The sequence below is a fragment of the Chiroxiphia lanceolata genome, chromosome 5 (genome assembly GCF_009829145.1).
Source record: "Chiroxiphia lanceolata isolate bChiLan1 chromosome 5, bChiLan1.pri, whole genome shotgun sequence".
In the NCBI taxonomy this organism is placed as follows: domain Eukaryota; kingdom Metazoa; phylum Chordata; class Aves; order Passeriformes; family Pipridae; genus Chiroxiphia; species Chiroxiphia lanceolata.
The window spans coordinates 200,169-301,881 of NC_045641.1; the positions used below are offsets into that span (position 1 = coordinate 200,169).

At 63.2% G+C, this 101,713-nt stretch overlaps 5 protein-coding genes and 1 long non-coding RNA gene across 7 annotated transcripts in view; 4 read left to right on the forward strand and 2 right to left on the reverse strand.

Annotated features, from left to right (window-relative positions):
• LRRC4 (leucine rich repeat containing 4) overlaps positions 1–1,852 on the forward strand; it is a 2,530-nt gene extending 678 nt beyond the window's left edge. Inside the window, exon 1 of the mRNA XM_032688093.1 lies at positions 1–1,852. This exon is cut by the window's left edge and continues 678 nt beyond it. Within this exon, the coding sequence (XP_032543984.1) occupies positions 1–1,469 (1,469 nt within the window). The 3' untranslated portion in view covers positions 1,470–1,852.
• Positions 1,853–7,935: 6,083 nt separating this feature from the next.
• Positions 7,936–71,659, reverse strand: SND1 (staphylococcal nuclease and tudor domain containing 1). Its single transcript, XM_032687718.1, is given in 18 exon segments — positions 7,936–8,050; positions 9,178–9,310; positions 14,158–14,199; positions 14,202–14,298; positions 15,013–15,085; positions 16,657–16,767; positions 21,671–21,771; positions 29,326–29,415; positions 52,233–52,346; positions 59,599–59,689; positions 59,907–60,013; positions 60,376–60,534; positions 61,799–61,890; positions 62,041–62,201; positions 63,327–63,405; positions 65,985–66,105; positions 67,525–67,674; positions 71,515–71,659. Coding segments are annotated over 18 exon segments (1,911 nt in total). The 5' UTR covers positions 71,590–71,659.
• A 12,202-nt stretch (positions 71,660–83,861) lies between these two features.
• LOC116786937 (acrosin-like) lies at positions 83,862–87,054 on the reverse strand. The gene is made up of 5 exons (XM_032688105.1): positions 86,897–87,054; positions 86,479–86,718; positions 86,026–86,291; positions 85,412–85,557; positions 83,862–84,784 (listed from the first exon to the last, which is right to left on the reverse strand). The coding sequence occupies exons 1-5, from the start codon at positions 86,965–86,967 to the stop codon at positions 84,047–84,049; spliced, it is 1,461 nt and encodes a 486-aa protein (XP_032543996.1). The 5' UTR covers positions 86,968–87,054; the 3' UTR covers positions 83,862–84,046.
• Positions 87,055–89,348: 2,294 nt separating this feature from the next.
• Positions 89,349–93,717, forward strand: GCC1 (GRIP and coiled-coil domain containing 1). 2 transcript variants are annotated; one of them, XM_032688090.1, is made up of 3 exons: positions 89,349–89,854; positions 89,906–90,621; positions 91,235–93,717. In XM_032688090.1, exons 1-3 carry the CDS (start codon positions 89,500–89,502, stop codon positions 92,513–92,515), a joined length of 2,352 nt encoding a protein of 783 aa, XP_032543981.1. In that variant the 5' UTR covers positions 89,349–89,499; the 3' UTR covers positions 92,516–93,717. The 2 variants fall into 2 exon arrangements, with proteins under 2 accessions (XP_032543981.1, XP_032543980.1); XM_032688089.1 differs by having other exon boundaries at positions 89,349–90,621.
• Positions 93,718–93,733: 16 nt separating this feature from the next.
• LOC116786957 lies at positions 93,734–95,169 on the forward strand. Its single transcript, XR_004357120.1, has 2 exons — positions 93,734–94,536; positions 94,710–95,169. It is a non-coding gene; the product is annotated as an uncharacterized LOC116786957 (long non-coding RNA).
• Positions 95,170–97,039: 1,870 nt separating this feature from the next.
• Positions 97,040–100,429, forward strand: LOC116786764. Its single transcript, XM_032687720.1, has 9 exons — positions 97,040–97,372; positions 97,683–97,781; positions 98,183–98,238; positions 98,317–98,442; positions 98,727–98,769; positions 99,380–99,460; positions 99,532–99,688; positions 99,789–99,859; positions 100,241–100,429. Exons 1-9 carry the CDS (start codon positions 97,040–97,042, stop codon positions 100,427–100,429), a joined length of 1,155 nt encoding a protein of 384 aa, XP_032543611.1.
• The last annotated feature ends 1,284 nt before the right edge of the window (positions 100,430–101,713 follow it).

Below are 101,713 nucleotides of genomic sequence, written 5' to 3' on the forward strand. Positions count from 1 at the left end.
ACCGCGTGCCCTCCCTCATGCGCCTCGACCTGGGCGAGCTCAAGAAGCTGGAGTACATCTCCGAGGGGGCTTTCGAGGGCCTGTACAACCTCAAGTACCTCAACCTGGGGATGTGCAACATTAAGGACATGCCCAACCTGACGCCCTTGGTGGGCCTGGAGGAGCTGGAGATGTCGGGCAACAACTTCCCCGAGATCAAACCGGGCTCCTTCCACGGGCTCAAATCCCTCAAAAAGCTCTGGATTATGAACTCGCAGATCAACCTGATCGAGCGCAACGCCTTCGACGACCTGACGGCGCTGGTGGAGCTCAACCTGGCCCACAACAACCTGTCCTCCCTGCCCCACGACCTCTTCGCCCCGCTGCGGTACCTGGTGGAGCTCCACCTGCACCACAACCCCTGGGACTGCGACTGCGACATCCTCTGGCTGTCGTGGTGGCTGCGGGAGTACATCCCCACCAACTCCACCTGCTGCGGGCGCTGCCATGCCCCGCTGCACATGCGGGGCCGGTTCCTGGTGGAGGTGGACCAGACCTCCTTCCAGTGCTCGGCGCCCTTCATCATGGACGCCCCCACGGACCTCAACATCTCGGAGGGGCGCGTGGCCGAGCTCAAGTGCCGCACGCCCTCCATGTCGTCGGTGCGGTGGCTGCTGCCCAACGGGACGGTGCTGAGCCACGCGTCCAGCCACCCGCGCATCTCCGTGCTCAACGACGGCACCCTCAACTTCTCCCACGTCCTGCTGACGGACACCGGGGTCTACACCTGCATGGTGACCAACGTGGCGGGCAACTCCAACGCCTCGGCGTACCTCAACGTGAGCACGGCCGAGCTCAACACCTCCAACTACAGCTTCTTCACCACCGTCACGGTGGAGACCACCGAGATCTCCCCGGAGGACATCTCCCCCAAGTTCACCAAGCCCGTGCCCACCACCTCGACGGGCTACCAGCCGGCCTACACCACCACCACCACCGTCCTGGTGCAGACCACGCGGACGCCCAAGCAGGTGGCCGTGCCCACCGCCGACACCGGCGACAAGCTGCAGACCAGCCTGGACGAGGTGATGAAGACCACCAAGATCATCATCGGCTGCTTCGTGGCGGTGACGCTCCTGGCCGCGGCCATGCTCATCGTCTTCTACAAGCTCCGCAAGCGGCACCAGCAGCGCAGCACCGTGACGGCCGCGCGCACCGTGGAGATCATCCAGGTGGACGAGGACATCGCGCCCGCCGCCGCCGCCGCCGCGCCCGCCGCCGCCGCGCCCGCCGGCGTGGCCGGGGAGGGGGCCGTGGTGCTGCCCAACATCCACGACCACATCAACTACAACACCTACAAGGCGGGACACGGGGCCCACTGGACAGAGAACGCGCTGGGCAACTCGCTGCACCCCCCGGGGACCACCCTGGCCGACCCCTATTTAATCCAGACCCACACCAAGGAGAAAGTTCAGGAAACCCAGATATGACTCTTTTTTTGGGGCTTTTTCCTTCTTTTTTCTTTTTTTGGGGGGGTTGTTTCCCCACCACCCCCTCGGAATTATTATAAACGCAATAGATGCACAAAAGCAGAACTCCAAACGTAAGGAAAAGCAGGAAAATTCCTCAATTATAAGGAAAAACAGGAAAATTCCTCAATAACAGACACAACTTTTGTACAGGGGGGGGGAGAGACTCTTTTTCGTGTACATGCTTCTATAGCCGACCTCGGGGCCGAGAAGAGCAGCAGATTATATTAAAATTTAACGAAACCCACCCAAAACTCCTACAAAAAAACCACTATTTTCTAACTCGCAGGTTCTATTTAAACAAAAAAAAAACAAACCAGGAGAAACAGAGGAAAAAAAAAAACCCCACGGATATTAAGAGGAAAAAAATTCCGTGCGAGCGGCAAGCGAGCGGCGGTGCCGTGGCGTGGTGGGACACGGGTGACACCGGAGCGGTGACAGGAGCCTGTCGGGGGGATCTGGGGGGGGTCGGGGGTGTTTTTGGGGGTTATTTTGGGGGGGGGGGGTGTGAGGTTGGCCCCCCCATCCCACGGCGCTGCCCTTGGCCGCGTGCCGGCGTCGCCGGCGTCACCGCGGAGCGGGATGTCGGCACGGCGCCAAAACCTTCTGAATGCAATAAAGGAATGAATTGGGGGGGGGGGGATTTTTTGGGGAGGTGGGGGCGTGGGGGGCGTAGCCTGAGGGCTGGGGATGGACGTCTGCAATGTATTCAAGCAAAAAATTCCTAAAAAACCCAAGGAAAGGGGGCGAACCCCCCGAGTGCCAGGCGGGGGGGTGGGGGTGTTTCGGGGGGGTCGATGGGGGGGGAGAGCAGGTGCCCCCCGGTTTGCTCTGCACCCCCTTTCCTGCCGCACCACGGTTTGAGGGTCCCGGTGTGTGTCACACCCCCCGGGCACCCCCCGGGCACCGGGGACCCCCCGGCCCCCCCCGGGCCCCGGCACAGGGCTACGGCTCCTGGGGGCTGGGGGGGCCCCACGGGAGACCTGACGTATGATTGTAACCACCTTCAGAACACCCAAACGGCATTTCTAGTCCTTCGGGGGGGGAGGTGTTTCCCACCCCCGCCCCCTTTCCCGGGGTGGGGGTGAGAATGGGGACACCCCCCCAAGGGCTGCTCATGGAATGGGGGGGGCCGGGAGAATTAAGGGCTCTGGGGGGGGTGGGGGAGTTGGCGATGGGGGGGCCACCAGCATCTGAGGTGGCCACTGGGGGGGGTCCCGGTGGGGACCCCAAGTGCCTCGTGGGGGTCCTGAGGGCATGGGGGGGTTTGGGGGGGGGGGGTCGGGCATGGGGGGGCCCTCCCCGGTTGCTCGGGCACTGGAACTACTTTAATTTCTGATTTTAGCTTTAAAATCTTATTGGAGGGGTCAAAGCTGAGCTAAAAAATTTTGGGGGGGGGGTCCAGGGGGGGGGCTAAAGGCGGGAAGGAGATGCAGAAGTTCTCTCTCGGTCTATAAACGCCGGAAGGATCCGACTGTACCGCGAATCCAACAAAAAACAAGTGTATTTTTGTATTTTAATAAATATTGTTCAAAATTTGTAACGCCGAGTCCCCGAGGGTTAAAAGGGGGGGGGGGGGCTGGGGGGGTGCGGGTGTCCCCCCCCCCTCCTGCCAGCCTGAAAGGGGTTTTTTGTCCTCTCAGCAGGAAAAAGCTTTGGAAAAATCGCGAGCGGGGAAGGAGATGGAGGGAGGTGATGGAGGAGGGGGCTGGGGGTGAGAGAATCGGGGGGGGGGTGATGTGAGGGCTGAGGAGAACTGGGGGGTGACACGGGGGGGAGGAGAATCGGGGGGAGCGTGAGCCGGTGGGCACTGGGGGGCTGCACCCCCGGCCGGGGACACGGGACCCCCCCACGGCCCAGTGTGGGTGTCACCCGGTGTCACCCACTGCGGGACCCCCTGGCTGGGGCCGGGGGGGTGTGGGGTGTCTCCCCCCGTTTGTGGGGTTCCCGGCTGGAATCTGGATTGGATGGAGGCAGGATGAACTGGGATGGATCAGCCGGCGGGGATGGACAGGGGGGATGGAGGCTGGCACGGGGTGGGGGGTCACTGGGACCCCCCCTGTGAGGGGACACTGGGACCCCCCTGTGAGGGGCACTGGGACTCCCCAGCCTGTGGGGACACTGGGACACCTGGGTGGCACCGTCAGGACATGCGGTGTCCTGGGTGCTGGTGGTGGGGACACGGGGACCCTCAGCTGTGTGGGGTCATGGGGACCCTCAGCTGTGTGGGGACATGGGGACCCTCAGCTGTGTGGGGTCATGGGGACCCTCAGCTGTGTGGGGACATGGGGACCCTCAGCTGTGTGGGGTCATGGGGACCCTCAGCTGGTGGGGTCATGGGGACCCCGGGTGCCAGTGGTGGGTCATAGGGTGCCCCTGTGTCACCAGTGTCTGTCCCCCAAGTGCCACCTCCACCCAGCCCTCACAGCGGTGCTGAGGGGACAGTGCCACCAGCAGCCTGGGGCCACCCTCGTGCCACCACCCTCGTGCCACCACCCTCGTGCCACCACCAGTCCCTCTGTCCTTGGGGCCAGGCCTGGAGCCTCCCCAGGGCCCCCCCGGCCCAGCCGGGGACAGGGAGAGGATGAGCCCCCCCCGCCTCCTCCCCCCAGGTCACTACGGAGCCGTGAGGGTTCAGCGCTGGGATTTGGGGGGTTTTTAAGGAATTTTGCTGTTTTCGGCAAATCTGGGTCAGTTTCTCCCAAAACCACGTTCCTGCTTTTCCCTTTATTCCCGAATTTTCCCACCCATGCCAATCTAGGAATGCAAACACCCCCCTCACCTCCCTCACATGGGCTGTCCCCCCCAGCCCTGGTTTTGCAGGGGACCTTCCTCCTCACCCCCCACACTGCTCCCTGTGCCGGGGCCTGCCAGGAGTGATCCCAAAAATCCCAGGAATGCCGCGGCGGGGCCAGAGGGATTTATCGATTTTATTGGCATTAATTTAACCCCAAATTAGAGCAGCTGAGTCAACTGCCCTCATCCCCATCCTACCCCCATTTTCTTCCTCATCCCCATCCCAACCCTTTCCTCATCTTCATTCCCATCCTCATCCTTATCTTCTTCCCCATCCCATCCCATCCCATCCATCCCATCCCATCCCATCCATCCCATCCCATCCCATCCCATCCCATCCCATTCCATCCCACCTCCATCCTCCTCCTCCCGGGGCCCTGAGGCGGGGCCAGGGGGCACACAGGGGGTGTGGGGTGATGGGGGGGCTGCAGGGAAATGGGGGAGCAGAGAGTTGGGGGGGCTGCCTCTGATGGGGAGGGGGGCTGCAGGGAAGGGGGGACTGCAGTGAGAGGGGGGCTGCAGGGAAGGGGGGGCTGCAGTGAGAGGGGGGCTGCAGTGAAGGGGGGGCTGCAGTGAAGGGGGGCTGCAGCAGGAGGGGGCCGTGGGCAGGGGCACAACGGGGCACTGGCAGGGCTGGGGGGTCCCCCCACCAAACCCCCCCGGTCCTTGGGTACCCCCCCATTCCCGGAATTCCATCCTCTCCAGCTTATTAAGGATAATCCCTATGGCAACCTCTGGCACATGTGCCCAGCGCTGCCCCGGGTGGGCACGGGCTGGGGGCCGTGGAATTGGGGATTTGGCCGGAGCAGGGCGGGAATCAGCCCCTGGGATTGGGGAAAAGGCACATATTGACCAACTACAAATAGCACTGCTATGGAATGTCACGGAAACCCCCTCGGCATCAGGATTTGGGGGGTCTCCTGGTGCCCACCCTGGCACTGGTGGCTCTGGGGAGCAGCGGGATGAGGTGGGATGCTGCAGGATGCTCTGAGCACAGCACTGGGACTGGGATTGGTGTTGGGATCAGGGTTGGGGCTGGCCCTGCAGTTCGAGTTGGGATCAGCGCTGGAATCGGGGCTGGGATTGGCACTGGGACCAACGCTGAGATCAGTGCTGGAATCAGCACTGGGATCAATGCTGGAATCAGCGCTGGGATCGGGGTCGGATCAACCGACTGGGAATTTACAGCCCAAGCACAACAAAAACAACGGAGAAATCCAGGGGGACGTGGCAGATTTCAGGTGTTCCCGGAGGACGAGGCAGCTCCTGCCGGGATCGGTGCAGTGGTCATTGCAAAGGAGCTGGGGGGCACCTCGGGGGGTCCCTGTGGCCCTTTCCCGGGTGATCCACGAGCCCCTGATCCTCCCGGAGCGTCCCAGCGCCCTCCTCCTTCCCAACCCCATCCGGGGCCGGTTCGTCACCGGCGGCTCCGGGCCCGTGAGTCAGCACAGCCGGAGCCGCCGGATAAAATATCCCGCTGGGTGTGGGGGGGGCAGGGATTTGGCTGCCGGCGGGAACACGTTGCGGGGCCACCGTGGGAACCACGGGGACCTGGATGGGACCTGGATGGGACCTGGATGGGACCCGGAGCCCAGCTCGGTGTCGGCACCAGGAATTCACTGAGGGGCAGCGTCCTGCACTCCCGCGGCCTCCCCGCCACCACATTCCCAGGCAGCATCCCACATTCCATGTCACCTCTCTGCCCTGACATTCCCAGGCACCATCCCACATTCCATGTCACCTCTCTGCCCTGACATTCCCAGGCAGCATCCCACATTCCATGTCACCTCCTGCCCTGACATTCCCAGGCACATCCCACATTCCATGTGACCTCTGCCCTGACATTCCCAGGCAGCATCCCACATTCCATGTGACCTCTCTGCCCTGACATTCCCAGGCAGCATCCCATGTTCCACGTGCCCTCCCTGCCAAAACATTCCCACACATCCCAAATTCCACGCGGCCTCCCCACCACAACATTCCTGGGAAGCATCGTGTCCTCCTGCCACAGCATTCCTGGGAAGCATCTCAGGCTCCATGTGGCCTCCCTGCCATGACATTCCAGGCAGGTGCTGTGCGGAGCCTCCGGAATGTGCCGAGGCAGCGGAGCGAAGCCCCTGGGACGCGGGTCAGCAGTTCCTGGCAGCAGGAGATGCTGAGCAGGGAGGGGGAGGACTGCAGTGTCCCTGTGTCCCTGTGTCCTTGTGTCCCTGTGTCCCAGTGTTCCTGCATTCCCATGTCCCAGTGTCCCTGTGTCCCAGTGTCCCTGAATTCCCATGTCCCTGTGTCCCAGTGTTCCTACATTCCCATGTCCCAGTGCCCTTGTGCCCCTGTTCCCAGTGTCCCTGCATTCCTGTGCCCTGTGCCCCAGTGTCCCTGAATTCCCATGTCCCTGTGTCCCTGTGCCCCAGTGTCCCTGCATTCCCGTGTCCCTGTGTCCCTGCATTCCCGTGTCCCTGTGTCCCTGTGTTGTGTCCCTGCATCCCCATGTTGCTGTGTCCCTGTATCTCTATGTCCCTGCATCCCTGTGTCCATTTCCCCATGTTCCCATATCCCTGTTTCCCCATGATGTTCCCATATCCCTGTTTCCCCACGTTCCCATGTCCGTGCATCTCCATGTCCCCACATCCCCGTGTTTCCATAGCCCTGTATTCCTGTGTCCCTGCATTCCCATGTCCCTGTGAGCCCATATCCCTGTGTTCCCATGTTCCCATATCCCTGTGTTCCTATGTTCCCATATCCCTGTGTTCCCATGTTCCCATGTCCCTGTGTTCCCATGTTCCCATATCCCTATCCCTGTGTCCCCGTGTTCCCACGTCCCTGTGTTCCTATGTTCCCATATCCCCGTGTTCCCATGTTCCCATATCCCTGTGTCCCTGCATCCCCATGTCCCTGTGTTCCCATGTTCCCATATCCCTGTGTTCCTATGTTCCCATATCCCTGTGTCCCTGCATTCCCGTGTCCCTGCATTCCCATGTCCCTGTGTTCCCACGTTCCCATATCCCTGTGTCTCCATGTTCCCATATCCCCATGTTCCCACGTTCCCATATCCCTGTGTCCCCATGTTTCCATATCCCCGTGTTCCCATGTTCCCATATCCCTGTGTCCCTGCATTCCCATGCCCCTGTGTTCCCACGTTCCCATGTCCCTGTGTCCCCACACCTGCAGTGCCCCGGGTGGGCTTCACTCCAGACCCCCACAGGCACCACTGGCCTGCAGCTGCTGCCACAGCTGCATCCATGGCCACATCTGGATCTGTGGTAACCCCTGGATCTGTGTCCAGCACATCTGCATCAGTGGCAGTGCCTGCATCCCTGGCAACATCTGGATCTGTGCACCCACCACCACATCTGCATCTGGGGCCACACCTGGATCCGTGTCCACACCTGCATCTGGATCTGCAACCACATCTGCAGCTCTGCTCACATCTGGATCAGTGCCCACAGTCACACCCATGGCCACATCTGGATCCTCACACACAGCTGCATCCCCAGCCACATCTGTGTCCCTGCCCACATCTGCATCCGTGCCCAGGACTGCAGCTGTGGCCACATCTGCAGCAGTGCCACATCTGTGTCTGCAGGCACATCCACATCTGTGTCTGCAGGCACATCCACATCTGTATCACAGGTCACAGCTGGACCCACACCCACATCTGCACCAGTGCCAGCGTCCCTCTGGGCACACCAGTGCCAAGCCTGGGCTCCATGGGGGGCCGTGATGGGCCGGGGGATCCGGGATCCGCCCTGGAATTATGAATCACGGTGTAATTACCCCGAATGGGCCCAGAGCTCCGGAGCTTCAATCAGGGAAATCACAGGAGTTCCAGGGAATTTTAACATCCAGAGACATTAATGAGAACAGACTCAAACAGGGGGATCCATTCTGCACACATCCTGCATCCCCGATGCATCCACCCTGTACACATCCTGCATCCCTCTTGCATCCATCCTGCACACATCCTGCATCCCTCCTGTATCCTGCATCCCCTCTGTACACATCCCTCCTGTATCCATCCTGTACACATCCTGCATCCCTGATGCATCCATCCTGCACACATCTTGCATCCCTCCTGCATCCCCTCTGTACACATCCTGCATCCATCCTGCATCCCTCCTGCATCCACCCTGTACACATCCTGCATCCCTGATGCATCCCTCCTGCATCCCTCCTGCATCCCTCCTTCACACATCCTGCATCCCTCCTGTACACATCCTGCATCCCTGCTGCATCCCTCCTGCATCCATCCTATACACATCTTGCATCCATCCTGCACACATCCTGCATCCCTGCTGCATCCATCCTGTACACATCCTGTACACATCCTGCATCCCTCTGCATCCCCTCTGTACACATCCCTTCTGCATCCCTCCTGCACACATCCTGCATCCCTCCTGCATCGCTCCTTCCCCCACCTTTCATCCATCCTACATCCCTCCTCCATCTGCCCAGGGCATCTGGGATCTCTTGGAATCACCCAGTATCCCTCGGAATCACCTGGGATCTCTCAGTATCACCTGGGACACTCTCAGTATTGCCTGGGATCTCCCAGTGTCCCCTGGGATCGGTTGGTGACACCCAGGATCTCTCAGGATCACCCAGGATCTCCCAGGATCACCCGGGATATCTCAGAATCACCTGGGATCTCTTGGAATCACCCAGGATCTCTCAGAACTACCTGGGATCTCTCAGAATCACCTGGGATCTCTCAGGATCACCCTGGATCTCTCCACATTCCACAGGACACTCTCAGTATTCCCAGGATCTCTCGGTACCTCTGGGACCTCTCAGTGCTGCCCCTGCCCCCGGATGCCCCGATGCCGATGCCCCCAATCCCACCAATCCCACCAATCCACGATCCCACCGATCCCACCGATCCCGTCGGTCCCCCCGTACCTCCCGCTGCAGCACGAGCTCCTTGGTGAACAGCGTGGCCTCCTCGCTGAAGGGCTCCCCCTCCTGTGCCAGCCCCGGCAGGTTCCGGGCACCCCGCGGGCACTCGATGCCTGGGGGAGGAAGAGGAAGGAGGGTGAGGCCGCGGGTCACCCCCCTGCCCCCGCTGGGAACGGCTCCAGGGAAGTGGGCTGGGCAGGAATGGGCATCAGGAGTCAGGGGGGATGTGGGAAGCTCCGGGAGGGTCCAGTGGTGGCACAGCCATGGGAGGGGATGGGATAGCTCAGGATCAGTGGGGGTGGGGATGCGGGGACCAGCAGGGATGGGGATGTGGGGACCAGTAGGGATGGGGATGTGGGGACCAGCAGGGATGGGGATGTGGGGACAGCAGGGATGGGGATGGTGGTGACCAGCAGGGATGGGGATGTGGGGACCAGCAGGGATGGGGATGTGGGGACCAGCAGGGATGGGGATGTGGGGACCAACAGGGACGGGACATGGGGACATATCCAGATCCCCCCATTTCGCAACCTCCTCCCTGAATCAGGTTCCACTGCCCTCAGGATACCTGGGATACCCCCCTGCCCTGGAAAACAGGGAAGTCCTGCATTATTAATTATATTTACATAATTTGCATAATAATGAAGTACTGGGAATTACAGCTCCATGCCGGAGTCGTGATCCTTCGGAAGGCAGTGAAAGGTGTCACCATCCCAGGGCCACAGCAGTGTCACCATCCCCCCAGGAGGCACAAGGACATGGATCTGTTTCCCGGAGCATCCGGGACACCTGGAGCCACGATGTCCCCGTGTCAGGGACCATCCCTTCCTCATCCCTGGCCCTGTTGTATCCCTGACCCCATCCTATCACATCCTCATCCCTGTCCTTTGTATCTCCCCATCTGGTCCCATCCTGTCCCTGTCCCCTCCATCACACCATCCATGTTGTATCTCCATCCTGTCCCATTCCATCCTACTGCAACACATCCTCATCCCTATCTGTTGTATCCCATCCCTGTCCCATTCCCATCCTACTGCACACCCATCCTCATCCTATCCTGTTTATCTCCATCCCTGTCCATTCCCATCCCTACTGCACACCCACCCTCAGCCCTATCCCTGTTGTACACCCATCCTGTCCCCATCCCATCTCCGTCCCCATTCCCAGGCTATGCTGCCTCCAAGGGGAAGCCAAACATTCCAGGAAATCCAGCAGGAGCTTCCCAGGCAGCTTCCAGCCCTGTCCCTGCCCCACTGATCCCAACCCCAGCAACTGATCCCACCCAGCACTGATCCCAACCCAGCACTGATTCCCATCCCAGCACTGATCCCATGTATCTCCGACAAGGAGCATCATGTGGGAATGAGGAGCCGGAGCCGCCCTTCCTCCTTCTCCTCCTCCTCCTTGGAGGGATTGGGAGCTGCTGAGGGTTCATGCACCACACTGAATTTTTTCCCTCAAAATAATAAGGACAGAGCTGAGGAAGCACCGGAATCCTTAAACCACAACGAGCTGAGAGCAGCGTTTTCCAGCGCCAGCTCCTCCATGCTGGGATCCCACTTCGGATCCTCTCCCGGCCCTGGCGCTTCCCAAACCCACCCAAGGAAGATTCTGGAAAAGGCAAAGCTCAAAAGGATGGGCTGAACGTGCTCATCCCCCAGGGAATGCTGTAGGGAGAGGGGAAGGGACGTTTGGCACCCGGAAAAGTTCTCCAGCACTTTAAAATAGCAACTAATCCCGACCCCGCGGCTCCGCTGCTCTTCCCGGGAAGCCGTGACGGATTAATGAGGGATGCGGCTGGAAGTGCTGCAGCCACCGCGCTCCCCTGGGCTTCCCACAGAATTCCAGCACAGTCCTGCCGAGCCGGAGCTGGGGAGATGGAAGGGGCAGCTCTGGGGCTGCTCCGACCCTGGAACCATCCTGGGAGGGATGGAGGGATGGGGGCAGGAATTCACAGCATCCCAGGGCATCCCACAGCATCCCACGGACATTGCAGAGCGACCCTGGGTGTCCCCACAGATCCTGCACGTCCTGGGGTATCCTGTGGCATCCCAGGGCATCCCACAGTATCCCTGGGATATCCTGCAGCATCCCAGGGTATCCCACAGTATCCCTGGGATATCCTGCAGCATCCCAGGGCATCCCACAGTATCCCTGGGATATCCTGCAGCATCCCGCAGCACCCAGGGGCATCCCACAGCATTCCCAGGTATCCCACGACAGCCTGCAGGATCCTGCCCTGGGATGTTGGGAGGGGTTGGGCCTCCCTGGCCAGCAGTGGTGAATACAGAAAATAAATCTCCCTAGGGAAGATCTCCTGGGAGGCAGGAACCTTCCAGCCCAAATTCCTGGGATTTAAACAGCTTCTCCCAGTTTGCTGTGCCTGGAAAAGTGCGGGGATACGGGATGGCTCCAAGCGAGGACTGGCTGTGCTGGGGTGGAATGCCAGGGATCGATCTCCCAGAGGATTTATGGATTTTGGGAGCAATGGGGGTGAAGCAGGAGGGAGGGAACACCCGGGAACTGAGGGAGTGGGGCCGTGGACACAGCACTGGACCAGCCCCATGGAGGGAATGCCCACATGGAAAAACTCTGGATTCCCATCCCCACCTCACAATTCCACAGCTCCAGTGCCTCCTTGGGGAATTTTGGGACACCCTGGAGCCACGTGGCCCCGCACCCCAACATTCCCCCTCATCCCTCGGGAATTCTGCCGCTCCCAGCCCCCGCCCCGGGAAGGCGTCAGGCTCCAGAGTTTTGCCAGGAGAGAGAAATTTGGGATTAAAGCAGCGCCTCTATTTGCACATATTTATAGTGCTCCGACGGATCTATTTTAGCTGGAAAGCCGGGATGAGCTCCCTCGGGAGCATCCCTGGAGTCACATTTTAAGGGACTTGGCTTCTCTTTCTGGTGCTCATTTGCATTTGATATCCATAAAAAAGGCAGGCGTTGATAAAAGGCGGATATTTATCCTATTCCTGGCTTGGCAGAGGAGGGTTTGGGAATGGCAACCGGTGAGAGAACCAATCAAAACCAGGGGAAAACAAAAGCCGAAGGTCCTGCTGGATCCGTGGCCGCTGGATGCTGTCGCTGCCAGTTGGGTTTTATGGATGGAATTATTTGGGGGATTAATCCCCGTGGAACAGAGCAGGGGGAAGCAGGGATCTCCATAGAGCAGGATCATGGAGATCCAAAGAGGAGAACCACAGAACAGGGACCCCTGTGGAGCAGGGAATCTCATGGAATAACGACCCCCCAAGGAGCAGGATCACGGAGCGGGGACTGCAGCACTGGAGAGGTGCCAGGCCCCCATCCATTCCTATGTATCCTGTGGGCACTGGGACTCCAGAGAGGTGGCCAGCCCCCAATCCCATTCCCTATGGATCCTGTGGGCACTGGACACCAGAGAGGTGCCAGCCCCCCATCCCAATCCCTATGGATCCTGTGGGCACCGGGACTCCATAGAGGTTACCACCCCCATCCCAATTCCTATGGAATCCCGTGGGCACCGTGGTGGGCACTGGGATTCCAGAGTGGAGCCAACCTCTTGAATCCAGAAAGATTTCAGCCGATCCCAGTTCCTCCTCCCAAGCACGTGGGAGGTTCATCACTCCTGACAATTCCCATGTCTCCGTGGCCGGGAAGGGGGGAGCTGCGTTTCCCAGCATTTCCCACTGGCTTTGACAATGGATAAAATCAGACTCCAGGATATTTATAGGCAGAGCACACGGAGAAGGGACAGGTTTAGGAACACGCTCCACATGGCAGGAGTCAGCTTGGGATAGGGCTGGGAATGTTCATGCTCCAGCTGGATCCAGGATGGAATTGTCCTCATTGCTCCCAGTGTTTGGGCCCTGGGGGGGAGGTTGGGACTGTGGGTCCCTGGTTGGGCTGGCCACGTCCAGGATCTGCTGACATCCGGAGCACAGGCTGGATGCAACGGAAAGGCTCTGGGATGGTAGGGGCTGGGGGGTGAAGGGGGGGATCCTGTGTGCACCATCCCCGGTCACCCCAAATTACTTTCTGACTGGGAGCATCATTCCTGGTCATCCCAGGTCACTGGTTGGACTGGGGAGCATCCCCGGGAGCAGGCATGGAGCCTCCCCCTTCCCAAACCCCATCCCAGTTATCCGAGGGGAACAGGGACGGACACAGTCCCCAGGTCTGGGGCGAAGGGATGGACAAAGGACTCCCCATTTCCATCCCTGCGGCCCCGGATCAGCATTCCCTCAGTGGGATCACCTGCTCTGCCTCTCCCAGTGTTTGATCCCGGATCCGATCCCTTTAAGCACCGGACTGAATTTTTCATACCGAGTTGTGAACGATCCCTGCTCAGGGTCATCCGGCAAACCCGGTTATTGCCATGGAAACGGGAGCCAGGGATGAGCCGCCCCCCACCCCCCAGCCAGGTGATCTGGAGGATCAAGGAGCTCACACCGGCAACCCCCATCCCGGCCACCCTCCGCCTGCTGAGGAGGCAGCACATGGAAATTGCCTGGGATTTGGGGATGCTTATCCTCATCCCCATTCTCATTCCATCCTCAGTCTCAATCCTCATCCCCATCCTCATCCCTGTTCTCATTCTGATCCTCATCTTCATCCTCATCCTTGTCCTCATCCTCATTCTTATTCCATCTTCATCCCATCCTTGTCCTCATCCCCATCCTTATCCCAATCCCTATCATCATCCTCATCCTCCTCATCATCCTCCTCCTCATGGTCTCATCCGCATCCCCATTCCCACTCCCATCCTGGAGTTTCCCACCTGCTCCCAGATTTGGGGTTTCCCAACTGCTCCCTGGTTTGGGGTTCCCCACCTGCTCCTGAGTTTTTTGGGAGAACATCCTTCCCAACTCCAAGCTCGACTCCCCCTGTCCCAGTGCAGCCCGTGGGCAGCTCCGTTGCTATAACCGGGGGTGTCCTGCGGATCCCGGTGTTCCCGGTGTTCCCGGGGGCCCACCTGCGAGCAGGAATGTGATGAGACAGGTCTCCTTGGGCAGGAGAGCTTCAGGCGGGAGCCGCTGACAACGTATTCCACCACGGCCTCGGAGCGGCCGGCGCGCTGCAGGAACGGCAGGAACTGCTTCGCCTTCTGCGTGTCCTGCGGGGGGGAAAGGGGCTCAGCCTGGGAATGTGGGGACGCCCTCGGAGTGTGGGGACCCTCCGGCATCGCTGCATCCCACAGGGAGGGAAAAGGGGCTCAGCCTGGGAATGTGGGGACTCCTCGGAGCGTGGGGACCCTCCGGCATCGCCGTGTCCTGCAGGGTGGGAGCAGCGGGGGCTCCTCAGCCCCCTGTGCCAGCCGGATGCAGGGTGTGGGCACGGATCCGAGTTTTCCCAGTTTGGGATGAGCTGTGCACCCCAGGACATGCCCCAAAAAATCCCCATGGGAGTGGCTGCCTGGCACGGGCAGGTTGGATCCTGTACCATCCCTAACGGAGCATCCCGGGACTCCCCTTTCCCAGGATCTCCCCACAACATCCCAGCAGCAAATGGTTCCGTATAATTCCTTATTAATATTCATTAAGGAAAACATAATGAGCTCTCAGGGCTGCTGGGGGCTGTCAGGGTCCCCATATCCCCTCAGCAGAGCTGGGGGATCCCTGATCCCCACCAGCACTCCGGTGTTGGCTCCAGTCACCTGGTTCCCAGGCCACGAAGCTCCATGGGGCAACTCCCAGTTTATTATCCAAGGAAGAAAGGGGGAAAAAACCCCAGCAGTTCCCAAAATCAAAGGTTCTGGGTGGGGTTTTCTCCCATTTTATCCCAGCTCCCCTGGCAGAGTGGTGCCAGCAGAATTCCTGCCCCTCCTTACCCCGGAGATGTCGGCCACCCGGTGAATCGGCACCTCCTTCTTGCTGTGCAGCCCCTTCCCGTTCTTGATAGCCCTGGAAAACAGGGAGCACCAGGAGTCAGCACCTGCTGCGGCGGGAAGAGCCGGAGTCATCCCTGTGCCCACCGGGACAGCCCGGACACTGCAGCTGGATAATCCCAGTCACGGGAATAAGGTCTTCCCAGGATAACACAGAGGCAATGAGGAGGCTGAATGAGGGAATACCTGGAGGGCACTGAAGGGATTGGAAAACCCAGTGGGATGGTGGAGCTGGTGCTGGGCCTGGACCTGATGCCAGACCTGGACTTGTTGCCAGTCCTGGATCTGATGCCAGACCTGGATCTCCTGCCACAGGGTTTGGCATGGGAGGCTGGGAAAGGCCGGATTGTGCCGGGAGGCTGGAGGAGCCCACGGCACAGGCACAGGCAGCGCAGTCTGGGATGTGACTCCGGGCTCTGCTGAAGAGCAGGAATGTCGAATGGATCATCCCAACTGCTCCGAGCCCCACTCCACTGGGAGATCTGGGCCTTGCAGATCTCATCCTAAATCTCCCATTCCCTCCATCCCTGGCATCGCCCTGGAGCCGCCGGCTCTTCTGCCCAGTACCAGCATAACCACGGAGTCGGGACGTGTCAGGGATTCCAGCATGGACAAGCCACCTCTGTCACTCACTGGGAGTGAGTGGGAACATCCAGCACCTCCATGGTGGGCACATCCAGGATGTGCCCCCCAGCACCCAGAGTGCTGCTCCAGGCTCCACGTGCCACATCCCAGCCCGGGTATCCCAGTGCCTGACTGGGATCTCGCCCACACCGCAGCGCTCCGAGATGCTGATTTCCTGCCAGGCCTCCCAAAAGGCACATCCCAGGAATGAGCCTCCGAGCAATCTGCCGGCCGCCCACCCCGCGGACACGGAGCCGGGGGAACGGGAGCGGGAGAGCCCGTTTATCCGGATTGATCCGCCCTTTCCCTCAGAAGCGAGAGCCTCGCCCGGGAACGCGCCTCAGCCCCCTCCAAGCTGCTCTTCCCGGCTCTCGGCATCGTGCCGGGATCTGCTGCCAAAGAGGAGCTGAGATCCCACATCCCGCCGGGCTCGGCTGTGCCGGTGCCACCTCCGGAGCCGCCGGATCCAGCCGAGCCGGAGAGGGAAGGGCATCCATTGGCATTCCTGTGTGCCATCCAGGAGGACGGGCTGAGGGACAGGGACACGGGGACACGGGCGGATCTGGGGGGCTCCCAGCACCGGGATCGTCCCTGTGGAGCGGCGAGGGTTGGGAACAGGGATCCCTGCGGAGACGGGGGGGGCACCGGGACACGGGGGGGGCTGAGCAGTGGGATCACTCCACAGGGAGCTGGGAACACCTGGAACACCTGGAACACCTGGGCCAGGAAGGGCTGGGGACAGACAGGACAGGGACATGGCTGGGAGGGGATGGGGGGGCACCGGGACACAGGGGAGGCTGAGCGGTGGGATCACTCCACAGGGAGCTGGGAACACCTGGAACACCTGGAACACCTGGAACACCTGGGCCAGGAAGGGCTGGGGACAGACAGACAGACGGGGACAGGCCGGGAGGGGATGGGGGGACACGCGGGGGGGACAGGGAGCAGCTGTGCCCCACTCACCGCGCCTCGGCCGCCAGCAGCTCGTCGTAGTGGGCCGAGCGCTGGTCGTCGTCCTGCCGGTACCGCAGCACCGTGGCCAGGCCTTTGCTCACCAGTGCCTCGGCGATGTTGCTGTGGGGGCACAGGGTGGGGGTCAGCACCGCTCTGGGGGGCACTGACAACCCCAGACCCCACCCTGCCTCTGGAGACTCCCCCCATCCCATCCCGCCCCATCCCATCCCAACCCATCCCACCTCACCCCATCCCAACCCAAATCATTCCACAGCGCCGCCAAGGGAAGGGGCCTGGAGAGACGTGTCCCAGGAAGGGGCCTGGAGAGACGTGTCCCAGGAACTGGGCCCAACGGGAGGGCCCTGGGGGGTCCCCGACACGGTGGGGGGTCTCCCAGGAGCACCCCAAAACCCTGATGCCACCCCAAACCTGCCCACCCAAAAAACCCGATGCCACCCCAAAACCTTTGCCCTGCTTCAGAACCCTGACACCACCCAAACCCCTCCACCCCAAAGCCTGCACTCCAAAACCCCCCACCCCAAAACCCAGCAGGCTCAGCGTCCCCAGGCCATGGTCCTCCTTGATTCCCTAATCCCATGGTTTTTTTAAGGAAGAGGGGGGTGAGCACCAGCTGGGGGAGGGGGCACCACCATTGCCAACTCCCCCCAACACACCCCAAAACCCCCAAACCCCCCTAAAGCCCCCCCATCACCCCAAACACCGTGGGGTGACACCCCAGGCCATGGGAACTCCTCCTCGATTTCCCAATCCAGCAGTTTTTTTCCAGGAGTGGGGGGGCCACCAGTATGGGGGGCTGAGGGGGGGCCACGTGTGAGGCTGGGGGGGCTCCATCCCACTCCACTGCCTTCAGCAGATCCATAAATCCTCCTTTGCCGGGCGCATCCCTAATTCCCCAATTCCCCGCCCGCTAATTCCCTCCGTATCCCAAAAACCGTGGATATGTTCGTGCACTTCCATTCCCGAACCCCGGGCAGAGGGGGAAGGGCAAATCCATCACCGGGAGCCAAAAATAGGTCTCAGAGCAGGGGGAGGAATCAAAAAATTCGGGATTGGTGAGCCAGGGAACGGCTGCGGCGGGAGCAGCTGCGGCAGCGCCGGGAATGCCGAGCACGGGGAACGGGCACCTCCGGCTGCTCCGGGAATGAGCGGGAGGCTGGGGGGGAAGGGCTGGTGGCCCTGGTGGCCCAGGGGCCCCTGACACTCCCCATTCCAACTGTATCCCACCCCCATTCCAGCTGTATTCCCACTTCCCATTCCAGCTGTATTCTCACTCCCCATTCCAGCTGTATTCCCACTCCCCATTCCAGCTGTATCCCACTCCCCATTCCAGCTGTATTCCCACTCCTCATTCCAGCTATATCCCACCCCCCATTCCAGCTGTATCCCACCCCCATTTCAGCTGTATTCCCACTCCCCATTCCAGCTGTATCCCACCCCCATTCCAGCTGTATCCCACCCCCATTCCAGCTGTATCCCACTCCCCATCCCAACCACATCCCACTCCCTATCCCAGCTGCATCCTGGAAAGGAGACAGGGAAGTGTCCCCCTGTCCCCCTCCCTGGGCCACTGGAGAGCCTGGATGCTCTGGAGATGTCCCAGCATTCCCAGCATTCCAACACACAGAATTCTGCTGCTTCCAAGTACCAAAACACCCTCCCCAAGCTGGAAATCCTGGGAAAACCCTGAATTCTTCCCAGGCTTAGAGCTTTTCAGGCTCAGAATTCCCACAGAGACTTATCCCGGTACCCTGGGAGGTGTTCTGGGAGCACTGGGATGGAACCAGACCCCTTCCCACTGCTGGAAGGAGGGTGAGGAAGAGGGAAACCGGGATAACGGCTTAAAGAAGGAATTCCAGCCTGTGAATTCCATATCCCCCCCCTCCAGCCCTGCTCCCTGCCCCTCATCTGGGCCCAGGGAGTGGGATGCATCCCCCCATTCCCACCTCAAAGCTCTGGAAGCAGAGCCAGAGCCATTGGGCAGAGGGAAGGTGGATCCCCCATCAATCCCAGATCAAAGAACGGGAATATGGTGGGAAAAATCTCCTTAGGCCAAAAGATTCCAATCAAAGCAAAACACGGCAATTTTGAAGCTTCTCCCAGAACTCATTTCCCAGTTTTTCCACCCAAAATCTCACAGGAAGTTTCAGAGGGGTGTTGGAATTCCCACACTGCAGCCTCTGCCAGTGCCCAGCATGGATTGGGATCAGGATCTGCAGTGCCAAACCCACTCCCCTCCCAAAATTCACTGGTTGGGCCAAATCAACCCCAAACTGCAGCATCCGGCCCTGCTACCCCAGGGAAGGAATCTGCCTGATCCTGCCTGGAATTATACCAGGAATTAGAGTGCAGGGCATTCCTGGAATTTGGGGTTCATTATTTTTAGGAGCTTTTTCTTCCAAGGATTTGTGGGATTTGCATCGCAGCAGCTTCAACACAGAGCTGTGGGAAGCTGCAGGATTCTGTGGGATGCTGCAGGATGCTGTGGAATGCTGTGGAATTCTGGGGATGCTGTGGAATGCTGTGGAATTCTGGGGATGCTGTCCCAGCAGCTGCTCCCTCCTGCCCTGGCCCCGTTGGCCGTGGAACCATTTCCCTGTCCCGACATCCCGGCTCTGAGCCCAATCCTGCCCTCACCAGAGCCCCAGGAATGCAGGGCCGGGAGTTTGGGAAGCACTGACCCAGCACAGCGGGATGGGCAGGGATGGGAGAGCCGGAGGGAGCATTCCCAGGACAGGGATCAGGCCGGAAACATCGAGGAGATGGAAAGGAGAAGTGGGATGGAGGGATACAGGGATCCAGCAGGAATACAGTCAGGGATCCAGGCAGGAATATGAGCAGGGATACAGCAGGAATACAGGTAGGGATGCAGGTAGGGATACAGGCAGGGATATGGATAGGGAACTAGGCAGGAACACAGGCAGGGATCCAGACAGGGATCCAGGCAGGGATGAAGGCAGGAATATGGGCAGGGATCCAGGGAAGAATTCAGGCAGGGATCCAGAAGGGATACAGGCAGGGATACAGACAGGGAAATGGGCAGGGATACAGACAGAAATCTGGGCAGGGATCCAGGCAGGGATGCGGGCAGGGATATGGACAAGGATCCAGGCAGGGATATGGACGAGGATCCAGGCAGGGATATGGACGAGGATCCAGGCAGGGATAGGGCAGGAGAAGGCAGGTTTGTGCTCCAGCCCCCCCAGTTCCTGGAGCCTGGAGCTGGAGCGGGGGCTGCAGCTCCTGCCCTGGCTCCCACCCCAGTGCCACTGCCGTGCCCGGAATTCCAAGCAGGCTCAGCCCAGCCCAGATGCCGGGCGGACACTCCAGGCGGACAAGCCAGGCTTTATTCCCTGCTCCATCCCAGCCTGGCACGGGCCTGGGGACACAGACCCCGCTCTGTTCCACCCCCGGCATCCCGGGATGCAGCCCCAGACACCGGGAATGGCACAGGCACTGCCGGGAGCATCCCAGGATGCAGCACCACAGCTGCTGGGAGGGCCAGGGCCGGCTCTCCCAGCCTTTGGATCAGGGGGAGGAAAACACATCTCTCCCAGGTTTTGGGTTAAGGGAAGGGAATTGTAGCTCTCCCAGCCCTTGGACCAAGGAAGGTGCAGCTTTTCCAGGCCCTGGATTAAGGGAAGGGAATTGCAGCTCTCGCAGCCCCTGGAATAAGGAAGGAAAAGGCAGCGCTGCAGCGCTTTGGGCGCTTTCCAAAATAGCTGCTACCGGGAAAAAAAAGCAGGAAAGCAAGCCAAGGGCCTATGACAAATCCTCCCTACGCAGCTCCCGGAGCCGCTGCCAGAGGAGCCACGGCCGCTCCAGAGGGATGGGCTGGAGCCATGGCTGCTCCATAGGGATGGGCTGGAGCTACAGTTGCTCCATAGGGATGGGCTGGAGCTACAGTTGCTCCATAGGGATGGGCTGGAGCCACAGTTGCTCCATAGGGATGGGCTGGAGCTACAGTTGCTCCATAGGGATGGGCTGGAGCCACAGTTGCTCCATAGGGATGGGCTGGAGCCACAGTTGCTCCATAGGGATGGGTTGGAGCCACAGTTGCTCCATAGGGATGGGCTGGAGCTACAGTTGCTCCATAGGGATGGGCTGGAGCCACAGTTGCTCCATAGGGATGGGCTGGAGCCACAGTTGCTCCATAGGGATGTGCTGGAGCAATGGCTGCTCCATAGGGATGGGTTGGAGCCACAGTTGCTCCATAGGGATGTGCCAGAGGCAGCTGGCACCCCATGTCCTGAGGGGGCGAAAACCAAAACTTATGGACAAGGGAGGGCTGCTTCAGAACACCCCACATTCCTGAACACCCCACATTCCTGAACACCCCACAGTCCTGAACACCCCACAGTCCTGAACACCCCACATTCCTGAACACCCCACAGTCCTGAACACCCCACATTCCTGAACACCCCACATTCCTGAACACCCCACAGTCCTGAACACCCCACACTCCTGAACCTTCTCACAGAGGAGGGAAATCAGGGAGGTGATGTCCCTTGGGAAGCCCAGACATCCCAGGATACACAGCAGAGATGGTTCCTCCAAAGCCACCCCTGGAATGGTCCCTCATCCCAGCACCCCCAAAACCGCTGGAGTCAGGGGAGGGCAGGTCTGGGGGGTGCCAGGCAGCAGCATCCCACCGTATCCCACAGAATCCTGATGCTGGGATGCAGGCGGGGGGTGCTTGTCCCCAGCCAGGTGGGGAGCAGGGCAGGGACGAGTCACCCTCCATCCCCACGGGCACCTCTGACCCCACTGTCCAAGGAGTGCCCGGCGGGAATGCGGGGTGGGAATGCAGGGTGGGAATGCGGGGTGGGAATGAGGGGTGGGAATGTGGGGTGGGAATGAGGGGTGGGAATGTGGGGTGGGAATGAGGGGTGGGAATGTGGGGTGGGAATGCGGGGTGGGAATGTAGGGTGGGAATGCGGGGTGGGAATGTAGGGTGGGAATGCGGGGTGGGAATGTAGGGTGGGAATGCCAGGGCTGCACTCACATTCCGCCGATGGACACGGTGGCACAGGTGCGCTCCGAGAAGGCGGGCACGGTCTCGGTGGCACTGCTGGCAGGGCGGATGTAATCCACGGACACGTTCACCTGGAACCAGGGGCACGTCAGGGAGGTTGGATCACCCCTTCCCCCCTCTGCCCAAACCCCCTGGAATCAACGAATCAATCAACCAGCCCCTCATCCTCCCTGTGTTCAAATTCCCTGGAATCAGCCAGCCAGCCCCTCATCCTCCCTGTGCCCAAATTCCCTGGAATCAGCCAGCCAGCCTCTCCACCTCCCTGTGCCCAGGGAATGGAGCTGTTTGCTGGTGGCTGCTGGGACTGATGGAGCTTCCAGGGACATTGAACCTGCAGGGAGGACAAGCACTTCCTGGGATCCTGGCACAGGCACTGGCACTGCCCAGTGTCCCCGGGGAGGGCTCAGGACAAGCGCTGCCATCACTCCAGTGTCCCCAGACAGGGACAGGAGGAACAGCAGGTCCTGGGGACCTCTCTGGGGGGTAGATCCTGCTGAGCTGGGGCTTGGGATGAGCTGGGAGTGCAGGGATCATGGAATGGTTTGAGTGGGAATCATGGAAAGGTAAAGTCCACCCAGTGCCACCCCTGCCATGGGCAGGGACACCTTCCACCAGCCCAGGTTGCTCCAAGCCCCGTCCAACCTGGCCTTGGACAATTCCAGGGATCCAGGGGCAGCCACAGCTTCTCTGGGAAACCTGGGCCAGCCCCTCCCCACCCTCCCACCCAGCAATTCCTTCCCAATATCCCATCTATCCCTGCCATCTGGCAGTGGGAAGCCATTCCCTGTGTCCTGTCCCTCCATCCCTTGTCCAAGTCCCTCTCCAGCTCTCCTGGAGCCCCTTTAGGCACTGGAAGGTGTCCCTAGAACCTTCCCTTGTCCAGGCATCACCTCCAGCACCTCCTGGTCATCACCCCCTCAGCAGCTCCCAGCATCACATCCCACATCCGACGGCACCATTTCCATGCCAATCCCACCCAATCCCACAGCTCTGCCTCCCCAGGGAAGCTCCATCCTCCCTGGTCAGCGGGAGGAGGCTGAGGCTGCCTTGGTCTGGGGACATGAGGTGACACAGGGGTGACACAGGGGTGACCCAGCGATCCCTGGGGACATCCTGGTGCTGCCTCCCGCCGCCCCGGGGCTGGATTTGGGCACTATGGATTTTCTTCCAGGCACGGCACCGTGCCCGTTCCGCACGGCCGGCGCTCGCTCCGGCAGCTTGAGCCAAAGGGAGCCAGACAGGCGAGGCAGGAGCGTCCCTAACCCCCTTCAAAGCCTCGGCTCATCCCGAAAATCACTTATTAAACGAACATAAAGATGCAGAAAAGGTCGGAGCGCTGGCAGGGCGCCGGAGCCGAGGCTTTTCCGCAGCGGAGAGGGGGCTCCGGCAGGAAAGAGCCAATTAAGGGGAGCGGTTAAAGCGATTCCTCGCAGCAAAGCTCGTGTCAGAACCACTGGAGGGGAAAAAGAGACGCCGATTACTCCGAGAGGCAGGTTGGGAATTCAGCCGCTCCGGGGCTCTCGCGGTGTCTGGCTCAGGAGCGGCTGGCATGGGAAACACCTGGCTCGGGAGGGGCAGAGGGATCGGAGAGGGGACGGGGGATCCTATGGCTTGGGGGGGATCCTGGAGTGTCACCGGGAGGGGAGGAGCAAGGAGGGATTGGGATGGGGATGGGGATGGCATGGGATGGCATGGTATGGGGATGGGATGGGATGGGGATGGGGATGGGGATGGGGATGGGGATGGGGATGGGGATGGGGATGGGGATGGCATGGCATGGCATGGATGGGGATGGGATGGGGATGGCTTGGGATGGGGATGGGCTGGGGTCAGCCCTCGGCCCACAGCAGGGATGTGCCGTGTCATGTCTCATGTCCTGTTCATTCCACTGCCGAGGGTCAGTTTGTGCTGGATGTGCCCGGGGGCAGGAAGGCTCCACAGACTTATCTGGACAGGCCGGATCCGTGGGACAAGATCAGTGGGATGAGGTTCAACAAGGCCAAGTGGAGCACTGGGACAGGCGGCCCAGGGAAGCTGTGGCTGCCTCTGGATCCCTGGAAGTGTCCAAGGGCAGGCTGGACGGGGCTTGGAGCAACCTGGGCTGGTGGAAGGTGTCCCTGCCCATGGCAGGGGGTGGGAGTGGACGACCTTGAGGATCCCTTCCCACCCAAACCATTCCATGAGTCCACGAGGTGCCGTGTCCCACCCTTGGGTCACACCAGCCCCATGGAACACTCCAGGCTTGGGGAAGTGGCTGGAAAGCTGCAAAAGGAGCTGGGGGTGCAGAGACAACACCCAGGACCACCCAACCACAGAGCCGGGTCCATCCAACACCAGATGTGCCACTGTCACCGTCACCATCACCGTCACCATCACTGTCACCTTCATTGTCACCGTCACCATCACTGTCACCGTCACCCCACAGTCCCACAGCTCCAGCACGGGGGGACATAAAGCAAAGAATTCCCGGGTGCTGAGGGTGATGTGGCCACGGAGGGGCCGGGAGGGCAGGAGGGGGTGGCCGGGGCCGGGGTGGGTCCCCCATGCACCCCTGGGACCCCCCCGGGCCCCGCTCCCCCAGTGCAGCCGCTGTCGGTGCCGGCCGTGCCTGGGCGGGTTTCCAAGGTCAGCTGCAGTCAGGGTGGATTAAATCACTCCGCCAGCTCCGCTCCCGGGAGCACATCCAGCCCCGGGAGCAGCAGCACGACACGGAGCCCTGGCTTTGTGCAGCCTCCGTGCAGCCACCGCACTCAATGTCACCCGCCCGGCCCCGGCACCCCCGGCCCACACTCGGGATCCTGGAATGCTGGGGCTCCCCGGGACCAGCCAGCCCAGAATCACAGTCCCCGGAATCCTGGGGCTCCCTGGGACCAGCCAGCCCCCACTAGGGTCCCTGGAATCCTGGGGCTCCCCCAGATCCACCAGCCCCTCACTGGGGTCCCTGGAATCACTGGGGCTGCCCCAGATCTGCCAGCCCCTCGCTGGCGTCCCTGGAATCACTGGGGCTGCCCCAGATCCACCAGCCCCTCACTGGGGTCTCTGGGATCCCCAGGATGTGGCCCCCACCAAGGTGTCCCCGGCATCAGATTCCCAAGGAGGTGGTTCCCAGCACGTGGTCCCCACATTGTCCCAGTTGGTCCCAATGAGGTGAGGACACCCCTAGAGCCCCCTGGTGCCCCCCAGCCCGTGGTGTGCTGTCCCAGTTCAGTCCCAGTTTGGGTTGGGGGGACTGAATCCCTGCCCCAGCCTCAGCACCCCACAGCAGAGGTGGATGTGACCCCGTTGGATGGGGGACAGGGGTTGGGGTGCACCCCCCTCCAGGGAAGGACTGGAAGGGGGGGGCTCTTCCCCCCGGGAGAGACCGGCCCGGGGGGCACAGGGGGGGCGACCCCACCTTTGGGTGCCCTGGGCTGGGGCAGGGGGGGCTCTGGGATGTGCCAGTGACATCCCTCGGTATTCCCACCTGTCCAGGGGCTTGGAAGGGCCCATCCCCTCCCGCGGGGACACGGGGGGGCCCGGGGTGGGTACGGGGGGGGCCGGGTGGGCGCAGATGGGGGGTGGGTGGCAGCCCAGACCTGCCGGGCTATAAATACCCGGAACGCCCGCGGATCTCCCGGCCCGGCGCCGTCACCCGCTCCAGGGAGTATTTTTACCTCCCTGGCAGCTCGTGCCGGGTGGCAGGAACGGGGGGGGGTCGGGGGGGTTAGGGGAGGGTGGGTGCCCCATGTCTGCCTCTGAGGCCGGGAAGAGGCTCCCAGAGACCTGTTGGGGGGGGGGCCAATCTGGGAACACGGGTGGGGATCAGGAGTCTGGGGGACACACGATGGGAAAACCTTATTGGGAATGTGACACGAATCCCGGTGGGATGGGAGGATGCAGGAGGCACAGCGGGGGCAGCAGGACCCTCGGGGGGGCAGATACAGAGACACGTTTTCCCTCTGGAGCAGCAGTTTCCCTCTCGAGGCTCATCCCAGGCTCCCCACACATCCTGCTGCAGGGAGGGGGGTTTCCTGGGAATGGCAAGCAGGAGCCGGCCCCACCGAGCTCCCCCCTAACCCCCTGCAGCTCTGCATCCTCCCATCATCCCTCCTGGAAAAGGCCGGGCTGTGGCACGGGGATGCTCCACCACAGCCCCCACGGAGCCCCCCGCGCCTCCAGCATCGCCGGGAGCGGAGCCGGCGCATCCCGGAGCTCCGAACTCCCTCCTGCCTCCGGCTCCAGGAGCAGCCGGAGGGGCCACGGAGCCCCCCGAGCTGAGCCCCGGGGCAGGATCGACCTCGCCGGGGCGGGGTAACCATGGAAGTGCCGGGCTGGGAAGCGTCGGGAGGAGGGAGAGAGGTGCAGGGAGAGGAAACATCCCTGAATTTCGGATCATTACACCGGGAATGATCCCATTTGCCTCTTCCCCCTCCCCTGCTGTCAGGGAGCCAGCCCAGCCCACTGCAGCTCCCCCCTGCTCCGCTGCAGCCGCACGCGCCGCTGATTCCAAGCGCAGCACAGGCGGGAAAACATCTCTCCCAGTTGGGCTCCGAGCAGCCAAATCCTCCCCAGCAGCCAAATCCTCCCCAGTTCCACCCGTGGAAGCAGCGGATGACGCAGCCCGTTCCCGTGACGCTCCAGAGCCGGAGCCCTGCAAAGCCACCCCGGCACCGGCACATTCCAAGGCACAGGATCCCGGATCCCGGCACGGCGCAGCTTCCCCAGGGATGAATCCCCTCTGTCCCCATCCCCGGCCACACCAGAAAGCGGGATCTTCCCAAAAACCCCCCTGGAGCGGCCCTGCCATGCCAGGCTCTCCCAGAGCTCCCAAGCTCCAGGAACACGCAGGAAAAATTGTCCCTCATTCCGAAAATCAGCCAAAGTCTTCCCTGCTCCTCCGGGAATGTTTTCCCTGGTCCAATGCATCCCTTGGTTTTTCCCAGGTCTGAGCTCTCGCAGGGCTGGCACTGAGAGTGCTGCTACTGGTAACCCCAAAAGGAGCATTCCTGGAAGCATCCCAGGAAGCATCCTGGCACCTCGGAGGGGAACAGACACAGGTGGATGCACGGGAAAACTGCCAGGAAACCCCCGGCTGCTGCTTTCCAGGTCTGCCAGAGCTGGGCTCGTGGCACTGCGGATGAGCGGCATTCCCAGTTGGAAACAGCCTTCCCGAGAGGGAAGGGAGAGGGATGGGAAATGGGGATGTGACACAGGGATGGGGATGGGGCATGGGATGGGGCACAGGGGTAAAGACACAGGAATGGGGCACAGGGAGAGGACACAGGGATGGGACACAGGGAGAGGACACAGGGATGGGACACAGGAAGGAGACTCAGGAACAGGACACAAGTAGGAGACACAGGGAGAGGACACAGGGATGGGACACAGGGATGAGACACAGGAACAGGACACAGGGATGGGACACAGGGTTGGGACACAGGAAGGAGACACAGGAACAGGACACAGGGAGGGGATACAGGAAGGAGACACAGGGATGGGACACAGGGATGGGACACACGGAGAGGACACAGGGAGAGGACACAGGGATGGGGCACAGGAATGAGACACAGGGATGGGACACACGGAGAGGACACAGGGAGGGGACACAGGGATGGGGCACAGGGATGGGACACAGGGATGGGGCACAGGGATGGGACACAGGGAGAGGACACAGGGAGAGGACACAGGGAGGGGACACAGGGATGGGACACAGGGATGGGATACAGGGATGGGACACAGGGATGGGACACAGGGAGAGGACACAGGGATGGGACACAGAGCAGCTCACAGGGACAGGGCAGCATCACTTCCATGCACAGGAGCCATTTATCCCGGAGCTCTCCGGTGCCGGCTCCCTCCATGCGAACCATTAATCCCCCAGTTAATTAGGGAAGAGCCCTGATCCATCTCCTGCACCACAGCAATTATCCGGAGCCGCTGCCCGGCGGAGAGCGATCGATGTGGGCAGGATCCGGCCCTTCCCGCCACGCTCCACAGATTTATTCCACAAATCCATAGCAGCCCAATGCCAGTGGTTGCTGCGGGGGGGCCGCGGCCTCCGGTTCATCCTGAGCCACCGGGCAAATTCCAGAGCACTGGGAAGGACGTGGTGGAGCCAGGAGAGGCTCCAGCACGAGAGCCAAAAACCCCAAATCTGCTCTTTGGGCGCCATAAAAATCCCAGCCTGGAAACTTCCCTCTGCTTGGATGAAAGGGCGAGAGGGAAAATGCGTTACACTCCATCTCTTCCCAGGGACAGGGAACACAGAGGTGGTTTCCCACATCCCAGCTCTTCTCCCGACACAAACAGAAGGAGAAGGGGACACTGCAGCCACAACAGGGATATTTCATCCTCATCCTCCCCTTGGTGCTTCCTCCAGAGGGAATTATTTCGGGAAACAACGGCAGGGGATTATTTCTACTGCAGACCCAGGGGAAACCATCGGTTCCCTGGAATGGGGCAGGAACCCAGGGCAGGCAAATCTCCCAGGAATCTCAGGGTTTCCCAGAACAGCCTCAGGGACCCAGGGCAGGCTGGGCTCCCTGGAATCCCAGGACTCCCTGGAATCCCAGAGCTCCCTGGAATCCCAGAGCTCCCCAGAGTTTCAGGGTTCCCCAGGTCACCCTCCAAAGGCCCCAAGTGCTGGAGCTGTGCCACAGGCAGCGCTCCCAGGGATCCCAGGCCCACCCACTGGATCTCCCTGCCAGCAGCCAGTGCTCTGGCATTGGCAGCTCCCTGCCAGGGCAGGATTGGGGTGGGAAAAGCGGGATTTTTCCCCAGGATTAGTGCTGGCAGGGAGCTGAGAGAAGGTGAGGCTGAAGGACCCCTGGGCTCGGTGCTGCTGTTTTGGGGGGTCACTGGCCCCCCAGCAGCCACTTTGGGGACAGGGCCAGTGACAGAGCTGGGGACAGTAAATCCTGTTCCAACACAGCACAGGGACGGTGGACAGAGGAAAACTGGCACCAGTAACGCTGGGGTGGCTCAGACTGGGAGCACATCAACGTGCCAGGACCCTCCAGAACCACCTGAAATTCCATTCCAGACTCCAGTGCTCCCACCACAAATCCCGACAACACCCCCCACCCGCTTTCAACCCCGAGAAGCACCGGATTTCCCACGGAAAAGGTCTCACAAGCTGCTGTTTTCCCCCTCCCGTGTTTTTCCGGAATGCCCAGGCGGGGCTCCGAGCTGGAAAGATGCAATTAGGCACCGAAGGAGCCCTCGCCGAGCAGCAGCGACGGCCTCGCCACGGAGGGAATTGATTTTATTTGACCATTTTATGAGCACTGGAAAATTGCATCCGGAGCGTGCGCTCCGGTAGCTAATCCATTCCTCATTCCCTGAATTGAGCTAAACCAGCCCGGAAAAATATGCCGGGGAAACAAAGGGAGAAGCAACGAGGCATTCCTGGGAAAGGGGGATCACAATCCTTCAAAGGGTGCTCCAGATTTGGGTGCACCCCGGAATTCCCTGTGAAGAGCCTCGGGGTTGTCCGTACAGATTCCCACAAAACCAGCAGCACCAGCACTGGCGGGTCCTGGACCCTCGAGAGGACCCCTGGAGTCACCACTGGCCTCGTCCCCTTTCTTATCCCCTTGTCCCCTCTCTTGTCCCCTCATCCCCTCCCTCATCCCCTCCCTCCGTACCTTCTTCCCGATGAGCTTCTTGCGCAGGAATTCCCGGGCCTCGAACATGTAGGGAATGTCATAGAGGGGCCTCAGCTTCCGGTTCTTGTCCTGCAGGGGGGCAGAGAGGGGGGAGATCAGAGGAGCCCCCCTGAACACCCCTGTGATCAGCATCGCTCCCCCCACCTCTCCCAGAGGTGCCCACCCGCTCCCACACCCGGGTTGGGCTCCCCAAGCTCCCGAGGGGGATCCTGGGATAACCCAAATGTCCCCAGGAGGACGTGCCAGCAGCCTGGAGGTGCCAGGTCGGGCTGCTCCAAGTGGCAGCTCCATAAGGAGAAGGGATGATGGGGAATTCGGGGTGGGGGTGGCCAGGGGGGATAAACCCCCAGCCCCTGCTCAGGGGTGTCTGACGGAGATCAAATCCCTGCAAAGGCTGAGAAAAAAGGGGAGTTTTCCAACAGAAACAGTGGGGATTCAACCCAACGTAGCTCAACGCAACCCCATGTGACCCACAGTGACACAACACGACCCAACGTGACCCAACCCAAACCAATTCAACCCAACCCATCCCAACTCAACCCAACTTAACCCAACACTACACAAGACAACGCAAACCAAGTCAACCCAACTCAATCCAACACAATCCACTCCAACACAAACCAACCCAACCCAACCTGAACCAAGGTGACCCAATTCGATCCAAGGTGACCCAACCCAACCCTGGGAGCTCCCCAGCCCATGCCAGGGAAGGACAGTCCTTGGCACGGCTCCTCTCGCCGGCACAGTGCCCTGGGTATGGCCCCCCACAGATTCCCCCGAGCTGGGGAGGAAAACATGGAAAAGAGGGAGAACAGGCAAAAGCAGCCGGAAACAGAGGAGTGGAGTCTGATGGGAGAGGGAGTGAGTAGATAAAGACGCCGGCACTCGGCTCCTCCCTAATGAATGAGGCTTTGATAGAGTTTATTGTCCTTGACGCCGTTCATTCCCAGGCTGCTCCTTGGAGACGTTCCCTCCTCTGCCCGCATCCCCACGGCCCTGCCAGTGCCAGGGATGGAACGGGATGGATCCCGCCAGGGGATCCCCAGGGACCTACACCCAGAGCCCACCCCATCCCAGAGGAGGCTCCTGCACTGTGCAAGGGTTGAAAACCCTTCACGGGCAGGTCCCAATCCTGGCAGGATGTGGGACCGGCAGAGACGGGATTTCCCCTGGAAGTGGGAGCTTTTACACTCGCCGGGGACCACCCGTGGCACAGAAAAGCCTCCTGGCACCCAACGAGCCGGGCTGGGCAGAGCTGTGGTGGGCAGCCAGGCTGCAGGGCCAGCTGTGCCGGCAGGGACAGAGCTTGTTCCTGGCTCCAAGTCAGATCAAGCCCCGGTTGGGCACAGGAGGATGGCAGGGCTGGTGGGTGGCCAGCAGGAAGCTCTGGCGCGGCTCGGGAAGGCCGGCATTGGCACTGGCACTGGCACTGGCACTGGCACTGGCACTGCTGCTCCCCGGCGAGGCGCTCGGGGATGGAGGCGACTCCGTTACTCAGGCAGTGCCAGCACAATTCCCGGCCCCGTGCCAGGGTTGGAGCCGAGCCACGTGATAAATCCTGCAGTGCCGGGGGGTCCCAGCGGGGCTGCCAGGGGGGCTTCCCGCTCCTCCCGCAGCATCTCCCCCTGGACCAGGGGCATCCCCCCGGGGTGTCCCCCAGGGCTGTGCTGCTGTCACACGGAGCCACCCTGGTTCCAGGGGATACAGATCCAGGGCAGCGGGATGAGTGACTCCTCATTCCACAGCCCAGCGCTGCGCCACGGAACCTGCTGCTGTCATTCCATGGAAAAATCACTGTGCGGAGATGGAGGATTAAGCCAAGGGGATGAGACACGGGATGGGCTCAGCCCTGTCACGTTGGGCACGTAGGTGCTCCCCACTTTGGCACCCCCTGCCCCCCCCCCAGCTCCCAAAGCACATCCCAGGTGCTGCTCCAGCCCCTGGAGCGGTGGAGGTCAGCTGGGCTGGCAGAGATGAGCACAGAGGAGCTGCCCCAGCATCCCTGGCCTCCACCAGCCTCCACTCTGCCCCTTCCCAGGGCAGCACAACACCAGCCCCCTTTCCCAGACTGCCAGCCCCCCTTCCCAGACTGCCAGCCCCTCTTTTCTGACTGCCAGCCCCTCTTTCCTGACTGTCATCCTCCCTTCCCAGACTGCCAGCCCCCCTCCCCAGACTGCCAGTTCCTGCCCTCGGGTTCCCGGAGCATCCCCGGTCCCTGAACTCTCAGGGTGACTCCTGGGCCCTTCCCTCCACTGGCCACGCCGGGATCTGACAGGATCTGGGTGCCGAGACACTCCCACCCTCGCCAAGGTCACGGCAAAGCTCCGCGACACCGAGCGCTGCCCTGAGAGGCAAAGCCCTGTGCAAACACTAATTAATCCTCACTAACGAACTCCAAATTTATGGCTTATTTAAGTGTCTGTCTGGCACAGGCTGTTAAATCCCTAATCCCATCCCGCCAGAGCGTGGGAAGGGGGATGGCAAAGCCCTGGGTGGCCTCGGCACCACCCGGCAGTGCCGGGGGCTCCGGTGCCAGAGGTGAAGTCCTGGAGGAGCCACGGGGGGGGGGGCTGAGCCCTCACCAAAACTGCATTGGAGCATCTCATGGGTCTGCAGCCCAATCCAAAAATGGGACCACCCCAAAATAGGGACCACCAGCACAGGCACCCCAGCACCAGTGCCATTCCCGTGCCACGCCGGGATCCACGGTCCCATCGCGCCAGTCCTGGAAGCGCTGCGGAGGCAGGATGAGTCCTCACCAAAGCTGCCTCGGAGGCTCTTATGGGTCTGCAGCCAGATGGAGCTGCACCAAAAGGAGATCACCCCAAAAACAGGGACCACCGGCCCAGACAACACAACGCCAGCCCCGTGCCGTGCCAGGATCCACGGTCACGCCACGCCAGTCCCGGATGTGCCAGGGTGGCAGCGCTGAACCCTCACACCGTGCTGCTGCTGCTGCTGCTGCTGCAAAATGCCAAGCCTTGGGGAATTCCCAGCACAAGCCTGGGCCGTGCCAGGAGCGGATAATGGGAACGTTTAAGTGCCCGATCCGTCTCTCCCCGCCCCGTCAGCCCCGTTAGATCCCGCTCCGGTGGCCCATAAAACGATATTTCACAGCGCGGGGGGAGCGCTGGCTGATGGCTCTGGGAAGCCGTTCAAGAACTCGGACACACGGTGGAGGTTCTGCAAACAAACGTTGGAAATCAATGGAACAGCAGGATGTTAACGGAATTCCACGACCGGCAAACACCGGCAATTACCGGCACGGAGACAGATTTCACTGGGTTGAAACCATTTTTCAAGGCAAGAGCTCGACTGAAGCAACACCCCTCTGAGCCACCTTGGAAGCTGTGGCTGCCCCAAACCTGGAATATTCAAGGACAGGTTGGACAGGGCTTGGAGTGACCTGGTCTAGTGGGAGGTGCCCCTGTCCATGGCACGGGGTGGCACTGGAGGGTTCTGAAGGTCCCTTCCAAGCCAATCCACCCATTCTGGGACTCCAAGATTCAATGAAATGCCGGTTGTGGCTCTCCCCGGCTCCTGGAGAGAGTCATCAGCCATTCAAAAATTAATTAAAACCAAGGACCTCATTTAATTAAAGGTGTGCAGCGAGGAAGTTGTTCTATTAGTGAGAAACTCAACGCGCGGAGCTTCATCTTCAGAGAGCTGCTGCAGGAGGGGGGAACCCGCTCACCTCCCTCCCCGAGCACGGAGACAGGGATTTCAATCCCAAATGTGATGGGAACGTGTGGTTTTCTCACAGGCTGGGCAGGAAATCAGCTTTTTGGTTAAAATGAAGGCCAGAACATCTCAAAAGGGGGATGGTGAGCGGCGGGTGCTGGCAGCCCCCCCAAATTCCCTCCTGCTGAAACAACCCCCACATGGCTCTGAACACCCGACAGGGCGAGAGAATTCCGGCTCTCCCGTCAAATTAACATCCTTACCCCGGGGGGGGCTCATTAAGGTCTATTTCCAGGGAAGCAGCAGCTCGGATCCGCTGCGCAGGATCCCATGGGGGATGGAACACGCAGTGCTCCATCCGGGGGTCCTGCTCCCATCCCAGCCCCTTCCCGTGGGGTGATGATGGACACAGGCACGTCTGGAGCAGCTGGAAACGCTCTGAGACCGGGGATGGCAAACGAGCTCCACATTCAGGGGCTCCCTGAGCAGCCCCTGAAGGACCCCGGGGGGGGACCTGCCCCAATCAGGGGCTGTTTGGGGATTCAGCAGCTCCTGGGGGACCCCAGGGGGGAAACCTGCCCCAATCAGGGGTTGTTTGGGGATTCAGCAGCCCCTGAGGGACCCCAGGGTGGGGGGACCTGCCCCATTCAGCTCGTGCTGGGGTAGAGCCAGGTGCTGGGGGAAGGATCCCATCTGAAGCAAGAGGGGTTCCCAGGAATCCTCGGGGTGTCAGGCTCCTGCTCCCAGGAGCGTGAAGGCAGAGGAGGGAAGGGGAGACGGGTCATTTGTGGTGCCATCCCACGGTTCATCCTTGGCTGAACTTGCCATGCTTGGATTGCCAGGCAATGTGCCGGCTGGGAAATCCATCCTGGAGATCCATCCCGGAGGCTGGTGAGGCTGTGACAGGGAACAGGCAGCTGGTGGAACATCCCCCCAGTCCTGGAGCACTCGTGGGCTCACAGAGCAGGGGGGGACGGCCTGACTCCCAGGGATGAGCCAGAGCTCCCAGCTCCCCAGGCACAGGATTTTGGGGGTTCTTCCAAGAATCCCAGATGCCAACAGTCATCAGAAGACCCCATAGGAGCCAAGGGGACCCAGAGCCTGGCAGCACCGTGGAATGGCAGGTGGGGAGAGCCCCTCCTCCCTGCCAGCGCAATTAGGGAAGCTCATTATTTGTAAAGCAATTAGCAGAGCTAATCAACTCCCAGTGACACGGCGGAATGAGCAGAGAGGAGAGGGGGAGATGCCAGATGCCACCGCCAGCGCCGGGAGCGGGGCCGGCACCGGGGCCGGGGACACAGCAGCCCCTGAGGGACACCAGGGCGGGGGACCTGCCCCAATCAGGGGCTGTTTGGGGACACAGTAGCCCCCGAGGGACACCAGGGTGGGGGACCTGCCCCAATCAGGGGCTGTTTGGGGACAGAGCAGCCCCCGAGGGACCCCAGGGCAGGGGACCTGCCCCAATCAGAGGCTGCTTCGGGACACAGCACCCCCGAGGGACACCAGAGTGGGGAACCTGCCCCAATCAGAGGCTGTTTGGGGACACAGCAACCCCTGAGGGTCCCGAGGGCGGGGGACCTGCCCCAATCAGGGGCTGCCCAGCTCATGCTGGGCAGAGCCAAGTGCTGGGGGAAGGATCCCATCCGGAGCAAGAGGGGTTCCCAGGAATCCTTGGAGTCTCAGGCTCCTGCTCCCAGGAGCGTGAAGCCGAAGAAGGGAACGTGAGATGGTTCATTGGTGGTGTCACCCCACGGTTCATCCTCGGCTGAACCCGCCACGCTCGGCTCGCCAGGGAACGTGCCGGGTGGGAAACACACCCCGGGGATCCATCCCGGGGGCCGGCGAGGCGGTGACAGGGAACAGGCAGCCGGTGGAACACGCACACCACGAGCAGCAGCAGCAGCAGCGTTCGGGGACCGGCTTTTCCACATCAAAGCCCGCGGAGCGCAGGGGAGCTCAGAGCAGGGGAGCTCAGAGCAGGGGAGCTCAGAGCAGGGGAGCTCAGAGCAGGTCCCGGCACTCGAGTGGGCGGAGATGCTCCAACGGCTCCTTCCCGGGCTCCCGGGAGCCAGCGGAGCTGCTGCAGCACGGGGATGACACCAGGAGCAGCGACAGCTACGGGGAAGTGACAGCCCTGAGACTGAGGGGACGTGCCCCCGGGATGAGGGCGAGGGGCTCCCGGTGACACCCACGGCAGCTCCAGTGGCCCTGAGCAGGGGCTGGTTCTGGAAATGAAGCGTGAAGTGGGCACAAAGCTTCTGCAGCCTCTCCTGCTCTCCAGCCTCTCCTGCTCTCCAGCCTCTCCTGCTCTCCAGCCTCTCCTGCTCCCAATCCCTCCGTGTGATCACAGCTGGCACTCAACACCACATCCCCACATCCCTGAGCCACTCGAGGGACAAGTGCTGGGTGTCCACAGCAGCACTGGAGGGTTTTCAGTGGCACCAAGGGGCAGAGAGCACGGCCAGTGACAATGGTGGAGTGCCAAGGGTTGGATGGGGACCTGAATTATCTTAATTCTGAATTATCTTAATCCCATGTTGGCACAGCCAGTGCCAGGATCGCCTCCTCAATCCCTGGGATGAGCTGGGCTCAGCACCGTCTCTGGGGATACCAGGGATTGGGGGGTTCAGGGAATGAGGTGGCTCTGTGGGAAACCTGGTCTGGTGTCACAGTCATGGAATCATGGAATGAGTTGTGTTGGGCTGGGAGGGACCTCAAAGCCCATCCAGTGCCACCCCTGCCATGGGCAGGGACACCTTCCACCAGCCCAGGTTGCTCCAAGCCCCATCCAACCTGGCCTTGGACACTTCCAGGGATCCAGGGGCAGCCACAGCTTCTCTGGGCTTTCATTATCAAACCAGGCTCTGCCAGAGCCTTTCATTGGAGGTTGCTGATTTTAACACAATTTCCATTGTTTCCAAGCATATGGAATCTCACCCTGGCCCTACACGGCACCAGCACTGCGACCCCTGGGCAGGGGGACCCAGAGGTGCCCCCAGCCCCAGAACCCACTGGCACTGCAGGAATGACACTGTTCCCTCGGGACTGGGGACCGTCCCTGGGGCGCTGACTCCAGACTGACCTTCCTCACTTCTAACCTTCCTCACTTCTGACCTTCCCCCCTTCTGACCTTCCTCCCTTCCAAACACACCCGCCCATAGCAGCTGCTCCGAGTGCTCCCTGCGGCAGCTGATCCGTGTCCTTCCTGCTCTGCCACAGCTCTGCCCCTGCCTTTCCCGCAGCAGCTCCCTGGCAGTGCAGGGGCTCGGCACAGCCAGAGCCAGCTCAGCAAGGTCAGGCACAGACAGAGCCAGCTCGGCAAGGCCGGGCCTGGCTGGGCTTCGGCTCCAACCCAGCCCCAGTGGTCGGCACATGGCAACAAAGGCTCTGCTCCATCACCACCCTCTGCTCCATGACCACCCTCTGCTCCACCACCACCCTCTGCTCCACCACCACCCTCTGCTCCATCACCACTCTCAACGTCCTCGCCGTGGAACCACGTTCTGCACGGAGCGAGCTCTCCTCACCCTGCATCCCCTTCCCCAGAGCAGCCCCGAGAGCAGCCGGCAGGGAAGGCTGTTCCATCCCAGCCGCTGTCTTTTCCTGTCTCATCCCGTGTCCATCCCCCGCCTCCCCCATCGGAGCCGAGGCAGCCCAGCCCCGCTATTGGTGCTGCTGCCGGCGCTGCCGCTCCCGTCTCCTCCCCAGGGCACCGGGAACGGCTCCGGCGCCTCCCGGTGACCATCAATCTCCATCGAGCCCGAAGGCACCGATTAATCACGGAGAGAACAGACCTAATTCAAACCTTCTGCCACGTGCTGCCGGCCCTGCTCCCGCTGCCAGCCCCTTTCCATGGGGGAGAGCGGCAGGACCCGGAGCTGTGAGGATGGGGGACACTCTGCAACAGGGCTCAGGGTGGTCGGGACATTCCCAGCCATGAGGAACAGCAGGAATTGCAGCTGTGAGGATGGGGGACACCCTGCAACAGGCTCAGGGTGTCCGGGATGCTCCATCCCATGACGAATGAGCAGAGGAGTAGCAGCACCCCAAAAGGGGGGGGGGGGCATCCCCCAAAAATGGGGTCCCACCGAGTCATGGGCATCTCCAAAGGATCCTTATCCTGGATTAACAGGATCACAAAGGAGGAAAGGAAAGGTTTTCCTCCTCTCCGGATGCACCAGCAGCTGTAGGAGCTGGGAGCCCCTTGCCTGGAGCAGAAATTGGGTGGATTTCATCCCAAATCCTCACTCCAGGAATCCACCCCTGCCACGGGGGAGACACCAGGGGTCTGGCTCCGGAGCAGTGGGACTCCCAGGGGTACAGGAGCCTCACAGATGCCGGTGGCAGCAGGGGCAGATCCCAGCCCAGCCCCCGTGGCACAGGACAAGGCGGTGCCTGGTACGGTCACCTTGAGGCTCCTCTCGCCTGAGGGAGCAGCAGATGAAGCAGGAGACAGCATTTTCCGCAGGAATTCCAGGGCTGCATTGGCACTTTCCACTCAGCACGTGCTGCAGCGGGCCCCCAGCCCCATCCCTCCAGCTTTGGCACATCCCAGAGGATACAGGCAGGATGTGCCGACGTGGAAGGAGCACATCCCACCAGGAGCTCAGCAGCCAGTGCTGCAGCATCCCAGGGAAAACAGTGTGTGGAACATCAGGTGACTCCCACCTGCAGCAGGAAAGCATCCCTGCTCCCTGTTTGGGATCCAAACCGAGCCAAGACCAAACCCACTGGAACTGTAATTGCAAGGGGAGCACCTGCACCCCTGACCCCGCCATTCCCAGCGCCTCCAGCTCCTCAAAAACGGCTACAAAAGCCCATTTTGGTTGTGGTCCAGGATTCTCGGAAGGCTCCACATGAGGAATTGGCTCCTCACCCCCGAGGACGGGGTTTCACAGAGCGGGAACCCCCCGTGCCCGGGCGGAGGCAGCTCCGTGCCCTCTCCGTCCTCGGCGTGTGGCTGCTCCCGAGCCCATTAGGCAGCTTAAATTAATAAAGTTGTTTGTCTTGTCAGCATGTGCTTCACTCGGAACGAGCATCCTCTGGGGAGCCGCTTCCCGCGGCACAGGATGAGCCAGATCCTGCCTGGGATGGGCCAGATCCTGCCTGGGATGAGCTGGATCCTGCCCGGGATGAACCAGATCCTGCCTGGGATGGGCTGGATCCTGCTCAGGATGGGCCAGATCCTGCCCGGGATGAGCTGGATCCTATCTGGGATGAGCTGAATCCTGCCTGAGATGAGCTGGATCCTGCTCAGGATGAGCCAGATCCTGCTCAGGATGAGCCAGATCCTGCCTGGGATGAGCTGGATCCTGCCTGGGATGGGCTGGATCCTGCCCGGGATGAGCCGGATCCTGCCTGGGATGGGCTGGATCCTGCTCAAGATGGGCCAGATCCTGCCTGGGATGAGCCAGATTCTGTCTGGGATGAGCCAGATCCTGCCTGGGATGAGTTGGATCCTGCCTGGGATGAGCTGAATCCTGCCTGGGATGAACTGGATCCTATCTGGGATGAGCCAGATCCTGCCTGGGATGAGCCAGATCCTGTCTGGGATGAGCCAGATCCTGCCTGGGATGAGCCAGATCCTGCCTGGGATGAGCCAGATCCTGTTTGGGATGAGCCAGATCCTGTCTGGGATGAGCTGGATCCACTGCTGGTGCTGCCCCATCACATATCCTGGTGCTGTAAGTGGCCCCAGACTCCTGTCCCTGCCAACCCCTTTCATCCCCAGGGACGGAGCTCAAAGTCTTCAACATTCCAGCTGGGAGACCCCAAAGTGGGGGCACGAGACCCTGGCGAGGGGACACAAGGGCCCCGTGCCAGCATCTGCACCCCCATCCCCATCCCCATCCCGGACAGGGAGGCAGGAGCAGGGAGCCCTGGGCACAGGAAGCCTCCACTGCTCTGATCCGCCGGGAGATGGGACAGAAACGCCGCAGGACAAATGGAAAGGGCCGGGAACGATGGATGTGACGGCACGGAAATAACGGCGGAGCCGCAGACGCTGCTTCAGCACAAAATATCAGCAGACTATAAATAATAAAGTTATAAATTATAGAATCACGGATCACAGAATTGTTTGGGTGGGAAGAGACCTCAAAGCCCTTCCAGGGAGAGCTGAGAGCCCCTCCCAGGGCATAAAGGGGCTCCAGGAGAGCTGGAGAGGGACTGGGGACAAGGGATGGAGGGATAGGAAAAAAGGGAATGGCTTCCCACTGCCAGAGGGCAGGGATGGATGGGATATTGGGAAGGGATTCCTGTCTGGGAGGGTGGGGAGGCCCTGGCACAGGGTGCCCAGAGAAGCTGTGGCTGCCCCTGGATCCCTGGAAGTGTCCAAGGCCAGGTTGGACGGGGCTTGGAGCAACCTGGGCTGGTGGAAGGTGTCCCTGCCCATGGCAGGGGTGGCACTGGATGGGCTTTGAGGTCCCTCCCAGCCCAACACAACTCATTCCATGATTCCATGACTGTGACACCAGACCAGGTTTCCCACAGAGCCACCTCATTCCCTGAACCCCCCAATCCCTGGTATCCCCGGAGACGGTGCCGAGCCCAGCTCATCCCAGGGATTGAGGAGGCAATCCCGGCACTGGCTGTGCCAACGTGGGATTAAGATAATTCAGAATTAAGGTAATTCAGAGTTAAGATAATTCGGAATTAAGATAATTCAGAGTTAAGATAATTCGGAATTAAGATAATTTGGAATCACGCGCGAGGCTTTCAGACCAACGGCCACTGACATCTTTAGTCCCTTGTTTGATTAAATTAAACACTCGGCTAATCACAGTCATCCCTTGGATATCTCCCCCCCTCTCCTGGTGCCAGCAGACAGAACATTCCTCCCTCCAGTTCCACATGTGGGACCCTCCAGGAGGGATCAGCAACAACAAATCACCTCCTTCACCACAGGATCCCCCTTTCCAAGGAAAAGCTCGACTCAAATCCATCAAGATGTGGCGAAAAGCAATGTGAAAGCCAGTGAAGTTTGTGTTTTGCTGGTGTTAAAGGGGGATATTAGGGAATGCCCAGAGCAGCTGTGGCTGCCCCATCCCTGGAAGTGTCCAAGGGCAGGTTGGACGGGGCTTGGAGCAACCTGGGATAGTGGAAGGTGTCCCTGCCCATGGCATGGGTGGCACTGGATGGGCTTTAAGGTCCCTTCCCACCTGAACCATTCCATGATTCCATCATTCTAATATTCCTGGCTGAGGAAGAATGGGAGAATTCCTTAATTTGGGCTTTGGTGCTGGGGGGAGCGTCCCACGGGTGGTTTAACCCCGCTGGCAGCCCCGTGGCAACCTCAGCCCAGCTCTCAGGAGATCTTTTAGGAGGAAGCAGGGAAGGCAGTGGCCTTTCCCAGGAATTAATCTGGGAACCAGCCGAGCACGGCACTGCCCATCCACGGGGATTCATCATCCGCCGGCTCCTGGCACAGAGCCCCTCACACCCCTCCCCGGGGCCGCTAACGAGGAAACTGAGACGTTCAGAAACATCCTCGAATCTCACACGGCGTTTGTGGTTTTTTCTTCCCTAATTTCACCCCACCACACCGTTGGAATTCTGTGCTAAACGAGCCCGACTCCCCCCAAAGCCCTGGGAGCTCCGGAAAAGCTGCTGGAATGAGTCTCACACCGCTGAGATCCCTGGAAAAGCTGCTCCAGCCCCTCCCGGCTGCACTGCACTGTGCCAGAGCTGCACCAGCAGCACCAGTGACCCCCCGGGAGCTGACAGCCCCAGCATGGCCAGGGGCACCCCTGGAGCATTCCCAGAGCAGCCAAGGTTTTCCCGGGAAGGGATGGATAAATGGGAGACACGGCCTTGCTGTCACAGCATTCCTCCTCCCACCACTGGAATTAGTCCACCCACAGCTCGTGTGTCTCCCTCAGGGATGATTTGTCCAAAAAAATGCAGTAATCATGGAAGCAAGTTGGATTTATGCTGAATATCCATTGGATGCTGGAACACAGATCCCCACTGGTGGGCACCTGGAACTGGGGCACTGCATCCCTGGGCACTCCAGACTGGGAACCCTGTACTGGGACACTTCATTCTGGACACCACAAACTGGGCACCCGGAATTGGAGCACTGCACACTGGACACTCCACACTGGGCACCTGGAATCTGGGCACTGCATCCCAGACATTCCATACTGGACACTCCACACTGGGAATCTGGGCATTGCATCCCAGACATTCCACACTGGACACTCCACACTGGAATCTGGGCACAGCATCCCAGACATTCCATACTGGGCACCTGCAATCTGGGCACTGCATCCCAGAGATTCCACATTGGACACTCCATACTGGGCACCCGGAATCTGGGCACTGCATCCCAGACACTCCACACTGGACACTCCACAGTGGGCACCTGCAATCTGGGCATTGCATCCCAGACATTCCACACTGGGCACTCCACACTGGGGAACTGGAATCTGGGCATTGCATCCCAGACATTCCATACTGGACACTCCACACTGGGAATCTGGGCACTGCATCCCAGACATTCCATACTGGACACTCTACACTGGGCACCTGCAATCTGGGCATTGCATCCCAGACATTCCACACTGGACACTCCACACTGGGGAACTGGAATCTGGGCATTGCATCCCAGACATTCCACACTGGACACTCCACACTGGACACCTGGAATCTGGGCACTGCATCCCGACCCCCCCCTGTTGGTTGGGAGATGGTGGTTTCGGGTGACCCCCGACCCAATCCACGCGGTCCCACGGGACACCCGGGATACCCCGTGCAGCCCCCCTGTCCCGGAGCCCCCAGAGCTCCCAGCCAGAGCCACATCCCCCCGGCCCCGCTGGCCCCACAGCTCCCGAGGCTCTGTACCAGCATTCCATGCCCAGGAGCAGCCGGCCATGCCAGGACAGAGCAGCCGGAGCGGGTGCGGAGGCTCAGCCCGGAATGTGCCTGGACGAGTGCCGGGATGTGGCACCGCGGGCACCGAGCAGGGGCCACGTGGATTTTCGTCTCCAGCAGTGTTTTGGCTGATCCGTTCCTGAGGAGCGTGAAAACGGGGTCACCAATCCCAGAACTGGGATGATCCAGACCCACGGCCTGGCTGCGGGACACTGCGACACCGGAGATGCTCCTGCCTCCCCAAACCGTCACCGAGGGGACGGGGACAGGGACGGGGACGGGGACAAGGGCAGGGGCAGGGGCAGGGACGGGCTGTGCTCACACGGAGCCGGCAGCAGCTGCCAAACTCCCGCCTCGGGCAGCGCAGCCATTCCAGGGCTCCGGGAAGAGCCTCCACACCTCCCCCCTCCCTGTTATCCTGAATTCCAGAGGATAACTGCAAACCCTGAGGGATGTGACTCCGTGGACCTCCCTGCCCTGCTTTTGGGGTCACGCAGGAGGGCTGTCACTGACAGCCCCTTTTGTCCCCGCTCCAAGGGGACTGAATTCCCATGAATCCTCCAGCACGGCCCCGCGGGGCACCGGGACCCTGCACGGGGTCGAGGGGGGAGTTTTGAGTGGCAGAATTTGGGAGCAGCTCAGAGCCCAGCCCGGAGCCACCCGGGGAGCTGGAGCTGCACTGGAGAGCTCCGTGCCCAGCCCGCACGTGACGGAGAAGAACAACAGCCGGAGAAAACTAGGACAGCACGGCCGGGCCGGGAGCGAGGGAGAGAGCTTCTAAGGATGGAGCTGCCGAGGGGCCTGGGAGAGGGAACATCCCAAACTGTCACTGTCACCGTCACCACCACCCCCTGTCCTGCTCACAGGGGGACCCCTCCCAGACACAGGGAAACAGCTTTGTGCCGGCAGGTCCGTGGTACAGTCAGGATGGATCCATCCTGCAGGCAGGACCCATGGCACAGGCAGGGTCCATGTCCCACAGGATCCATGGCACAGGCAGGATCCATGGCACAGGCAGGGTTCATGTCCCACAGGATCCATGGCACAGGCAGGGTTCATGTCCCACAGGATCCATGGCACAGGCAGGACCCACGGCACAGGTAGGGTCTATGTCCCACAGGATCTGGGCACAGGCAGGTCCATGGCACAGGAAGGATCTGAGGTCCAGGCAGGCCCTTGATTCAAGGGGGTCTGTGGCACAGGCAGGGTCACTTCCAGCACACCCACAGGTGACCCGCGGGCCCCTGTGCCAGGAAGGGACCCCTGCCACCAAGCCTGCAGATCCAGGGCAGCTTCTCCATGGAAAGCTGTTTCCAGGGGTCCCCATAGCTTTGCCCCTCACACCTGGAATTCAGGAGGTGCCGAGGCAGAAGCTGCTCATGCGCAGCCCATCCCTGTAACCTGGCCCCCCATCCCTGTAACCTGGTCCCCCAACCACCCCTGTAACCTGGCCCCTGTCCCTGTAAGGTGGCCCCTGTAAGGTGGTACTCCATCCCTGGAAGGTGGTACTCCATCCCTGGAAGGTGGTACTCCACCCCTGGAAGGTGGTACTCCACCCCTGGAAGGTGGTACTCCACCCCTGCCGTGCTGCCTCCAAACGTCTGGCATTTAAATCCCTAAATCCTGCCGGTGCTAATGGCAGCGGGAATATTCATGATTCCCGGCAGCAGCAGCGCTGGCAGAGGTGTAGGGGGGGGAATGTGGGGAGGGGGGGTGGGAAGGGGGGGTACTGGGGGGTGGCTGGGGGGTGGTTGGGGGGGTTGGGGAGTGCTCACACGGCTCAAACACGGAGCTCTGCAGGGGGCTGGGGGAGGCTCCGAGCTCCCTGCTCTGCGGAGAGGGATGGATGCCTTGGGAACACTCCTGGCTGGAGGAGGGAGGAAAGCAGAGCCCTGGCTGTGACCAGCTCTGAGCTGAGGAGGAGGAGAAGGAGGAGGAGGAAGAGAGAGGCAGTGGGGCCAGGACATGAGGAGAATCCTCGTCCTGTCCATGTGGGGATGGAGCTGCTCCTGTTCCTTCACGGCCCCGGGAGCTGGAGGGGGACCCCATCAGCTGGGTGATGCCACCATGTGCCCCTGCCACGTCTCCAGTGTCCCCCCAAACACCCCGGGATGATCTCTTGTCTCTGGGTAGGATCTGGGGCGATGCCAGGCGATGCCCAGTACCCCATCAGCGGGGGGATGCCACTGCCACGCCTCCAGCATCCCTTCAGTCACCCCAAGGCAATCCCACTGGTCACCAGGCAGGGTCTGGGGCGATGCCAAGCGATGCCCAGGCCATGCTGGGCACTGAACTCCACTCCCGAGCAGAGCACTGCGGGCAGGGCTGGCTCTGGCTCCTCTCCCAGATGGAGAAGCCTCAGAGAAAAGCAAATGAAGCCTTTGCAGAGGTTCATTACACCCCTGAAATCAGGGGCTCAGTTCCCTGGGGCACGAGGGAGCCGTGTGAGCTGGGCAGAGTTCACGGCAGAGCTCAGCACCGGGGCAGGATTGAGGCTCCCCTCTAATTTTGTGCAATTTTCCCATCAGCCGAGGATTCGCAGCAGCTCCCGAGGAGATCAGAAGGTCAGAGCTCCATCCTCCCATCAGCGTTTTCACGCTCACCCAGCCGAGCGAGAAACATCCGCGGCAGCCAGAGCCGGGGCCAGGGCTGCCCCTTCCCGCTCCACTGCCTCGGGCTGCAGGCACGGATCAAACCTCTGGAGCGGCTCCCAGAGCACACTGGAGCTCCCTGGTTCCACAGTCGTCCTCTGGAATGCGAGCTGGCAGGTGCCTGGATCTTCCTCCGAGCACCAGTGTCAGAACACCAGGCGCTTTTGCTGGGTCAGAGCAATTACAACACTTAGCTGGAAGTTGTTGGGGAAGCACTTTAGCGCAGCCTGATCTCCGGGGACGGCTCCTTCCACGGCAGAGCCGGCTCTGCGAGGAGCAGATGGGCTGAGCGGGGCTTCCTCGGGGCGACGTGGCCCCGGGGGCCTCGTGACATCCCCATGGCCACGGAGCTGCTGCCTCGTGCAAAAGCTGCTCGGTAATTGCTGGCAAGGTCCTGCCCAGCTCCCCACACCGGCTCCGGGCTGGTCCATCACCAGCCTGGCTTCTGCTCCTCCGCGCTGCCGCGGCTGCTCCACCGCTCCGGGCTGGGCTCTGGCCTTTTTTCGCTGCTGAGCTTCTGCTCTCTGAGCCGTGAGCAATTTCCTGGGATGCCAGCAGCTGTAATCCATACAGGAACCCAACTGTGCCAGCTCACAAATTAATCCAACCCGGATCAGGCCTTGTACCTGGCCCCGACCGATCCCCCGGGAGCCAGGCCCCGGCTGTGCCGCGCGGTTGCACGTTTGCTCGCAGCCGGGGCAGGGACACGCTCCGGAGATAAAGCAGAGCTGTTTTACCAACGGTCTGGATCACCCCAGACCCCCTAAACCCCCCCCCACCCCAGGATTTAACACCCTGCACCGCCGGGAGCTGCACTGCCGCAATCCACGCTCGTGGATTAAACGCCAACCGGCTGCTTTTCCATGGTGGGATGACTCTGGGAGAAGGCAGCGCGGAACGGCAGCCGGAGATGCAAGCGAATCACTTTTCCAGGCGCAGCACATGCTGCCCGGAGGGCAGAATCCAGGCTGCAGGAACATGCTGACTGCACACGTCTCCTCCCTGGCAGCGACTGCAGCCCCTATTAAATATTGAGCCGGGAACTCCGGTGCCCCCGCTCCCGCTCTCCTCGGCTGCCCCTCTGCTCTGCCAATACCTCGGATCCATCAGGGCCGTGCCCGAGCGCTCCGAGTTCCGCGCGCCGGCCACGCCGCAATCAGTTCCGTTACACAATCCATGGATGAGCTGCCATGATCCTTGTAGCTGTAATTTAGCGGAGAGCAGGCACTGATGAGTTCATGGGATTGTTCCTCGTTAATCTTTCATGCTCGCTGAGTGAGGAGCAATTTGTGTAGTACAAACCCTGCTCAACAAACAGGGAGACACGAGCGGCTCCGCGCGGACCCCGCCGGTGATCCGAGCGCTGCATCGCCGGGCACGGCTCATCCCGGCTGCGTGGCCTCGGATTCAACCCTGGCACGGGGATCCCGACCGGCTGGGAACAACCTGCTGCTGCAGCAGGGACTGTCCTCATTGTGCCCATGGGGACTGTGACAGGGTGGAGATCCAGGGGGAGCTGGGCTGAGCTGGGGGATCCCCCGGCTTCTCCAAGGTTCATTTCCTTGGAATGGTTTGGGTGGGGAAGGACCTTAAGGATCATCCAGTTCCACCTGAACAGGGACACCTTCCACTAGCCCAGACTGCTCCAACCTGTCCTTGAACACTTCCAGGGGTGGGGCAGTCACAGCATCTGCACCATAACCCCGGGATTTGTGCCGGTGCCCAAACCACTCCGGGGGGCTTTGCAGAGCAAACCGAGCTCTTCCCTGCCTGGATAACGCTCCTTCTCCCAGCACCCCCCTCTGAATTCCCACCCGCCCCGGGGATGCAGTGCCAGCTCCCCTGGCAGGGGCTGTGGCAGCGCCCGCGCTCCCGAGGTGCCAGAAGAGCCTCTGCAGGGACCGGAGGAGCCGCTCGGCGTTCACAGCTCCCATCCAACTGCTGCCAAGCCGTGCAGCCGCCCTCTTCCCAAAACCCAGCTGGCTGCGGAAAGCTCCCGGCCGACACCTGCAAACCATCTGTCGAGCCTCACACGGCACCCACCGCGCGGGACGAGGCACCCACGGCGCCCCGGGCTCTGCCATCGGCACCCTGGGCTGGCACGGAGAGGGAAGAAGCAGCAGCTCATTTCCAGGGATGAAGTAGCTGGGATTGCTAAAAATGGGTGGGAGGGGATCTTTCCTGACCAGCTCGATTCCCAGTTCTCACACAGGGTTATAAATCCAACTCGAACAGCCTCCAAACCGGCAGCTCGAGGGGCCAGGCTGCCCTTGACCTCGAGGTCATTCCCTGCCCTTCCTGCCGTGCAGCCCTGGCAGCTCCGGCAGTGCCGGATGAGGCTGGCACTGTGCCAGGCAGGTCCTTTGTACCAAGCACTTTCAGTGCCATATAAATATCCCAGCAGTCAGCGAGTGACAGGGAAAGGAGCAGAGAAAGTACCAGTGTTTGATGGGGTCTGGGTAAAATACGGCTCTTCCTGAAATCCCCCGGAGCGCAGCGGGATGAGGAGCCACCGTCCATCCCCTGCTGCCGGAACAGATCGGCTTCCAGATCGGCCACGACATTCCAGGCACACGAAAATCCATTCCAGGCACATGAAAATCCCCGTCAGGGTTTAAACTGCGGCCCCTCGGGGAGCAGTCGCTCACCACGAGAGGAGCACCAGCCCCGGAGCTGCCCCGGCACCGACAGACGGACACGGCCACGGGCATCCTGCCCGGCATCACCCCCTGACACCGAGGGCACGTGGCACCCCCTGTGCCGTGGGACCCGCATTCCAGCCGGGATGCTGGCTCTGGGACACCATCCCTGCCTGACCAATCCCTGGCTGTGAGGGACCCTCGTGCTGCTCCTGCTGTCCGGGGCCTGGAGGATCCCTCACCTGCTCCCAGCCCAGCGCCAGCCAGCAGCTCCCTGCCTTTGGAATCGGATCAGAAAGCTCAGGAACCCGCATGCCAGCTCATATGAGAGCTGGAAAAAAAAAATATCCAAGCCCAAATCCATCTGTTCTCCCTCTTTTGAAGCCATTTCCAGCTTCCCTGTGCCTGCAGCTTTTCCCTGCCCCGTGTGGTGCCAGCTCGTGCCAGCTCTGCCGTGAGCTCCCGCCGTGCCCAACGCGCTCCCGGCCGACACGAGGCTCAGAGCAGGCACAGCCCCGGGGTCCCCCCACCCCATGTCCCACCTGGAGGGGGCCAGAGGCACCCAAAGGTACCCGTGACCCCTCCCCAGTGCCCATCACCAGCTGGTGTGGGGCAGGGGGACAGGAAAGAGCCACCATCCAAGAGAAACAGGGAAAACCAGACGGCCTCAGCTTCGTGTTCTCGGAAAGCACGTCTGGAAGGTGTCCCAGGGCCATTCCCACTATCCTTGAAGAAATCCCACACCGCCAATGCCAACCTTATCTCCACGGTGCAGGCGGGAGCCGGGACCGGTGAGTCCCGGAGCAGCGGCACCACCGGGAAAGGAGCACGGATATCTCCACTCCCAATCCCATTTCCACCTCCTCTCTCCAGCTCCCAGCACTGCCAAGCCCCCTCCCATGTCCCCCAGCAGCCACAGTGTCCCTGCTCCGGCCGGGGGACACTGCCCCACTTCCAGCCTTCAAAAGTGCCACCCACCACCAGCAGGCTGCTTTTTTTCCCTATTTTTTCCCTTTTAATCAGTATCCATGTGTTTGACTCCCCCTCTCCAAGAGAATTACCAATTAAGATATCAATTTAGATAAATTGGGGGATTGGAGCAGATCTGTGCTGCAATTGCATCAATCCAGCAAATATAGCCGGGGCGGCTGCCGGAGCCTGGAATGTGGCTGCCCAGGGAGGGAGCCTGTGACTCAAAAAGGAGGTGGAAATATCCCGAACTCTGGGAAGGGCGGTGACACCGACACCCAGGAAAGCTCCAAGGTGGATCCAACAGGTCAGAGCCCATCGCCTCAGCCCTCCCAGGGGTTGGGCTCTTCCTCCCATCCCACAGCACTGCCAGACACGGCTCAGTTCCACCTTTGGATGGATCCAATGCTGGCAAACTGCTTCAGCGGGACTGGATCCGTTACAGAAACGGACCCCAGATCCCACCATGGGGTTTCAGGGCTGAGCAGTGCATGATGCCCGAGTGATGGGCACCACCCGCAGCCATGGAAGGGCTTCCCTGTGCCTGGAGCTGCCTGGATCATCCCAAAAACTGGAACACCCCATGGTCCCAGCTCCAGATGTGGGTGACAGCCTGGCAAGGGTCCCCAGCCATCCCATCAAGGGGTTCCAGCCATCCCAGCGAAGGGTTCCAACCATCCCATCGAGGGGTTCCAACCATCCAAATGAGGGGTTCCAGCCATCCCCTCAAGGGGTTCCAGGCATTCCAGCGAAGGGTTCCAGCCATCCCATCAAGGGGTTCCAGCCATCCCATCAAGGGGTTCCACCCATCCCAGCGAGGGGTTCCAACTATCCAAATGAGGGGTTCCAGCCATCCCAGTGAGAGGGTTCCAGCCATCCCAGCGAAGGGTTCCAACCATCCCGGCGAGGGGTTCCAGCCATCCCAGCAAGGCACTACAGCCATTCCCACACACCACAGCAGCAGCCCTGCCCCCGGAGCAGCAGGAGATGTGTCTCCACCCCGACCCGTGACGCTCCCCAGCAGAGCCGAGCGCTGGGGACGTTCGCGGTGCCGGTTCCCACTCCCGGGATTCATCTCGCGCCGGGAGATGAAGGTGAGAGATGAAAGGTTGGAGGATTTCACTACACTCAGTTTTCAGTCTGTCACTTCCCATCTCCTCCATCAGGTGCCGTGGGATCAATTATCGCTCGGCAGGTCGGGATGGAGCTGTGATATCCAGGTGCTGCTGCCGGAGACTGTGGGAATGTGACGGCGGCAGAGCGGGGCCCGGCAAGGGGCTGTGGAGCTGCCAGGACACAGGGGTGGGATTGGTGGGTGAAACCTTCCAGAAGAGCCTGGAATCAACCCTAAATGTATACCTTATATGTTGCCTCTTCAGAATTTTATATATTGTCTATTAGGAATTTTATATATAATATATAAACTTTTCAACCACTGATGTGAAAGAGGAGGGGTAAAAGCATCACTAATTGCACTCGGGGTAATTAATAACCACATAAGCAGAGCCAGGGATGAAAATACAAGGGATCTACAGACGGATAAAACCCAGAGGGAAATAAAGAGGGTGTAATGGGGGCACCCCCAGGCCGGGGGGCCCAACTCGCTCCTGCAGCCTTGGGGAGACCAAAGAGGGCAGGAGGGCTGGTACCAGTGCCAGGACACAAAACCCCACCAGTGTGGAGTGCCCAAGGCAGAGGCTGGCACAGACAAGGAGCCAGGAATGGCTCCGGAGCACCGGCTGCTCCAGCTCTGGAGGAAAGGGAAGGAGAGGAGGAAAAGGGAAGCAGCTCTTCCTCCACAGCACCATGGACAGTGAGGACTGGGAATCCCACCCCACTGGGAGTCTGGCAGCAGGACCAGGCACCCACAAACCCTGGGTGCGCCCTAAAGGTACAGATGATTCCAAATGCCAATCCCATTCCATAGGAACAGAGATGGACCTGCACAGACCAGAGACTTGGTTGCAATCCAGCAACATCGAGGTGCTGGGATGTGACATTGGGGTGCTGGGATGTGACATCACGGTGCTGGGACATGACATTCCAGTGCTGGGATGTGACACTGGGGTGCTGGGACATGACATCATGGTGCTGGGATGTGACACTGTGGTGCTGGGATGTGACATCACGGCACTGGGATGTGACATTGGGGTGCTGGGATGTGACACCATGGTGCTGGGATGTGACACTGGGGTGCTGGGATGTGACACCGTGGTGCTGGGATGTGACACTGGGGTGCTGGAATGTGACACCGTGGTGCTGGGGATCCGCAGTGGGGCCCTGGCCTCGGCAGGGCAGATCCCACGGTTGGGGTGCCCCGGTAGTTCCCAGCAGGAGGAGAAGCCCCTTTCCCCGTGCTGGGGCCATGGTGCCGGTGCCACGCTCAGAGGGTTTTTGCTGGGAGGGTTTTTGCTGCGAGGGTTTTTGCTCAGAGGGTTTTTGCTGGGAGGGTTTTTGCCGCGGCTCCAGCGGCAGCGCGGCGGGGGGCAGCTCCTCTCCGCAGTCTCCTTGGAGACCGCGACCGCTCCGCAAAGAGATCCCGCTCCTCCCAGCAGTGCCGGGGGGAGCAGGTCCCCCCCAGGACCCCCCACGCGGCCCCCCCCGTGCCCACGTGCTGCCTGGCTCGTGGCAGCTCCATCCCCACGGTACTGACGCCAGAGGAACGGCGGGAAGAGGCTCATCTGGGAAGTTATCACTGATTCAGCCTGGACGAAGCAAGGTGGCATCCTTGGAGGGAGGAATTTCCAAATCCCTGTTCCCACAGCACGCCGGGGCCACCCCGGGAGCTGCGGCCACGGTGCCATCACCCACCGGCAGGGTCGGGCCAGCCCCAGGCCGGCAGTGCCATCTGGGATGGGAAACAGCCCCAGAAAAGGCGGGTTTGGCACAATCCTGGCACAAGCCCCCTTGTGCATGTGGGCAGGAGCCTCCTCGGCATCTCCAGAGGTGCTGGAGAAGGAGGAGGGTTGTGCCAGGAACAAGGTGGGTGCTCAGATGGGTCCCACAGCCCTGAGTGCATCAACCACTGGGGGGAAGGAATAACAGAGGGAAGGCGGCACCACGGAGAGAAATCCTGCCCTCAGAGAGCCCCCAGATGGACCCAGATCAGCTGTCACCAGGCAGTGCCCAGTTCCTGTGCCCACAGCACTGCCCACACCACTGCCCACAGGTACCGGTGGCTCCAGAAAGGTACACAGGGATCACAGCCACATCCCAGCTCCTGGCACAGCCCCGGAGCTCTGAGCAGGTTCAGGGGACTCAGTGTGTGACACAGGGATCACAGCCACATCCCAGCTCCTGGCACAGCCCCGGAGCTCTGAGTGGGTTCAGGGGACTCAGTGTGTGACACAGGGATCACAGCCACATCCCAGCTCCTGGCACAGCCCCGGAGCTCTGAGCGGGTTCAGGGGACTCAGTGTGTGACACAGGGATCACAGCCACATCCCAGCTCCTGGCACAGCACAGGAGCTCTGAGTGGGTTCAGGGGACTCAGTGTGTGACACAGGGAACAAACCCCCATCCCAGCTCCTGGCACACTCAAGGAGACTCAGCATGTGGCACAGGGATCAGAGCCACATCCCAGCTCCCAGCACAGCACAGGAGCTGTGAAGGGGACTCAGCGTGTGGCACAGGGATCAAACCCTTGTCCCAGCTCCTGGCACAGCACAGCTCTGAGCAGGGTCAAGGGGACTGTACGTGCCCAAGCCGAGCTTATCCCGGCCCTTTCATGTCGCTGCCGAGCGCGTGGCTCTGGATCCAACAGCGCCGGCTTGAGAGAGGCTCAAACCAAGCCCAGCAGAGACCAAACTGTGCAGGAACAATGCAGCCTTTTCCAAACACTTCAGTGCCCACAAAGAATCCATCAGATCCTCACGCTGCAGGTCACTGCCAGTCAGCCCCCTCGAGCCAGAGGACAGATCACGGTCACGGATGTCGGTGATCGCTACGGCACTGGGGGTGGGCACAGCCCTCTCCCCATGGTCCCCTCCCCACAGCCCTCTCCCCACAGCCCCCTCCCCACAGCCCCCTCCCCACAGCCCCTTCCCCACAGCCCCCTCCCCACTCGTGTCACCTGCGCGCTGTCCCCCTCCAGCCGCGGGGGTCTGATGCTGGACAGGTGGATGGTTTTGTGGTCCCCGGAGTTGAGCTTCACCACGATGGCATCAGCGTTCAGCACCTGCATCACCTGGGGATGGAGAGGGGCTGTGGTGAGCGCCAGGACCGCAGCACACCGGGCACATCCAGAGCCAGGCACCGCCCTGGCACCGGCTCTGGCACCTGACCCACCCCGGCTCGACCCCCGGCACAGAGTGAGTGGCTCCAACCCCGTCCTGGGTGGTGGGGGGTCACTGCAGGGAACGTGGCTCACTGGCACTCCCATGGCACTGCTCTCCTGGCCCGGGAGCTCAGCAGTGCCCAGAGCCCTGCCAGGTCCCTGCGTGGTGACACCGTGTCACACCAGCACGGCACCAGCTGTGTGTGTCCCCTGCCAGGACTCGGTCCCCAGGGTTTCATTCCAGAAGCACCATTGGCTCCATACCAGACAATGGACAACACACGCGGAGGAGGGAGGGAGCACAGCCCCTGAGGGGGACTCTGCCACCCATGGCCTGGCTGCCAGGTCCCCAAACAGTCAGGGAGCAAATTCATTATAGTCATAAAACCATGGAATCCTAGAATGGTTTGGGTGGGAAGGAACCTTAAAACCTCACCTAATTCCACCATCTGCCATGGGCAGGAACACCTTCCACTAGCCCAGGTTGCTCCAAGCCCCGGCCAACCTGGCCTTGGACACTCCCAGGGATCCAGGGGCAGCCACAGCTTCTCTGGGCAACCTGGGCCAGGGCCTCCCCACCCTCCCAGCCAGGAATTAGGCACTGGAAGGGGCTCTTAGGTCTCCCTGGAGCCTTCTCTCCAGGCTGGACACTCACAGCCTGGCTCCAGAGCAGAGGAGGCTGAGGCAAGCAGGAGGAAGGCAGTGGGGTTCACTGGGAATATTAAACACTGCTTTAATATTCCCAGTTTCCATTATCCTCTGCTCTCCAGCCTGGCTGAGTGGAGCCAGCACAGCAGGACAAAGCACCCGGATATTCCCACTGGCAGGACACAGTCCTTTCCCCTGCCCAGTCCCAGCACAACCCGACTCCCTCCAGTCACGCCAGGGCAAAAGGCTCCTGCTGTCGCTTATCCACGCAATCCCAGCCCCACACATCCCCCTGGAATGGGGGGAAGCGGAGGGAGGAGGGCACACACTTGCTTCACACGCAGCACTTTTTGCCCCAACGAGCACATCAGCCCCTCCAAACGTGCTTTGCCAGAGGGAAAACAGGACTAAAGGAATTCAGATTCGAGCAGACACTGCGGATCACCAGGGCACAGCAAACCCCCCGGGGACGGCCCTGCCACGGCCTCGGCCTCTCCCGGCACCCAGATCCTTCATTTTTCCTCGGCAGAAGGAGCCCAAAGCCGTTTTCCTGCCAAGTGGAGTAATCAAATCTCATGCTCCAGGGCATCCCCAGCGCTGCCGGCGCGAGGAGGGACCCGGCCTCTCTCCCTTCCCTCACACAAGACTTGGGAAAAGCAAGATGTGCAGCTGAGGCGTCACAGCCGGGGCCGCTGCGGGCCGGGCGCGGGGGCACAGCCCGCGCTCCATTACACAGCCCCCGGCCCCGCTCACAGCCCCTTTGTGCCCTGGCAGGAGGCGGCAGCTCCCAGCACCGCGGTCCCGGCCCGGCCCGGCATCCCTGTGGGAACAGCAGCAGGAACACTGCCTGAGCCCCTCCGGCCCCGGCCCGGCCTGGCATCCGTGAGGGAACAGCAGCGGGAACACTGCCTGAGCCACTCCGGCCCCGGTCCGGCCCGGCATCCCTGCAGGAACAGCAGTGGGAACACTGCCTGAGCCCCTCCGGCCCCCGGCGGTCCCTCCCCGGCAGGATGAACTCACAGGACCCTGCGCAGGGATGACCCGGCTGCAACGGGGCTCTGCAGGACAAGGGTGCAGCAGGACACGGGGTGCAGCAGGACAAAGGGGTGCAGCAGGACAAAGGGGTGCAGCAGGACAAAGGGGTTCAGCAGGACAAGGGATGCAGCAGGAAAGGGATGCAGCAGGACAAGGGATGCAGTAGGATATGGGGTGCAGCAGGACAAGGGGTGCAGCAGGAAAGGGATGCAGCAGGACAAGGGATGCAGCAGGACAAGGGGTGCAGCAGGACAAGGGGTGCAGCAGGACAAGGGATGCAGCAGGACAAGGGATGCAGCAGGACAAGGGATGCAGCAGGACAAGGGGTGCAGCAGGACAAGGGGTGCAGCAGGACAAGGGGTGCAGCAGGAAAGGGATGCAGCAGGACAAGGGGTGCAGCAGGATATGGGGTGCAGCAGGATATGGGGTGCAGCAGGATATGGGGTGCAGCAGGAAAGGGATGCAGCAGGACAAGGGGTGCAGCAGGATATGGGGTGCAGCAGGACAAGGGATGCAGCAGGACAAGGGATGCAGCAGGACAAGGGGTGCAGCAGGACAAGGGGTGCAGCAGGACAAGGGGTGCAGCAGGAAAGGGATGCAGCAGGACAAGGGGTGCAGCAGGACAAGGGGTGCAGCAGGACAAGGGGTGCAGCAGGAAAGGGATGCAGCAGGACAAGGGGTGCAGCAGGAAAGGGATGCAGCAGGACAAGGGGTGCAGCAGGACAAGGGGTGCAGCAGGAAAGGGATGCAGCAGGACAAGGGGTGCAGCAGTAAAGGGATGCAGCAGGACAAGGGGTGCAGCAGGACAAGGGGTGCAGCAGGACAAGGGGTGCAGCAGGACAAGGGGTGCAGCAGGACAAGGGGTGCAGCAGGACACGGGGTGCAGCAGGACACGGAGTGCAGCAGGACACGGGGTGCAGCAGGACAAGGGGTGCAGCAGGACAAGGGGTGCAGCAGGATATGGCAACTGGAGCTGGAGCTCCCAAGGGATGCCAGTCCCAGGCAGGACAGAGTAGGTTGGCAACAGCTAAGAGAGACCCCCAGGTGTCCCCACCCTCCTTGGGCACCTGCTCCCTTCCTCTAGGCAGGCACCACAGGGAGGGCAAGAGGTGCCCTGTCACCTCTCCCTGGTGACACTGCGGGCAGGGGGTGACACAGTGCCAATGGCCACAGAACTGGCAGGACGTGCCCTGTCACCCCTCCCTGGGGACACGGTGGGCAGGGGGTGACACGGTGCCAGCGGCCGCAGAACGGGCAACTCAGCCCCACGCCGGGGGCCATTCGTCTTCCAGCACTTCCCCAGCCCACTGCATCCAGCTTCCTTTATCCAATATTTATTGTGGCTTCACCTGCCTCCGAGAGGCCCTTTGATAAAGGGATTGGAGGGATTATTGTTTTAAACCTCTGCAGCTGTTTCTTGCAGAGCCGGCACGTTCCGGCACTGCTTCCCAACCCCGTGGGACACGGCCCTCACCCACACCAGGAGCAGGGAGGGGAGACCAGGGGATGCTCCTGAGGGCAGGGGGCTCTGGCCCCCACTGCCAAACCCCAGCCAGACTGGACCCCCTCATCCCATCACTGCTCCCCACGGAAAGAATGTCACAGCAGTGCCTTGTCCATTTTTATCATGGAAGACCTTTTTTTCCTTACTGCAAGAGTTGATCCCAACAGTTTCCAATTTTCCACCCCAGGGCTTTGCTCAGCCCCACTACTGAGGAGCACAGAGGGCAGGAGGGCTGATACCAGTGCCAGGACACAAAACCCCACCAGTGTGGAGTGCCCAAGGCAGAGGTTGGCACAGACAAGGAGCCAGGAATGGCTCTGGAGCACCGGCTGATCCAGCTCTGGAGGAAAGGGAAGGAGAGGAGGAAAAGGGAAGCAGCTCTTCCTCCACAGCACCATGGACAGTGAGGACTGGGAATCCCACCCCACCGGGGGTCTGGCAGCAGGACCAGGCACCCACAAACCCTGGGTGTGCCCTAAAGGTGCAGATGATTCCAAATGCCAATCCCATTCCACAGGAACAGAGATGGACAGACAGACACAGACGAGTGACTTGGCTGCGATTCAGCAACATTGGGGTGCTGGGGTGGGACATTGGGGTGCTGGGGTGGGACACTGGGGTGCTGGGGTGGGACACTGGGGTGCTGGGGTGGGACACTGGGGTGCTGGGCATCCACAGTGAGACCCTGGACTCAGTGGAGGCAGAGCCCACATTTAGGGATTCCCTGGAAGTTCTGTGCACAGCTCCCCTGGGAGCTGAGGGGGACAGGGACCCCCGTGCTCATGTCCCAGCTGCCCCCAACTCCCCAGGGCTCCTGCTCCCAGAACAGCACCTCTCTCCTGGGGGAGTACCCTCTCCAGGATGCACAGGGAGCATCCCCAAAGCTGGGGGTAACCTCCCACACCCTGACTGTGGACAACAGGGACAGTGGCACTTTGGGAGCTGGTGCCCAGCTCCAGGAGAGGGGCGAGTGCTGTCCCCCCCCTCCCTGCCTCCTGAGGGGTTTTGGCAGGTCGGGAGCTCAGCTCAGCTCAGGAACAGCCCCCGGGCTCGGCCCTGGCAGATCCCACCGAGCTCCACCATGATTTGGCCACGACCAAGGCTCCAAGCAAAGGGAATCAAAATAAAGCTGAGAGGACACGGGCACAGCTCATCCCGACCCGCCGGAGCCGGCGCGTGGCAGGACGGGATGCAGAGCCCGGATGCGGCCGAGGGGCTGCCCAGGGAGCCCCCCCGGACCCCGAGGGGGCCGATCCTGCCCCGCAGCAGGGAATGGGATGACGCAACCCCCCCGAGCCCCGGCACAAAGCCGTGTTCTAACCAGCCCTGGCAGAGCCTGGCTCTCAGCCTAATGTATTCCACTCTCCGCAGCGCTGTCCCAAATCCCCGCGTGCTCCAAGACAAGCTGACGTAGGGATTTTGGGAGAAAGCCTCCAGCCTCCTCAACATTTTTATGCCTCTGCTTTTCTCCTTGCCACTCACAGGCACCAAATCCACAATCGAGGCCAAGCCTTAATTTCTCCCCGAGCCCACCCCTGCGCTCCCAGCGCCGGCAGCCGACGGCAGCGGGAGCCAAAATTAGCCGGAGCCGATTCGCCGCGGTTGATCAGCGGTGCAAAGACAGGTTGGGATCTTCCTCCTCCTCCTCCTCCTCCTCCCCTCACCAACCCCCTCCAGCAGCTCCTACGTCAGCTCTGCCGCTGCAAACGAGCACCGTCGTGCTCCACGGAGGCGGCTTCGGCACCGGAGTGATTCCTGCCCACCCGCTCCCTGCCCGTCCCCGGGGGCTCAGACCCCTCCACGGGCACGGGGAGGGCAGACGGGAGCTCAGGGAGCCCCTGGGGGAAGCCGGGCACATGCCCGGCTGCGAGTTCAGCTCTGGCCCTCGGAGGCGTGTGGGCATTTGTCCTGATTTTCCCCGTCACTTAAAATTCCGGGGAAGGGAAAAACAAACACCCGACCCAAAACTGACACTGCAAACAGCACGCCCGGGGGGGGGGGGCTGCGGTGCCGGCCCCCGGCCCCCTGATTGGCACAGGCCTGCACAGAGCAGGTTTGAACAGAAAGGCGGAGAAATGCCTTGTCTCCTCCCCGAAAAGCAGGACGCGGTGTTCGCTGTGCCGGGGGGCTCCCACTGCCGAGCCAGGGCAGCCAAACCCCGCTGGAGCAGAACCAGAACAGCTCCAGACCAGGGGCAGCCCGGCAGAGCGAGGGGCTGTGCCCGGAACTGGGGGGGAATCCTGCCTGCTTCGCTCTGGGACCCACAGCGGGGTCCCCCCTGCACGTCGGGGTTCCCTCTGCTCCATGGTACCAGGGTTGGATTCCCACCACTCCCAGGGCAAAGGTCACCCTGTGGATTGATTCCCACCACTCCCAGGGGGAGGGCTGCCCCGGGAGTGGATTCCCACTGCTCCGAGGGGGACGTTCCTCCAAAGGGTTGGACATGCTGCCGAGCTCCAAACCCACCCCAGACACCCCCTTGCCGGGGGTCTCAGGGTGGGACCCTCCCTCCGCAGCCACCCCAGCCCGCAGGAGCCATCCAAGAAAACAACAGGCATCTGGGAAATGCCAGGAGCATCCAGCCGCCCCCTCCACCAGCTGAGCAGAGCGTGACTAACAGCCCCGTGCGGCTCCTGGCGCGGCTCCGGCGGCAGCCGCTGCCAGCGGTGGGATGGCGCTTCTGGCACACGGCCGTCCCCGTGCCCACGGGACACCCACCCGGGCCTCCTCTGGCACCGCCATCGCAGCCCCCTGGGAGGGACCAAGCAGGTCCCTGTCCCTAGGGACGGGCTCCCAGAGACCCTCAGGGGTTGGCATTCCGGCCGTGTCCCTGCGCCCTCGGGCCGGGTGAGCAAACCCTGCCCTGCCTGGGGAAGCTGGTGGGAAGATTTTGGGGAGCTCTGCTCCTGCCCAGCCACATCTGAGCCATCCCAGTTAACACGTGAGCCAGCACCTCCCCAGCCTCATCCCAGGGGACACGAGCCCACAGTGCCACACGGATCAGGATCAGCCTGGTGCTCCACACGGATGAGACCAGAGCAGCTGCAAGAGCTCCTGGGTTTGTCCTGCTCGGCAGCTCCAGAGCTCTGCTGCTGCTGCCCCGTTCAATCTCAGGCACTCAGGAGCCCCCCAGGAGGCAGGATCCCATTCAGGAGCCCCCCAGGAGGCAGGATCCGAACCTGCGCAGGGACAACGCTGACTTTCCAAGAAATGCGGTTGCTGCACATTCCCATGGAAATTCCAGCCGAAGGGAGCCCGCGGCTGCTGCGCTGGGTGATCCGGCAGCACCATCTAGTGGGGCTGTTCCCTGCATCCTGCCCGGGCCCCGCAGCCCCCACAGCCCAGGTGAGACGCTCCTCCATCCCACCTGGGATCACCCCCACGCAGCTTCATCCACCTCCCACATCGGCTGTGCCCTCCCAACCACAACGGGGCAGGAATATCACGGCATCCACGTGCCAGGAACACAGGCAGGGAACACCTCAGCTCCCCACAGACCCCCCCAGCACCACACCAGCAGCCCCCGGGAGTGGGGCTCAGCAGCATCTCCAACCCATGGGACAACAGTCCCCTCAGGAGCAGTGGGAATCCACTCCCAGGGCAACCATCCCCCTGAGAGCAGTGGGAATCAATCCATGGAGCAACCATCCCCTGGGAGTGGGCTGTGCTGTGACACTGTGCAGGGCAAGAGCATCCCTGTGACCCCGAGGGCCAGAGTGAGGTGCCAGGGCACCACCAGCCCATCCCTCTGACCCACAGCCCCTTCCCCCTGCGGCTCCTTCCCTTCTCCTTTCACCTCCTCCCACCCCAGGCCTGCCGGAGATCCCGGTGTGCACCTGGCTGGTCGTGCACCACAAACCCTCTGGGGTTTGTCCAAGCCCATGGAGAGGCCAGATCAGGAGCTGGGCACCCGCCCTCCACCCCCAATCCCGGACTGTCCCTTCCCAGCCCCACCCGCCTCTTCCTGCTGCTCACCTTGGCCACAAACTGCTTGTCCTTCTGATCCAGGTTTGCTGTGGGGGCCACGTAGTCCCTCCAGATCCTCAGTTTGCGCTCTTTGGCGAACCTGCAGGGGAGGGGACAGTGGGACATGGGGGTCCTGCAGGGACAGGGGCTGACATTCCCCAGCAAATCCCAGGCCGGGGCAGCGGAGCTGGAGAGGACTCACAAGGGGAGATCACATCAATCCCACCCTGGGGAGCACCGGGTGACCCCCCCGAGGCTGGGAAGGCCCCCTGGGAGCAGGTGGGAGTTGCCCAGCCCAGCCCCCAGCCCAGCCCCACCTCTCGGCCGCGCGCAGCTTGTCGGCCCCGCGGGTGTACACGGCGATGGACCAGTCCACGCAGCGGGCAAAGCCCTCCTTCAGCAGCAGCTCCGTGATGTTCCCGTTCTGGGGAGGAGGCACAGGGTCAGCACCAGGAATGTGGCGTTAGACACCCACCCCCGTCCCTGCCCCGCTGCGAGGGGGGAGCTCGTGCAGCCTCCTGTGCAGCCCCTTCCACATCACCGGTCCCCAAAGCCCCTGCGAGGTCTGACCACAGCTCCCAGTTGTAGTGGAGAGCACCCCAGTGACACCCACAGGCCTCAGCTCTCCTCAGATGGACCAGAGTCTCCCACATCCACCAGGAAAGAGCCCACGACCCCCAGTTCCCCCACGGGGAGCACCAGAAGCAACCCCCTTTAGCGTCTCCAGCAGCAATGCCTGACAGCTGCCAGGACCCTGCCCCTGCCTGGCCCCCCAGCCCCACTTGCCGGGTGCAGGATGGTGCCCAGGATGTTCTGGTTGTGGCAGCTCTCCAGGACAATCTGCACATCCCTCTGCAGCAGCCGGGACTCCGTGAAGAACTTGGCCTCAGCTGCAAACGGCTCCGGGACCTCAGGAGCGTCGGCCTCGCGCTTGAACGTGGGGCACTGTGGCATAGGGGACAGTCAGGGCATGGGGGGACAGTCAGGGCATGGGGGGGACAGTCAGGGCACGAGGGGGACAGTCAGGGCACGAGGGGGACAGTCAGGGCACGGGGGGGACAGGCAGGGCACGGGGGGGACAGGCAGGGCACGGGGGGGACAGGCAGGGCACGGGGGGGACAGGCAGGGCACGGGGGATAGGCGAGGCACAGGCAGGGCACGGGGGGGACAGGCAGGGTACAGGGGACAGTCAGGGCACAGGGGGACAGTTGGGGCATGGGATGGCCACTAAAACCTCAGGAAGGGGACGGGAAACCTCCCTGGGGAGGGCACTGCACTCTGCCCCGTGCTCAGGGTGTAGTTTGGGGGCTGTGATCAGGGTCTGTGTCCCGATGCTTCGAGCTGTGTTCCACTGACACAGCCCTGCAACTGTCCCAGTAAACACGGCTGGGAGTAAACTGGGATACAGGGACCAGCTCCAGCTCTGGGGTGCCAGGATAAGGACGTGGAGCTGCTGGAGAGAGTCCAGAGGAGGCCACGGGGATGCTCCCAGGGTTGGAGCCCCTCTGCTCTGGAGCCAGGCTGGGAGAGCTGGGGGGGTTCCCCTGGAGAAGAGAAGGCTCCAGGGAGAGCTGAGAGCCCCTGGCAGGACCTAAAGGGGCTCCAGGAGAGCTGGAGAGGGACTGGGGACAAGGAGTGGAGGGACAGGACACAGGGAATGGCTTCCCAGTGCCAGAGGGCAGGGATGGATGGGATATTGGGAAGGAATTGCTGGCTGGGAGGGTGGGGAGGCCCTGGCCCAGGTTTCCCAGAGAAGCTGTGGCTGCCCCTGGATCCCTGGAAGTGTCCAAGGGCAGGCTGGACAAGGCTTGGAGCAGGTCTAGTGGAAGGTGTCCCTGCCCACAGCAGGGGGTGGCACTGGATGGGCTTTAAGGTCTCTTCCCACCCAACCCATTCCGTGATTCCATGAACTCCCAGCATAATCACAACCAGGGTCCCCAACAGCCCAGAGCTCGGGCTCTGCCCAGCCTGGCAGCACAGAGCCAGTCCCCACCCTACCCAAACTGTCCCCACCCCCATGGTGACACCCAGGGCTGCACCCAGCCCGGTACTGCAGGTGACAAGGACGTCCCTCCCTCCATCCCTGCTCCAGCCCCGTGAGCTGGGCAGCCACAGGGACCCGAGCAGCCCCTGCCCTCCTGCCAGGACACGGAACAATTGCAGAGAGAACGTGCTGCAGGGTGGGCAGCAGGGCCCTGCCAGGGCTCACCTTGATGCCCGAGAGCATGACGGTGACCAGGTAGTAGTCTGGCAGCAGCAGGGCCCTCACCACGCTGCCGTCCCGCACGTGCTCGATGATGGCTGCGGGGCAAGGCACGCGTCAGTCCCGCCGTGCCCGGAGCCCGGGGCTGTGGGAACAGCTCCAGGCATGGGCAGCTGGTCCCGACACCACGGGCAGCAGAGGGTGGAGGACACGGTGCCCCCGCGCCCTCCTCTCCGGTGCCACCCTACCATTGACTGGCTTCTGGTGCAGGGAGTCCACGAAGTGCCGGGGGTTCTCGATGGTGTACTTGAGGTCCCGCACGGTGTGGGACCCCGTGCCCTCGCTCCACATCCCCTTCTTGGCGCTCTTGGCCTGCTCCTCCAGCTCTGCCAGCCGGCTCTGCTCGGGGCTGAGGGCACAGGGACACGGAGTGAGGCTCCTACGGGGTCTATCCCGGGAACATCCATCTCCCGGGTGCTTCCATGCCGTGATCGCTCCCAGCCCCACTGCCCAGGTGAGCAGTGACACGTCGGGAATCACGCCGGGAATCACACCGGGAATCACACCGGGATCCTCCGGCACCATCCGTGTGGGAACAGGGACCAGGAGCACCATCTCCCCCACACTGAGGAGACCGAGCCCATGGGAACCTTCCAGAGGCTGCCTTTGAGCGCCACGATGGAAAAGCAGCAGCATTCCCGACCCCCAGCAGGGCAGGGCAGGTTCAGGAGAGGAGGGACGGCACACCCGGGCACGTGCTGTGCCAGCCCACGGACCAGCCCAGTCCTGCACACACAGGTGGCCACTGAAGGGCCACCAAGGGGCCACCAAAGCGGCAACTGTCCCCTCCCAGTGTTGACACCAGCCCTGCCACGTGCTCTCACAACAAATTCAGGGATATTTAACAGGTTGCCCAGAGAAGCTGTGGCTGCCCCTGGATCCCTGGAAGTGTCCAAGGTCAGGCTGGATGGAACTTGGAGCAACCTGGGCTGGTGGAAGGTGTCCCTGCCCATGGCAGGGGTGGCACTGGATGAGCTTTAAGGTCCCTTCAACCCAAACCATCCTGGGGTTCCCTGATCCTACAAACGAGGCTGGCCCTGCCCTGGAACTGACCCACACCTCTGGAATGGGATCCCAGGCGCAGGACAAGGGGCAGGAATGTCACCACCACCTCTGCAGCAGGAATTAAAGCCCCTCAACTCCACACCAGGTGTGACTGTACAGAGACCAAGAGCTCCAGAAGATTCCCTGCTCCGCAGCCCCGGGACACAGCTCTGGCACTTTGGCATCCCAGGAAAGGAGCCAGCCGGGTCCTCCTGCCCAGTCCCTTCACACGCCAACCCCAATGGGACACTGTGACCCTGGGAATGCCCGTGGAACCCGGGCACCACAGGGAGCTGGGCAGCAGGGCCTGGTGCCAGGCCAAAGCCGAGGGACCCAAGGGCTCCGTGCCTGGAGAACCTCGGGGTGGGAGAACCTCGGGGTGGGAGAACCTCGGGGTGGGAGAACCTCGGGGTGGGAGCCCCACACATACTTGTTGGCCCGGATCCCTTCCCGACGGGAGGCGAGTCCTTCGGCCACCAGGGACTCGGCGATGTTCTCACCACTCGTGTCTGTGGAGAGAGCAGAGCACTCAGGGAGAGCAGCCACTGGCACACAGGGCAGCCCAGAGGGACACGGACCTCAGTCCTGGCAGGCATTCCCAAGGTGATCCCAGGTAGGAAGCTGCTGGAGCAATCCCCAGCTGGAGCCTCACGCAGCTGCCACACAGCTGCCAGGGAAACTGTCACAGTGTTCCCACATTTATAGCATTTAAACCCTGACAAATTTCATCAGGAAACATTTTCTGCCTCATTTCCCCCTCCTCGCCTGCCAGGCTGGGCTGGAACAGGGATGGGGAGGCCCCGGCAGCCGGAGAGGCTGCACAGGGATGAGGCAGCACCACAGAGCCAACAGCAAAACCTCTTCAGCTTTTTTTCGCCCCAGACTGTCTCCAGGGCCTGCCCAGGTTGAAGGGTTGCTCTGGGGGGAAGTGGAGAGCAGCAGTTCTCCAAAATCAAAAGCTGGTCTCCATCCTGGAGGTCTCTTCCAACCTAAATGACTGTGATTCCAATCCCTGCCTCTGCAGTGGGGGATCCCCATCCCAAAGGGTTTCCCAGACCCCCAGCAAGCTGGAAGCTCAGGAATGAATCACAGAATGTCCTGAGCTGGAAAGGACCCACCAGGATCACGAGTCCTGCACAGGACACCCCAGGATCCCACCATGTCCCCAAGAGCCTTGTCCAAGCATTCCTTGAGCATGGAGATAACTTTGATATCCAGGTATTTGTGGTCTCAGGGGACCTGGCAGCTCACAGGGTCCCCTTCCCCTTTCCACAGCCTGGGGACCAAGGGGGTCTCATGTTCCTGTGTTGGAGTGGGACCCCAGGGGGACCCAGGAGATGCTGCCTGGAGTGAGCTGGATGTAGCGGCAACGGGAATCCAGCTCTGGAATGCCCTCACAGCAGTCAGGTACTGGTGGAAAGGGGGTCCAAGCAGGCTATTGCCCACCCTAGCCACATCCCATTGAGCCCTAAATCCTCCAAGGAACAAGCTCCAGCCTCCCAGGGGGCTGTGAGGCCACAGGCACACCCACTGACCCTCTGCGGGGCAGATCCAGGAGCCAGCAGTGATGCCCACAGAGCTGATGGCTGGTGATCCTCATCCTGCCTGGACCCAGAGGGAGCCTCTGCCCCTCACGGGCCATCTCCTTCCTTCCTGGGCCTCCAGGAAAACCCCACTGCTCCAGCAGTGCTGCTGCCTCAGGAAAAGCCCTGGATGTGGCCACGAGCACAATCCAGCCAGGAGAGCCAACCTCCTGCACCCACTGTGGGAAGGGCTCCCAAGTGCCACAGCCATGCCAGGAAAGGCCCCGAGTGCCACAGGGAGCATACCTGGAGACCAGGATGCCTCACAGCACCTGCTCACCCTCTCCAGCCCATCCCTGGACAGCAGCAGAGCCCACAGGGATGTGGGGCCAAGGGAACCAGTCTGTCCCAGGGCTCTGGGGACACTGTCCCAAAATTCAGCAGCCCCCCAGCTCCTTCCCAGCCCTTTGCCCGCTCCTGGTCCTCCCCTCCTTCCCCATCCACAACTAGAGACCCCCTGGGCCCCCCATGGGACAGGAGCTGTGTCTGAGCCCTGGCTGTATCCCAAATATCCCACTGAGGCACATGGGTCACTTGGGGCATTTCCTGCCCCAGGAACTGGGAGGACCAGCTGGGTCCTGGTGAGCATCCGCTTCCCAGGAACCCACCCATGCCAAAATCTCATCCCCCTTCTGCAGTCCTGAGGGAATTCTGAGCAGGAGCAGAGCTGGCAGCAGGATGGGGTCACCTCCAAGCCTCTCTCCCACCAACTCAAGCGATGGCTGAGGGGCAACCACAGGGAGTGGGAGCCCCAAAACGCATCCAGGGGAGCTGCTTCTTCTTGGGAATCTCAGCCACAGACAAGCAAGGGATTTATAACAACAAAAAGGATGGAAAAGGGAAACCTGTGGGAATTCACCCGATGCCCATGTGCCTGGAGCTCCGGAGAGCATGGCCATGCTCCAGTTCTGCACCAGGGCCAGCACCGGGCACCGCTCCCCTCCCAGAGCTGGGGGCCATGGAAAAGTGGGAATACATCCTTCTGCTGCCAACAGTGCATCCCAACACCTCCACTGTCCCGCTCCGTCCCCCTTGAAGAAGTCACAGGAGGTTTTCCAGCTGGGTTCATGCTAAAGAACCCCCTCATCTGAGCCCAGGAAAGCTCCTGGGGCAGAGGGAGCAGGGCTGGACCTCACTCCCCTCCAAAAGGTGGGTGTCCATGGAAAAGCGACGGAAAAGTGGGAATGCATCCCTCTGCTGGCAGTGCATCCCAACCTACACCCCGGCTGCACCCCCCAGTCCTCCCCTCACCCTCCCCCAGCCCCCCAGTTCACCTTTCCCCAGGTACACCATCCCATACTCCCCTCACCCTCCCCCCAGCTCACCTTTCCCCAGGTACACCATCCCATACTGCCCTCACCCTCCCCTCAGCCCCCCCAGCTCACCTTTCCCCAGGTACACCATCCCATACTGCCCTCACCCTCCCCTCAGCCCCCCCAGCTCACCTTTCCCCAGGTACACCATCCCATACTGCCCTCACCCTCCCCTCAGCCCCCCCAGCTCACCTTTCCCCAGGTACACCATCCCATACTCCCGGCCCTGCGGGGTCTTGTACTCCACGGTGAAGCAAACCTCCTTCCCGATGAGCTTCTTCCGCAGGAACTCCCGGGCCGGGAAGCCCCAGGGCTGCAGGGGAAGCAGTGCCCGTGAGCAGGAGGGGAACCCAGAGCCCCCCCGGGGGCTCCCGCTCTGCTCCACGTGTGCTCCAGGGCTGTGCCAGAGCCCGTCTGCGGCCCACGAGGAACCGACCCCTCGGGAGAAACACCCCCACTCCCCCAGAGGGGTCACAGGGGCATTTCCAGCTGGGCTCCTGCTCCCCAAAAACCGAGCTGAGCCTGGAAGAGCTCCTGGGGCAGCGGGAGCGGGGTTGGAGCCGCCCTGGCTGCCACGGACACCCCGGGGGCTGTGCGGGAGCCCTGGGGAAGGAGCAGGGCGGGACGTGTCTGCTGGGGCAGCGGGGCTGTGCCAGGGGAGGGGGGCTCTGCCGGGGCAGCGGGGCTGTGCCAGGGGAGGGGGGCTCTGCCGGGGCAGTGGGGCTGTGCCAGGGGAGGGGGGCTCTGCCGGGGCAGTGGGGCTGTGCCAGGGGGGCTGTGCCGGGGGATCGGGGCTCTGCCGGCCCCCCGTGCCCAGCCCCGGGAAGGCTCCGAGCCCCGGGAGCTCAGCCCCGCTCCAGCAGCGGGTGGGCGGGAGCGCGGGCCGGGGGAGGGAACATGACGTGCTCATAAACAATTAGCGAAGCTGACAGGCGTAATTTTTGAAAAGAGTGACATTTAAAGGCTGTTTGGAAGACAAAACTCCCCAGGGAGAGCAATTAGCTGCCAGCGCTCTGCACCACCCCCGGGCTGGCAGGAGGGGGGCCGGGGCCGGTGGGGTGGGGGGCCGGGGCCGGGGTCCCTCTGGCACAAACCTGCTGCTCCCGGTCCTGCTGCACCCCCTTCCTGTCCCAAACCAGCACCCCCCCGGTCCCAAAGTAACACCCTGTGTCCCAAACCAACCCACCGGTGTCCCAAACACCCCTTACGCCCCAAACCAGCCCCCTCAGGTACCAAACCAACCCCTTTGTGCCCCAAACCAACCCACCAGCGTCCCAAACACCCCTTATGCCCCAAACCACCCCTCTCAGGTACCAAACCAATCCCTTTGTGTCCCAAACCAACTTGCCACGTCCCAAATCAACCTCCCAATACCCCAAACCAACATCCCCAAATCAAACCCCGTGCCCCAAACCAACCCCCTCGAGCCCCCAGCCAACCCCTTCGTGCCCCCCTCGTCCCATCCTGGGCACGTGTGTGACCACAGAGTGGTGAGGAAGAAGAAATTCACCCCAAAATCCACCCTGGGGGGCTGGAGCAGGGAAAGGATCGTTTGAAAGGCTGATGAAGGGCTGTTTCACCCCGTCCCCCCCGTGTCCCCAGGCCAGAGGGACCTGCCCGTGCCCGGTGGCAGCAGTTTGGGCAGGGGCAGGGGCAGTGCAGCTGAGGGGGGTCTGCAGCAGCCCGGAGCCCCCCAGCTGAGCCCCGGGGCAGCCCCAGGGGCAGCACCCACCTCGTCCGGGGTGTCCTTGGCGTCGGGCTGCCCGGGGGCCCCGCGCCGGGCCAGGTTCCCAGCGCGGATGTTGCTGAGGTTGATCTGGCGCTCGGGGGGGGGTCCCCCCCGGGGCTGCCCCCGCACGATGATGGCACAGCCCGACAGCACCTGTGGGGACAAGGAGGGGTCAGGGGGGGCCCCCAGACCCGGCAGGGGCAGCCGGAGGGGGCCGGGGCCGAGCACACGGAGAGGTGATGCTGCACGGACAGACAGAACTCCAGGGATCCACCCCGGGAACTCCACAGTGCCCCACGGCCTGGAGAGTCAGAGCTGTCTCAGGTTTCCTGCTTGGAGATGCAGGATGGAGCCAAGGGCCATGTCCTGGGCTCATCCCCAGCAGGAGAGGAGGGATTCTGCCCCTCTCAGGTGAGACCCCCCCTGCAGAGCTGCCTCCAGCTCTGGGGGCCCCAGGATAAGGACATGGAGCTGCTGGAGAGAGTCCAGAGGAGGCCCCGGAGCTGCTGCCAGGGCTGGAGCCCCTCTGCTCTGGAGCCAGGCTGGGAGAGCTGGGGGGGTTCCCCTGGAGAAGAGAAGGCTCCAGGGAGAGCTGAGAGTCCCTCCCAGGGCCTAAAGGGGCTCCAGGAGAGCTGGAGAGGGACTGGGGACAAGGGATGGAGGGACAGGACACAGGGAATGGCTTCCCAGTGCCAGAGGGCAGGGAGAGATGGGATGTTGGGAAGGAATTGCTGGGTGGGAGGGTGGGGAGGCCCTGGCCCAGGTTGCCCAGAGAAGCTGTGGCTGCCCCTGGATCCCTGGAAGTGTCCCAGGCCAGGCTGGACGGGGCTTGGAGGTGGGAGGTGTCCCTGCCCATGGCAGAGGGGTGGAATGAATTGACCTTTAAGGTCCCTCCCCATCCAAACTATTCCATGATTTTTGAAAGATTCACAGCAGGAACTGTCAAACATCCCATTCCCTCCTTTGCAGTACAACCACACACAGGGTGCTCTCGAGAACTTGGAAAATCAGGATTTCACTCCCGGTGCTGCCCTGCCAGATGAGCCCAGCTGGGCCATCCCACCTTCCAGGTTTCCTCACGTTCTCCATCCCCACACAGACCCCAGGCCAGCAGTGGCACAGCCAGGTTCCCAGCCAGGTTCCCAGTCAGGCTCCCAGCCAGGCAGCCCGAGTGTGCCGGGATCTCCCTGTTCCCGCTGGGATCGGCGCTGGCTCCCGGCATGCGGGATTGATGCTGCCAGATCCAACCCCTGGGTTGGGTTTCAGTGTGTGCCCTGGCCTGCTGCCACCCCAGATCCCCACAGATGCTCGTGGTGCATCCCAAATCCTAGGGCTCTGTCCCTGTCACCGGAGCCAGCCCGGCCCTGTGCCAGGGACACCAGCTCGCGCAGAATCCCTCCAGAACGAGCCCCACCGCGCCCACCCCGAGGGTCTGGGTGCCCCACACACCACACTTGCTGCCCCCCATCATCTCCCACGTGCCCAGACTCCAGCAGAGCCCAGGATGCTGCAAGAGCCATCGGGAATCGAGCTGGAAGTGAATCCCAAGCCGCACCCAGAGTGATCCCATCACAGGCTCAGCGCTCCGTACTTAAGGACTTAGAGGTTTCATGGCTGTAATTAACCTTAATCTTTAATTTATAGGGCATGGGGAGGCCAGGGGATGCTGCAGTTCCTTGGTTCAATTACCGACACAAACCCTGGATCCCGGGATGGGATCCCGTGTCCCACAGCCCATGCAGTGCTTTGGGGGGACACGGACACCTGACATCAGAGCCTCGTGTCCCTGTGTCCCCATCCTGCCCAGGGAGCACCCAGGGAGTCCCACAGCCCATGCAGTGCTTTGGGGGGACACGGACACCTGACATCAGAGCCTCGTGTCCCCGTGTCCCCATCCTGCCCAGGGAGCACCCAGGGAGTCCCACAGCCCATGCAGTGCTTTGGGGGGACACGGACACCTGACATCAGAGCCTCGTGTCCCCGTGTCCCCATCCTGCCCAGGGAGCACCCAGGGAGTCCCACAGCCCATGCAGTGCTTTGGGGGGACACGGACACCTGACATCAGAGTCTCATGTCCCCGTGTCCCCGTCCTGCCCAGGGAGCACCCACACTGCCCGTCAGTCACCCACACACTGCCCGTCCAGATCCCGGCTGGGGAGCTGCTCCAGGGATTGGGCAGTGACGGGGTCAGGACAGGTCACCCACCCAGGTGTCACTGTCCCCTCTGCCAGCCCCAGTCACGCTCCTCCTCACCAGCAGAACCATCCCGCTCCCACCTGCCCTGCCGAGGGCTCCCTCAGAGAAACCTGGGCTTAAACCAGGCTGGAAAAAGGGCACTCCAAGGCCAGGACACAGAACAGGGACACGGGTTGGATGGGCTCTGGAGACGGCCTCACACATCCCGGGGTCATGCCAGCACAGCCGGGGTCCAGAGCTGCCCCCGTGGGCATAAAGGGGTAAAATCCCTGGCAGGAATGGGAGGGAAGCTCCTGCTCTTCACCCATCCTGGTCCTGCTGTGATTCCAGGGCAAATGTGCATCAGGACCCCCAAAGCCTCAAAGCTGTGATGGGAACCACAGCAGAGCACGTGGCTGGCACTGCTCCAGCTGCTCCCCCCACCTCCCAGCTCCAGTGTCACCACAGAGAGCCAGGAACCCACCTCTCCAGGGGGAATTCTGAGCTGGCTGCCCTGGAGAGGGAAGGGGCCCACAGGGTACATCTCCAGGATATCCCAGCATAACCCACCCCCAGGCACCGGGCACAGGACACACCGTGTCCCCAGAGCCAGCACCCCCAGGCACAGCTGCCTCCCAGCCAGCAGGCACCAGAATCCTGCCCAAAATCCCAGGACGGATCCACAGCCCCTCAGACAGAGTCAGGCCAGCACGAGCAGCCAGGTTTGCATTTTCCTGAGCATCCCAAAACCTGCTGGTTGGGCAGGAGACAGCACAGGGCAGCAGGAACGGATCCCGTCTCCAGTGGGACACAGCACAGGGCAGCAGCATCCCCAGACCTATAGTGTCCCCAAACCCCTGGTGTCCCTCCTCAAATCTCCAGTGTCCATTCACAGACCTCTGCTCTGTCCCCAGCCGTCTGGGGTCCAACCTCAAACCTCCAGGGTCCGTCCCCAGCCCTGTCCCCACAGTTGCCTCAAGCTCCGGGTGCAGGGACACCCCGGGCAAAACTCTCGCCCCAAAGGCAGCAGTAGGAGGGGAATGGGGGGGGTCACCTGCGACCCCCAGGACCACCTGTACTCGGGCACGCGGCTTTGGGGGGTCTGGAGACACGGCAGGTACCGGGTTGGGGCGGGACAGGCACCAGGAAGGGACACGGGGACCGGGACCGAGCCCGACCTTCGCTCTCCGGGACTCCACCGACAACACACGTGGGGACCCGGCACGGAGGGACGGGCGGAACCCCATCCCGGGACCCCGGAGGGGCCGAGGGACCCCACCCCGCCGCTCCGTCCCGCGGGGACCCGGCACGGGGGGCTCCGTCCGCGGGGACAGCCCGGGAAGAGGAAGGAGCGGAGCACGTGGGGCACCCGCCGGTGTCCCGTGTCCCCGCGGGGCCGCCGCTCACGGCGCCGGGAACCCCGAGCTCCCCCGGGGCTCTGGGGGGCTTCGGTGGAGCAGCGGACCGGGACCACCGACCCAGCCCCCCGCGGGACCCAAAGCCCGTCCTGCCCCTTCCCCGCAGCCGGGACGGCCCCGGGACGACGGGACCGCACAGCCCCCGGCCCCGGCACGGGGAGGGGGCCCGGGCGTGCCCGCTCCAGCAGCCCCGGCCCGCGGGGGTCCCGGGGCCGCCGGGGGGAGCGGGAGAGCGGCGGCCGCCGGGAGGGGGCCCGGGGGCGCTGCCCGGGCGCTGGGGGGCCCGGGGATCGGGACGGGAGGCGGGGAGCGGAGGGGGGTCCCGGAGGGAGCTGCGGGATCCGGGGCGGGCACCGGCGGGGCCGCGGCCCCGGGGAGCGGCGGCGAGCAGAGCCCTTACCATCTTGACGATGCCGCGCTGCACGGTGAGCGGCGGCGCGGAGCCGGCCTGTCCGGAGCTGCCCGCGGAGGCCATGTGGCGGCCGGGCGGTGTCGGGCTGGCGGGGTCGCTCACTCGGTCGGTGCCGGTCGGACCGGGCGGGGGGAGCGCCGGGCCCGGGGTGAGCGCGGAAGGGACCGCGGGGCGGAGCCTCGGTGGGCGGGGCCTCGGTGCGGCCCCGCCCCGCGCGCGGCCCCCGGCCAACGGGCGGCCGCCCCCACTGCGCGCGCGGCCCCGCCCCCCCGGGCCTCGGCCAATGGCGGCGCGTGGGGCCCGCGAGGCGCGGGGCGGTGGGGCGGGGTGACGTCACGGCCCTCGGCCACGCCCCGCTCGGAGAGAGGGAGGGGGCGGGACTTCCGGGGCGCGCGGCGCCAGGGACACGTCGGCAAAGGGACCGCGCGCGCACGTGGCCTCGCGCCGGGGGCGGGGCCTGAGCGACTCGTCCGCTGACGTCACACGGGCGGGGTCTCACGGAGAGCACGCCCCCTGACGTCATCACTGGGCACGAGGGGGGCGGGGGATGGGGGTAAACGGGGGGATTCCAGAGCGGTCCCTGGGGAACCGGGGCATGGGGGGCAGGCAGAACGCTCACGGGGGGGGCAGGGCCCCCTGCAACGGCTTCATGGGGGGTCGGGGTAAGGGGGACCCCCCAGTGCAGCCACAGAGCGACCGGGGAAGGGGGATCCCCAGCACAGCTCCGTGGCGGCGGTCAGTGAAAGGGGCTCCCCCAGAAGAGCCCCACGGAGGCTCAGCCGAAGGAGACACCCCCACACCCCCTCAGCACGGCCCCGTGGCGGGACCGGGGTCCCCCAGCGTCACTCCACGGGGGTTCAGGAGTGAGGGGTCCCCAGGGCTGGGAGGGCTTACAGTGTTCCCCATTGACTCCCGCAGTGCCCCGGCAGAGCCACGGGGCCACCGGGGGCTCCCGGCCCCGCTCCCGGCCGGACACGGTGGGTTTGGGGGGAAAAGGGAGGAGAAACGGACTCCCCTCCTTTGGGCAGTTCGGGGGGCAGTGTGGGGACGGGCCCTGCTGCCCCGCGGGTCGCACCCGTCCTGCGCCCACACCCCAAAACCGGCCCACGGACACCCGCACCCCACCGGCGTCATCCGCGTCTGGTGGGGACAGCGGGGACACCGGGGATGCGGAGACAGCAGGGACACGGGGACACCGGGGACACGGGGACACCGGGGACACGGGCAGTGCCGGGCGAGGTCCGGCCCGGTGGCCCCCATCACCCCAGGTCCCCCACGGTCACCGTGTCCTGGCAGCGGGGACTCAGAGCCCGGCTGCGGCCCCGGGGTGTCCTTCCCCTGGGGACACCGGCACGGTGTGACCGCCCCTCTCCCGGACAGGGCTGTGGGTCCCAACCTCCCGCTTTTGGCTGACCCCAGCCCCCCATTCCGGAGCGCGGGGACCCGGGGGGTCACTCGGTGCCCCGTGTCACCGACTGGGGGGTGACCCGCGGCCTGACCCCCTGCCCCGCTCGGGAGGCGCTCCGGGGATGCTCCGGGTGCCTTCCCGGCTGGAGCCGCGGGCGGCACGAAACGAATATCCCCGATCTGAGCGGTCACGGTGGGGATCCAGGGAACGGCAGCGCTGCTATTCCCGCGCCGGGAACGGGAACAGAGCGGCACCGGAGCCGCGAGTCGGGCTGGCACGGGGGTCCCGTGTCCCCAGGGCAGCCAGGCCCCGCTGCACCGCGTGCTGAAGCCCCCCGAGTGTGAGCCCACCCTGGAGGGAACCCGCCCGCACTCCCTGCCCGCTCCAGCCTTGGGAACAGGGATGCTCTGGCACGTGTGGCACGGACACCACTGCCGGGGTGCCCTGTCCGGGCACGGCTGCCACGGCGGGGGAGGCAGGAGGGTCTGTCCGTCCTGGCATTGCCCCCCGCACGCACATCCTGACCCCCCGAGAAGGGGCTCTGCGGGGGAGGTGGGTCCTGCACGTCCGGAACATCCTCCGGGAATCCGCCCCGCTGGCGTCTCCCACCGGGTCAGGGCACATTTTGGCACCTAATGGTTTTCTTTCCGTGTTTCTGATGTTTTTCCATGTTCGTGATGCTTTTCTACGCGTGTTCATCCCAGGGTTTGTCTCCTGCACGCAGAGCCCGGTGCAGCTCTCGACCCCTTTTCCAGCGTGTCCCGGGGGTCCCACTCCAGGATTTCGCCCCAACACTGCACTGCCCGTGCCAAAGTCTCCCAGTCCGTGAGGAATTCTCTTCCCGCTCGCTCCCCACCTGCCACAACCTTCCACCATTTCTAATTTCCCCCCTCCGGCCTTTTTGATGATGATTTATTCATCTCTTTGTTTTCTCCCCTTTTTTAATACTTTGCCCCATGACTAGGGGCAGGAAATCAACTCCTCTGCCCAAAAACCTGGAAAAGTGGCTCAGTTATCCTGATTTATGGAATGTCAGGGCCCACTCCTCACCATGTCACTGTCCTGGCTTGAACCTACATCCCACCAGAGATGATGCTCCAGCTCCGGAGAGGGCACCTTCAAGCCCCCAAATTGCCTCTTTTACCCAGAATGTTTTAATAATTGTTTTAATAATTTTCCATCAGTTTGATGGAAAAGAAAGTGAAAATGTGGGTGGGGACGCGGGATAAAGTGGGTTTTCTTGGTTGGCTGAGTCATCGGGGCTTTTAACTTCCACGTGTGCTTTCTGGAGGAGAAAAGAACAGGATTTTTCCAGCCATCCCGGTGCTCCACAAGGAACAAGGTCACCTAGTGCAGGGAGAAAGCCCACAAAGGTGCAAAACAGCCCCAGCGTGTGGAAAGGAGAGACAAAGAGGACAGAAATCATGGAATCATGGAATGCGTTGGGTGGAAAGGGACCTTAAAGCCCATCCAGTTCTACCTCCTGTCATGGGCAGGGGCACCTTCCACTATTCCACATTACTCCAAGTCCCATCCAACCTGCCCTTGGACACTTCGGGGACGGGAATCTCCTCCTGGAAATGCCAAGTGGCTCGAGGTCCCCCATGACCCAGCCATCCCCAGGGAGCTGCCCTTCAGCCCCATGACCCAGCCATACCCAGGGAGCTGCCCTTCAGCCCTCTGCCCTCCTGGCCATGTCCTGGGACCAGCACAGAGCTGGTTCTGAGCTGGGAAGCGGAGGGGGAAAACCAGTGACTGAGTGTGGAGCACTGAACGACGTGGCCTCCTCTGGGCAGGGATGGGGATTCCCAAAGCTGGTTATCCAGACATCCATCCCCGTGCACAGCCTTGTGCCAGCACTGCTGGTGTCCCGGGGCTTCGTCCCTTCCACCCAGAGCCAGATGTTCCGTGTGGGATGGGGGCTCTGCTGCTCCCACTCCCACTCCCACCAGGGGCATCCAGGGAATGAGGCCACTGGCTGAATTCTGGCCAAAATCCCGGGTACAAGCAGCAGCACTTTGGTGGCAAGTGACCACCCTGCTGCTGAAAGCCTCCTGGAATAATGACATTCCCTCTTCTGCTCCTTCCATGTCCCTGCTCTGCTCCTTCCATTTCCCTGCTCCATCCCCTACATGTCCCTGTTCCTGTGCCTCTCTGTGTCCCTGTCCCACTCCATCCATATTTCTATGCCCATCCATGTCCCCCTTCCCATGTCCCTCCATGTCCCTGTTCTCTCCATGTCCCTGTTCCTGGGACCCTCCATGTCCCTGTTCTCTCCATGTCCCTGTTCTCTCCATGTCCCTGTTCTCTCCATGTCCCTGTTCTCTCCATGTTCCTGTTCTCTCCATGTCCCTGTTCTCTCCATGTCCCTGTTCTCTCCGTGTCCCTGTTCCTGGGCCCCTCCATGTCCCTGTTCCCTCCATGTCCCATTCCCAAGAGTGCTGCTGTCACTCCTAATGACCGTGAGCTCTGCCAGGCCCTGCCCGACCCTCTCCTGCTGTGCCCACCCTGTCCCAGCCCCAGCACTCCCACCACCAATAAAATTCCTGCAGAAGCTCTTCCCTGAGGAGTGGGGGAAGGCGGATGGAAGCACGGAACGCAGCCGGCACAGTGGGTCCTGGTGCTTCCCTCCACCTCTCCATAGCTCTGTCTCCATCTCTCCAGGTCTCCAAATCTGTCTCCATCTCTCCATTTTCCCCCCTCTCCATCACTCCACATTTTCATATCTTCACGTCCCCATCTCTTGTCCACAGTTCTGTCTCTATTTCTCTGTCTCCACCTCTCCATCTCTCCACTTCACTGTCTCTCCATCTCTGTCTTTCCTCCTCTATGTGTCTCCATGACATCTCTCCACCTCTCCATATCTATCTCCATATCTTCATCTCTGCATCCCTCCTCCTCTCCACGCCTCTGTGTCTCCATCTTTCCACTTCCCCATCCCTCCACTTCTCCACCTTTCCATCTCTCCTCCTCTCCACCTCTCCACAGCTTCACCTCTCCACATCTCCATATCTGTCACCCCTCTCCTCCTCTCTATCTCTCCATGCCTCCACATCCCCAGCTCTCCATTTCACCATCTCTCCATCTGTCTTTCCACCTCTCCAGCTCTCCACAACTCCACCTTTTCTCCACCTTTCCACTTCTCCACGTCTCCATAAACCCACCTCTCCATGTCTCCACATCTCCATATCTCCTCTTCCCATTTCTCCCCCTCCCTGTCTCTTCACGACTCCATCTCTCCACGTCTCCCCCTCTCCATTTCATCATCTCTCCGTCTCTCGGTCCTTCCATCTCTCCATGTCTGCATCTCTCCATCCCTCCATCCACCCCTGCACTTCCCCACGTCTCCAAGTCTCCACCTGTCCCCTTCCCGTCTCTCCCCGTTCTCGTCTCTCCCTCTCCTCTCCCCGCTCCTCTCCCCGCTCCCCGTGGCCGCCGCAGCCGCCGCGCCCGAGCCGCGCCGCGGACGCACCGCCCGGAGTCCTCCGTTCCCCCCTCTCCGCGGGCCCGCGGGGCTCCCCCGGCCTCCCCGAGCTCCGGGCGGCTCCGGGGGCTCCTCCCGCCGCCGGGGCCCGGGCGGGGCCGTCCGGGAGCCGGGAAGCGCTGGCCGGGGCTGTGCGCTCCGGAGCCCGGCGCGCCCGATCCCAGCGCGCACGGCCCCGGGGGGAGCCCCGCCGCTCCCGGCCCGGCCCGGAGCCCCCCGCGCCGCCCCCCGCCCGTGCCCGGGGACAGCGGGGCAGCGGCAGCCCCGGTCCCCCCCGCCCGGTGTGGAGCCCCGCGCCCCGCTCCCCCTCGCCACGTTACGCGCGGGGCTCGCCCGGCCCGGGGGGCTCCGCGGGGCTCCCCGACACGTCCCCGTTCACGGGGGGGGCTCGGGCGGCCGGGGTCGAGCGGGGGGTGTCCGGCCCTGGATGCCGGCGGTCCCCGCGCCGCCGGGAGCCCGACCCCGGCCCCGGGATGGGGAACAGCCGGGGCGCCCCGGGGGTGGCGGGGGGGGCGGCTCAGAGGCTCCCCCGGGGCCGGGGCCGGGCCCGGGCCCCGCAGGGCTGTGGTTAATGTGTAATTCGGAGCATATGGTATTTTCCAAAGGCGGGCAGTTGTGCGGCTCGCGGGGGCCGGGGCCGGGGTGCTAATAACGCTGGATGACTCGCGGGGCCGGGCGCGGAGGGCAGCGGTGATGGGCTCCTCGCTGGCTAATATTTGCTCTTCAAATATTTTACTTGAAAGGTTTACAACGTTGGTGTTTTTTTTTTAATCTTCCAAGAAGGGGCCATCTGTGCCTGTCCCTCGGCTGGAACACCGGGAGTCCCCGCCGGGGCACATCCACCACCCCGGGGGCCGCCTTCTATTTGTTCAACACCCAAAATAAATTCAGTCAATGTAATAAAAGCGAAGCTGGATTTATGATTGAACCCCATATGTCCCTGTTTGCTTTGCGGGAGAGACGTGGGAACGAAGCCCCCTCCGGGGGCTCCGTCGGGGGATGCCCGGGGACGCTCCGGGGCGCCGGGATGCGGCAGGGCCGTGCTGTCCACCGGCCGCTGGTGCTGAAATACCGGCGCTCACACCGGGACCGACTCTGTGCCCGGCCCGGGGGGCCCAGAACCACCCCCAGCCCCGACGGAGCCCCCCGGTCAGGAGCCTGCTGGGCGCGGTCGCCATCGGGCCGCCCCTTCCTCTCCATCCTCCTCTTCCTTCTGCCCCGTGACATCACGGCCCCTCTCCCTCAGCAGCCGCCCCGCACCACACCCGCACTCAGCACCCGCCCGGCTCCCAGGACGGTCCGGTTCAGCTCCATCGAGGCTCCACAGGTACCTCCCTGCGCCGCCCGGGCATTCCCGCTCTCCTGTGCATCCACATCTGCGTGGGTGCGCGCCAAAGCTGCAGGAATTCCCTGTGGGAATTGGTGGTGAAGGTACATTAACGTGGAGAAGCTTTGGGCGACCTCTGGGAATCACCGGCTCCGGTCCAGCCCCGCTGCTTCCCGCTGCTTCCTGGTGCCCGTGCTGCACAAAGCCAGGCTCAGCCCGGCTCCGGGATCCCTCGGCACGACCCGGGGGGGACCGAGGGCTCACGACTCGGCCTTCCCAGTGCTCCCACTGCTCCGTGGGGAAAGAAATCCCTGTGTCACCTCCCGGCACAGCACCGGCCAAGGCAGGGATTGTCGGGGGGGCTGCGCTGGCCCCCAAGGGGACCTCTGTCCCACTGGTACCCCTTGTTCCTTCCTTCCCTCCTTGGAGCAGCCTCCTCTACTTTGCTCCAGCGTCATCCATCCCTTTCCCGAGCAGCACCTCACCTTTGCTGTTCACCTTCAGGAAACCCGTGGAGTCGCCCCTGTTGTTGGATTTATTTTGGTTTTCCTAATTTTCGTCCTGGGGGTTCGTGTCTCCAAGAGCACCCTCGGGCCGTGCAGGGAAACGGTGCAGTGGGACTTGGGGACTGCAGCAGGGAAAGCCTCGCAGTGGGGGCGTCCAGGGGTTTTCAGGGTATTCCAGTTGAAATTCCAGACGAACCAGAGGTGCCAGCCGGGCTGGCCGGGCTCTGGCAAGGCCGTGGTGGCAGCAGCAGCTCGGGCTTGTGGCACCTCTGTGGCTCCGCTGCTGCTCGGCAAGGGAGTCCCAGGGAGTGCTGCAGGCGCCGGGAACGGCTCAGCCCCTCCGGCTCCGTCCCGCGGTTGGTGCAGGCAGCATTCCCGGTGTCTCCCCAGCCTCTCCAGAGCACTGTCAGCTCTTTTCCGGCTCTTTGATCCGCTGTGCCGGGAGCGCAATGACTTCCCAAGCTGCCCCTCACGCGTTTCCATCCTCTGCTCCCTGTTCCTGCCTTTGCCCCCCCTTCTCACAGAGGGGACGTGGCCGAGCCCCGGACACCGGCACCGATTTATCTCTCGGCAGCCTCGGTCTCCTCCTGGCGATTCCCAGGCACCGACAGCCCCTGAGGCCTCACCACGATGAAACACCGAGGTGAGGGACGCGGCGGCTCCGGGTGCGGGGTCCTGGCATTCCTGGCCCGGGGGGAATCCGGGACGTGCCGTGTCATCCTCTGCTCCCTCACAAATGCATCCACCCTCCAGCTGATTTACCTGTGGCTCCGCAGAGCCCTCCCGGCCCCCCGATGATGTCCAGCCCACCCCAGTCGGTCAACCCCCTTTGCCGCTGCCCTCCCCAAACCCTCCCTGTGCTCTTCCATGGGGTATTTTCCTGCTGGCATCACCTGGGCTGGTTCTCCCGTTCCCTGCCCGCTCCCGCTGCTCGCTGCCTGCACCCACCCCCCAGCAAACAACCCCAGACCCCTCCAAGCCCCAACTCCTCCTGCCCACCCAGCCCCCTTCAACCCCCCCCCACGGGTTCCCGATGCCACCGGTCCTGGTGCCATCCCTGGCGCTCTCCTGGGAACCCGGGGAGGGAAGGACAGGCAGCTCCCCCCTCCCACCCAGGGCCCAGCGGTGTGAACCAGCTGGGGGGGCTCTTCCTGAACGGCCGCCCCCTCCCCACCTGCAAGAGGCAGAGGATCATCGAGCTGGCGGCGAGCGGGCTCCGCTCCTCCGACATCTCCCGCAGCCTCAAGGTGCGTCTGGCCGGGCGCGGGGGGGTGCCGGGGTCTCCTTCTCCCCCAAATCCCGCTGAGCTCTCCCGCCCCATCCGCAGGTGTCCAACGGCTGCGTCAGCAAGATCCTGGGCCGGTACCACCGCACGGGGGCCGTGGGGCCCAAGGCCGCGGGGGGCAGCAGGGCCCGCACGGCCACCCCCGAGGTGGTGGCCAGGATCGCGCGGCTGAAGCTGGAGCGGCCCGGGCTCTTCGCCTGGGAGATCCGACGGCAGCTGCACCGCGAGGGGACCTGCGCCGGCCTCGGCACCCCCAGTGTGAGTCCCGCGGGGGCACCGCGCCGGGCACGGCGGGGCCGGGGGGCCCGAGCCCACGGCTGGGGGCTGGAGGCGGGGGGATGTGGGAAGGGTGCACAGGGAAGGTCTCGGGGCCGTGGGAAGGACTCCCCGGGAAGGGCTCTGGGTGATGGGAAGGGATTGGAAACGGGGAGGATGTGCAGGGGCAGTGGAAACGGTGAGGAGGGAAGGACTCAGGGCCGTGGGAGGGATGCGCAGGGAAGGGCTCAGGTGAAGAGAAGAGCTCGGAGCAGTGGGAAGGACTCAGGAATGGGAAGAATAACACGGGGAAGGGCTCAGTGCTGGGTGATGCGGAGCAGGCAGGGAGGGGAAGGCAAATTGATCCTTACCGGCTAAAGCAGAGCCCCGACGGCCACCCCGCAAGCCCAGCTGCCACCTCGGGCATTGGGACACCGTGGTGACCCTATGACAGGTGTCCCTGCTCGGCAGTGCTCCCACCTGCTCCTTCTCGGGGGTCCTGCCCCCCTGCCCGGGCACATCCCCCTGTCCCCCTGCCCAGGTCTCCTCCATCAACCGGGTCCTGAGGAACCTGCCCAGCGACCTGCGGCTGGCGGCCGAGCCCCGGGACCCGCGGCCAGGGGGTGAGCCTCGCTGGGGTGCCCCCAAAGCAGAGGGGTTCAGGACCAGCCCTGACCCTTCCTAGCTCCTCCAGGGAGCCCCAGGGCCGGGTCCCCCCCACCTTCTGCCTTTGTGTCCCCGCAGTCTCCCCTCTGGCCGTCCCGCAGCCCCCCGGTTGCCTCTCGCCCCCCGCAGCCGGCACCGCCGCCTGCCCGGGGGCTCAGCACCCTCCACAGGGCTCCGAATCCGACCGGAGGCTCCCGCCGGGCCCCCGGCACAGGAGCAGGACCGTGTTCTCCCAGCAGCAGTCGGAGGCGCTGGAGAAAGGTGCGTTTCCCACTGAATGCGGGCTCCGAGCCGGGATGGAGCAGCACCGTTCCCGAGGGAAGGCGTTGCCGGTTTCTGGATGGGCTCATGTCCCTGCGAGGGACCATCCCAAAATGTGGGCCCTGGGGTCTGGCTGGGGCCGCAAATCCGGCATCTCCTGCCGAGGTGCCAGAGGGTGTTGCCCCAATCAGGCTCACGTCTCCCCAATCCCCCTGGCAGAGTTCCAGCTCGCACAGTACCCGGACACCGTCACCCGGGAGAGACTGGCCGCGGCCACCCAGCTCCCGGACACGACCATCAGGGTAAGGGGGGACCCACCGTGTCCTGGGGACAGAGCGCCGGGACCGGGGCTGCCAGCCCGGGGGGACGGGGATCCCTCCCGGCTTCGGGGACATCTCCAAACAGTGTCACCACTGCTGGCACTGGCAGGGGTGGGGACGGGCTCAGGATGGTGGGAGTGACCCCCGAGGGCTGGGTTTGTCCCCAGCTCGGGGTTCTCTACGCACTGATGGCCGGGCACGGGCGGGAGCAGGGCAGGTCTCACATGGGGATCGGGGCCGTGGAACCCTGAATGCCCCCGGCAATGTCTCTGTGCCTGTCACCTCTGCCACAGCCAACGCATCCCTGGGCTGCAGAGTCCCGGTCAGGCCGTGTCTGTCCCAGCACGGCCACCGCTCCGGCCCCGTTCCCAGCCTCTGCTCTCCCCATCCCAGTGCGGCCACCGCTCCGCTCCCGCTCCGGCTCTGCCCCGCCACAGGGCCAGCGTAGTCCTGGGGACACTGCTGGACCCCAGGATGGTGCCACCGGGCAGGACAGCTCAGCACCGCAGAGCCGCGGCATACTCCATGGCACACTCCATGGCACACTCCGTGGCACACTCCATGGCACTCTCCATGGCACACTCCGTGGCACACTCTGTGGCACACCTGGCACTCTCCATGGCACACACCCCTGACACACTCCTCCCGGGCACCCTCACCAGCTCCAGACCGACATCCCCGTGCCACTGCCAAACCTCCCCCTGTTCATGGCAGGCCCTTCCCCTCCAGCCCCCGAGCCCTGCCGGCCCCTGGGTGCCCAGGCAGTGCCAGCAGCCCCTGGGTGTCCCGTCCGTGCGGACACCCCACGCCACGGCAGAGCACACACGTGTGTCCCGTGTCCTGCGCCAGGGCAGCACCCGGAGCCTCGGATGTGCTCAGCGAGGTGGGGAAGATGCAGGACCAGACCCCTTCCTCTGCCCGTGTCCATGCCCGTGTCCGGGGGTGTGACGAGCCCTTGTCCCGGGGTGCAGAGCTGTGCCCAGGAGCTGGAGCGCTCCCGGGGCGCGGGTGCCGCGGGAAGGGGGGCGGCAGCCTCAGCTCGTGCCCCCTCCCCAGGTCTGGTTCTCGAACCGCAGAGCCAAGAGCCGACGGGAGGCCAAGCAGCAGCTGGAGGCTGGCGGGGCAGGTGACAGCCCGGAGCGGCGGGGGGGGGGGACCGCCGAGGAGGGGGTGGGGTTCAGGGACACCCCAGGGAGGGAGCGCGGCTGAAATTTGGTGCTGGGACTGTTGGGGTTGCTCCTCAGAGCCCCGCTGGGAGCCAGGGAAAGGACGTGGCTGCTGTCTGCGCCCCCCGGTAAAAGTCAGCCCTCCCCGCCCCAAAATCAGGTCTGGGGGCCCCGCGGTCCCCGAGCCAGGACATTTCCCTCTCTGCCTGTGCCCACGCAGGCTCCTGGTGCGACTGGATCCTGCCCCGCGGATCCGTGTCCGCTTTCCATCCCACCTCCACAACAGCCGCACAGGTAGGACACGGCCGGGGGCCCGTCCTGCGGGGCGCTGGGGACACCTGGCCGGCACCCCGATAGGCACCGGCACGCTCTGGAGCCCGCACTCCCATCGGGGAGCCCTTTCGGGAGCGGTCCCGGAGGGTGGTCCTCTGCCGGTCCCCTTTGGGGTGGCTTCATCCCAAAGCATCCCCACGGATGTCCCGGGACATCCCACTTCCTGATCCCCACAGCCCCTCCCGGACACCCCCGCGGGCTCCCCGCAGCCCCTCCACGGCCACATCCACGGCCACATCCACGGTCACATCCACGGCCACGGCCTCCGCTCCTTGCCGGGTCCCCCGGCCCCGCTGCACCTCTGCGCCTCCGGCCCCTGCGCCTGGGATGACGCTCGCTGCGGTAAAAGGGGCTGGGACCCCCGGGCACGGGCAGGGTGGGAGCTGCCGGCGGGGCGCGGGACCCCCGGGGGGCTGGAGGGTGTGGGGACCCCGTCCCTCTCCCCGCTGGCCCCGGGTGGGTGTCCCCCGCCCAGGGCAGGGCTGGGGGAGAGGGCGGTGCCTGAGCCCCGCGTCCCTCCCGCAGGTTCAGATCCGGGCGGGAGCGCCCCTCCAGCGCCCTGGCAGCCCCTGGAGAGCCCCCCCTTCGCCCTGCTGCCCCCCGGGCCCCCCGCCCCCCGGTGCCAGCCTGGTGCCCGGAGCCCCGCTGAGCCCCCGCTGCTGCCGCCCCTCGCCAGCCCCCCGGAGCCCCTCGCCCGCCTCCACGGCCCGCGGTGTCCCTGGTTCTGAGGGGCCCTGGCAGGACAAAGGGCTCGAGACAACCCCCGTGCCGGGAGCTGAGGATTTCTGTGCGGGGGACATCGGTGATGGCTGGGCCACCATGGCCGGGACAGCCCCCGGAAGATCCAAAGCACCCCCTGAACCGGGGTGGATCATGGAATCAAGGAGCCCCGACGTGTCCTGGGAGGGACCAGACGCAGCATCTTCTCCAGAGCCACCACAGCTCCTTGGAGGTGGATCTCACAGGATCCAGGAGGAGCAGACGGCACGTCCCGGATCCAGAGATCCCCCCTGGGCTGGAGGGTGGGATGGGGGGTCCCGGCAGCCCCAGGGGCAGCACCTTGGTGCAGAGGGGACACGCCTGGCTGGGCAGCAGCAGCTCAGGTTGGGCATCCTCCAGCACCTCCACGGCCCTCGTGGCTCCAGGACTCCCTGCTCCAGCTGCTCCCGTTGCTGCCCCACTCCTTTATTAAATCGCTTTTCCCACTCCTGCCCGTCTCCAGCCTCGTCTCCTCCCAAATCAGGGGCAGACCCGGGGCGTGCTCCCAGACTGTCCTGTCCCTGCCTGGCACAGGAGACTGAATTGGGCTGAAAACGTGGTTAGTGGGGAACACGAAAACTTTATTTCAATAACAAACTGAACTTCTCCATCGGGGTGGGCGCAGGGGAGGAGCGGGAGAGGACGGAGCAGCCCTGGGCACTGGGGCTGCCTTTGGCCCCGCAGCCGTGATTCCATCAGGGAATGCTCCTGATCCACGGCAGCCAGAACTGGATCTGCTCATCCTTCTGGTCAATCAATTTTGTCCCTCAGCAGCTGCAAGAAGTCCGTCAGCAGGTTACAGAATTTCACCAGGCTCCGGTACGGCACTGAAATGACCAGCAGCCTGTCGGATTGCGGTGTGGGCACCGGCTCCTCCTCCTCCTCCTCCTCCTCCTCCTCCTCCTCCTCGGGGATCAACACGACGGCTGGCCTGGTCTCTGGCTCTGGTTCTGGCTCTGGCATCGGCTCCTCCTCCTCCTCCTTTTCCTCCTCCTCCTCTTCCTCCTCCTCCTCTTCTGGGGTCGAGATGATGGTTGGTTCTGGCTCTGGCGTCAGCTCCTCCTCCTCCTCCTCTTCCTCCTCCTCCTCTCCTGGGGTCGAGATGATGGTTGGTTCTGGCTCTGGCGTCGGCTCCTCTTCCTCCTCCTCTTCCTCCTCCTCCTCCTCCTCCTCCTCCTCTTCCTCGGGGATCAAGACGACCTCTCGTGTGGGGATTTCCTGGGGGGTCGGGGTGATCGCTGGCTCTGGGATCTCCTCAGGGGCCGGGGTACAGCCTGGCTCTGGTGCTGCAGTGGCTGGTGTTGGAGTGGCAATTTCTACGGGGGTCAGGCCCGTCTGGACCAGGATCCAGTTGTGGAAGTGCTGAGTGGAGGTGTAGATCCCGGGGTGCCTGGCTTTGTAGCAGCCTCTTCCCCAGCTGCTCAGCCCCACCAGCCAGAAGTAGTCGGCTCTGTTGTCCTTGCAGACCAGGGGACCCCCGCTGTCCCCCTGTGGCAGGAGAGAGGGCTCAGGGTTTGTGGGGGGCTGCTGCAGCAGCAGGGCTGGCTCCTCTCTCCCAGCCCCTGCCAGAGCCACATTCCCAGCACGGGAAGGCTCTGCCTGGGGGCTGGAGCCTCCAGAGCCTGGGCTGGGAGCAGGCTGGGGGCTGTCCCATCTCTGCACAGTGGTCCCAGATGTGCAGAGGATGGATGATCCAGGGTCACATCTGCAGCTCGGGGCTGCCGGGAGCACTGGATGGGCTTTGTGGGCAGAGCCAGGCCTTGGGGACAAGGGGACATGGGGCAGGGACCCGTGGATGGGGAAGGGGAGGGCAGCCCTGGGAGAGGGGACATGGGACAGGGCAGCCCTGGGATAGGGGACATGGGACAGGGCAGCCCTGGGATAGGGGACATGGGACAGGGCAGAGTTGGGACAGGGGACATGGGACAGGGCAGCCCTGGGATAGGGGACATGGGACAGGGCAGAGTTGGGACAGGGGACATGGGACAGGGCAGCCCTGGCAGCGATGGGGACCCGGGGCTGGGAGGGCACCGGGCCAGGCCCAGCCCATGCCATGTTTGGGGTCAGGGGGTCCCTGTGGTGCCGGGGGCTGAGGGACTGGTGCCACGCTCCCACCTGGCAGGTGTCGATGCCGCCCTGTGGGTACCCAGCACACAGGTTTTCGGGGTGCACGGCCCCCCCGTACCAGCGGCTGCTGTTGCAGAGCTCTGTGTCCATGAGGTGAACCTTGGCCTCCTGCAGCACCACATTTGGTCCCAGAGCTGTTGGGAGGGAGGGGAATGAACCTCCAGCAGCTCAGTGCCCATCCCCTCCCCTGCCTTGTGATGAACCCCTTCCCCAGAACTGGCTTTGCCCCTGGAGCGACACTGTCCCGCTGTGTCCCTGCTGTTGGCTCTGGGGAAGGGGCCAGGCCCATCTCTCCACAGTCTTCAGGGAGTCACAGAATGGTTTGGGCAGAAGGTTCCTTAAAGCTCATCCAGTGCCACCCCCTGCTCTGGGCAGGGACCCCTTCCCCCAGCCCAGGCTGCTCCGAGACCTGTCCCTGCTGATGTCCTGCAGCCACAGCTGGACTGTGGCTGTGCCCAGCCCATGTCCCCAGGTGCTCAGCCCATGTCCATGGGGTCCCAGCCCATGTCCCTGGGGTGCCCAGCCCATGTCCCCGGGGTGCCCAGCCCATGTCCCCGGGGTGCCCAGCTCACCCAGAGCACACACTCTGTTTGGGAACTCACCTGTGTCCTCAGGGAAATCCCATCCCGCAATGTAGCAGGATTTCAGGTCTGAGACCCTCACCGAGGTGTCGGGCACACAGCCCAGCTGGATGTAGTCACTGCACTCCACGGGCTGGTCCAGCTCCAGCAGGGCAATGTCATTCCTTGCCGTGGCAGCCACGTAGTGCTGGTGCACCAGGAGCCTCTGGATGTGCCTCACCTCGGCCTCGGGGCCCGGCTGAGTCAGGTCCGTGGCCCCGATCACCACGTCCCACCGGTAGAAGTCCCTGAGGGACAGATGGAGAGAGGAGTGAGAGGGAGCAGAGCCACGGGCTGTGGCAGCTTCCCAGCCTTCTGCTTCCCAAGGGAGAGAGAGAAGCAGAGAGGAAAGAGCCGGACGGGAGCAGCACGTGGTGCTGTGACCTGGGCACCTGCCCGAGCTGTGGGGACATCCCTGTCCCTGCCCCTCCTTACCCGGCCCTGATGAAGCAGTGGGCGACCGTGAGGACCCACTGGAAGCTGAGGAGGACACCCGAGCACATGTGCCACGTGCCATTCTTCCAGGTGGCCTGAATGCTGACGATGCCAGGCCAGGCCCCCGGCTGGACACCGGTGCCACCCATGACACGGGACGTGCCGTCGGCCAAATCCACGGGGCCGTCGGGAATCAGGGAGTTGTGGTCGGAAGCCATGGGCCGGAGCCCGCAGGTCCCTCTGGAAGCACAAAGCCATCACTGCCCTGCCCAGGGGCTGCTCAGGTCCCCTGTTGTCCCCCCACACTGCGCTGAGGGGCAGCAGGGCCAGGGATCCCCGAGGGCACGTCTGTGCCCCCGTTCTGCTGGGAACCTCCCGAGTGTTCCTGAGCTCCCTCCCACATCCCAGGGCCACTGACCTGCAGGTGTCCCAGTTGCCACCCACGGGCCCGGCCAGGGCCAGCAGGACCAGTAGCCACAGCCAAGCCATGGGTGGCAGTGCCAGGAGCGGGGGGTCACCTCCAGCGCAGCCCCCACGGCCCTGCCGGTGCCCCCGGGCCGGGGCTGATGTCACAGAGGGGCCGGTTCCGTGGGCTGGGCACGGCAGAGTCGTAGAGCCAGGTTGCCCAGAGAAGCTGTGGGTGCCCCTGGATCCCTGGAAATGTCCAAGACCAGGTTGGACGGGGCTTGGAGCAACCTTGGAAGGTGTCCCTGCCACGGCAGGGGGTGGGACATCAGGAGATGACCTTTAAGGTCCCTTTCCACCCAAACCATTCCATGATCTCAGGTGCCACATAGGGGTCTCAGGTTCTCCAGCAGCCTCTGGAGCCAGACAGAGTGGGTACAAAGTGGAGGTGTTTAATCCCTCGGCATTCCACAGCAGCTCCGCAGCCCCACGTCCCTCCCCGAGAGAAAGAGAACTATGAAGTTTACGGAAGGATGGCAAGGAAGATCCTCCCTGTCTCTGTCCTTGGGATTCAAGTACTTCCAAATACTCAGAGCTGAGGCCACTCTGGGAAGAACGGAAAACACCCCACGAATAAAGCTGAGCTCCAAAGGCCAGAGCAGTGGGAAGAGCTGTGCCAGCCCCACGGCACAGCCTGGGCAGCACCAGGGTGGGCACAGCGCTCTCCAAAGGACGGGGGGCAGCTGCTCGTCCCTCACCCTGCCCCCAGGCTGGGACACTGCCCCGTGCCACGAGGGGCACGCGGGGGGACACGATGGGTGTGGGGACACGGGGAGACAAGGGGGGACATGAGCAGGACATGGGGAGATATGGGGGGGACAGGGAGGGAATTGGGGAGAACATGGCAGGGGCACGGGTGGGACCCGGGGGGATACAGTGGGGCAGGGAAGGGAATCAGAAGGGACACAGGGGGAACACGGAGGGATATGTGGGATATGGGGGCTCACGGCGGGAACGCGAGGGAATTGGGAGGGACATGTGGGGGACACCGGGGGATATGGGGGGACACGGGGGGGATATGGGGGAACACAGGGGGATATGGGGAAACACGGGGGGATATGGGGGGACACGGAGGGATATGGGGGGACACGGAGGGATATGGGGGGACATGGAGGGATATGGGGGGGATATGGGGGAACACGGGGGGATATGGGGAGACATGGAGGGATATGGGGGGGATATGGGGGAACACAGGGGGATATGGGGAGACACGGGGCACACGGGGAACACGGGAGGTCACGGGGGGGCACAGGAGGGAATGGAGAGGGACACAGGTGGGTAAGGGGGACATGGGGGGATATGGGGGATATGGGAGGACACGGGGGGGATAAGGGGGGATATGGGGAGATACAAGAGGAACAGGAGAGACACAGGGGAGACACGGGGGACACGAGGGGACACTGGGGGACACGGGACGGCCGTGCTGTCCCCCCGGTACTCCGCCGAGCCTTAGGTCCCGCCCACAATATTTGGTCACGCCCCCTCGCTGCCCCGCACCCAGACCACGCCCCCCGTCTCGGCCACGCCCCATCTACCAGGCCTCGCCCCCGTGCTCTCAGACCACGCCCATATACCTGTACGCCCCGCCCCCTGTGTGGCCCCGCCCCTTCCAAGCACCATATTTCGGCGTGTCCCGCCTCCTTCGTTACGTCACCCCATCTGGCCCCGCCCACACGGCGGGTTCCGGCGGAAGCGGCGGCGGCGACACCGGGCGGGGGTGAGGGGAACGGGGGAATGGGAATGGGGGGGATTGGGGGGAACAGGGGGGATTGGGGGGAACGGGGGGACTGTGGGGGATTGGGAAACTGGGGGGAACGGGGAGAATGGAGGGAACGGGGGGGATTGGGGGGAACGAGGGGAGGCCGAGGGGGTCCGGATGGTCCGGGGGCGTCAGGATGGCCCTGGCGGCTCAGGTGAGGGTCCTGAGGGGGAGGTCACGTGGTCCTGAATGGGTCAGGTTGGGAGTCCTGAGGGGAAACCGGGTGAGCGTCCGGGGGCTCAGGGTGGTGTCCTGGGGGGTTCGGGATGGGAGTCCAGGGGGAGTCGGGATTTCAGCCTGGGGGGAGTCGGGATAGGGGTACTGGGGGCTCAGGGTGGTCCTGGGCAGGTGGTCAGGATGGGGGGCCTGGGAGGGGTCAGAGCGGGGGTCCTGGAAGGTCAGGATGGTCCTGAATGGGTCAGGTTGGGAGTCCCAGGATGTGGGTCCGTGGGGGGGTCAGGATGTGGGTCCTGGGTGCATCGGGATGGTCCTGAGGGGGTCAGGATGGGGGTCCTGAGGGGGTCAGGATGGGGGTCCTGAGGGGGTCAGGATGGGGGTCCTGGGGGGGTCAGGATGGTCCTGAGGGGGTCAGGATGGGGGTCCTGGGGGGTCACAGTGGTTTCCGGGGGGGGGGGTCAAGCTGGGGGTTGTTCAGGATGATGTTCCTGCTCCTTTGGTGTGCTGGGGGGGTTCCAGGATGACACTCCAGCCCATCCAGCCGCTCCTGCCCATCCCAAACATTTCCTTCCCTCTGGTTCCCCCTCTGTCCCGGTTCCCCTCCGCAGGCTGCCCAGGCCATGGAGAAGTTCGGGATGAGCTTCGGGGGCGGCCCCAGCAGGAAGGACCTGCTGGACACCATTGAGGCGCAGAAGCAGCAGCTGCTGCGGTACCAGGCGCGGCTCAAGGACGTGGTGCTGGCCTACAAGAGCCTGCTCAAGGAGAAGGAGGCGCTGGAGGCCAGCCTGAAGGTGCTCTCCGTGTCCCACGAGGGCCATCTCCCGGCGCCCGGCCCCGGGGAGCCCCCGGATGACCAGAGCTCCGAGCACAGCGAGGACAGCGCGGGCACGGCTGCCAGCGCCGACACTGCGGCCAGCGGGGCCAGCAGGGACACGGCGGCCAGCGGGGCCAGCAGGGACACGGCGGCCAGCGGGGCCAGCAGGGGCACAGCAGCCAGCGGGGCCAGCAGGGACGCGGCCAGCGGGACCAGCGCGAGCAGCACCACGGGGGATGGCACGGCTGCCGCGGGTGGCGTGAGCTGCGCCGGGGCGGACGCGGGGCCCGAGGAGGACGGACCCGCGGCCCACAGAGCCGAGGAGCCTCCCGGCCCCGAGGGGGACCTCGGCGAGTCCGAGAGGAGGCTCCTGCAGCTGAAGGCCCAGCTGGCCACCCTGACGAGCGCCCTGGCCACGGTGACGCAGGAGAAGTCGCGCATGGAGGCCTCGTACCAGGCGGACAAGCGGCAGATGCGGCAGGAGCTGGAGGAGGCGGCGCGGCGGGCGCGGGCCGAGGCGGAGCGGCTGGCGCTGGAGCTGGGGGGGCTGCGGGAGCAGCTGGCCGAGACCAAGGCCCGGCTGATCACACAGCAGCACGAGCGGGCGCGCGAGCAGGGCGACCACGCCGAGATGCTGCGGGAGCTGCAGGAGCTGCTGCGCGCGGAGCGGGAGCTGCGCCGGGACGCGGAGCTGCGGCTGGAGCGGGGCCGGGACGCGCCCCCCGGCAGGGCCGGGGCGCCCGAGCGGGCGCAGGGGCACGAGCAGCACGTGCGGCAGCTGAGCCAGGAGCTGGAGGAGCTCAAGAGGGAGCTGCAGGGCGTGCGGGAGGAGAACAGCAAGGCCGACCCGCGCATCCAGCAGCTCCAGGAGGAGATGGCCGGGCTCAAGAACCACTTCCAGGTGCAGCTGGTGCAGGAGATGAAGAAGGTGAGTCCTGGCTGGGAATGGGGGGCGTGTCCAGGGATTCAGGAAGGGTTTGGGGCCGGAGGAGCCAAATTCCCCCTCCCGGTCCGTCAGAGTCCAAAGACCTCAGAGTCCTTTGCAGGACCTAAAGGGGCTCCAGGAGAGCTGGAGAGAGACTTGGGACAAGGCATGGAGGGACAGGACAAGGGAGAATGGCTTCCCACTGCCAGAGGGCAGGATTAGATGGGATATGGGGAAGGAATTCCTGGCTGGGAGGGTGGTGAGTGGCGGGGCCCTGGCCCAGGCTGCCCAGAGCATCTGTGGCTGCCCCTGGATCCCTGGAAGTGTCCAAGGCCAGGTTGGATGGGGCTTGGAGCAACCTGGTCTGGTGGAAGGTGGATGAGAGTAGTGGATCTAGTGGCAGGTGGTGGGAATAGAGGATCCTGAAAGTTCCTTCCCACCCAAATAGTTCCATGATTCCAAATACACAAATCCCCGAGAAGCCAAGGCCGGGAGGTGTCTCCTGCAGGATTCCCGGGCAAGGGGAGGCCCTGCAGTGGTTTGGGGTGGGGCAGAGCAGAGCTGAGCGCCCCGTGCCCCCCGTGCTGCCCTGACCCTGCCCCGTCCGTGCCCCCAGACCGCCCAGGCCGAGGAGCAGCTCCGGCACCGCGCGCAGATGGAGGAGCGGCGCGTGGCCGACCTGGAGGCTCAGGTGTCCCAGGCGTCCGAGCTGCTGGGCACCTACGAGAAGGCCAAGCAGAAGGACCAGCAGGTCATCCAGAAGCTCAAGGACCGCATCGTGCAGCTGGACCTGGAGAACAAGACCTTGGCCATCGCCGCCTCCAGCCGGGCCCCGGGGGACATCCACGGCGAGGAGGCCAACCTGGACGTGAACGTGCTCAAGGACAAGATGGAGAAGCTGAAGAAGCTCCTGCAGGCGGCCACCGGGAAGAGCCAGGCGGACGTGGAGGAGCCGTGTGAGCTGGAGCTGCCCAGGGGCTCCGGGGACGGCGAGAAGGCCACGGCCGGGTACTACCAGCAGGAGCTGAGGCAGCTGAAGGAGGAGTTCGAGCGCTACAAGGTGAGGGCCCAGCTGGTCCTGAAGAACAAGTCCAGCAAGGACATCAACCTGGCCAAGGAGCTGGAGGAGGCCCAGGAGCAGCTGGGGGAGCTCAAGGAGAAGTACGTGGCGCTCCAGCTGGCCTCAGACGACGCGGAGAGGCGGCACCGGCAGGACGTGGAGGCCAAGAGGCAGGAGCTGTCCCAGCTGCAGCAGCGGCACCGGCAGGAGCTGGAGAGGTGCCAGCTGGAGTACCGGGAGCGGGCGCTGCGCCTGGAGGAGGAGATGCACAAGCAGCGGGACCGGGCGCTGGCCGTGCTGGCCGAGAAGGACCAGGAGCTGGAGCGCCTGCGGGCCCTGGCGCTGCCCCACGCGCTCCAGGCCTCCCAGAGCTCCCCGGACGTCCCCCACGGCGACTCCCCCGACCACAGCTCCTCCGAGGTTCTCCCCCAGGGCCTCCCCCTGCCCTCGGGCTCCGAGCCCACGTTGTTCCTGTACGCGGAGCAGCTGGCGCGGAAGGAGGTGGAGGTGTCGGCGCTGCGCAAGCACCGGCACGGGCTGGAGGCGCAGCTGCACCGGCTGCGGGAGAAGGCCCTGGCCGAGCAGGAGAAGCACCGCGAGGAGGTGGCGGCGCTGCAGGGCGAGATCCAGAAGAACTTCCGGGACAGGAGCAGGGAAGGAGCCAACCTGGAGTACCTGAAGAACGTGGTGTACCGGTTCCTGACGCTGCCCGACGCGCGGGGCCGGCAGCAGACGCTCACGGCCATCCTCACCATCCTGCACTTCAGCCCCGAGGAGAAGGAGGACGTGGCCAAGCGCTCGGCCCAGGGCAGCTGGTGGCTCCACGGGAAGAGATGAGGGGACAGCTCTTACTCCCTTGTCCGTAAGAACATCCTGGTGATCGACCCAAACCACTTTGCTCATGGTGAAACCTCCTCCCGACCACACCCGGAGCTCCCGGTCACGGTTTGGGCTTGAACCGGTGTTTTTAGCACCAGTTTGCAGTGGAATTGTGCCAACTCTTCCAGCCCCGGTGTGGGAATTTGCTCTGAGTTGGGACTTGGTTTAAAACCCCTGGAATTGAGGATCCTGATGCTTTTTTAAAGATGGTTTTAAAATAATCCCAACCTGTCAGGCGTGGGTTAGGGTGGAACTCACTTGGATCTTCAAACTCCAGCCGGGCTCGTGACTCAGAAGATTAAAAGGAGGGTGGGAAGCACTTTAGATGGAGCTAAAATAGCACCAGACCATGAGAGGCTCAAAGGATGAGTCTTTAATGCAGAAAATCTTGAGTGTTTTCTCCAAGGTTTCTTCTCTAGAGCCAATTTATCAGTGGATGCAGCCCCAGGCCCCTCCCACAGCTCCGGTGTTCTCTCCTTCCTACCCAGGGATCCTCTCAGGAATTCTCAGTGATTCCAGGAAGGAGAAAGGATCTCCTGGATGTTGAAGTGGAACCTGTGGTGGTGCCAGGGATGATTCCCCACCCCAAGGTGCCACGTGGCTGAGCAGGAATTGGAGCTGCCTGACCCCGTTTGGGAGCAGGAAGCAGAGGAAAAGCTGGAATGGGTGCCCCGCTCCTCGTTTTTGGGAGTCCCAGGGAAGTTTTGCTGCTGTGCAGTGCTGGGTTTGGAAGGAAGGCCCTGTTCCTGCTGGGATGGAGCAGTGGGGGGCAGGGGGTGGCAGATCTGGGCAGTGCCTGCAGGGACCTGGAGGTTCTTCCCTAATTTCCGTGGGAATTGGTGAAAGAAGGAAGCCAGGACATCCTGAAACCCGCTCCCTGAGCCCCAGGAGGGATGTTTTGCTGGTAGCCCTGGAACAGGCTCTTCCCAGCTCCGCTCAACTGGAGCTTCCAAACTTTCTCATCTGCACAGGCCAAACGTCCCTGTGGTGTTGTTTTCCTGCCCCTTGTTTGGAGTTAAACCTTGGCTACTAAAGCTCAGCTTCCCCAGCCCAGAGTACAGGGATGAGTCTGGATTAACACCCCCGGGTGGGCCTGGAGTTAAAAGCAGGTTGGGGGAGCAGCTCCTGGTGCTGCCCTGCCCGGGGGGGCCTTGGGAAGGAGCTGCCCCACCTTGGGAAGGGCAGCTGGCACAGCAAACTCCAGTTCCATGGCAGGATCCTGCCCTGTCCTTGGGGCTGGAGCTCTGGGAGCTGTAGGAGCAGCAGTGTGGGGGAGGGATGTGCTGTGTCCCCTCACAGCTCAGGGAAGGGCCCGGGTGTTCCCTGTCCCTGGGCTGGGAAAAGGGGAGCTGCCATGTCATGGGGGGACAGACTGGGGGTCTCCCATGTCCCCAGCCCATCCCAGGGGACCCACCAGTGGCCTGGGACAGGGATCCTGGGGTGCTGCAGCCACCCTGGTGCTTCCAGGGGGAGGGACCCTGGGGTGCAACATCCCTCCTTGCCTCCTTAGCTGTCCTGGTCCTGCCAGCAGCCAAATCCTCTGGATTCCACTCCCACTAACTCAGCCTTTGGTGCCAATTTCTCCTCAAAAGAGTCCTCAGGGAAAACGTGCCCTGGGCAGAACCTGTCCCTGCTGGGAGGGATCCGGGTGCTGCTGGGATGGAGGGAACTGGATGGGAAAGGGAGAGTTTGTCCCAGGAGTGTCTGAAATGCTTCCCAAGGGTACAAGTGTTGGCTCCGCCAGGGAAGAGCCTGGACCCTGCTCCCAGTTTGGAAAGGTTGAATTAAGTGGTGCCTCTGGAATAACAGGGATGGCTCCAGGGTGAGACCTGGATTCCCACAACACCAGAGGGAGATGGTGCCTCCTGCTTTGGCTTTGCTGCTCAGGCTGAGGGGATGATCCCTGTTCTCCCTCTGCCTCGTGCTCTCCTGGAGGATGAAGAGACCTGGAATAGATCCCAGGTGTGGTGGGGATCAATGTGGGATCCAGCTGGGAGATCAATGTGGGATCCAGCTGGGAGGGGAAGAACAAAGTGGGATCCACCTGGGAGCAGGGGAAAGACATGGGATCCATCTGGGAGCAGGGATTGATGTGGGTCCATTTTGGAGCAGGGGAACAATGGGGGGATCCAGCTGGGAGGAGAGGAACAAGGTGGGATCCAGCTGGGAGACAGGGATCAGGGTGGGGTCCCAGATGGGAGCGGGGGAACAAGGTGGGATCCAGTTGGGAGCACAGAGATCCACTGTCCATGGATCCCCTGATCCACCCGTACCTGACGGAGGAGAACAAGGAAGCAGCTGCCCGGGAGCACATCCAGGAGCTGCCAAACGAGTCCCCTGTGTCACTGTCACCCTCAGCAGGTCTCCTGCTGCAATTCTTCCCCTGCTCCCTCCAGTCCCTCTCCCTCCTCCTCCTCCTCCTCCCTCCCTCAGACCTTCCCCCCCATCCCTCCCTCCCTCTTCCCTCTCTTCCTTCAGCCAATATCCCTGAAATAAAGGTAAATCCCTGTTTGAGGCAGGACTCTGGTGGCTGTTGGTGTTGGGCTGGGCAGTGCTTGGAGATCAGAACATCCTTGGGTTTAAAATTAAAACAAAATTAATAAATCCCTTCATTTCCCAAGGTCCCTGTGCATGTGGGAATGGGAATGCTTCATTCCTGCACCATCAGTGCTGGATCCGTGCTGGGGAGAAGATGCAGAGGATTCTGGCACTGAGAATCCCAGGAAGGTTTGGATGGGAAGGGACCTGAAAGCCCATCCAGTGCCACCCCTGCCATGGGCAGGGACACCTTCCACCAGCCCAGGTTGCTCCAAGCCCCGTCCAACCTGGCCTGGGACATTCCCAGGGATCCAGGGGCAGCCACAGCTTCTCTGGGCAACCTGTGCCAGGGCCTGCCCACCCTCCCAGCCAGGAATTCCTTCCCAATATCCCATCTCTCCCTGCCCTCTGGCACTGGGAAGCCATTCCCTGTGTCCTGTCCCTCCAGGCCTTGTCCCCAGTCCCTCTCCAGCTCTCCTGGAGCCCCTTCAGGCCCTGCAAGGGGCTCTCAGCTCTCCCTGGAGCCTTCTCTTCTCCAGGGGAACCCCCCCAGCTCTCCCAGCCTGGCTCCAGAGCAGAGGGGCTCCAGCCCTGGCAGCATCCCGGTGGCCTCTCTGGACTCCTCAGCAGGACAAGGAGCTCTCGGTGCTGTTCCCTCCCTCCCCACGTGCCGAGGGGTGTCCATGTGCTCTCCTGGGCTCCCCAGCCGAGGTGCTGATCCCTCCCTGCTCCCAGGGCTGGGATGATCCGCCTGCACCTCGGGGAAGCTCCTCCTGCCCCGGCTGGGCAGGTTCCTCCGGCTGCGCCGTGTCCTGGTGCCCGCAGAGGGTGTGGAGCGAGCCCGGGCAGCGGCAGCGGAGCCGCTCCAGCGCCATCGCTCCCGGCAGCCGCTCCATCCCCGGCTGTGCCCGGTGCAGGCGGAGCCGGGAAGGCTCCAGGCTCCCACCCCCGGCCATGGCCAACGCAGAGGAGCAGCCGTGGGCTCTCTCGGATACCCAGGTAAACAAATCCGCGTGCGTGCGGGAAACCCCCTGGAGACCTGGGAATGGCGCTGCCGAACGCTGCAGTTCCCATTCCAGCAAATCCGGGCTCACGGGGTCCCCCCACGCCGGAGCTGGGGCGGCGCTGGGACCGGCAAAGGGGTCCCGGCCCCCCGGGCAGGGCTCGTGCTGGGCCGGAGCGGCTCTTCCCAGGCTCCTGCCCGGCTGTCCCGGTGACTCAGCCCCGGGATCCCTCCGGCCCCGGCGGTCGCTCCGGTTCCTCGGCGGCAGCTCCAGCAGCGCCGTCTGGGAGCCGCTCCCGGCGTGGCCCCGGGCGGGACGCGGCTTCTTGGCGCTCCCCAGCCCCGGGCGAGCGAATCCGGGATGCTGAGGAGGGCATCTGGGGAGGAAAACTCAGGAGGATGGAGCAGGGAAACCCCCCGTGCGGCCGCCGCCGAGGGGCTGGGGAGGGACCGGCCCCGACCCCTCCGCTGCGCCCTCAGCCCTTCCACAGCCTCTCCGGGCGAGCACCTTTCCCGGTGTTTTGGGATGCCCGAGGGAGCGAGTCCGGCCGTGCCGCAGGGCTCCACATCCCCCGAGCCGTGGGCCGGCCGAGGCTCCCGGGGCGGCCCCGCTCCGGGACTCCCGAGCCCGCGCTCCCCGCGTGTCTCCCCCAGGTCCTGGTGCTGATGGGAATCTCCCTCCCGGCCGCGCTGCTCAGGTGGGTCCTGGCCCCGCTCCCGGGGCTGGAACCAGGGCTTGGTAGCAGCTCTGTCGGGACATTTGTCACCAGCCCCGTCTTTTCCAGCCTCCTGGGCAGCGGATCCGTCCTCGCTGTCGCCTCCCGGCAGCGGCGGTGCTGCCACATCCAGGTGAGTGTCACCGGCTCCTGAGCATCCAGGTAAGTGCCGCCGGCAGTGCTGCCGCTCCCAGGTGAGTGCCACCAGCTTCCAGGGGCGCAGGGATGGGCCCGGCCGCAGCTGAGCCCGAGGCGAAGCCGGGCCGGCACTGGGATAAAGCCGCGGGAGGGGAGCGGGAGGTGCGGGATGTCCAGCGCTCGCTCCAGCCCCCCGGGAGCAGTCGGTGCCAGCCCGCGGAGGGCCGCGGGAGCTCGGGGGGCTCTGCCATCCGAGCTAACGCCGTGCCCCCTCCCCAGCTGCGGCCCCTGGCCCTGCTGGCCCTGGCGGATTTCCTGGGCTCCGCTGCCCTGCTGGGCACGGCCACGCTGCAGCTGCTGCCGGCCCCGCTCTCCGTGCCCGCCTACGCCGCCTGTCCCTACGGGCGGATGCTGGTCACGGTAAGGGGGCACCGGGACCCCCCTGGGCCGCCGGGAGCGGCCGAGCCCCGTCTGCGGGCTGGGATGGACGGACGGGGGGCCCGGGCGGTCAGTGCTGCCGGCCCCGAGAGGCCACCGGCCAGAGGGGTCACGGGGTCCCTCCGCGGGTGCAGGAGGGAAGGGACTGGAGGGGTGGGGTGGGGTGGGGCTGCAGGGCACGGGGAGGGAAGGGGCCGGTGGGGCATCGGGGTGCAGAGGGAAGGTACCCTGGGTGCGCCGGGCACAGCAGGACCGACCCCCTCTCCTTGTCCCTCTCCCTTTCTTCTCCCAGACCTTCTACTCGGTCTCGTTCCTCATGGTCGTTGTCTACGCCTACGAGTCCTATCGCACCGTCCTTGGCGGCAGAGCCCGGCCCGCGGCAGCGCTGCAGGTCTGTGACCCCGCCCGGGTGAGCCGGGCATCGCCCTGCCCTCACACAGCCCTGCCAGGACCTGGGCATTGCTCTGCCAGGACCTGGGCATTGCCCTGCCCTCACACAGCCCTGCCAGGACCTGGGCATTGCCCTGCCCTCACACAGCCCTACCAGGACCTGGGCATTGCTCTACCAGGACCTGGGCATCGCCCTTCCAGGACCTGGGCATCGCCCTTCCAGGACCTGGGCATTGCTCTGCCCGCATATGGCCCTACCAGGACCCGGGGGGCAGCGGGGGGATCCGGGACAGCCCCATTCCCTGGGGCATTGGTGGTTCCCCTCATCCCGCTGGGAGCGGGGCTGGATCCTCGGCTGCTGCCGCTCCTGCAGCCCCGGCTCAGGGCAGGATCCTCCCGCAGGAGCGGAGCCGGTGCCTGGAGAGCGCGTGGCAGGGAATTCCCTACATCCTGGCCTGGTAGGTGCCCCTCTCGATCCCCCCCGGCTGTCCCAGGACAGCCCAGGACATCCCGGGACGCTCCCCCCTCTCCCCCAGGCTGGTGCCGGCGCTGACGCTCCTGGGGCAGCTCCTCGCCCGCGGCACCTCCGGCACCGACATCGCGCCCGTGGTGCCCTGGAAAGGGAACGGCTCCCACGACACCTTCGGGCTGTACTGCTCCAGGTCCGGCCCCCCCTCCCTGCCCCCCACGGGACACTGCCGGGGGTGGAGGCTTTGGGGTGGGGGGGTTGGGGGATTTGGGGATGGGGGATTTGGGGTTGGGGTGGGGGATGTGGGGTTGGGGGATTTTGGGTTGGGGATTTGGGATTGGGACATTTTGGGTTGGGGGTAGGGGATTTGTGGCTGGGGATTTTTGGTTGGGGTAATTTGGGTTGCAGTGGGGGATTTGGGGATGGGGTGGGGGATTTGGGGACCAGCAGCAGCATCCTCCATCCTTCTCCTTGCAGCTGCCTGCTGCTCATCCACCATGCCCAGGACATCTGCTACCAGGTGAGCACTGCCGGGTGCCCATCCCTGACCCCCGGAGCTGCCCACCCACCCCACCGGGGCGGGGGGCTCTGGGGAGCGCAGGATCCACCCGGGCAGGTGCTCCAAAGGGCAGGGACAGGGGTGTCCCCGTTCCAGCAGAGGCTCAGGGGCAGCTCCAGCAGCTCCCGGGCCGTGGAGTCGCGGCACAGCTCGGGGCAGGGCTGGCACAGCTCGGGGCAGGGTTGGCACAGCTCAGGGCAGGCACAGCTCGGGGCAGGGCTGGCACAGCTCGGGGCAGGGCTGGCACAGCTCGGGGCAGGGTTGGCACAGCTCAGGGCAGGCACAGCTCGGGGCAGGGCTGGCACAGCTCGGGGCAGGGTTAGCACAGCTCGGGGCAGGGTTAGCACAGCTCGGGGCAGGGTTAGCACAGCTCGAGGCAGGTACAGCTCGGGGCAGGGCTGGCACAGCTCAGGGCAGGGCTGGCACAGCTCGGGGCAGGTACAGCTCGGGGCAGGGCTGGCACAGCTCAGGGCAGGGCTGGCACAGCTCGGGGCAGGTACAGCTCGGGGCAGGGCTGGCACAGCTCGGGGCAGGGCTGCCCCGGCCCCACGGAGTTCCCGTTGCCTCCCAGTACCTCGGTGAGAACGACGCGGGGCTGGCGGGGAAAATCATCTTCCTCCTGTACCTGCTGCTGGTGCTCGGCTGCTGCACGGTGAGGGCGCGGGGCAGGGGCGGGTTTGGGGTCCGGGACGGCCCCACTGACCCCCCCGGGCCCCTCCCCAGCTCCTGTACCGCCGGGTGAGGCTCCGCTGCCGCGGGACGGTCGCGGTGCCTTTGCTGCCCCTGGAGAGGGACGCGGGCTTTGGGGGCGGGAGCGGCCGCAGCGTCAGCAAAGCCTCCCGCTGCTTCCAGCTGGTTTTCCTGCTCTGCTGGACACCAGGCAAGTCCGGGGGGGGGGTGTGTCCCAGGGCCCCCCCAGCCCCGCAGGGTCACAGTGGGGGTGTCCCACCAAAGACTGTCCTTTTGTCTCCCACCCACAGCCTTCCTCCTCACCCTCCTCTCCTTCACCAGCATCAAACCCGCCTCGGTCCTTGTCCTCTACGTTGCTGCAGTGAGTAAAACCCCACTTCCAGGGCTCCCGAGCCGGACTTTTGTCCCCACCCAACGTGTCAGTGGTGCTGGGCCCTGCAGGGCCAGGGGCTGTGACAGGGCTTGGGGACAGCCTGGACCCCACTGACTGCAGGGTGAGGACACAGCCCTGGGCCCAGCCTGGCTCTTCCCACTGGTTGGGGTTTCACCCTTTGGCTCTTCCCAGGGGTTTGATGTGGTTTAACTAACCACATCATGAGGAGAGACACCTCCCCATGCCCCTGTGTCACCTGTCCCTGTGTCACCTGTCCCTGTGTCACCCGGCCCGGGCTGGTCCCGGGGTCTGCAGGGACAGGGAATGGCAGGACTGGCCTTGCCCTTTCCCTCTCCCTCTCTCCCCCAGGCCCTGAGCGTGTCCCTGCAGGGCTTCCTGCACAGTTTGGTCTATGGCTGGATGAGGGAGAACTTCCGTCGGGAGGTGCTGGGCAGGAGCCCCCCCCTGCAGCCCCCCCGGGGCCTCCAGGCTTTCTACGACGAGTCCCTGGGGCTGTTCCCTGAGCTCCCACCTCCAGTCCCTGGGGCTGTTCCCTGAGCTCCCACCTCCAGTCCCTGGGCGCTGTTCCCTGAGCTCCCACCTCCAGTCCCTGGGCGCTGTTCCCTGAGCTCCCACCTCCAGTCCCTGGGGCTGTTCCCTGAGCTCCCACCTCCAGTCCCTGGGGCTGTTCCCTGAGCTCCCACCTCCAGTCCCTGGGGCTGTTCCCTGAGCTCCACCTCCAGTCCCTGGGGCTGTTCCCTGAGCTCCACCTCCAGTCCCTGGGGCTGTTCCCTGAGCTCCACCTCCAGTCCCTGGGGCTGTTCCCTGAGCTCCACCTCCAGTCCCTGGGGCTGTTCCCTGAGCTCCCACCTCGTCCCACTCCCCCCGGAGCCAAGGCAGGATCTGCACGTCGCTGGCTGCTCATGGAATCATGGAGAGGTTTGGGTTGGAAGGGACCTTAGAGCTCATCCAGTGCCACGGGCAGGGACACTTCCCACAGCTCCCTGTCCAGGCAGGATCTCCCCGGACTTGGCCCCCCGTGCCTGGAAAGGTTTGAGGGCACAGGAGGTGCTGGGCAGGTTCCCACAGGGAAATGAATGTCCTGTTTATTCCTGTTAAAGCCTGTGACTGACTATCAACCTATTTTGTGACCCTGCATCCCCTGCTCCCCTCCATCCCATGGACTAAGTGGGACCTGGAGCTGTTAAACAGGGATTTAATCTAGGCTGCAGAGTTTATAAGGCATTTTTTATTCTACACAGTGGCTCAGATAACCCAGGATTTGGGAACGAGGCAGGGCTGAAAACCTGGTGGGGGTGAGGGGGGCAGAGAGAAAAATGGACAGTGTGGAGGAAAGGGAAAAGGACGACCCTGAAGTGAGACTATTTACAGTGGCCTGCAGGGACAGGACACAGGGAATGGCTTCCCAGTGCCAGAGGGCAGGGAGAGATGGGATATTGGGAAGGAATTGCTGGCTGGGAGGGTGGGGAGGCCCTGGCACAGGTTGCCCAGAGAAGCTGTGGCTGCCCCTGGATCCCTGGAAGTGTCCAAGGCCAGGTTGGACGGGGCTTGGAGCAACCTGGGCTGGTGGAAGGTGTCCCTGCCCATGGCAGGGGTGGGGCTGGATGGGCTTTAAGGTCCCTTCCCACCCACACCAGTGTGGGATTCCACGATAATGAGTCTGCAGGAGATGAGGTTTGGGAGAAATGCAAAACTAAAAATACATCATTGAGAGGGATAATGCCAGAAGAAAGAAATCTGGGCTGCTGAGGAACAGCTACAGGATGATGACGGAGTCCCCATCCCTGGAGGGATTTCAGAACCCTGTGGATGTGGCACTTG

What these genes read in the sequence shown, in the direction of transcription:
- LOC116786937 (XM_032688105.1), bottom strand. Translation starts at nt 86,967, where the DNA reads ATGGCTTGGCTGTGGCTACTGGTCCTGCTGGCCCTGGCCGGGCCCGTG. An exon ending in GGCAACTGGGACACCTGCAG is followed by an intron (nt 86,719 to 86,896) that starts GTCAGTGGCCCT and finishes TTGTGCTTCCAG; the next exon opens with AGGGACCTGCGGGCTCCGGC. An exon ending in CACTGCTTCATCAGGGCCGG is followed by an intron (nt 86,292 to 86,478) that starts GTAAGGAGGGGC and finishes TCTGTCCCTCAG; the next exon opens with GGACTTCTACCGGTGGGACG.
- GCC1 (XM_032688089.1), top strand. Translation starts at nt 89,500, where the DNA reads ATGGAGAAGTTCGGGATGAGCTTCGGGGGCGGCCCCAGCAGGAAGGAC. An exon ending in TGGTGCAGGAGATGAAGAAG is followed by an intron (nt 90,622 to 91,234) that starts GTGAGTCCTGGC and finishes CCGTGCCCCCAG; the next exon opens with ACCGCCCAGGCCGAGGAGCA.
- LOC116786764 (XM_032687720.1), top strand. Translation starts at nt 97,040, where the DNA reads ATGGGCCCGGCCGCAGCTGAGCCCGAGGCGAAGCCGGGCCGGCACTGG. An exon ending in TTCGGGCTGTACTGCTCCAG is followed by an intron (nt 98,443 to 98,726) that starts GTCCGGCCCCCC and finishes TTCTCCTTGCAG; the next exon opens with CTGCCTGCTGCTCATCCACC. An exon ending in CCCAGGACATCTGCTACCAG is followed by an intron (nt 98,770 to 99,379) that starts GTGAGCACTGCC and finishes GTTGCCTCCCAG; the next exon opens with TACCTCGGTGAGAACGACGC.